The following is a 144179-nucleotide window of genomic DNA, read 5'->3' as shown; positions in this document are numbered from 1 at the left end:
ACCTAACCCTAATCCTAAACCTAATGCTAACCCTCACCCAAACCCTAACACTCACCCCAAGACTTACCCTCACCCTAACCCCAACCCTAATGCTCACCATAACCCTAACCCTCAAACTCATAGTCACCCTCAGCCTAACCCTAAACCTAAGCCTAAACCTATCCCTAAACCTCACACTCAACCTCACCCTAAACCTAACCCTAACCCCAACCCAAACACTCAACTGAACCCTCACCCTCACCCTCACCCTAACCCTCACCCTCACCCTCACCCTACCCCTAACCCTAATACTAACCCTAAACCTAACCCTAAACCTGACCCTCAACCTAACCCTTACCCTCACCCTAACACTAAGGCTAAACCTAACATGAACCCACACAGTAATCATAAAACTCACCCTAACCCTAACCCACACACTATCCTGAACCCTCACCCTAACGCTAACCCTCACCCTCACCCTAACCCTAACCCTCACCCTCATCTAACCCTCACCCTAACCCGCACCCTAACCCTCACCCTAACACTCCACCACAACCTCACCCCAAACCTAACCCTAATGCTCACACTCAACATAACCCTAAACCTCACACTCACCCGCACCCTCACCTTAAACCTAAGTCTAAAAATAAACCGAACCCTAACCCTCACACTCAACCTCACCGTAACCCTAATCCTAACCCTAAACTTAACCCTCTCACTCACCCTCACCCTCAACCTAAACCTAACCCAAACACTCAACCGAAACTTCACCCTCACCCTAACCCTAACCCTCACACTCATCTAACCCTCAACCTAACCCTCACCCTAACCCTAAACCTCACCCTAACCCTAACCCTCATGCTCACAGTCACCCTCAGCCTAACCCTAAACCTAAGCATAACCCTATCCCTAATCCTCACATTCACCGTCACCCTAAACCTAACCCTAAGTCTCACCCTCACCCTCAACCTCACCCTAACCCTAACCCTCACCCTCACCATAAACATCACCCTAACCCTAACCCTCACCATTACCCTCACCCTAGCCCTAACCCTCATCCTAACCCTAAACCTCACCATAATCCTAACCCTCAACCTAACCCTTACTCTCACCCTAACACTAATCCTAAACCTAACATGAACCCTCACAGTAAATGTAAACCTCACCCTAACCCTAACACTCACACTAACCCTAACCCTCACCCTAACCCTAACCATACCCCTCACCCTAACCCTCACTCTGACCCTAAACCCAACCCTAACCCTCACCCTCACCATCATCCTAACACTCACCCAACCCTAACCCTCACCCAAACCCTAACCTTCATACTCTCCCGAACCCTCACCCTCACTCTAACTCTCACCCTCATCCTCACCCTAACCCTCACCCTAATCCTAACCCTATCAATCACCCTCACTCTCACCCTCACCCTCAGCCTAACTCTAAACCTAACACTACTCCTAAACCTATACCTCACCCAAACCCTCAACTTAACCCTAAACCTAACCCTCAACTTCACCCTAACCCTAACCCTCACTGACAAGCTAGTATTCACCAAAACCCTAATCCTAACCCTAACCCTCACCCTAACCCTAACCCTCACCCTAACACTCACCCTTACCCTCACCCTAACCCTCACCCTCACCCTAACCCTAGACCTCACCCTAACCCTAACCCTAACCCTCAAACTAACCTTTAACTTTACCCTCACACTAACTCTAACCCTCAACTTAATGCTAACCCTAACCATCACCCTCACCCTCACCCTCACCCTAAGCCTCACTGTCACCCTCACGCTCACCCTCACCCTAAACCTAACCCTTACCCTAAACCTATTCCTCACCCTAACAATAAACCTCACAATCACCCTCACGCTCACCTCACCCTAACCCTAAACCTAACCCTAACCCTCAAGCTAAACCTACCCTAACCCTAATGTAACTCTAACTCTCACACTCACGCTAAACCTCATGCTAACCCTTACTCTCAGCATAAATCTAACCCTAACCCTAACCCTCGCACTGACCCTATCCCTTACCCTAACCCTAACCCTAATCATTACCTTCACCCTAACCCTCACCCTAAACCTCACGCTAACCCTAACCCTCATCCTAAACCTCACCCTAACCCTAACCCTATCCCTAACCCTAACGCTAACCCTAATGCTCAATCTAACTGTAACCATACGCCTCAAACTAACTTTCATCCTAAACTTAACCCTAACCCAAACCCTTACGTTAACACTAACCCTAATACTCAACCTAACCCTAATCCTCACCCACACCCTCAGGCTTATCCTCAGCCTAAACCTAACCCTAACCCTAGTCCTCACCCTCATCCTAACTCTAACCCTAACCTTCACTCTCACCCTCACACCCACCCTCACCATAACCCTAACCCGAACCCTAAACTGAAACCTCACCCTAACCCTCATCATAACCTTCTCCCTAACCCTCATCCTAACACTAACCCTAACCCTTACCTTAACACTAAACCTCATCCTAAACCTCACCCTAACCCTAAACCTATCCCTAACCCTAACGCTAACCCTAATGCTCACACTAACCATAACCGTACCCCCCATCTAACCCTCATCCTAAACTTAAGCCTAACCCAAACGCTCACGCTAACCTTACCCCTAAAACTCACCCTAACTCTAATCCTCACCCACACCCTCACCATCACACTCAGCCTAACACTCAGCCTAAGCCTAAACCTAACCCTAACACTCACACTAACCCTCACACTCACCCTAAACATAAGCCTCACCATCACCCTCAACCTCACCCTTACCGAAAACCTAACCCTCACATTACCCCTAACACTCACCCTAATGCTAAGCCTCAACCTAACCATTACACTCACCCTAACACTAAGTGTAACCCTAAAACTTAATCTCACAATAACCGTCACCCTAAACATCACCCTATCCCTAACCCTAACCCTAACCCTCACCCTAACCCTAACCCTCACACTAACCCCTACCCTCAGCCTAAGCCAAAGCCTAAGACTAACCCTAACCTAATCCTCACACTCACCCTCACCCTCAACCTCACCCTAAACCTAACGCAAAACCGCAAACCAACCCTCAAACTCACCTTAAACATCACCCTCACCCTAACCCTCACCCTAATCTGCACCAGAACCCTAACCCTCACCATAACTCTAATCCTCACCCTCACCCTTACCCTAACCCTCACCCTAACCCTAACCCTCACCCTCATCTAACCCTCACCCTAACCCAAACCCTAAATCTCACCCTAACCCTAAACCTCACCCTCACCCTAAACATAACCCTAACCCTCATTCTCACCCTCACATTCAGCTTAAACCTAAGCCTAACAATAACCTGAACCTTAACCCTCACACTCACCCTCACCCTAAACCTAACCCTAACACTAATCCTAACCCTCTCACTCACTCTCACACTCACCCTAACCCTAAACCAAACCCTCCACCTAAACATCACCCTAAACATAACCCTCACCCTAACCCTTAGCCTAACCCTCACCCTAACCCTAACCCTCACCCTCACCCTCAGGCTCACCTTAAACCTAATCCTAACCCTAACCCTCACCCTCACGCTCAACCTAACCCTACCACTAACGCTAACCCTCACCCTAACCCTAACCTCCAACCTAACCCTAACCCTAAACTTAACGCTAACCCTCACCCAAACCCTAACACTCACCCGAACAATAACCTCACCCTAACCCCAACCCTAATGCTCACCATAACAATAAACCTCAAGCTCATAGTCACCCTCAGCCTAACCCTAAACCTAACCCTAACCCTATCCCTAAACCTCACACTCACCCTCACCCTAAACCTAAACCTAAGTGTCAACCTCACCCTAAACCTAACCAAACCCTCAACTGAACCCTCACCCTCACACTCACCTAACCCTCACCCTCACCCTAAACATCACCCTAACCCTAACCATCACCCTTAACCTCACCCAAGCCCTAACCCTCATACTAACCCTAAACCTCACCCTAAACCTCACCCTCAACCAAACCCTTACCCTCAAGCTAACACTAAGCCTAAACCTAACATGAACCCTCAAACTATCCCTAACCCTCACCCGAACCCTAACCCTAAACCTGACCGTAACACTAACATCACCCTCACTCTCACCCTGAGCCTAACCCTCAGCCTAAAGCCTAACCCTAAACCTAACCCTCACAGTCAACCTCACCCTAACCCTAAATCTAAGCCTCACCCTCACCCTCAACCTCACCCTAAACCTAACGCAAACCCACAAACCAACCCTCACACTCACCCTAAACATCACCCTAACCCTAACCCTCACCCTATCGCTATTCCTCACCCTCAACCTAACCCTAACCCTCACCCTAACCCTAACCCTCACCCTCATTTAACCCTCACCCTAAATCAAGCCCTAACCCTCACCCTAACCCTCAACCTCACCCTCACCCTAAACCTAACCCTAATGCTCACACTCAACATAACCCTAACCCTCACACTCACCCTCACCCTCAGCTTAAACCTAAGCCTAACAATCACCCTAACCCTAAACCTCACATTCACCCTCACCCTAAACCTAACCCTAAACTTAATCCTAACCCTCTCACTGACCCTCACACTCAACCTAACCCTAACCCAAACCCTCAACCTAAACATCACCCTAAACCTAACCCTCACCCTAACCCTTATCCTAGCCCTCACCCTAACTATAACCCTCACCCACAGGCTCACCCTAAACGCAATCCTAAACCTAACCCTCACCCTCACCCTCAACCTAACCCTCACCCTAAACCTAACCCTCACCCTAACCCTAACCCTCACGCTCACAGTCACCCTCAGCCTAACCCTAAACCTAAGCCTAACCCTATCACTAATCCTCACATTCACCGTCACCCTAAACCTAACCCTAAGTCTCACCCTCACCCTCAACCTCACCCTAACCCTAACCCAAACCCACAACTGAACCCTCACCCTCACCCTCATCCTAACCCTCACCCTCACCATAAACATCACCCTAACCCTAACCCTCACCATTACCCTCACCCTAGCCCTAACCCTCATACTAACCCTAAACCTCACCATAAACCTCACCGTCAACCTAACCCTTACTCTCACCCTAACACTAAGCCTAAACCTAACATGAACCTTCACAGTAACTGTAAACCTCACCCCAACCCTAACACTCACACTAACCCTAACCTTCACCCTAACCCTAACCATACCCCTCACCCTAACCCTCAATCTTACCCTAAACCCAACCCTAACCCTCACCCTCACCATCATCCTAACACTCACGCAACCCTAACCCTCACCCAAACCCTAACCCTCATACTCTCCCGAACCCTCACCCTCACTCTAACACTCACCCTCATCTTCACCCTAACCCTCAACCTAACCCTAACCCTATCAGTCACCCTCACCCTCACCCTCAACCTTAGTCTAACTCTAAACCTAACACTACTCCTAAACCTATACGTCACCCAAACCCTCAATTTAACCCCAAACCTAACCCTCACCTTCACCCTAACCCTAACCCTCACTGACAAGCTAGTATTCACAATAACCCTAATCCTAACCCTAACCCTCACCCTAACCCTAACCCTCATCTTAACACTCAACCTTACCCTCACCCTAACCCTCACCCTCACCCTAACCATAAACCTCACCCTAACCCTAACCCTAACCCTCACACTAACCTTTAACCTTACCCTCACCCTAACCCTCACACTAACTCTAACCCTAAACATAACCCTAACCCTAACCATCACCCTCACCCTCACACTCACCCTCAGCCTAACTTTAAACCTAACCCTACTCCTAACACTAACCTTCACCTTCACCCTCACACTAACCCTAACCCTAAAACTAAACCTAATCCTAACCCTCACACTCACCCTCACCCTCACCCTAAGCCTCACTGTCACCCTCACCCTCACCCTCACCCTAAACCTAACCCTCACCCTAAACCTATTCCTCACCCTAAAAATAAACCTCACAATCACCCTCACGCTCACCTCACCCTAACCCTAAACCTAACCCTAACCCTCAAGCTAAACCTACCCTAACCCTAATGTAACTCTAACCCTCACACTCACGCTAAACCTCACGCTAACCCTTACTCTCAGCATAAATCTAACCCTAACCCTAACCCTCGCACTGTCCCTATCCCTTACCCTAACCCTAACCCTAACCATAACCTTCACCCTAACGCTCACCCTAACCCTCATCCTAAACCTAACCCTCATCCTAAACCTCACCCTAACCCTAAATCGATCCCTAACCCTAACGCTAACCCTAATGCTCAATCGAACTGTAACCATACCCCTCAAACTAACTCTCATCCTAAACTTAACCCTAACCCAAACCCTTATGTTAACACTAACCCTAACACTCAACCTAACCGTAATCCTCACCCACACCCTCAGCCTTATCCTCAGCCTAAACCTAACCCTAACCCTAACCCTAATCCTGACCCTCATCCTAACTCTAACCCTAACCTTCACTCTCACCCTCACCTCCACTCTCACTATAACCCTAAACCGAACCCTAAACCGAACCCTCACCGTAACCCTTATCCTAACCTTCTCCCTAACCCTCATCCTAACCCTAACCCTAACCCTTACTGTAACCCTAAACCTCATCCTAAACCTCACCCTAACCCTAAACCTATCCCTAACCCTAACGCTAACCCTAACGCTCACACTAACCATAACCGTAATCGTCAACCTAACCGTCATCCTAAGCTTAAGCCTAACCCAAACCCTCACGCTAAGCTTAACCCTAAAACTCACCCTAACTCTAATCCTCACCCACACCCTCACCATCACACTCAGCCTAACCCTCAGCCTAAGCCTAAACCTAACCCTAACACTCACACTCACCCTCACACTCACCCTAACCCTAAGCCTCACAATCACCCTCAACCTCACCCTTACCGAAACCCTAACCCTCACATTAACCCTAACCTTCACCCTAATGCTAATCCTCAACCTAACCCTTACACTCACTCTAACACTAAGTGTAACCCTAACACCTACTATCACAACAACCTTCACCCTAAACATCACCCTACCCCTAACCCTAACCCTAACTTTCACCCTAACCCTAACATTCACACTCAACACCAGCCTCAGCCTAACCCAAAGCCTAAGCCTAAGCCTAACCCTAACCCTCACACTCATCCTCACCCTAACCGTAAGCCTAATCCTCACCCTCACCCTCAACCTCACCCTAACCCTCACCCTTAAGATCACCCTAACCCTAAACCTCACCCTAAACCTCACCCTATCGCTAACCCTCACGCTGACCCTAACTCTCACCCTCAACCTAAACCTCAATCTAAACATTACCCTCAACCTAACACTAAGCCTATCCCTAACACTAACCTTCACTAACCCTAAACCTCACCCTAACCCTAACCCTCACCCTAACTTAACCCTAACACTCACCCTAACCCTCAACCTAACCCTTAATCTCACCCTAACACTAACCCTAACACTAAACCTCAACCTCACCCTAAACCTCACCCTAACCCTAACCCTAACAGTAACTCTCAACCTCACCCTCAACCTCACCCTAACACTAACCATCACCCCAACACTTACCTTCACCAAAACCCTCACCCTAACGCTAACCCTAATGCTAAACCTCACCTCACCCGCAACCTCACCTTAACCGTAACCCTAACCCTAACCCTAACAATAATCCTAACCCTAACCCTAAACCTAATCCTTACCCTAACCCACACCATCACCCTCACCTTCACCCTAAACGGAACCCTAATCCTCTCCATAAACCTAAATCTCTACCTAAACGTAACCCTCACACTCACCCTAAACCTCACCCTAAAACTTACCCTCACCCTAACCCTCAGCCTGACCCTAAACTTATCCCTAACCCTCACATTAACCTTCACCCTAAACCCAACCGTAACGGTCACTCTCAAACTAACCCTGAACCTCACCATAACCCTAAACCCGCCCCTCATCCTAACCATCATCCTAACCCTCACCCTAACCCTAAATCTAAACCTAAAACTTACCTGCACCCTAACACTCACCCTCACCCTCACCCTAAGCCTCACCCTCACCCCCACCCTAACCATGACCCTATCCCTCACCCTCACCCTCACCCTAAGCCTAAGCCTCACACTAACCCTAACCCTAACTCTCACACTCAACCTCACCCTCAGCGTAATCCTAAGCTTAATATTAACCCTAACCCTAACCCTCACACTCACTCTCACCCTAAACCTAACCCAAACACTCAACCAAAACCTCACCCTCACCCTCACCCTAACCATCACACTCACCCTAAACATCACAATAATCCTTATCCTCACCCGCACCCTAACCTTAACCCTAACAATAACCCAAACCCTAACCCTAAACCTAACCCTCACCCTAACCCTAAACCTCACGCTAACCCTCGCCCTCACCCTCACCCTCATCTTAACCCTAAGCCTAACCCTAACCCTCACCCTTACACTCACCTTAACACTAATCCTAACCCTAAACCTCACCCTAACAGTAACCCTAACCCTCACCATTACTTTATCCTCACCCTAACCCTAACCCTCACAGTAACCTTTATGCTCACCCTAACCCTAACCCTACCCTTCACCCTAACCCTCACCCTAATTCTAACCTTAAACCCTAACCTAATCCTCTCTCTAGCCCTAACCCTCACCCTCACCCTCACCCTAACCCTCACCCTAATTCTAACCTTAACCCCTAACATAACCCTCTCTCTAACCCTAACCCTAACCCTCACCCTCACCCTAACTCTCACCTAATCCTCACCCTAACCCTAACCTCTACCTAACCGAGACCCTCACCCTCAACCTCGCCCTCATCTTTACCCTAACACTCACCCTCACACTACCCCGCACGCTAAACCTAACCCAAATCCTAAACCTCACACTCACCCTCACTCTCACCTTCAGCCTAAACCTAACTCTAAAGCTAATCCTAAACATAACCCTCAGCATTACTCTAACCCTCACCCTTAACCCTAAACCTCACCCTCACCCTAACCCTAACCGTAACCCTCACACTAAACCTAACCCTCACTGTAAACCTAAACCTAAACCTCACCGTATCCCTCACCCTAAACCTAACCCTAACTCTCACCCTAACCCTAATCATCACACTAATCTAGCCATCCCCCATAACCCTAACCCACACCCTAAACCTGACCCTCACCCCACCCTCAAATTAACACTAAGGTTAACTCTCACCCTAACCCTAACCCTCACCCTAAACCTAACCCTCACCCTATCCCTCAACCTAACCCTAACCCTAAGCATCACCCTCACCCTCACCTTAACCACAACCCTAATCCTAACCCTCAACCTATTCCTAACCCTCACCCTAACCCTAATCCTCACCCTAACACTTTCCCTCACCCTAACACCAACCCTAACCCTAACACTAAGCCTCACACTAACCGTAACAATCACACTAAGCCTAACATTAACCCTAACCCTAACCCTCACCCTCACCCTAAACCTATCCCTAACCCTAACCCACACCCTCACCCTCACCCTCATCCTCACCCTCACCCTAAATCTAACCCTAACAATAACCCTAAACCTAACCCTAAACCTAACCCTCACCCTAATGCTAACCCTCACTCTAACCCTCATCCTCACCATCACCCTCACCTTAACCCTAAGCCTAACACTAACCCAAACCCTCATCCTCACCTTAAAACAAAAGCTAACTCTAACCCTCACCCTAACAGTAACCCTAACCCTCACCCTCACCCTAACCGTCACTCCAACTTTATCCTCACCCTATCCCTACCCCTCAAATTAACCCTAATGCTTACCCTAACCTTAACAGTACACCTCACCCGAACCCTCACCCTAACTCTAATCCTAACCCTAAACCTAACACTCATCTAAACCTAACCCTAATTTTCAACGTTACCCTAACCTTTACCATCACCCGAACCCTCACACTAACCCTAACACTCACCCACACCCTAATCCTCAAGCTCACCCTAACCCTAACCCTCACCTAATCCTCACACTAACCTTAACCATTATCTAACAAAGACCCTCACCCTCAACCTTACCCTAAACTTCACCCTAATCCTCAAGCTCACCCTAACCCTAACCCTCACCTAATCCTCACACTAACCTTAACCATTATCTAACAAAGACCCTCACCCTCAACCTCACCCTAAACTTCACCCTAACCCTCACCCTCACCCTAGCCCTCACCCTAAACGTAACCCTTACTCTAAACCACACCCGCACCCTCACCCTCATGCTCAGCCTTACCTTACCCTACCCCTAATCCTAACCCTAACCCTCAACCTGATCATAACACTCACCATAACCCTTAACCTCACCCTCACAATATCCCTAACCTTAACCCTCACACTAAACCTAACCCTCACCCTAAACCTAACCCTACCCCTCACCCCAAAACTCAACCTAAACCTAAACCTAATCCTCACCCTAACGCTAACCCTCACCCTCACCATAGCCCTCACCCTAATCCTAACCCTCATCTTAAACTTCACCCTCACACCACCCTCAAACTAACCCTAACCCTAACACTCACCCTAACCCTAACCCTAACCCGCACACTAGCCCTCACCAAACCCTAACCCTCCCCCTCACCCAAACCCTAACCTTAACCCTAACCCTAACCCTCACCCTAACACTAACCTTAACCCTAACCCCAACCCTAACAAGCACCCTCAAGCTCACCTTATCCCTAACCCTAACCCTTACCCTAACCTTCACTCCAACCCTGCTGCTAACTCTAACACTCACCCTAACCCTCACGCTATCACTTACCCACACCATAAACCTAAACCTAACCCTCACCCTGACACTCACCCTAAATCTCACCCTAAACTTAACCCTAACCCAAACACGAAACCCTAACCCTAACCTGAACCCTAACCCTCACCCGAAACCTTAAACCTAACCCTAAACCTAACCCTCAAGCTAAGTGTCACCCTATCCCTAACCCTATCCCAAACCCTAACCCACACCCTAAACCTTATACTCACCCTCACCCTAACCCTAACCCTAACGCTGACGCTTACAATAACTCTAATCCTCACCCTAAACCTAAACTTACCCCTCACCCTAACCCTCATCCTAACCCTAAATCTAACTCAAAACCTATCCCTAACACTAATCCTAACCCTAACCCTCACCCTCATCATAACTCACCCTAACCCTAACACTCTCATCCTCACCCTCAACCTCAGCCTAACCCTTACCCTCACACTAACCCTAACCATCACGCTAATCCTTAACCTAATCCTCGACACTAAACCTAACCATAACCCTTACACTAACCCTAACCCTAAACATCACCAAAATCCTCAATAACCCTAAATCTAGTCCTAACCCTAACCCTTACCCTCACCCTTACCCTAACACTCACCCTAACCCTAACCTTCACCCTAACACTAAGCCTAACCCTAACACAAACCCTCACACTAAACCTAACCCTCAGCCTAAACCTAACCCTCAACCTAAACCTAACCCTAACCCAAATCCTCACCCTCAACTTTTCCCTCACACTAACCCTTTTCCTATCACTAACCCTAACCCTCACCCTTTAAGTAACCCTAACCCTCACCAAAAACCTCACCCTTACCCTTACCTTACCATCACCCTAACCCTCACTCTAACCCAAAACCTCAACCTAACCTAATCAAAACACTCACACTAAACCTCACCTTAAACCTAATGCTAACCCTAACACTCACCCTCAACCTAACCCTCATCCTAAACCTGAACCTCACTCTAACCCTAACCCTAACCCACAACCTCACCCTAAACCTCACCCTAACCCTAACCCTCACCCTAATCCTTACCGTCACCCTAACCCTCACTCTACACCTAACCCTAAGCTAACCCTAAACCTCACCCTAACCCTCACCCTCACCCTAACCCTAACCTTCACCCTAACACTAAGCCTAACCCTAACACAAACCCTCACACTAACCCTAAACCTCAGCCTAAACCTAACCCTCAACCTAAACCTAACCCTAACCCAAATCCTCACCCTCATCTTATCCCTCACACTAACCCTTTTCCTATCCCTAACCCTAACCCTAACCCTAACCCTCACACTTTCTGTAACCCTCACCCTCACCAAAAACCTCACCCTTACCCTTACCTTACCCTCACACTAACCCCCACCCTAAGCCAAAACCTCAACCTCACCTAATCAAAACATTCACACTAAACCTCACCCTAACCCTAATGCTAACCCCAACACTCACCCTCACCCTAACCCTCACCCTAAACCTGAATTTCACTCTTACCCTAACCCTAACCCACAATCTCAGCCTAAACCTCACCCTAACCCTAACCCTCAAACTAATCCTTACCTTTACCCTAACCCTCACCATAAACCCAACCCTAAGCTAACCATAAACCTCACCCTAACCCTCACCCTCATCCTAACCCTAATCCAAACCCTAACCCTCAGCCTAAACCTCACCCAAACCCTAACCTTAACCTTCACACTAAACCTAACCCTCACCCTAAGCTTAACCCTACCCCTCACCCTAACCCTAACCCTCATGCTCACCCTAAACCTAACCCTAACCCTATCCCACACCCTCAACCTCACCCTCATCCTCACCCTCACCCTAAACCTAATCCTAACAATAACCCTAATCGTAAACCTAACCCTCACCTTAACCCTAACCCTCAAGCTAACCCTCATCCTCACCCTCACCCTCACCTTAACCCTAAGCCTAACCCTAACCCTCACCCTCACCCTCAACTTAACTCTAAAGCTAACCCTAACCTTCACACTAACAGTAACCCTAACCCTAACTCTCACCCGAACCGTCACTCTAACATTAACCTCACCCTAACCCTAACCCTCACATTAACCCTAATGTTCACCCTAACCTTAACAGTATCCCTCACCCAAACCCTCATCCTAACTCTAACCCTAACCCTAAACCTAACCCTCACCTAACCCTAAATCTCAACCTTACCCTAACACTCAACATCACCTGAACCCCCACCCTAAACCTACCACGCACCCACAACCTATCCCTAAAGCTCACCCTCTCCCTCACCCTCACCTAATCCTCACCCTAACTCTAACCATTATCTAACAAAGGCCCTCACCCTCACCCTCACCCTAAACTTCACCCTAACCCTCACCCTCACCACAGCCCACACCCTAAACGTAACCCTACCCTTAAACCTCACCCGCACTCTCACCTTCATGCTCAGCCTTACCCTAACCCTACCCCTAATACTAAACCTAACAATCAACCCCATCATAACCCTCACCATAAACCTTACCGCCACCCTCACCCTAACCCTAACCATAACACTCTCACTAAACCTAACCCTCACCCTAAATCTAACCCTACCCCTAACCCCAAACATCAACCTAAACCTAACCCTAACCCTCACCCTAACGCTAACCCTAACCCTCACCCTAGCCCTCATCCTAATCCTAACCATCATCCTATACCTCACCCTTACACCACCCACAAACTAACCCTAACCCTAAACCTCACCCTAAGCTTAACCCTCACCCTAACCCTAACCCGCACCCTAGCACTCACCCTAACCCTAACCCTAAACCTCCCCGTCACCCTAACCCTAAACCTAACCCTAACCTTCACCCTAACCCTCACCCTAACAGTAAACCTAACCCTAACCCTCACCTTTACCTTAACCCTCACCCTAACCCTTAACCTCATCCTCACTCTAAACCTCACACTAAACTAACCCTCACCCTAACTCTAACCCTAACTTTCACCCTCACCCTCACCCTCACGCTAACCCAAACCCTAACCCTCTCCCTCACCCTCACCCAAACCCTACTATTAACTGTAACACTCACTCTAACCCTCACACTATCACTTAAACACACCATAAACCTAAACATAACCCTAACCCTCACCCTCACCATAAACCTCACCCTAACCCTAACAGTAACCCAAACACGAAACCCTTAACCTAACCCTAAACTGAGCCCGAACCCTCATCCGAAACCTTAACCCTAAACCTAAACCAAACCCTCAAGCTAACGGTCACCCTAAACCTAACCCTATCCCTAACCCTAACCCTCACCCTTACCCGCACCCTAAACCATATCCTCACCCTCAACCTAACCCTAAACCTAACGCTAACCCTCACAATAAATCTAACCTCACTCTAAACCTAAATTTACCCCTCACCCTAACCATCATCCTAACCATAAACCAAACCCAAAACCTCTCCCTAACACTAATCCTAACCCTAACTCTCACCTTCACCCTCACCCTCAGCCTAACCCTAACCCTCACACACCCTAACCGTCAAGCTAACCCTCAACCTAATCCTCACACTAACCCTAACCCTAACCCTTACACTAACCCTAATACTAAACCTCAACAAAACCCTCAGTAACCCTAAACCTAGACCTTACCTTAAAACTTACCCTCACCCTAAACCTAACCCTCACCCTCACCCTAACCCTAACACTCACCCTAAACCTAACCCTCAACCTAAACCTTACCCTCACCCTAATACTAAGCCTAAACCTGACACCAACACTCACACTAACCCTAACCTTCAGCCTAAACCTAACCCTCAACCTAAACCTAACCCTAACCCTAATCCTCACCCTCACCTTATCCCTCACACTAACCCTTTTCCTAACCCTAACTCTAACCCTCACCCTAACCATAACCGTCTCCCTTTCCGTAACCCTCACCCTCACCAAACACCTCACCCTTACCCTTACCTTACTCTCACCCTAACCCTCACACTAACCCAAAACCTCACCGTAAACTAACCAAAACACTCACACTAAACCACACCCTAACCCTAATGGTAACCCTAACACTCACCCTCACCATAAACCTCACCCTAAACCTTCACCTCAACCTAACACTAACCATAAACCTCAACCTCAACCTAAACCTGACCCTAAGCCTAACCCTCATCCTAACCCTTACCCTTACCATAACCCTAAACCTAATCTAACCCTTAACCTCACCCTAACCCTCACTCTCACCCTAACCCTAATCTAAAACCTAACTCTCAACCTAACCTAATCCTAACCCTAACCCTAACCTTCACACTAACCCAAACCCTCACCCTAACCTTAACCCTACCCCTCACCCTAAACCTCATCCTAACCCTAACCCTAATCCTAACCCTAACCCTAAACCTCACACTAACCCTAACCCTCACCCTCACCCTCACTCTCAACATAACCATAAACCTAACCATAAACCTAAAAATAACCCTAACCCTAACCCTTATCCTAACCCTCACCTTCACCCTCACCCTAACCCTAACCCTCACCCTTAACCTAACCCTCAACCTCACCGTAACCCTAAACCTAACCCTAAAATTTACGTTCACCCTAACACTAACCCTAACCCTAAAACTAGCCATTATACTATCCCTAATCCTCAGCCTAAACCTAACCCTCAACCTAACCCTAACCCTAACCCTAACCCTCACCCTCACCCTAGGCCTCACCCTAAACCTAATCCTAATCCTAACCCTCACCCTAAACCTAACCCTCACCCTATTCCCAACCCTCAATCTCACCCTCACCTCACCCTAACCCCAAACCTAACATTCACCCTAACCCTCACCCTTACTGTAAACCTAAACCTAACCCTCACCCTAACCCACAAGCTTACCATAATCCTCACCATAACCCTAACCCTCACACTTAACATTACTCTCACCCTCAACCTAACCCTCACCCTAAACCTAACCCTCACACTCACCTTACGGTAACCCTCACACTAACCCTCACCCTAACCATAATGCTAACCCTAACACTCACCCTGACCCTAACCTTCACCCTAACCCGAAACCTCACCCTAAACCTAACCCTATCCCTAACCCTCAACCTAACCTTTACCCTCAACCTAACACTAGCACTAACCCTCACACTAACAATAAACCTCACCCTAACTCTAACCTCACCCTAACCCTAATCTTCACCCTAACCCTAACCCTAACCCTCACCCTCACCCTAAACTTTAACCTTACCCTCACCCTAACCCTCAAACCAACCCTAACCCTAAGCCTAACCATTACCCTCTCCGTCATGCTCACCCTCAGCCTAAATTTAAACCTAACCCTACTCTTAACCCTAACCCTCACCTTCACCCTCACACTAACCCTAACCCTAAACCTAACTCTAAGCATAACCCCCACACTCACACTCACCCTCACCCTAAGCCTCACTGTCACCCTCACGCTCATCTGTACCCTAACCCAAAGCCTAACCCTCACACTAAACGTATCTCTCACCCTAACCATAAACCTCACAATCACCCTCACCCTCACCTCACCCTAACAATAAACCTAACCCTAACCCTCACCCTAAACCTCACCCTAACCCTAATGCTAACGTTAACCCTCACACTCACCGTAAACCTCATGCTAACCATTACTCTCACCGTAATCTAACCCTAACCCTAACCCTCACCCTGACCCTAACCCTCACGTAAACCCTAACCCTAACACTAAACCTAACCCTCATCCTAAACCTCACCTAACCCTAAACCTATCCCTAACCCTAACGCTAAACCAAACGCTCACCCTCACCCTCACCCTAACCTAATCCTAACCCTAACCCTCACCCTAACCCTCACCCTTAACCTTAAACTAACCCTGATACTAACCATCACCCTAACTCTAACCCTCAACCTAACCTACCACTAAACCTCACCCTAACACTCACCCTCACCCTATCCCTATTCCTCACCCTAAACCTCACACTCACACTCACCCCACCCTATTCCTAACCCTAAATCTCACCCTCACCCACACCCTAACCCTCACCCTCACCCTCACACTAACCCTAACCCTAACCCACAACCTAACCCTAACGCTAAACCTAACCCTCACCCGAACCCTAACCCTAAACCTCACCCTCACACTCACCCTAAACCTAAACCTAAACCTAACCCTCACGCTAACTCTAACCCTAAACCTAATGGTAAACATAACCCTCACCTTCACCCTAACCCTCACCTTAAACCTTACCCTCACCCTAACCCTCATCTTAACCCTCACCCTAACCCTAACCCTAACCATCATCCTAACCTTAATCCTCAACCCCACCCTCACTCTAAGACTAACCCTAAGACTAAGCCTAACCCTAACCCTCCCCCTCAGCCTAATGCTCACCCTAACACTAATCCTAACCCTAATACTCACCCTATCCCTAACCCTAACCCTAACCCTCACCCTAACACTAACACTAATGCTAAACATAAACCTCACCATCAATCTAACCCTCACCCTAACCCCTACCCTACGCCTATCACTAACAATCACCCTCACCCTAACCCTCACACTAATCCTTACCCTCACCCTAACCCTAAACCTAACCCTCACACTAACCCTAACCCTCACCTAACCCTACACCTACCCCTCAGCCTAACCCTCATCCTACACCTAAACCTAACCCAAAACCTAACCATAACCCTAAGCTTAACCCTAACACTAAACCTTCTCCTAACCCTAACACTCACTCTCAACTTCACCCTCTCCCTCACCGTAAACCTAACCCTCACCCTAACCCTAACCCTAAATCTCACACTCACCCTCACCCTCACAATCACCCTCAGCATAACACTAACCATAACCCTAATCCTAACCCTAAAGCTCACCCTCACACTAACCGTCACCCTAATTCTTACCTTCACACTAATCCTAACGCTAACCCTAACCCTAACACTCACACTAAACCTAACCCTCACCCTAATCATAACCCTACACCTTACCCTAACCCTCACCCTAAACCTAACCCTATCTCTAACCCTAACTCTCACACTAAACCTAACCCTCAACCTAACTGTAACCCTACCCCTTAATCTAACTGTCACCTTAACCCTAACCCTAAACCTCACCCTAAACCTCACAGTCACCCTAAACCTGACCCTAACCCTAATGCTAACCCTAACCCTAACCCTCACCCTCACCCTAACCCTCACCCTAAACCTCACACTAACCCTAATACTAACCTCCACCCTAACCCTAACGTTCACCCTAACCCTAACCCTAACCCTAACCCTCACGGTCACCCTCACTCTCTCTACGTAACCCTAAGCCTAACCCAAACCCTCACCCTAACCCTAATACTAACCTCCACCCTAACCCTAACGTTCACACTAAGCCTCACGCTCACACTCACCATCTCCTTAACCCCAAGCCTAACCCTAACCTTCATCCTAACCCTCCCCTTAACACTAAACCTAAGCCTAACCCTCACTCTAATAGTAACCCTAAACCTCACCCTCACCCTAACTCTCACCCTTACTTTATCCTCACCCTATCCCTAACCCTCACATTAAACCTAATACTCACCCTAACCATAACCCTACCCCTAACCCTAACTCTTACCCTAACTTTAAGCCTAACCCTAACCCTCACCTAACCCTAACCCTAACTCTAACCCTAACCCTCACCTAACCCGGTTAGGGTTACTAAACTTCAACCTCATCCTAAACCTCACCATCACCTGAACCTGCACCCTCACCCTAACCCTCACCTAATCCTTACCCCAACCCTAACATTACCTAACCAAGACCCTCACCCTTACACTCACCTTCACCCTAACCCTCACCCTCACCCTAGCCCTCACCCTAACCGTAACCCTAACCCTAAAATTCACCCGCACCCTCATCCTCACCCTCAGGCTAACCCTAACACTATCCCTATTCCTATCCCTAACCCTTGCACTCACCCTAACCCTCACCATAACCCTTACCTCACCCTCACCCTAACCCTAACCATAACCCTCACACTAAACCTAACCTCACCCTAAACATAACCCTACCCCTCACCATAACCCTCACACTAAACCTAACTCAAACCCTCACCCTAACCCTAAACCTCACACTCACCCAGGCCCTCACCATAACCCTTTCCCTCACCCTAAACCTCACCCTCATAACACCCTCCAATTAATCCTAACCATAACCCTCAACCTAACCCTAACACTAAAACTCACATTCACCCTCACCCTCACCATCACCCTCAGCGTAACACTAACCATAAACCTAATACTAACCGTAAACCTCACCCTCACCCTAACCGTCACCCTAATTCTTACCTTCACACTAATCCTAACCCTAACCCTAACCCTAATACTTACACTAAACCTAACCCTCACCCTAACATAAACATACCCATTACCCTAACACTCACCCTAACACTATCCCTATCCCTAACCCTAACCCTAACCCTAACCCTCACCCTAACACTAACCCTAACCCTCACCCTTACCTCACAATAAGCCTTAACCTCAACCTCACCCTAAACCTCACACTAAACCTAACCCTCAGCCTAACTCTAACCCTAACCGTCACCCTCACCCTTACCCTTACCCTTACGCTAACACTAACCCTAACCCTCACCCTAACCCTAAAACCCACCCTAATCCTAACCCTAACCCTCACCCTCAAGCTCACCTTAAGCCTACCCATATCCCTCACCCTAAACTTCACTCTAACCCTAATGCTAACTCTAACACTCACCCTAACTCTCACACTATCACTTACCCACACGATAAACCTAAAACTAACCCTAACCGTCACCCTCACCTTAACATTCTACCTAACCCTAACCCTAATCCGAAAGCCTCACCCTAAACCTAACCATAACTCTAACACTAATCCTAAACCTAACCCTCACCCTAACGCTAACCCTTACCCTAACCCTAACTCTAACTCTGACCTAACCCTTAGCCTAACCCTAACCCTAACCATGACCCTCACCCTAACCCTAACCCTCACCCTAAACCTAACCCTCACTCTAACCCTTATCCTCACCCTAACACTAAGCCTAACCCTAACACCAACCCTCCCACTAACCCTAACCCTCAGCCTAAGTCTAACCCTCACCCTAAACCTAAACCTAACCCTAACCCTCACCCTCACCTTAGCCCTCACACTAATCCTATTGCTAACCCATCCCTCACCATAACCCTAACCCTAACCCTAAACCTCACCCTAAGCCGAACCCTCACCTTAATCCTAACCAAAACCCTACCCCTCACCCTATCCCTAACCCTAATCCTCACCCTAAACTTCCTCCTAACACTAACCCTAACCCTAACCCTAAACCTCACCCTAACCGTAACCATATCCCTCACCTTCACCCTCACCCTAAACTGAACTGTAACCCTCACTCTAACCCTAACAATAACCCTAACCCTAAACCTAATCTTAACCCTCACCCTCACCCTAACACTAACCCTAACCTTAACCCTGACATTAACCCTAACCCTCACTCTAACCCTAACCCTCAACCTAACCGTTACCCTCACCCTAACACTAAGGCTAACCCTAACTTTAACCCTCACAGTAACCCTAAACCTCACCCTAACCATAACCCTCACAGTAACCCTAACCCTCACCCTAACCATAACCCTACCCCTAACCCTACCGCTCACTCTAACCCTAACATCAACCCTAAACCTCACCCTCACCGTCACCCTAACACTCACCCTAACCCTAACCCTCACCGCAACCCTAAACCTCACACTCTCCAAAAACCTCATCCTCACTCTAACACTCACCCTCACTCTAAACATAACCCTAACCCTAACCCTCACCAAAACCGTAACCCTAAACCTCACACTAAGAGTAACCCTAACCCTCACCCTCACCCTTACCTTATCCTCACCCTAAAGCTAACACTCACCCTAACCCTAACCCTCACCGAAAACCTAACCCTCATACTTTCCAAATCCCTCATCCTCACTCTAACACTCACCCTCACCCTAAACATAACCGTAACCCTAACCCTCACCATAACCGTAACCCTAACCTTCACCCTAATCCTAACACTTAACCTCACCCTCACCCTAACCCTCACTGTTACTGTAACCCTCACCCTAACCTTAACCATCACCCATACCCTAACCCTCACACTCACCCTCACCCTAACCCTCAGCCTCATTCTACACATCACCCTAACCATAACCCTCACCCTAACCCTAATCCTCTCTCTCACCAGAACCCTAACACACACCCTAACCCTCACCCTAACCTCCAACCTAACACTAAACCTCACCCTAACCCTAACGCTAACCCTCACCCTAACCCTAACCCTGAAACTAACCCTTACCCTCACTCTAACCCTAACACTCACACTGTCCCTAATCTTCACCCTTACCCTAACCCTACCCCTCACCCTAACCCTCAGCCGAACCCTGACCCCAATCCTAAACCTAACCCTCACCGTCACCCTAACACTCATCCTAACCCTCACCCTTCCCCTCACCCTAACCCTAACCCTAACCCTAAAACTCACTCTCAGCCTAACCCTCACCCTGAACCATAACCTCACCGTCACCCTAACCCTAAACCTCACCCTAACCCTAACCCTTACCCTAAACCTCACCCTAGTCCTCACCCTAACCCTAATTGTAACCCTAACCCTCCACCAAACCGTAACCCTCATCCTCACCCTAAACCTCACCCTAACCCTAACCCTTACCCTAAACCTCACCCTAGTCCTCACCCTAACCCTAATTGTAACCCTAACCCTCCACCAAACCCTAACCCTCATCCTCACCCTAAACCTCACATTAACCCTAAACCTAATCCTCAATCTAATCCTCACCCTAACCCTAACCCGAAACCTTACCCTAACCCTCACCCTAACCCTAAACTTCACCCTTATCTTAACCCTCACCCTCCGCCTAACCCTCACATTTACAATAACCATCACCCACAACCTAATCCTCACCCTAACCCTAACTCTCACCCTAGCCCTCACCCTAACACTAACCCTAACCCTAACTCTCACCCTCACGCTCACCCTCAGTGTAAAACTAACCCTATCACTATTCCTAAACCTAAACTTCACCCTCACCCTAATCATCACTGTAATTCTTACCCTCACACTAATCCTAAACCTAACCCTAACTCTCACACTAAACCTAACCCTCACCCTAACCGTAACCCTACCCCTTATCATAACCCTCATCTTAACCCTAACCCTAACCCTCACCCCAACCCTCACCCTAAACCTCACCGTCATCTTAAACCTGACCCTAAACAAAATAATAAACATAACCCTCACCCTACACATAGCCCTCACCCTCACCCTAACCATCACCCTAACCCTCACCCTAATCCTAACCCTAAACCTCACCCTAAGCCTAAGCATAACTGTAAACCTAACCCTCACCCTAACACTCACCCTTAACTTAACCCTCACCCTAACCCTAAAACTCACCCTAATCCTCACCCTAACGCTCACTCTCACACTCACCCTCACCCTAACCCTCACCCTAACCCTCACCCTAACCCTAATGCTAACTCTAACACTCACCCTAACCCTCATGCTATCACTTGCCCACACCCAAAACCTAAGCCTAACCTTAAACCACACCCTCACATTAAACCTCACCCTAACCCTAAACCTAATCCTAACCCTCACCCTCACCCTATCCCTAACCCTAAACCTAACACTCACCTACCCCTAACCCTAACCTTCAACGTCACCCTAACCCTAACCATTACCCGAACCCGAACCCTAACCCTAACCCTCACCCACACCCTAACGCTAAAGCTCACCCTCACCCTCACCCTAAACCTAATCCTCACCCTAACCCTTAACCTCACCCTAATCCTAACACTAAGCCTAAATTAAAACTCACAATAACCCTCACCCTCACCCTAACTGTAACCCAAAACCTAACGATCAACCTAACCCTCACCCTAACCTTAACTCTAAACCTAACCCTAAACCTCACATTAACCCTAACTCTCACCCTAACCCTAACCCTACCCTTCACCCTAACCCTCATGCTAACTCTAAACCTCAACCTTAGCAGAAACCTAACCATATCCCTAACCATAAACCTCACCTTAAGGCTAACTCCAACCCTAAACCTAACCTAACCCGTACCCTAACCCTAAGTCTAACCCTTTCCCTAAACTTAAACCTTACCTTCACCCTCTCCCTCAGCCTAACCCTAAACCTAACCCTAACCCTCACCCTCACCCTAGCCCTCCCACTAAACCTAATCCTAACAATAACCCTCATCTTAATCCTCACCCTAACCCTAACCCTAACCATCACCCAAAACCTATTCCTCACCCCCACCCTACCCTTCAGCCTAAACCTAAGTCTAAGCCTAACCCTAACCCTAAACCTCACCCTCAACCTAGCCCGCACCCTAACCCTAATCCAAACGATAACCCTCAACCTAACCCTCACCCTAAACCTAACCCTAAACCTCACACTAAACCTAACCCTAACCCTCAACCTAAACCTAACCCTCATCCATACAGTAACTCTAACCCTAACCCTCACCCTAACACTAAACCTAACCTGAACCCTAAACCTCACACTAAACCTAACCCTAAACTTAACCCTCAAGCTAGCCCACAACCTAACCCGAATCCTAACCCTATACCTCATCCTAACCCTCACCCTAAACCTAACCCTAAACCTCATACTAACCCTAACCCTCACCCTCACCCTCAGCCTAACCCTAAGCCTAAGCCTAACCCTAACCCTAACCCTGACCCTCACCCTCACCCTAGCCCTCACCCTAACCCTAATCCTAACCCTAACCCTAACCCTAACCCTCACCCTCACCCTAAGGCTAAACATCACCCTAAGCTTATTCCTCTCCCCAATCATCACCCTCAACCTTACCCTAAGCCTAAGCCTAATCCTTATCCTAACCCTCACACTCACCCTCACCCTAAACCTAATCCTAACCCTAAACCTAACACTAACTTCACAGTAACCCTCACCTTAACCCTAACTCTAACCCTAATCCTCACCCTCAACCTAACCCTAAACCTCACCCTCACCCTCAGCTTAAACCTAAGCCTAACTCTAACCCTAACACTAATCCTCACACTCACCCTCACCCTAACCCTAAACTTAATCCCAGCCCTAACCCTAACCCTCACCCTAACCCTAACTCTAACCCTAAACCTCACCCTCACCCTAACCCTAAACCGCACCCTCACCCTCAGCTTAAACCTAAGCCTAACTCTAACCCTAACCCTAAACCTAACACTAACGCTAACCCTAACCCTCACACTAACACTAAATCTAAACCTAAACCTCAACCTCACCCTAACCCTAACCCTAAACCTAAACCTCACCCTAACCCTAAACGTCACCCTCACACTAACCCTAATCCTAATCCTAAACCTAACAATAACCCTAAACCTAACACTAACCCTCACCCCAAACATAAACCTCACCCTAATCCTAACCCTCACCCTAACACTTACCCTCAAGCTAACACTTAACCTCACCCTAACACTAACCCTCACACAAACCCTAACCTTCACCCTAACCCTAAACCTCACCCTAACCCTAACCCTAAATTTCACCCTCACCCTAGCACTCAACCTAACCCTAATTCTAACCCTAACCCTCAACCTCAACGTCATCCTCATTCTCACCGTAACCATAACCCTAACACTAACAATTACCCTAACCCTACCCCTAAACCTCACCCTAAACAAAACCATCAACCTAACACTAAACCTCAACCTAACACTTACCTCACCCTAACACTAACCCTCACACTATCCCTGAACCTCAACATAACCCTAAACCTAAACCTATCCCTAATCCTAACCCTCACCCTAACCCTAATTCTAACCCTAAACCTAACCCTAACACAAACCCTCACCCTAAACCTCACCCTAGCCATAATCCTAAACGTCACACTCACACTATCCCACACCCTAACCCTAATCCTAAACCTAAACCTCACCCTAACACTAACCCTAACACACACCCTCACCCGAACCCTCACCCTCACCCTAACCCTAACACTAACCCTAAACCTAACTCTCACCGTAAACCTCAACCTAACACTAAATTCTAAACCTAAACCTCAAACTCAAACTGATCCTAACCCTAACCCTAACCCTAAACCTCACCCTAACACTAACCCTAAACCTCACCCTCACCCTAGCCCTCACCCTAAACCTAATCCTAACCCTAACCCTCACCCTAACCCTAAACCTCACTGTCAACCTAACCCTCAGCCTAACCATAAGCCTAACCCTAAACCTAACCCTAACCCATACACTCACCCTCACCCTAACCCTAATCTTAACCATAACCCTAACAATAAACCTCACCCTAACCTTAAACCTAAAACTAACCCTAAACCTAACCCTCATCCTAACCCTCACCTGATCCCTAACTCTAACCCTAAACCTCACCTTCACCCTAACCCTAACTCTAACCCTAAACCTAACTCTAACCCTAACCCTTACCCTAAACTTCACACTAACCCTAACCCTCAACCTCACCCTCACCATAACCCTAATCCTCACCCTAACCAAAACCTTCATTCTAACCCTAACCCTCACCCTAACCACAACCCTCACCCTAACCCTAACCCTCACCCTAACAATTACCCTCACACTAACAATAACCCTAAATCTAACACTAACCCTCACAGTAACCCTAACTCTCAACCTAACCCTAAACTGAACCCTAAACCGAACCCTAAACCTCAGCCTCGCCCTAGCCCTCACCCTAACCCTAATTCTAATCCTAACCCTCAACCTAACCCTAACCCTCATCCTCGCCCTAAACCTTAAACTAACCCTAACAATAATGCTCAACCTAACCCTCACCCTCATCCTAACCCTCACCCTAACCCTTACCCTAACCCTTACCCTAAACCAAACCCTCACCCTTAGGGGAACACTGAACCTCAGCCTAAGCCTCACCTTTATTCTTACCGAAACGCTCACCCTAATCCTCATTCTAACCCTAACCGTCAACCTAACACTCACCCTAACCCAGACCCAGTACATCACCCTAACCATAACTCTCACCCTCACCCTCAACCTCAGCCTAAACCTAAGCCTAAGCCTAATATTAACCTTAACCCTCATCCTAACCCTCACCCTAACCCTAACCCTAACCATCACCCAAAACCTATTCCTCACCCCCAACCTCACCCTCAGCCTAACCCTAAGCCTAACCCTAACCCTCTCCCTCACCCTAGCTCTCACCCTAGCCCTAATTATAACCCTCACCCTCACCCTAACCTTAATCCTCATTCTCACCTTAAAACTCACATTAACCCTAACCCTAATCCTCAATTTAACCCTCACCCTAACCATATCCCGAAACATTAGCCTAACCCTCACCCTAACCCTAACACTCACCCTTATCTTAACCCTCACCCTCAGCCTAACCCTAATCCTCATCCTCACGCTAAACCTCACACTAACCCTAACACTAATCCTCAATCTAACCCTCACCCTAACCATAACCCGAAACCTTACCCTAAACCTCACCCTAACACTAACCCTAACAGTAACTCTAACTCTAAAACTAACCCTAAACCTCATCCTATCCCTACCCTAAACCTCACCCTCACCATCACCCTCTGCCTAACCCTCAGCCTAATGCTAACCCGAACCCTAACCCTCACACTCACCCGCACCCTCACCCTCACCATATCTCTAACCCTAAACCTCTCCCTAACCCTAACCCTAAACCTTAACCTAAACCTCACCCTCACCCTAACCCTAACACTAACCCTAACCCTAAACCTCACATTAACCATCCCCCCTAACCCTAACCCTAACAATAACACTAACCCTAACACTAACCCTAACCCTAACCCTAACTATAACCCTCACCCTCAGCCTCACCCTCACCACAACTTAACCGTAACCATAACACTAACAATCAACCTGCCCCTAACCCTAACCCTAACCCTAACCCTCAACTCACCCTCACCGTAACGCAAATCCTAAACCTAACCCTATCCCTAACACTAAACCTCACCCTAACCCTCACCCTAGCCCTCACCCTAAACCTAATCCTAACCTTAAACCTCATCCCAACACTCACCCTAACCCTAAACCTAATCCGAACCCTAACCTGAACCCTAACACTTACCCTCATGCTCAGCCTAAGCCTAAGCCTAAGCCTAATCCTACCCCTAATCCTAACCCTCTCCCTAACCCAAACCCTAACACTACCCCTAATTCTAACCCTAAATCTCACCCTCACCATAACCCTAACTCAAACCCTAACCCTAAACTGAACCTCATCCTAACCCTGACCCGAACTCTCATCCTCACACTAACCATAAACCTCACCCTAATCCTAACTCTCACCCTAAAACTTAACCTCACCCTAACACTAACGGCAATGCTAACACTAACGCTCACACTAACCCAAACATCACCCTAACCCTAAACCTCACCCTAATACTAACCCTAACCCTCAACCTCACCCTAGCCTTCACCCGGACCCTAACCCTCATCCTCACCCTAAACCTCACACTAACCCTAACTCTAATACTCAATCTAACTCTCACCCTCAACCTAACCCTAATCCTAACCCTCACCCTTACCATAACCCTCACCCTCAGCCTAATCCTCACCTTTACGCTTAGCATCACACTCACCCTAACCCTCAACCTAACCATCACTCTAAACTTAACCCTCACCCTAATCCTAACTCAACCCCTAAACCTCACCCTCACCTTAATCCTAATTCCAACCCTAACGCTAACACTAAACCTCACCCTAACGCTAAACCTAACCCTAACCTTCCCCCTAAACATAACCCTGACCCTAAACCTAACCCTCACACTAACACTTACCCTCACCCTAACCCTAACCCTAACCCTCACATTAATCCAAACCCTCACCCTAATCCTAAACCTCACCTTAACCCTAACTCTAACCCTCACCCTCACACTAGCCCTCACCCTAACGCTAATTCTAACCCTCACCCTCACCATAACCCTAACCCTCATCCTCACCATAAACCTCACACTAACCCTAACCCTAACCCTAATCCTCAATCTAACCCTAAACGTAAATATAACACTAAACCTTACCCTAACCATAAACCTAACCATAACCCTCAACATTATATTAACCCTCACCCTCAGCCTAAACCTCATCTTTACACTTAACATCATCCTCACCCTAAACCTCACCCTAAACCTAAACCTCATCCTAACACTCACCATAACCGTAAACCTAACGATCACACTAACCCTAACCCTCACCCTCAATCTCACAGTCGGCCTAACCCTAAGCCTAAGCTTAAACCTTACCCTAAACCTCACCTTCACCCTAGCACTCACCCTAACCCTAATCCTAACCCTAACCCTCATCCTAACCCTCACCCTAACCCTAACCCTAAACATAACACTAACCCTAATCCTCACCCCAAACCTCACGCTCAACCTAACCCTAAGCCTAAGCTTAACCCTAACCCTAACCCTCACACTCACCCTCAACCTAAACCTAATCCTAACTCTAAACCTAACCCCAATCCTAAACCTCAACCTAACCTGCAACCTAACCTTAACCCTAACACTAACCCTAACCCTAAACTTAACCCTGGACATAAATCTCCCCCAAACCCTAAATGTAAACCTAAAACTAACCCTCACCCTAACCCAAATCCTAACCCTAACCCTCAACCTAACCCTAACCCTCCCCCTCACTGTAAATCTAACACTCATCCTAACCCTCACCCAAACCATAACCCTAACCCTAAACCTTACTCAATCACTAACATTAACCCTCACCCTCACCCTAGCCCTCACCATAACACTAATCCTAACCCTAATCCTCATCCTAACACTCACCCTAATCCTAACACTAACCCTCACCCTAATCCTAAGCCTAACCCTACCCCTCAACCTAAACCTAACACTCACGCTAACCGTAACCCTAACCCTAAACCTCACCTTAAACCTAAACCTAACACGAACCCTAATTCTCACCCAGACTCTAACTCTAACTCTAACACTAACCCTAACCTTAACCCTCATCCTCAGCCTCACCCTAAACCTAACCCTAACACTAACTCTCACATTAACCCTAACCCTAAGACACACCCTAACCTTAACACTAAAAACCTCACCCTAAATCTAACACTAACCCTCAACCTCACCCTCTCAGTAACCGTAACCCTAACCCTAACCCTAACAATAACCCTAACCCTAACCCTAATCCTAACTCTCACCCTCACCCTAAACCTAATCCTCACCCTTACCATAACACTAACCCTCATCCTAACCCTCACCCTAAACCTAATCCTCACCTTAACACTAACCCTAACCCTCACCCTCAACCTAGCCCTCATCCTAACCCTAATCCTAACCCTAATCCTCATTCTAAACCTCACCCTAACCCTAACCCTAAACCTCACCCTAATCCTAAGCCTAACTCTAAACCTCAACCTAACCCTAACACTCAGCTCAACTTAACCCTAACCCTAACCCTCACCCTAACCCAAAACATAACCTGAACACTAACTCTCACCCTAATCCTAACCCTAAACCTCACCCTAACACTAAAACTCACCCTCAGTGTAACCCTAAGCCTAACCCTAAACCTTACGCTAACCATCACACTCACCCTAAACCTTACTCTAATCCTTTTCCTAACCCTAACACTAACCCTCACCCTCAGCCTCAAATTAACCCTAACTCTTACCCTAAACCTCACCCAGAAACTGACCCTAAACTTAACAATAACCATAAACCTCACCTTAACCCTCACCCTAAACGTAACCCTCTCCCTAGCCCTCACCCTAACCCTAATCCTAACCCTACCCTCAATCTAACCCTCACCATAACCCTAAAACTAACTCTCACCCTAAACCTAACCCTCACACTCAGCCTAACCCTAAGCATAACCCTAAGCATAACCCTAAACCTAAACCTAACCCTCACACTCACCCGCACACTCACCCTAACTCTAAACTTAACCCTAACCCTAACCCATACCCTAACGCTCCCCCTAACTCTATATCTAACCCTAAACCTCACCCTCACCCTAACCCACACCCTAACTGTAACCCTAAACCCCACCCTAACCTTAACCCTAACCATCACCTAAACCTAATCCTCACCCACACCCTCACACTCAGCCTAACCCTAAGCCTAAGCCTAACCCTAACCCTAACCCTCACACTCACCCTCACCTTAACCCTAACTCTAACCCTAACACAAACCCTAAACCTCACCCTAACCCTAACACTAACCCTGACCCTCACCCTCACAGTAACCTTAAACCTGAACCTAACTGTAAATATAACCCTAACCCTAATCCAAACCCTCACCCTAACCATAACCCTCAACCTAAACCATTCCCTCACCCTAACACTTACCCTCACACTAACACTAACCTTAACCCTAACCCTAACCCTCAGACTAACCCTAACCCTAACCCTAAACCTCACCCTCAACCTAACCCTAACATTAACCCTAAGCCTCACCCTAACCCTAACCCTCACCCTAACCTTAACTCTACCCCTAAACCTCACCCTCTACCCCTAACTCTAACCCTAACCCTAACACTGAACCTCACCCTAAACCTAACCCTAACCCTCACCCTCAGACTCATGCTCAGCCTAAGCCTAAGCCTAAGCCTAACCCTTACCCCAAAACTCACCCTCACCCTAACCTTTACCCTAATCCTGATCCTAACCCTAAGCCTAACCCTAACATTCACCCTAACCCTAAACTTCACACTCACCTTCATCCTCAGTGTAACCCTAAACCTAAGCATAACCCTAACCCTAATGCTCACATTCACCCTAAACTTTACAATAATCCTAATCCTAAACCTAAGCCTAACCCTCACCCTCACCCTCACCTTCACCCTATCCCTAACACTAACCCTAACCCTAATTCTCACCCTCAGCCTCACCCTAAAACTAACTCTAACACTAAACCTTACCCTCACCCTAACCCAAAACTTAAACGTAACCCTAAACCTCACCCTAACCCTAACCCTAAACCTCACCCTCACCCTAACCCTTACCCTAACCCTAATCCTATCCCTAATCCTCATCCTAACCCTCCCCCTAACCCTAAACCTAACCCTCACCCTAACCCTAATTCTAATCCTAACCATAACACTAAAAACCTCACCCTAAACCTAACCATCATCCTCACCCTCACCGTAACCATAACCCTAACCCCAACAATAACATTAACCCTAACACTAATCCTATCCCTCTCCGTCATCCTCACCATAACCATAACCCTAACCCTAACAATAACATTAACCCTAACCTTAATACTAACCATTACTCTAACCCTAATCCTAACCCTAACCCTCAACTTAACCCTAACCATCACCTTTACCGTAACCCAACCCTCATCCTAACCCTCACCCTAAACCTAACCCTAACCCAAAACCTCACCCTAACACTAACCCTAACCTTCACCCTCACCCTAGCCCTCAAGCTAACCCCAATCCTAACCCTAATCCTCATCCTAACCCTCACCCTAACCCTAATCCTAAACCTCACCCTAACCCTAAACCTAACCGTAACCCTCAAACTAACCCTAACCCTAAACCTCACCCGAACCCAAACCGTATACCTCACCCTAACCCTAAACTTAACCTGAACCCTAACTCTCACCCTAAAACTAACCCTAACCCTCACCCAAACCCTAAACCTCACCCTCACCCTCAACTTCAGTGTAACCCTAAGCAGAGCCCTAATCCTAACCTTAACCCTCACACTCACCCTAACACTTACCCTAATCCTAATCCTAACCCTAACTCTAACCCTCACCCTCAGCCTCACCTTAACCCAAACTCTAACTCTAAACCTCATCCTCACCCTAACCCTAACCCTAAACCTCACCCTAACCCTAACCCTAAACCTCACCCTCACCCTAGTCCTCAACCTAACCCTAATCCTAACACTAACCTTCATCTTAACCCTCCCCATACCCCTAACCCTAACCCTCACCCTAAACCTAATCCTCACCCACACCATCACCCTCAGCCTAACTCTAATCCTATCCCTAACGCTAACACTCACACTAACCCTAACCCTAAACCAAAACCTCACTCTAACCCTAAAGCTCACCCTCACCCTTACCTTCAGCCGAACTCTAAGCCTAATCCTTACCCTAACCCTAACCCTCACACTCACCCTAACCCTAACCCTAATCCTAATCCTAACCCTAATCCTAACCCTCACCCTCAACCTAACCCTCACCTTAAGCCTAACCCTAACATTAATCCAAACCCCAACCCTCGACCTAACCCTCCAACAAACCCTAAATATAAGCCTAAACCTCACCCTCACCCTAACCCTAACCCTAACCCTAACCCTAACCCTAAACCTCACCCTAACCCTAACCCTAACCCTCACCCTCACGGTCACCCTCACCATAACTCAAATGCTAACTCTAAAAATAACACTAATCCTAACCCTAAACCTAACCCTAACCCTAACCCTAACCCTAATGCTAACACTCACCCTCACCCTAACCCTAATCCTAACCCTAACCCTCACTTTAATGTAACCCTCAACCTCAACATAATCCTAACCCTCATCCTAACCCTCACCCTAACCCTAAACCTAACCCTAAAACTTACCCTAACACTAAACCTAATCCTCAACCTAGCCCTCACCCTAACCCTAATCATAACCCTAATCCTCATCCTAACCCTCACCCTAAACCTTAGCCTAACCCTCACCCTAAACCTAACCCTTACCCTCAGCCTAACCCTAACCCCACCCTCAGCCTAACCCTAAGCCAAACCCTAACCCTAAACTTAACCCTCACACTCACCCTAACCCTTAACCTAATCCTAATCCTAACGCTAATCCTAACCCTCACCATCACCCTAAAACCCACCCTAACCCTAACAATAACACTAAACTTAACCCTAACCCTCAATCTGAGCCTCACCCTTACCCTAACTCTAACCCTAAATCTCACCCTCAACCTAAACCTAGCCCTAACCCTAAACCTCACAATAACCCTAACCCTAAACCTCACGCTCACCCTAGGCCTCACCCTAACCCTAATCCTAACCCTCATCCTAGCCCTCACCCTAACACTCACCCTAACCCTCACCCTAACCCTAATCCTAACCCTAACCCTCACTCTACCCCTAACCCACACCCTGACCTTAACCCTAACCCTCATCCTAACCCTAACCCTAAACCTTACCCTAACACTAACCCTAACCCTCAAATTCAACCTCAGCCTCACCCTTACCCTAACTCTAAAACAACCTCATGCTCACCATAACACTTACCCTAATCCTAATCCTAACCCTAAGCCTAACCTTAACATTCACCCTAACCCTAAACTTCACCCTCACCTTCACCATCAGTCTAATCGTAAGCCTAAGCCTAACCCTAACACTAACCCTCACACTCACCCTAACCTTTACCATAATCCTAATCCTAAGCCTAAACCTAACCCTCACCCTCACCCTCACTCTCAACCTAACCCTAACACTAACACTAACCCTAACCCTCACCCTCAGCCTCACCCTCACCCTAACTCTAATACTAACCCTAACCCTCACCTTAACCCTAACCATCACCCTTATCGTAACCCTAACCCTCATCCTAACCCTCACCCTAAACCTAACCCTAACCCTAAACCTCACCCTAACACTAACCCTAAACCTCACCCTCACCCTAGCCCTCATACTAACCCTAATCCTAACCCTAATCCTCATCCTAACCCTCACCATAACCCTAACCCTAAACCTCACCCTAAACCTAAACCTAACCCTCAACCTAACCCTAACCCTCAAGCAAATGTAACCCTAAACCTAACCCTCACCCTAACCCTAAACTTATCCTGAACCCTAACTCTCACCCTAAACGTAACCCTAACCCTCACTCAAACCCAAACCCTCACCCTCATCCTCAACCTCAGTGTAACCCTATGCTGAACCCTAAACCTAACCCTAACCCTCACACTCACCCTAACCCTTACCCTAATCCTAATCCTAACCCCAACTCTAACCCTCACCCTCAGCCTGACCTTAACCAGAACTCTAAACCTAAACCTCAACCACACCCTAACCCTAACCCTAAACCTAAACCTCACTCTAACCCTAAAACTCACCCTCACCCTCACCCTCAGCCGAACCCTAAACCTAATCCTAATCCTAACCTTAACCCTCACACTCACCCTAAACCTAACCCTAATCCTAATCCTAATCATTACCCTAACCCTCACCCTCAACCTAACCCTCACCTTAAGCCTAACCCTAACATTAATCCTAACCCCAACTCTCGACCTAACCCTCCAACTAACCCTAAATATAACCCTAAACCTTACCCTCACCCTAAACCTAATCCTAAGCCTAACCCTCAACCTCACCCTAACCCTAACCCTACCCCTTCACCCTCAACGTTATCCTCACAATAACTCAAATGCTAACCCTAAAAATAACACTAATCCTAACCCTAAACCTAAACCTAGCCCTAACCCCAAACCTAATGCTAACACTCAGCCTCACCCTAACCCTAACCCTCACCCTAATGTAATCCTCACCCTCACCATAACACTAACCCTCATCCTAACCCTCACCCTAACCCTAAACCTAGCCCTAAACCTTACCCTAACACTAAACCTAGTCATCACCCTAGCCCTCACCCTAACCCTAATCGAAAACCTAATCCTCATCCTAACCCTCACCCTCACCCTAACCCTTACCCTAATCCTAATCCTAACCTTAAGACTAACCCTCATCATCACCCTAAACCTCACCCTAACCCTAACAATAACACTAACCTTAACCCTAACCCTCAACCTCAGCCTCACCTTTACCCTAATTCTAACCCTAAATCTCACCCTCACCCTAAACCTAACCATAACCCTAAACCTCACACTAACCCTAACCCTAAACCTCACCCTCATACTAGGCCTTACCCTAACCCTAATCCTAACCCTTATCCTAAACCTCACCCTAACACTAACACTAACCCTCACCCTAACCCTAATCCTAACCCTAACCTTCGCTCTACCCCTAACCCTCACCTTGACTGTAATCCTAACCCTCATCCTAACCCTCACCCTAAACCTAAACCTAAACCTTACCCTAACACTAACCCTAAACCTCATCTTCAACCTCAGCCTCACCCTTAACTTAACTCTAAAACTAAACCTCACCCTCACCCTAAACCTTACCCTAATCCTAATCCTAACCCTAAGCCTAACCCTAACACTCACCCTAACCCTAAACAATACCCTCACCTTCACACTCAGTATAATCCTAAGCCTAAGCCTAACCCTAACCCTAACCCTCACACTCACCCTAACCTTTACCGTAATCCTAATCCTAAGCCTAAGCCTAAACCTCACCCTCACCCTAAACCTCACCCTCACCCTCACCCTCACCCTAACCCTAACACTAACCTTAACCCTAACCCTCACCCTCAGCCTCACCCTAAAACTAACTCTAACACTAAACCTTACCCTCACCCTAACCCAAACCCTAAACGTAACCCTAAAACTCACCCTAACCCTAACCCTAAACCTCACCCTCACCCTAGCCCTTACCCTAACCCTAACCCTAACCCTCACCCTAACCCTAAACCTAACCCTAACACTAACATTAACCCTAACCCTAATCCTAACCCTACTCTTCACCCTAACCCTCACCTTAAACTTAACCCTATCCCTAACCCTCACCCTCACGCTAGCCCTCACCCTAACCCTAATTCTAACCCTAACCCTCATCCTCAACCTAAACCTCACAGTATCCCTAACCCTAATCCTCTATCTAATCCTAACCCTAACCCTTACCCTAACCCTCACCCTAGCCCTAACCCTCACCCTTACCGTAACCCTCACCCTAAGCCTCACCCTCACCTTTGCTCTTACCCTCACTCTCATCCTAACCCTCACCCTAACCCGAACCCTCATCCTAACCCTCACCCTAACCCTAACCCTATCCATCACCATAACCTTAAGCCCCACCATCACCATCACCCTCATCCTAACCCTATGCCTAAGCCTAAACCTAACCCTAACCCTCACCCTCACACTAGATCTCACCGTAACCCTCACCCTAAACCTAAACCTCACCCTCACAGTAACCCTAACACTAACCATTACCCTAAACCTAAACCTTTCGCTAACCCTCACCCTAATCCTTAACCTCACCCTAACCCTAAACCTAACCTTCACACTAACCCTAATCCTCACCCTAAACCTAACCATACCACTCAGCCTAACCCTCATCCTAACCCTAAACGTTAGCCAAACCCTCAACCTAACCCTAACCTTTACTCATACTAACACTAACACTCACCCTCAACCTCACCCTCACCCTCACCCTAACCCTAACCCTCACACGAACCCTCACCCTCACATTAAACCTAACCCTAACCCACACCCTCACCCTCACGCTAATCCTAACCATAACCCTAAACCTAAACCTAACGGTAACCCTCACCCTCACCCTAAACCTAACCCTAACCCTAACCCTAACCCTAAAAATAACCCTATCCCTAACTCTAATCCTAATTCAAACCCACACCTTAACCCTAACCCTAACCCTAAACCTCACCCTAAACCTAACCCTCGACCTCACTGTAACCCTAACCCTAACCCTCACCCTCACCCTCACCCTAACCCTAAACCTAAACCTAACCCTAAAACTCACCCTCACCTTAACCCTTACCCTAAACCAAACCCTCACCATAACCCTAACTCTCACCGTCAGCCTAAACCTAACCCTAACCCTAAACCTAACTCTCAACCTAACCATAACCCTAACCTTAATCCTAAATTCCACCCTAGCCCTAGCCCTCACCCTAACCCTAACCCTAACCCTAAAGCTCACCCTAACCCTCACCCTCAACTTAACCCTAATCAAAACCCTAACACTCACCCTAACCCTCACCATAACCCTAACACTCATTCTAACCGTCACACTAACCCTAACCCTGACCCTAACCCTAACCCTAACCCTCACCATAAACTTCATATTAACACTAACCCTAACTCTAACCCTAAACCTCACCCTAACCCTAACCATAACCCTCACTTTCACCCTCACCCTAAACTGAACTGTAACCCTCACTCTAACCCTAACAATAACCCTAAACCTAATCTTAAACCTCAACCTCACCCTAACCCTCAGCCTCACCCTCAACCTCAACTTCACCCTAACCCTGACCCTCACCCTAGCCCTCACCCTCACCCTAACCCTAAACCTAAACCTCACCCGCACCCTCACTCTCACCCTCAGCCTAAACCTAACCCTATCTCTAATCATAACCCTAACCTTCACCCTCACCTGAACCCTCACCATATCCCTTACCCTCAACCTCAACCTAACCTTAACCGTAAACCTCACACTAAACCTAACCCTCACCCTAAACCTAACGCTAACCCTCATCATAACCCTAATGTTCACCCTCAACCTAGCCCTCACCCTAACCCAAAGCCTCACCTTAAACCTCACCCTCACACCACCCTCAAACTAAACCTAACCCTTACCCTCACCCTAACCCTAGCCCTCACCCTAACCCTAACCCTCACCCTAGCCCTCACCCTAACCCTAAACCTAACGCTCACCCTCACCCTCATCCTCATCCTCAGCGTAACACTAACCCTATCCCTATTCCTAAACCTAAACCTCACCCTCACCATAACCATCACCCTAATTCTTTCCCTCACACTAATCCTAACCCTAACCCTAACCTTTACTCTCACACTAAACGTAACCCTCACCCTAACCGTAACCTGACCCCTTACCCTAACCCTCACCTTAACCCTAAACATAACCCTCACTCTAAACCTCACCCTAAACATCACAGTCACCCTAACCCTGACCCTAACCCTAATCCTAACCCTAAGCCTCACTCTAAACCTAACCCTCCCTCTCCCCCTAACCCTCACCCTAAACCTCACCCTAATACTAACCCTAACCCTCAGCCTAACCCAAAACCTAACCCTCACCCTAACCCTAATCCTAACCTCCAATCTAACCCTAATATTCAGCCTAACCTTAAACCTAACCTAAAACCTCACACTCACCCTCACCCTCTCCTTAACCCTAAGCCTAAACCTAACCCTCACCCTCACCCTTACCTTAACACTAAACCTAACCCGAACCCTCACTCTAACAGTAACCATAAACCTCACCCTCACCCTAACCCTAACCCTTACTTTATCCTCACCCTAACCCTAACCCACACATTAACCCTAATACTCACCATAACCGAAACCCTACCCCTAACCCTAACCCTAACCCTAATTTTAACACTAACCCTAACCCTCACCCAAACCTCACCCTCATACCACCCTCAAACTAACCCTAATCCTAACCCTAACCCTAACCCTAACCCTCAGCCTAACCCTCACCCTCACCCTAACCCTAACCCTCATCATAGCCCTCACCCTAACCCTAACCCTAAAACTCACCCTCACCCTCACCCTCACCATTACCCTCAGCGTAACACTAACGATAACCCAAATCCTAACCCTAAACCTCACCCTCACCCTAACCGTCACCCTAATTCTTAACTTCACACTAATCCTAAACCTAACCCTAAACCACTCACACTAAACCTAACCCTCACCATAACCTTCACCCTAACCCTAATGCTAACTCTAACACTCACCCTAACCCTCACGCTATCACTCACCCACATGATAAACCTAATCCTAAACCTAAACCTCACCCTCACCATAACCCTCACCCTAGCCTTAACCCTAACTCTAACACTAATCCTAATCATAACCCTCACCCTAACGCTAACCCTTACCCTAACCCTAATCATAACCCTCACCGAAATCCTCAAACTAACCCTAACCATAATCCTAACCCGAAACCCTCATCCTAACCCTAACCCTAACTGTAACACTAACCCTAACCCTCACCCTAACCCTAACCCTAACCCTAACCCTCACCCTAACCTTAACCCTACCACTCATCCTAAACCTCATCCTATCCCTAACCCTAAACCTAACCCTAATCCTAAACCTCACCATAACCTTAACCCTCACCCTCAACATAACCATAAACCTAAACATAACTCTAAAAATAACCCTAACCCTAAACTTTATCCTAACCCTCACACTCACCCTAACCCTAACCCTAACTCTAACCCTCACCCTAAACCTAACCCTCTCCCTCACCGTAAACCTAAACCTAACCCTAACACTTACCCTCACCCTAACAGTAACCCTAACCCTAAACCTCACACTCACTCTAACCCTCACCCTAAACCTTACCATCATCCTAAACGTCATCCTAACCCTCACCCTATCCCTAACCGTAACCCTCAAACTAACCCTAACCCTCACCCTAACCTTAACCATACCACTCACCCTAAACCTCATGCTAACCCTAACCCTAAAACTAACCCTAATCCTAAACCTCACCCTAACCCTAACCCTCACCCTCAACATAATCATAAGCCTAAACATAACCCTAAAAATAACCCTAACCCTAACCTTTATCCTAACCCTCACCCTCACCCTAACCATAACCCTAACCCTAACCCTCGCCCTAAACCTAAACCTCACCCTCACCGTAAACGTATACAAAACCCTAACACTTACCCTCACCCTAACACTAACCCTAACCCTAAACCTCACACTCACTCTAAACCTCACCCTAAACCTAATCCGAACCCTCAACCTTATCTTACCCTCACCCTAACCCTAACCCTTACCCTCACCCTAAATCTCAATCTCACCCTCACCCTAATCGTAAACCTCACCCTAAACCTCACCCTCATCATAACCTTCACTCTTACCGTAACTCTCAAACTCACCCTAACCCTCCCCTTTACCCTTATTCTTACCCTCAAACTAATCCTCACTCTAACCCTAACCCTCACGCTAACCTAAACTTATCCCTCACCCTAGTCCTCAACCCAACCCTAATGCTAACCCTAACCCTCACCCTAACCCTAACCCTTAACCTCACCCTAACCCTAACCCTCACTCCAACATTTACCCTCACCCTAACCCTCACCCTAACGCTAACCCTAACGCTACACCTCACCTCACCAACAACCTCACTGTAATCGTAACCCTAACCCTAACAATAACACTAAACCTAACCCTAAAACTAATCCCTAACCCACACTCTCACCCTCACCTTCATCCTAAATCTAACCCTAAACCACTCCATAAGCCTAACCCTATACTCACACTCACCCTAACCCTCACCCTAAAACTTACCCTCACCCTAACCCTCACCTTAACCCTAAACCTAACCCTAACCCTCACCTTAAACCTCACCCTAACCCTAACCCTAACGTTAACCCTTAATCTTACCCTAAACCTCACACTAACCCTAACCCTACCCCTCATCCTAATCATCATCCTAAACCTAACACTAAACCCTCACCCTAAGCCTAAACCTAACCCTAAACCTCACCTGCACCCTAACAGTCACGCTCACCCTCACCCTTACCCTAACTCAAAACCTCACCCTAACCATCAAACTATCCCTAACCCTCACACTAACCCTACGCCTAACACTCGCCCTAACCCTAAGCCTCACCGTCATCTAACCCTCAGCCTATCCCTAACCCTAACCCTAATGCTCACACTCACCCTCAGCTTAAACCTAATCCTAAAAATAACCCTAACCCTAACCCTCACAATCACCCTCACCCTAAGCCTAACCCTAACTCTAAACCTAACCCTCACCCTCACCCTCACCCTCACCCTAACCCAAACCCTCAACCGAAACCTCACCCTCAACCTCACCCAAACCCTCACCCTCAACCTAAACATCACCCTAAACCTAACCCTCACTCTAACCCTTAGCCTAACCCTACCGTAACCATAATCCTCGCCCTAACCCTCACCCTCAGGCTCACCATAACCCTATTCCTTACCCTAACCTTAACCCTAACCCTCACCCTCAGCCTCACCCTAAAACTAATTCTAACACTAAACCTTACCCTCACCCTAACCCAAACCCTAAACGTCACCCTAAACCTCACCCTCACCCTAGCCCTTACCCTAACCCTATTCCTAAGCCTAATATTAACCTTAACCCTCATCCTAACCCTCACCCTAACCCTAACCCTAACCATCACCCAAAATCTATTCCTCACCCCCAACCTCACCCTCAACCTAACCCTAAGCCTAACCCTAACCCTCTCCCTCACCCTAGATCTCACCCTAGACCTAATTATAACCCTCACCCTCACTCTAACCGTAACCTCCAACCTAACCCTAACCTTCACCATAACCCTAACGCTAACCCTAACCCTAACCCTAAACCTCACCCTCACCCTCACCCTCAGGCTAAGACTAACTCTATCCCTAACCCTCACACTCAAACTTACCCTAAAACTAACCCTAAGCCTCACCCTCACCCTCAACCTCATCCTAACCCTAACCCAAACACTCAACCCAAACTTCACCTTCACCCTCACCCTAACCCGCACCCTCACCCTAAACATCAACCTAACCCTAACCCTCACCCTAACCCTCACCCTAAACTTAACCCTCACATTAACCCTAACCTTCACCCTAACCCTAATCCTCAACCTAACCCTTACCCTCACCCTAACACTAAGCCTAACCCTAACTTGAACCCTCACAGTAACCCTAAACCTCACCTTAACGCTAACCCTCACAGTAACCCTAACCCTCACCCTAAACTTAACCCTACCCCTCACCCTACCCCTCATTCTAACTCTAATCCCAACCCTAACACTCACCCTCACCGTCACCCTAACACTCACACTAACCCTAACCATCACCCAAACACTAACCCTCACACTCTCCAGAACCCTCATCCTCACTCTAACACTCACCCTCACACCAACCCTCACCCTTACCTTATCTTCACCCTAACCCTAACCCGCAGACTAACCCTAAACTTAACTTTAACCCTACCCCTGAACTTACCCCTCTCCCTAACTCTAACCCTAACCCTAACACTAACCCTCACCCTAATCCTAACCCTTACACTCACCCTCACCCTCACCCTAAACCTTACCCTTACCTTAAATCTCACCCTAACGCTAACCCTCATTCTACACATCACCCTAACAATAACCCTCACTCTAACCCTAACCCTATCACTCACACGAAACCTAACACTCACTCTAACCCTCAACCTAACCCTAACCTCCAACCTAACACTAACCCTCACCCTAACCCTAATGCTATCCCTCACCCTATCCCTAACCCTCACCCTAACCCTTATCCTCACTCTAACCCTAACCCTCACAGTAACCCTAATCCTCACCCTAACCCTAATCTACCATTCACCCTAAACCTCACTCTAACCCTAACCCCAACCCTAAACCTCACCCTGACCGTCACCCTAACACTCAGCCTAACCCTCAACCTTATCCTCACCCTAACCCTAACCCTAACCCTCACCCTAAACCTTAACCTCACCCTCACCCTAAACCTAAACCTCACCCTAACCCTAAACCTAACCCTAAACCTCACCCTAGCCCTCACGCTAACCCTAATTCTAACCCTAACCCTCACCCTAATCCTAAACCTCACCCTAAACCTAACCCTATCTCTAACCCTCACCATCACCCTAGCCCTCACCCTAACCATAATTCTAACACTCACCTTCACCCTAACCCTAACCCTCATCCTCACCCTAAACCTCACATTAACCCTAACCCTAATAATCAATCTAACCCTTACCCTAACCCTAACCCGAAACCTTACCCTAACCCTCACCCTAACACTAAACCTCACGCTTATATTAAACCTCACCCTCAGCCTAACCCTCACCTTTACCCTTACCATCACCCTCACCCTAACCTCACCCTATCCGTAACCCTCACCCTAGCCCAAACCCTAAACCTAACCCTAACCCTCACACTCACCCTCAGCGTAACACTAACCCTATCACTATTCCTAACCCTAAACCTCACCCTCACCCTAACCATCACTCTAATTCTTACCCTCACACTAATCCTAACCCTAACCCTAAACCTAACTATCACACTAAACCTAACCCTCACCATAACCATAACCCTAACCCTTATCCTAACACTCACCTTAACCCTAACCCTAAACCTCACCCCAACCCTCATCCTAAACCTCACCGTCACCCGAAACCTGACTCTAACCCTAATAATAATCCTAACCCTCACCCTCACCCTAACTCTCACCCTCACCCTAAACCTCACCCTAACCTACACCCTAATCCTAAGCCTAACCCTCAGTCTAACCCTCACCCTAACCCTAAGGATAACCCTAATCATAACACTCACCCTAACCCTAACCCTCACCTTAACCTTAAATCTCACCCTAATCCTCACCCTAACCCTCACTCTCACCTGCACCCTCACCCTAACCCTAATGCTAACTCTAACCCTCACACTAACCCTCATGCTATCACTTACCCACACCACAAAGCTATCCCTAACCTTAAAACTCACCCTCACCCTAAACCTCAACCTAAACCTAAACCTAATCCTAACCCTCACCTAAAACTTACCCTCACCCTAACACTAACACTCATACTAACCCTAAGCCTCATCATAACCCTAAAACTCACCCTCACCATAAACCTAAACCTAACCCTAACACTCACCCTAACCCTAAACCTAACACTAACCCTAACACTAACTGTCACCCTAACCCTAACTCTAAACCTAAACCTCAACCTCAACCTAACCCTAACCCTAACCCTAATCCTAAACCTCACCCTAAACATAACCCTAAACCTCACCTTCATCCTAACCCTCATCCTAACCCTCACCCTAACCCTAACCCTAACCATCACCCTAAACCTAATCCTCAAGCTCAACCTCACCCTCAGCCTAACCCTAAACCTAAACCTAAACCTAACCCTAAACCACACACTCACCCTCACCCTAACCCTAACCCTAATCATAACCTAACCCTAACACTAACCCTCACCCCAAACATAACCCTCACCCTAACACTAACCCTCACCCTAACACTTCCCCTCACCCTAACACTAACCCTAACTCTAACACTAACCCTCACACTAACCCCTACACTCACCTTAACCCTAAACCTCACCCTAACCCTAAAGCTAAACTTCACCCTCACCCTAGCCCTCACTGTAACCTTAATTCTAAACCTAACCCTCAACCTAATCATAACCCTCATCCTCACCCCAAACCTCACACTAACCCTAACCCTAATCCTCAATCTAACCCTCACCCTATCCCTAACCCTTAACCTAACCCTCACCCTAACCCTAACCCTCACCCTTATCTTAACTCTCACCCTCAGCCTAACCCTCATTTTACCCATACAATCACCCTCACACTAACCCTCCCCCATACCCTAACCCTCACCATAGCCCTCACCCAACCCTAAACCCAACCCTCACCCTCACGCTCACCCTCAGCGTAACACTAAACCTATCACTATTCCTAACCATAAACCTCACCCTCACCCTAACCGTCACCCTAATTCTTAACTTCACACTAATCCTAACCCTAACCCTATCCATAACCCTACCCCTTATACTAACACTCACATTAACCCTAACACTAACCCTCACCCTAACCCTCACCCTAAACCTCACCGTCACCCTAAACCTATCCCTAACCCTTATAATAACTGTAACCCTCACCCTAACACTAACCCTCACCCTCATCCTAACCCTCAACCTAACCCTCAACCGAATCCTAATCCTAACCCTCTGCCTAACCCTCAAATTAACCCTAAGCATAACCCTAACCCTAACCCTCACACTAACCCTCACCCTAACCCAAACCCTAACCCTAACCCTCACACGCACCCTAACCCTCACACTAACACTTAACCTCATCCTCTCCCCAACCTCACACTTAATCGAACCCTCACGATAACTCTAACCTTAACCGTCACCCTCACCATCACCCTCACACTAACCATAACCCTAACCCTCACCCTAACCCTAAATCTCACCCTAATCCTCACCTTAAACCGCACTCTCACCCTCACCCTCACCCAAACCCTAAACCCAACACTCATCCTAACCCTCACCCTAACCCTAATGCTAACTCTAGCACTCACCCTAACCCTCATACTATCACTTACCCACACCACAAACCTAACCCTAACCTGAACCCTCACCGTCCACCAAAACTTCACCCTAACCCTAAACCTAATCATAACCCTAACCCCCACCCTCAACCTAAAACTCACCATAACCCTTACCATCACCCTCACCCTCACCCTAACCATAACCCTCACACTAAACCTAACCCTCACCCTAAACCTAACCCTACCCCTCACCCTAACCCTCACCCTAAACTTAGCCCTAACCCTAACCCTCACCCTCATGCTAGCCCTCACCCTAACCCTAATTCTAACCCTAACTGTAATCCTAACCCTAAAACTAACCCTAACCCTAACCCTAACCTTCAACCACAGCCTCACCCTCACTGCAAATGTAACAGTAATTATAACACTTACAACAACCCTAACCATAATCCTAACCATCACCCACTCCCTAACCCTAATCCTAACCCTAACCATCACGCTAACATTAACCGTCACCCTCACTGAAACCCTAACCCTCATCTTAACTCTCACCCTAACCCTAAGCCTAACTCTCACCATAAACCTTAACCTCACCCTAATCCTAACACTAAGCCTAACCTAAACCTTACCCTAACCCTCACCCTCAGCCTAATCCTAACCCAAACCCTAACCCTCAACCTAACCCTCACTCTAACCCTAACCCTAACCGTAAACCTCACATTAACCCTAACACTCACCCTAACCCTAACCCAAACCCTCACACTAACCCTGATGCTAACTCTAACCCTCATCATTACCAGAACCCTAAACCTAACCATAAACCTCACCTTAAGGCTAACTCTAACCCTAAACCTAACCCTAACCCGCACCCTAACCCTAACCCTCACCTTCACCCTCACCCTCAGGCTAACCCTAAGCCTAACCCTAACACTAACCCTAACCCTCACACTCACCCTCACCATAACCCTAATCCTAAACTTACCCTATCCGTAAACCTAACCCTCACCCTAAGCCTAACCCTAACAGTAACCCTAACCCTAACCCTCACCTTAACCCTCACCCTAACCCTAACTCTAAACCTAAACCTCAACTTCACCCTAACCCTAAATCTAACCCTAACCCTAACCCTAAATCATACCCTAACCCCAACTCTAAACCTCACCCTCACCCTCAACATCACCATAAACATAAACCTAACCCTAACCCTAACAATAACCCTAACCCTAAACCTAAACCACACCCTAACCATAACCCTCACCCTAACGCTAAACCTCACCCTAACATTTACCCTCACCCTAACACTAACCCTCACACTAAACCTAACTCTCACCATAACCCTAAACATCACCCTAACCCTAACCCTAACCCTAACCCTCACCCTAACCCTAATTCTAACTCTAACCCTCACCCTAACCCTAAACCTCATCCTCACCCTAACACTCACCCTAACCCTAAGCCTCACCCTTACCGTAACACTCGCCCTCAGACTAACCCTCACCTTTAACCTTAACGACACCCTCAAACTAACCCACACACTAACCATAAACTTAACCCGAACCCTAACTCTCACCCTGACCCTAACCCTAACACTCACCTAACACTAACCCTCATCTTCATCCTCACCCTCAGCCTAACCCTAAGCCTAAACCTAACCCTAACCCTAACCGTCACACTCACCCTCTCCCTAACCCTAATCCTAAACCTCACCCTCAACCTAGCCCTCACCCTAACCCTAATCCTAAACCTAACCCTCACCCTAACCCTAACACACATCCGCAGCCTAACCCTCACATTAACGCTAACCCTAACACCAGCCCTAACAGTAACCCTCAGCCTAACCCTCACCCTAACTCTATCTCTAACGCTAAACCTCAAACTCACACTGACCCTAACCCTAACCATAAACCTCACCCTAACACTAACCCTAAACCTCACCCTCACCCTAAACCTAATCCTAAACCTAACCCTCATCCTAAACCTCACCCTCACCCTAACCCTAACCCTCACCCTAATCCTAACCCTTACCCTCAACCTAAGTCTCAGACTAACCCTAAGCCTAAACCTAAACCTAACCCTAACCCACTCACTCACCGTCAACCTAACCCTAATCCTAACCATAACCCTAACCCTAAATCTCACACTAACCCTAAACATAAGATTAACCCTAACCCTAACCCTCATCCTAACCCTCACCAGAACCCTAACTCTAACCCTAAACCTCAACCTTACTCTAACCCTAACTCTAACGGTAACCCTAAAACTCTCCCTAACCCTAACCCTCACTCAAACCCTCACCGTAACCCTGACCCTCACCCTAACCTTAACCCTCACTCTAACCCTAACCCTCAACCTAACCCTTACCCTGACCCTAAACATAACCCTCAACCTAACCCTAACCCTCAACCTAACCAAAACCCTCATCCTAATCCTAACCCTCTCCCTAACACTTACCATCACCCTAACACTATTGCTCATTATAACACTAACCATCACACTAACCCTAACTCTCACCCTAACCTTAAACCTCACCCTAACCCTAACCGTCAGCCTCACCATAGCCCTCACTCTAACCCTATTCTAACCCTAACCCTCACCCTAATCCTAAACCTCATCCTCACCCTAAACTCACACTAACCCTAACCGTAATCCTCAATCAAACCCTCACCATTACCCTAACCCTCACCCTAACCCTTACCATAACTCTCACCCTAATCCTAACCCTCACCCTTAGGGGAACACTCACCCTCAGCCTAACCCTCACCTTTACTCTTACCGTCACGCTCATCCTAACCCTAATCCTAACCCTAACACTCATCCTAACACTCACCCTAAACCTAACCCTGTCCATCACCTTAACCCTAACCCTCACCCTCACCCTCAGCCTAACCCTAGGACTAAGCCTAACCCTAAACCTAACCCTCACCCTTACCCTAGCCCTCAGCCTAAACCTAATCGAAACCCTAACCCTCATCCTAACCCTCACCCTAACCCTAACCCTAACCATCACCCAAAACCTCTTCCTCACCCCCACCCTCACCCTCAGCCTAACCCTAACCATAACCCTCACCCTCATTCTCACCCTCACCGCAAACAACCCAAACCAAAACACTAACAATAACCCTAATTTTAACCCTAACCCTAACCCTAATCCTCACCCCCACCCTCACCCTCAGCCTAAACCTAAGCTTAACAATAGGCCTAAACCCTAACCCTCAACCTAACCCTAACCCTAACCCTAATCCTAAACCTAACCCTAATGCTCAGCCACACCCTCATCCTAACCCAAATCCTAACCCTAACCCTAAATCCTAACCCTAAACCTAATCCTAAACCTAACCCTAATCCTCAGCCACACCCTCATCCTAACCCAAATCCTAACCCTAACCCTCACCCTAACCCTAAGTCTAAGCCTAACCCTAACCCTAAAGCTCACACTCTCCCTCACCCTAACCCTGATCCTAAACCTAACCTTATCCCTAACACTAACCCTCACCCTAACACTAACCATAGCCCTCACCCTAACCCTAATCCTAACACTAACCCTCACCCTCATGCTCCGCCTAAGCCTAAGCCTAAGCCTAACCCTAACCCTAACCCTCACACTTACCATAACAATAACACTAACCCTAACTCTAACCCTAAAACTAACCCTCACCCTAGCCCTAACTCTAACCCTAACTCTAACCCTAAGCGTCACCCTCACCGTCACCCTCACGCTAACCCTAACCTTAACCCTCACCCTAACCCTAAACCTCACCCTAATCCTGACCTTAAACCTCACTCTCACCTGCACCCTCACCCTAACCCTAAACCTAACCCTCAGCCTAACCCTAGTGCTAACTGTAACACACACCCTAACCCTCACGCTATCACTTACCCACACCACAAACCTAACCCTAAACTTAACCCTCACCCTCACCCTATACCTCACCCTAACCCTAAACCTAATCCTAACGCTCACCCTCGCCCTAACCCTCACCCTCATCCTAACACTCACCATAACCCTTACCCTCACCCTCACCCTCACCCTAACCGTAACCCTCACACTAACCCTAACCTTCACCCTAAACCTAAACCTACAGCTCACCCTAACCCTCAACCTGAACTTAACCCTAACCCTAACCCTCAACCTCACGCTAGCCCTCAACCTTACCCTAATTCTAACCCTAACCATCACCCTAACCCTCATCATCACCCTAAACCTCACACTACCCCTAACCCTAATCCTCAATCTAACCCTAACCCTAACCCTTACACTAACCCTCAACCTAAACCTTACCCACACCCTTACTGTAACCCTCAGGCTTTTACTAACCGTCAGCCTAACCCGAACCCTCATCCTAACACTCACCCTAAACCTAAACATATCTATCACCATAACACTAACCCTTACCCTCACCATCAACCTCAGCCTAAACCTATGCCTAAGCCTAACCCTAAACCTAACCCTCACTTTCACCCTAGTCCTCACCCTAACCCTACTCCTAAACCTAACCCTCATCCTAACCCTCACCCTAACCCTAAGGCTAACCATCACTCTAAGCCTAATACTCACCCCCACCCTCACCCTCACCCTAACCCTAAGCCTAACACTCACCCTAACCCTAACCCTCACCCTCATCTAACCCTCATCCTATCCCTAACCCTAACCCTACTGCTCACAGTCACCCTAACCCTAACCATCAAACTCACCTCAACCTCAGCTTAAACCTAAGCCTAACCATAACCCTAACCCTAACCCTCACAATCACCCTCACCCTAAGCCTGACCCTAACCCTAAACCTAACCCTCACACTCACCTTCACCCTAACCTTAACCCTAACCCAAACCCTCAACCGAAACCTCACCCTCAACCTCACCCTAACCCTCACCCTCAACCTAAACATCACCCTAAACCTAACGCTCACCCTAACCCTTAGCCTAACCCTCACCCTAACCCTAAACCTCACCCTCACCCTCACCCTCAGGCTCATCCTAACACTAATCCTAACCCTAACCATCACCCTCATCCTCAACCTAAACCTATCCCTAACCCTAACCCTAACCCTAAAACTCACCCTCACCCTAAGCCTAAGACTAAGCATATCCCAAACCCTCACACTAACCCTTACCCTAAAATTAACCCTAAGCCTCACCCTCAACCTCAACCTCAACCTAAACCTAACCCAAACACTCATCCGAACCGTCACCCTCACACTCACACTAACCCTCAACCTCACCCTAAACATCACCCTAACCCTAACCCTCACCATAACCCTAACCCTCACATTAACCCTAACCCTCACTCTAACCCAAACCTTCAACCTAACCCTTACCCTCATCCCAACACTAAGCCTAATCCTAACTTGAACCCTCAGAGTAACCCTAAACCTCACCCTAACCCTAAACCTCACAGTAAACCTAACCCTCACCCTAACCCTAACCCTACACCTCACCCTACCCCTCACTCTAACCCTAACCCCAACCCTAACCCTGAACCTCACCATCACCCTAACACTCACGCTAACCCTAACCCTCACCCAAACCCTAACTCTCACACTCTCAAGAACACTCATCCTAACTCAAACACTCACTGTCAAAATAAACATAACCCTAACCCTAAACTTCACCATAACCGTAACCCTAACCCTCACACTAACAGTAACCCTAACCCTCACCCTCACTCCAACCCTCACACTTACCTTATCCTCACCCTAACCCTAACCCTCACACTAAACCTAACATTAACTCTAACCCTACCCCTCCCCCTACCCTCACCCTAACTCTAACCCTAACCCTCACCATAAACCTAACCCTTATCTTCACCCTCACCATAACCCTCACTGTAACATTAACCTTCACCCTAACACTAACACTCATCCATAACTTAACCTTCACTGTCACCCTCACCCTAACCCTCAACCTCATTCTACACATCACCCTAAACATAACCCTCACCCTAACCCTAACCGTATCACTTACCTTAACCCTAACACTCACCCTAACTCTCACCCTAACCCTAACTTCCAACCTAATATTAACCCTGACCCTAACCCTAATGCTAACCCTCACCCTAACCCTAAACCTCACCTGACCCTTACCCTCACTCAAACCCTAACCCTCACAATATCCTTAATCCTCACCCTAAACCTAACACTACCCCTCACCCTAACCCTCACTCTAAACCTAACCCCAACCCTAAACCTCACACTCACCGTCAACCTAACACTCACCTTAACCCTCAACCTTACCCTCACCCTAACCGTAACCCTAACCCTAAACCTCACATTAACCCTAACACTCACCCTAACCCTAACCCAAACCCTCACCCTAACCCTGATGCTAACCCTAACCCTCACCATTACCAGAACCCTAAACCTAACCATAAACCTCACCTTAAGGCTAACTCTAAACCTAAACCTAACCCTAACCCGCACCCTAACCTTAACCCTCACCTTCACCCTCAACCTCAGCCTAACCCAAAGCCTAAACCTAGCCTTCACACTCACCCTCATCCTAACCCTAAACTTAATCCTAACCCTATCACTAACCCTAACCCTAACCCTAAACCTCACCCTAACCCTAACATTAACACTAACCCTAACCTTCATCATAACCCTCATCCTAACCCTAACTGTAACCCTAAACCTCAACTTCAACCTAACCCTAAATCTAACCCTAAACGTAACCCTAAATCTCACACTAATCCTAACCCTAAACATTACCCTCACCCTAACCCTCACCATAACCGTATCCCTAACCCTAACCCTAACAATAAACCTAACCCTAACCCTAAAAATCACCCTAACCATAACCCTCACCCTAACCCTAAACCTCACCCTAAAACTTACCGTCACCTTAACACTAAACCTCGCACTAAACCTAAACCTCACCATAACCCTAAACCTCACCCTAACCCTAAACTTAACAGAACCCTCCCCCTAACCCTAATTCTAACCCTAACACTCACGCTAACCCTAACCCTCATCCGCACCCTAACTCTCACCCTAACCCTAAACTTAACCCTAAACCTCACCCTAACCCTAACCCTCACCCTCAGCCTAACCCTAAACCTAACCCTAACCCACAAACTCACCCTCACCCTAACCCTAATCCTAAACCTATCCCTAACCCTAACCCTCCCCCTAAGTCTCACCCTAACCCTAAACCTAACCCTCAACCTTACCATCACCCTAACCATAACTCTAACCCTAAACTTCACCCTAACCCTAAACCTAATTCTAACCCTAACCCAAACCCTAAACCACACCCTATCCATCACCCTAACCCTAATCCTCACACCCATCCTCACACTCAGCCTAACCCTAAGACTAAGCTTAACCCTAAACCTTACCCTCACAGTCACTCTCAACCTAAGCCTAATCCTAACCCTAACCCTAACCCTTAACCTCAACCTAACCCTCACCCTAACCTTAACCCTAACACTCACCCTAACCCTAACCTACGAACTAACCCTCCCCGTAACCCTAAAGCTAACCCTAAACCTCACCCTACCCCTAACCCTTATCCTAACCCTAACCCTAACACTCACCCTAAACCTAACCCTCACCCTCACCATCACCCTCACCGTAACTCTAACCATTACCCTAACAATAACACTAATCCTAAAACTAAACCTAAACCTAACCCTAACCCTAACCCTAATCCTAACCCTAACACTCAGCCTAACCCTAACCCTCGCCCTCACCATAACTCTAACCCTCATCCAAACACTCACCCCAACCCTAACCCTAACCCTAAACCTCAGCCTAACACTAAACCTAACTGTAACCCTCACCCTAAGCCTAAACTTAACCCAAACCCTAACTCTCACCCTAAACGTAACCTTAAACCTCAACCTAACCCTAACCCTACACCTCATCCTCAACCTCAGCCTAACCCTAAGCCTAAGCCTAACCCTAACCCTCACACTCACCCTATCCCTTACCCTAATCCTAATCCTAACCCTAAGCCTAACCCTCACCCTCATTCTAACCTTCACCCTAATCCTAACTCGAACATTAACCCTAACCGTAAACCTCACAAACAGCCTCACCCTAATCCTAACTCTAAACATATAGCTCACCCTCACCCTAACCCTAACCCTAAACCTCACCCTAACCCTAACCCTAAACCTCACCCTAACCCTAATCCTCACCCTAACCCTAATCATAAACCTAACCCTCATCCTAAACCTCACCATAACACTAACCATAAACCTAACCCTTACCCTCACTGTAACCCTTACCCTAACGCTCACCCTAAACCTAAACTTAACCCGAACCCCAACTATCACCCTAACCCTAAACCTAACCCTCACCCTAACCCTCACCTTCACCCTCACCCTCAGCCTCAGCCTAATCCTAAGCCTAAACCTAAACCTAACCCTCACCCTTACCGTCACCCTCACCATAACTCTAACCCTAACCCTAACAATAACACTAATTCTAACCCTAAACCTAACCTTAACCCTAACCCTAATCCTAATCCTAAGACTCACCCTCACCCTAACCCTAATCTAACCCTAACCCTCACACTAACCCTCACCCTCACCCTCATTGTAACCCTAACCTTCATCCAAAACCTCACCCTAACCCTAAACCTAACCCTAAACCAAAACCAAACCCTAACACACAAACTCACCCTCGCCCTAACTCTAATCCTAACCCTAACCCTATAACCCTGAACGTCCCCCTAACTCTCACACTAACCCTAACCCTAACATTAACCCTAATCCCAACCCTCAACCTAACCCTCACCCTAACCCTAACTCTAACCCTAACCCTAACCCTCACCCTCACCTTCACTGTAACTTTAACAGTAACCCTAACCCTACAATAAACGTAACCCAAACCCTAACCCTCACCCTAACCATAACCCTCACCCTAGCCCTAAAACTCACCCTAACCCTAACCCTAAACCTAACCCTCAACCTCACCCTAGACCTAACCCTAATTCTAACCCTCACCCTCACCCTAACCCTAACCCTTACCTGAACCCTAAACCTAACCCTAACCCAAACCCTTATCTTAACCATCACCCTTAGCCTAAACCTCACCTTTAACATTAACATAATCCTCACCCTAACCCTCACAGTAACCCTAAACCTCATTCTAACCGTCAACCTAAGCATCACACTAAACCTAACCCTCAACCTCAAACACACACTCAGACTAAGCCTAAGCCTAATACTAAGCCTTACCCTAACCCTCACCCTAGCTTTCACCATAACACTAACACTAACCCTAACCCACAAACGTTAGTTTGTGGTTAACCTTAACCTTAACCTTAAGGTTAACCCTAACCTTAACCATCACCCTAGCCCTAATCCTCACCCCAACCCTCACCCTCAGCCCAACCCTAGGCCTAAGCCTAAACCTATCACTAACCCTAACACTCACTCTCACCTTAACCCTAATCCTAACCCTAACCCTAACCCTAACCCTAAACCTCAACCTCACCCTCACCCTAACCCTAATCCTAACCCTAACCCTAAACCTCACCCTAACCCTAACACTCACCCTCAACTTCAACCTCACCGTAACTCTAAACCTAACCCTAATCCTAAACCTAACCCTAAGACTAACCCTAAACCTCAACATAACCCTCACCCTAAGCTTAATCCTAACACTAAGCCTAACCTTAACCTTCGACCTAACCCTCCCCCTAACCCTAAATCTAACTATAAACCTCACCTCACCTTACCCTAAACATCACCCTAACCCTAACCCTAACCCTCACCCTCACCATCACCCTCACGGTAACTCTAACCCTAACCCTAACAATAACACTAATCCTAACCCTAAACCTAACCCTAACCTTAACCCTAACCCTAATCAAAAAACTCACCCTCACCCTAAACCTCACCCTAACCCTAACCCTCACCCTCACCGTAACCCTAACCCTCGCCCTCACCGTGACCGTAACCCTAATCGTAACCCTCACCCTAACCCTAACCCGAACCTTAAACCTCTTGCTAACACTAACCCTAACCCTCTCCCTCACCCTAGCCCTCACCCTAACCCTAATTTTAACCCTAATCCTCATCCTACCCCTCACCTTAACCCTAACTCTAACTCTCATCCTAACTCTAAACTAACCCTAACCCTCAACCTAACCATAACACTCATCGTCACACTAAATGTAACCCGAACCCTACCACACACCCTAACCCTAGCTCTAACCCTCACCCTAACCCTAAACCTCACCCTCAGCCTAAACCTAAGCCTAAACCTATCCCTAACACTAACCCTCACACTCACCCTAACCCTTTCCCTAATCCTAATCCTAACCCTAAGCCTAACCCTCACCCTCAACCTAACCCTCAACCTAACGCTAACTCTAATGCTAACTCTAACCCTAACCCTCACCTCACCCTCACCCTTACCCCAATTCTATCCCTAAACCTCACCCTCACACTAACCCTAAACCTCACCCTCAGCCTAGCCCTCATCCTAACCCGAATCCTAACACTAACCCTCCTGCTAACCCTCACCCTAACTCTAATCCTAACACTAACCCTCACCCTCACCCAAACCCTAACCCTAACCCTAAACATAACCCCAACCGTCACCCTCACCAAAGCCCTAACCCTAACTTACAACCTAACCCTAAACTTAACCCGAACCCTAACTCTCACCCTAAACATAGCTCTAACACTCAACCTAACCCTAACCCTCACCATCACCCTCACCCTCAACCTAAGCCTAAGCCTAACCCTAACCCTCACACTCACCCTAACCCTAACCCTAATCCTAACCCTAATCCGAACCCTAACATGATCCCTCACCCGAACCCTCACCTTAACCCTAACCCTAACATTAACCCTAAACCTAACCCACACCCTCAGATTCACCCTAACCCTAACAATAAACGTCACCCTGACCCTCACCCTAACCCTAAACTTAAACCTAAACCTCACCCTAACCCTAAAATTCAACCTCACCCTCAGCCTAGCCCTCACCTTAACCCTAATCCTAACCCTAAACCTCATCCTAAACCTCCCTATAATCCTAAGCCTAACCCTCACCCTAACCCTAAATTTCTCACCCTCCACCTCACCCTCAGCCTAACCCTAAGCCTAATCCTAATCCTAACCCTCACCCTCAAACTCACCCTCAGCCTAAACCTAACTCTAACCCTAACCCTCACCCTAACACTAACCCTCATCCTCACTCTCACCCTAACTCTAAACCTAACCCTAACCCTAACCCTTCCCTTCACGCGCACCCTCACTTTAACCCTAATCCTAATCCTAACCCTATCACTAACCCTCACCCCCACACTAAACCTCACCCTAACCCTTACCCTAACACTAACCCTAACCCTAATCCTAACCGTCACCCTAACCCTAACTCTAACCCTTAACCTCACCCTCACCCTAACCCTAACCCTAACCATAATCCTAAACCTCACCCTAAGCCTAAACCTTACCCTAACACTTACCCTCACCCTAACACTAACACTAACCCTAACACTAACACTCACACTAATGCTAACCATCACCTTAAACCTAAACCTCACCCTAACCCTAACTCTAACCCTCAACTTCAACTTAGCCATCACCCTAACCCTAACCCTCATCCTCACAATAAAACTCACACTAACTCTAACAATAATCCTCAATCTAACCCTGTCCCTCACATTAACCATAACCCAAAACCTCACCCATACCATAAACTTCACCCTCAGCCTAACACTCACCTTTATTCTTATTGTCACCCTCATCCTAACCCTCACACTTACCCTAAAACTTATCCTAACCCTCACCCTAACCATAACCCTAACCATCACCCTAACCCTAACCCTAACCCTCACCCTCACCTTCAACCTCAGCCTAACCCTAAGTCTAAGCCTAAACCTATCCCTAAACCTCACACTCACCCTAGCCCTCACCCTAACCCTAATCCTAACCCGAACCCTCATCCTAACACTAAACCTAACCATAAACTAAACCAGGACTCTAAACCTAATCCTCATCCTAATCCTCACCCTCACCCTCAGTCTAACCCTAAGCCTAAGCATAAGCCTAACCCTATCCCTAACCCTCACACTCACCCACATCCTAAACCTAATCCTAACCCTAAACCTAAACCTCAACCTAACCCTCACCCTAAACCTAACACTAACCGTAAACCTCACCCTTACCTTAGTCCTCACCCTAACCCTCACCCCAAACCTAAGCCTCACCCTCACCCAAACCCGAACCTTAACCCTCACCCTAACCCTATGCTTAACATTAACCCTAAACCTCACCCTAACCCTAACAATAACCCTCACAATCACCCTAGCCCTCACCCTAACCCTAATTATAACCCTAAACCTCATCCTAACCCTCAGCCTAACCCTAACGCTAACCCTCACCCTAACCCTAAACCTAATTCTAACCCTCAAACTAGACCTAACCCTGACCCTCACCATAACCCTAACCCTAATCCTCAGCCTAAATCTAAACCTAACCCGAACAATAAACCTCACCCTAACCCTATCCCTAATCCTCACGCTCACCCTAGCCCTCATCCTAAACCTAATCCTAACCGGAACCCTCAAGCTAACCCTCACCCTAACCCTAACACTAACCCTAACTTTAAACCAAGCCCTAATCCTATCCCTCACCCTATTCCTAAACTTAACCCTAACCCTAATCCTCACCCTCACAATAGCCCTCACACTAACCCTAATCCTAAACCTAACCCTCATCCTAACCCTCACCCTCACCTTAACCCTAACCCTCACCCTCACCCTCAGCCTAACCCTTAAGCCTAACCCTAACATTAACCGAACCCTAACCATCACATTCATCCTCACCCAAACCTTAATCCTACACCTAACCCTATCCCTAACCCTAAACCTCACCCTAAAACTCACGCTCAACCTAACCCAAACACTAACCCTAACACTAACCCTCACACTAAACCTCACCTTAACACAAACTCTAAGCCTAAACCTCACCCTCACCCTAAACCTAAACCTCACCCTTAACCTCTCCCTCAGCCTATCACTATGCCTAACCCGAACCCTAACCCTAACACTTACACTCACCCTCACCCTAACCCTCAGCCTTACCCTAAGACTAAGCTTAAGCATAACGCTTACACTAACCCTCAGCCTAACCATAACCCTCACCCTAACCCTAACACTCACTCTAAGCCTAACACTAACCCTCACCCTCACCCACACCCTCACACAAACCCTAACCCGCACCCTGACCCTAACTCTAAGCCTCAACCTCATGCTCTGCCTTAGTTTAAGTCTAAGCCTAAGCCTAACCCGAACCCTCACCTAACCCTAACCTGAACACTAATCCTAACTCTAACCCTAAACCTCACCCTCAGCCTAACCCTAACCCTAACCCTAACTGTAAACCTCATCCTAACCCTAACCCTCACCCTCACCCTAGCCTTCACCAAAACCCTAATCCTAACATTAAATCTCATCCTAACCTTGACACTAACCCTAACCCTAACCCTCACCCTAACCATAGCCCTAACCCTAACCCTAACCCTCAACTTAATCCTAACCCTCACTCTCACCGTAAACGTAACCCTAACCCTCACCCTAACCCTAAACTTAACTGGAAAGCTAACTCTCACCCTAGCCCTAAACCTAACCCTCAGCATAACCCTAACCCTCACCCTCAACATCATCCTCAGCCTAACCCTAAACCTAATCCTAATCCTCACACTCACCCTAACCCTTGCCCTAATCCTAATCCTAACCCTAAGCCTAAAGCTCACACTAACCCTCACCCTAACCCTAAATCTAACGCTAACCCTAACCCAAAACCTCACAATCAGCCTCACCCTAACCCTAAATCTAAACCTAAACCTCACTCTCACCCTAATTCTAACCCTAAACCTCACCCTAACCCTAACCCTGACCCTAAACCTCATCTTCACCCTAGCCCTCACCCTCACCCTAATCCTAAGCCTAACCCTCATACTAACACTCACCCTAACCCTAACCCTAACCCAAACCCTCATCCTATGCCTATCCCTCACCATCACCCTCAGCCTCAGCCTAAGCCTAAGCCTAAGCCTAAGCCTAAAAGTAACCCTCACACTCACCCTAACACTTACTCTAATCCTAATCCTAACCCTAACCCTAACCCTCACCCTCACCCTATCCCTCACCTTAACCCTAACACTAACACTAACCCTAAACCTAAACCTCACCCTCAGCCTCAACCTAACGCTAATACTAACCATAATCTCACCCTCAACCTAAACCTAATTCTACACCTGAACCTAACCCTAAACATAAACGTCACCCTCACTCTTCCCCTAACCCTAAACCTCACCCTAACCCTAACCCTCACCCTTTCAGTAACCCTCACGCTCAGCCTAACTCTCACGTTTACCCTGACCGTCAACCCCACCCTAAACCTCACCCTAACCCTTAACCTCACCCTCATGCTCAGCCTAAGCCTAAGCCTAAACGTAAACCTGACCCTCATTCTAACCCTAACCCTAACACTAACTCTAACTCTAAACCTAAAACTCACCCTCACCCTCACCCTCAGCCTGAACCTAAGGCAAACCCTAACCCTAACATTAACCCTCACACTCACCCTAACCCTCACCCTAACCCTAACCCTAACACTAACACTAACCCCCTAAGCCTCACCCTCAGCCTCACCCTAACCCTAATTATAACCGTAAACCTCACCATCACCCTAACCCTAACCCTAAACCTAACCCTAAACCTAACCCTAACCCTCCCCCTAACACTCAACTTAACCCTAACACTAAACCTCACCCTAATCCTAATCCTAACCCTCACCCAAACCCTAAACCGCAACCTCACCCTCACCCTCAGCCTAACCCTAAGCCTAACAATTACCCTAACACTAACCCTCACACTAATCCTAACAATAACCCTAATCCTAATCCTAACTCTAACCCTATCCTTCACCCTCACCCTAACTCTAACCCTATCCTTCACCCTCACCCTAACCCTAACCCTAACACTAAACCTAACCCGAACCCTCACCTTCAACCTCACCCTCAGCCTAACTTTAAGCCTAACCCTAAACCTAACCCTAACACACACACTCACCCTTACCCTAACCCTAATCCTCACCCCAAACCTAACCCTAACCCTAACCCTCCCCCTAACTCTCACCCTCACCCTAACCCTAACACTAAGCCTAAACCTAACCCTCACCCTAACCCTAACTCTAACCCTAAATCTCACCCTCTCCCTAAGCCTAACTCTAACCCTAAACCAAACCCTAAACCTCACCCTATCCCTAAACCTAACCCTAACCCTAACATTCACCCTAACCGTATCTCTAATTCTAAACCTCCCCCTCCCCCTAACCCTAACCCTAAGCCTGATGTAAACGTCACCCAAAACCTAAACCTTACCCTAACACTTACCCTCACCCTAACACTAACAGTAACAATAACCCTCCACTTAACCCTAACCATCACCCTTACCGTAACCCTAACCGTCATTCTCACCCTCACCCTAAACCTAACCCTAAACCGAAACCTCACCCTAACACTAACCCTAACGCTCACCCTCAACCTAGCTCTCAACCTAACCCTATACCTAACCCTAACGCTCAAACTAAACCTAACCCTCAAGCTCAACGTAAACATAACCCTAACCCTCACCCTAACCCTAAACTTAACCTGAACACTAACTCTCACCCTAAACATAACCCTAACCCTCACTCAAAACCTAAACCTCACCCTCAACCTCACCCTCAGTGTAACCCTAAGCCGAACCCTAACCCTAACCCTAACCCTCACACTCAACCTAACCCTTACCCTAATCCTAATCCTAACCCTAACTCTAACCCTAAACCTCAACCTCACCCTAACCCTAACCCTAAACCTCACCCTATCCCAAACCCTAAACCTCACCCTCAATCTAGCCCTCACCCTAACCCTAATCCTAACCCTAACCCGCATCCTTACCCTCAAACTAATGATAACCTGAACCATCACTCTAAACCTAATCCTCAACCCCACCCTCACCCTCAGCCGAACCCTCAGCCAAAGACTAACCCTAACCCTAACCCTCACACTCACCCTCACCCTAACCCTAATCCTAACCCTAACCCTAATCCTTACCCTAAACCTCAACCTAACCCTCACCCTAAGCCTAACCCTAACCCTCACGCTCACCTTAGTCCTCACCTTAACCCTGACTCCAAACCTAACCCTCACCCTCACCCAAACCCTACCCCTAACCCTCACACTCATCCTAACCCTACCCCTATCCCTAATCCTAAACCTCACCCAACCCTAACACTAACCCTCACAATCACCCTAACCCTAACCCTAACCCTACCTCTAAAATTCATCCTAACCCTAAACCTGACCCTCAACATCACGCTCATGCTCAGCCTTACCTTAACCTTAACCCTAACCCTAAACCTAAGAATAACCCTAACCATAAACCTAACCCTAAACGTCACCCTAACCGTAACTCTAACCCTAACCCAAACCTTCACCCTAACCCTAACACTGACTCTAACCCTAACCCTAAACCTCATCCTAACCCTAAACCTAACCCTCACCCTAGCATATATCCTAACCCTAATCCTAACACTAACACTCACACTAACCCTCACTCTAATCCGAAACCTCACACTCAGCCTCAGACTCAGCCTAAACCTAAGGGTAACACTAACTCTAACCCTCACACTCACCATTACCTTAACCCTAATCCTAACCCTAACCCCAACCCTAAACCTAAATCTAACCCTAACACTAACCCTCAACATCAACCTAACCCTAAACCTAACACTCACCCTAGCACATAGCTTAACCATAATCCTAACCCTAACACTCACCCTAACGCTAACCCTCAACCTACCCCTACCCCTACCCTCATACTAACCCTAAACCTCACCCTAACCTCACCCTAACCCTAAATCTAAACCTAAAACTCACACTCTCCCTAACCCTAACCATAACCCTAAACCTCAAACTAACACTAACCCTAAACCTCACCCTCACCCTAAACCTCACCCTCACCCTAATTCTAAACCTCACCCTCACCCTATTCCTGACCCTAAACCTAACCCTAGCCCTAACACTCACCCTAACCATAACACTCAACATAACCCTAACACTCACACTAACCCTAACCCTAACCCTCACCCTCACCCTCACCCTAACCCTAACCCTAACCCTCCCCCTCACCCTAAACCAAACCCTAACCCTAACTCTCACCCTAACCCTAAGACTAACCCTAACACTAACCCTAACCCTCACACTCACCCTCAACCTACACCTAATCCTAAACCTAAACCTAACCCTCACAGTAACCCTCAAACTAGCGTTCACACTAACCCTAATCCTAACCCTAAAACTCATCCTAACCCTCACCCTGACCCTAACCCTAACCCTCACCCTAACCCTAACCCTAACCCTAACCCTCATGCTCGGGCCTATGCCTAACCCTAAGCCTAAGCTTAAGCCTAAACCTAACCTTCACACTAACCCTCAACCTAACACTAACCCTAACACAAAAGCTAACTCTAACCCTAAACCACACCCTCACCCTAACCCTAACTCTAACCCTAACCCTAAACATAAACCTAACCCTCACCCTAACCCTAAACCTAACACTCAACTTAACAGTAAACCTAATCCTAATCCTAACAGTAACCCTAACCCTAACCCTCATTCTAACCATAACACTCACCCAAAACCTAACCCTCACCCTAACACATAAATTCACCCTAACACTAAACCTAACCATAACACTAGCACTCACACTAACCCTAACACTCCCCCTCACAATAAACCAAGTCCTAACCCTAACCCTCACCCTAAACCTAAGCCTAACCCTAAACCTAACCCTCACACTCACTCTCAACCTACACCTAATCCTAAACCTAACCCTAACCCTCACAGTAACCCTCAACCTAGCGCTCACCCTAACCCTAGTCCTAACCCTAAACCTCATCCTAACCCTCACCCTAACCCTAACCCTAACCCTCACCCTCATGCTTGGCCTAAGTCTAACCCTAAGCCTAAGCTTAAGCCTAAACCTAACCCTCACACTAACCCTCAAACTAACCCTAACCTTAACACAAAAGCTAACTCTAACCATAAACCTCACCATCACCCTAACCCTAACACTAACCCTAACAGTAAACATAAACCTAATCCTCAACCTAACACTAAACCTCACACTCAACAGTAAAACTAATCCTAACCCTAACAGTAACCCTAACCCTAAACCTAACCCTCATTCTAAACATAACACTCACGGTAACACTAACCCTCACCCTAACACTTAAATTCACCCTAACACTAAATCTAACCCTAAAACTAGCACTCACACTAACCCTAACCCTCACCCTCACCCTAGCCCTCACCCTAACCCTAACCCTCATCCTCATCCTAAACTCACACTAACCCTAAAACTAATCCTCAATATAAACCTCACCCTCAACTTAACCATAACCCTAACCCACACCCTAACCCTAACCCTCACCCTTAACTTAATCCTCACTCTCAGCCTAACTCTCACCTTTACCCTTACCTGCACCCTCACCCTAACCCTCACCCTAAGCCTAACCCTCATCCTAACCATAACCTTGACCGTAACCCTAAGCCTAACCCTAACCCTAACCCTCACCCTAACCCTAGACATCATCCTAACCCTAATCCTAACCCTAAACCTAACCCTAACCCTCACCATCAACCTTAACCTAATCCTCAACCCCACCCTCACCCTCAGCCTAACCCTAAGCCTAAGCCTAATCCTAACCTTAACCCTCACACTCAGCCTCATCATAACCCTAATCCTAAACCCAACCCGAACACTAACCCTAAACCTCAACCTAACCCTGCCCCTAACCCTCCCTCTAACTCTAACTCTAACCCTAAACTTCACCCTCACCCTCACCCTAACCCTCACCCTAAACCTAAATCTAACCCTCACCCTCACCGTAACTCTAACCTTAACCCTAACAATAACACTAACCCTAACCATCACCCTAACCCTAACCGTAACACTAAACGTCACCCTAACCCTAAACCAAACCCTAAACGTCAGCCTCACCCTAACCGTAAACTTAACCTTAACCATAACACTAACAATAACCCTAACCCTAAACCTAACCCTGAAACTCACCCTAACCCTAACCCTCACACTCACCGTAATCTAACCCTAAACCTCACCCTAACCCTCACCCCCAGGTTAACGCTAAGCCTTAACCCTATCCCTAAACCTAACACAATCACTCACCCTAACATTAACCCTAATCCTAAACCTAACCCTAACCCTAAAACCCTCACCCTAACCCTAACCCTAACACTAACCCTAACCCTAACACTCAACCTAACCCTAAACCTCACCCTCACCTTCACCCTAACCCTAAACGTCACCCTTACCCTCACCCTCACTGTAACTCTAACCCTAAACCTAACAATGACACTAACCCTAACACTAACCCTCACCCTCACCCTCACCGTAACCCTAACCCTAACCCAAACCCTCACCCTAACCCTAACCTTAACCCTAACCTAAACCTCACCCTAACCCTAACCCTAACCGTCACCCTGAGCCTCACCCTCACCATAAACTTAAACTTAACCATAACACTAACAATAACCCTAACCCTAACCCTAATCTAACCCTCACTCTCACCCTAACCCTAACCCTAATCCTCACCCTAACCCTAACCCTCACCCTAACCGTAACCTTCACACTAACACTCACCCTAACCCTAAACTTAACACTAACCCTAAACGTCACCCTAACGCTAACCCTAACCCTCACCCTCACCCTAGCCCTCACCTTAGCCCTAATCCTAAACCTAAACCTCACCCTAACCCTCACCCTAACCCTTAAACTCTAACAATCACTGTAATCCTAACCCTAAACCTCACCCTCACGCTCGGGCTAAACCTAAGACTAAGGCTAACCCTAACCCTAACTTCACACTCACCCTCACCCTCATCCTCACAGTAACTCTAACCTTAACCCTAACAATAACACTAACCCTAACCTTAAACCTAATCCTAACCCTCACCCTAACAGTAAACCTCAACCTAAACCAAGCCCTCACCCTAACACTAACAATAATCCTAACCATAAATCGCATCCTGACCCTAACCCTAAACTTCACCCTCAGCCTCAACCTCACTGTAAACTTAACCTTAATGATAACACTAACAATAACCCTAACCATAACACTAATACTAACCCTCACCCTCACCCTAACACTAAACCTCCCTCTCACAGTAACCCTAACCCTAACCCTCACCCTAACACTAAACCTAACCCTAATCCTAAACCTCGCCATAATGATAACCCTAAGCTCACGCTCACCCTTGCCCTCATACTAACCCTAAACCTAACCCTAAACCTCATCCTAACCCTCACTCTTACAATAACCCTAACCATCAACCTAACCTAAACCCTAACCTTGAATCTAACCCTAACACTCACCCTCACACTCAGCCTCAGCCTAAACATAAACCTAAGTCTAACCCTAACCCTCACACTCACCCTCACCTTAACCCTAATCCTAACACTAACCCTCACCCTAACCCGCAACCTAACCGTCCAGCTAATCCTAACCCTAAACCTAAACCTCACCCTCACCCTAACCCTAACTCTAACCCTGACCCTAAACCTAAACCTCACCCTAAACCTAACCCTAACCCTCATCCTAACCTAACAGTTACCCTAACCCTAACAATAACCCAACCTTAACGCTAACACTAACTCTAAACATAAACCTCACGCTAATGCTAACCCACACCCTAAAACTAACCCTAATACTAACACTAACCGTCACACTAACCCAAAACATCACCTTCACCCTAAACCTCAACATAACCCTAAACCTAAACCTCACCCTCACCATAGCCATCACACTAACCCTAACCCTCACCTTTACCCTTACTGTCACCCTCACCCTAACCCTCACCCTACCCCTAACAATCATTCTAACCCTCACCCTAAACATAACCCTAACCACCAAGCTAACCCTAACCCTCAACCTCACACTCAGCCTCATTCTAAACCTAAGCCTAACCCTAAACCTAACCCTAAACCTCATCCTCACCCTACCCCTCACCCTAAACCTAATCCTAACCCTAACCCTAAAAATAACAGTAACCCTAACCCTAACCCTCATTCTAACCCTAACCCTCACCCTAAACCTTACCCTCACCCTAACACATACCTTACCCTAACAATAACCCTAACCCTAACCCAAACCCTCATTCTAACCCTAACCCTCACCCTAACCCTTACCATCACCCTAACACTTACCTTACCCTAACAATAACCCTAACCCAAACACTAACCCTCACACTAACCCTAACCATCACCCTACCCTAACCCTAACGCTAAACCTCACCCAAACCCTAACCCTAACCCTCACCCTCACCCTCACCCACACCATAACTCTAACCCTAACCTTAACAATAACACTAATCCTAACCCTAAATCTAACCCTAATCCTAATCCTAACCCTAATACCCACCTTCAGCCTCACCCTAACCACAAACTTAACCTGAAACATAACAATAACAATAACCCTAACCCTCACCCTAACCCTATCTCTAACACTAAACCTCAAACTCTAGCCCTCACCATAACCATAATCCTAAAACTAACCCTCTTCTTAACCCTCATCCTAACCCTAACCCTAACTCTCACCCTAACCTAATCCTAACTATAACCCTAACCCTATACCTCACCCTAACCCTAAACCTAAAACTAACCCTAACCCTAACCCTCATCCTAACCCTCACTTGAACCCTAACTGTAACCCTAAACCTCACCCTCACCCTCACCCTAACTCTAACCCTAACCCTAAACCTAAACCTCACCCTAACCCTAAACCTCACCCTCACCCTCAACGTAACCCTAACTCGAAACTTAACAATCACCCTAAACCTAACCCTAACAGTCACCCTAACCATAAAACTAACCCTAACCCTAACCCCCACCCTAACACTTACCCTCACCCTAACACTAACCCTAACTCTAACACTAACCCTCACAGTAACCCTAACTCTCACCCGAACCCTAAACCTCACCTTAACCCTAACCCTAACCATAAGCCTCACCCTAGCCCTCACCCTAACCCTAATTATAACCCTAACCCTCACCCTAACCCTAACCCTCATCCTCACCTTAACCTCACACAAACCCCAACCCTGATTCTCAATCTAACCCTCACCCTCACCCTAACCCTCATCCTACCCCTTACCCTAAACCTCAACCTAATCCTAACCCTCACCCTTAGGGGAACACTCACCCTCAGCCTAACCCTCACCTTTACTCTTACCGCCACATGCATGCTAACCCTCACCCTAACCCTAACCCTCATCCTAACACTCACCCTAACCCTAACCCTATCCATCACCCTAACCCAAACCCTCAAACTCACCCTCACCCTAAGCCTAACCCTAAGCCTAAGCCTAACCCTAACCCTAAACCTCACCCTCACCCTAGCCCTCACCCTAAACTTAATCCTAACGCTAAGCCTCATCCTCACCCTCAACCCAACCCTAACCCTAACCATCACCCAAAACCTATTCCTCACCCCAATACTCACCCTCAGCCTAACCCTAAGACTAAGCCTAACCCTAACCATAACCCTCAACCTCAGGCTCGCCCTCACCGCAAACTAAACCCAAACCATAACACTAACAATAACCTGAATTTAAACCGAAACCCAAACCCTAATCCTCACCCCCACCCTCACCCTCAGCCTAACCCTAATCCTAAACCTAAACCTAAACCTAACACTAAACCTCACCCTAATCCTCAGCCTCACCCTCACCCTAACCCAAACCCTAATATAAAACCTCAACCTAACCCTAAGCCTAACCCTAAGCCTTACACTAACTCTCAAACTCACCCTCAATCTAACCTTAAACCTAACCCTAAAACTCACCCTAAACCTCAACCTAAACCTAACACTCACCCTCAACCTTAACCTCACCGCAAACTTTACCCTAACCATAAAAATACCAATAAACCTAACTCTAACCCTAAACTTAACCCTAAACCTCACCCCCACCCTCACCCTCAGCCTAATCATAAGCCTAATCCTAAGCCTAACCCTAAGCCTCACCATAACCCCAAACCTAACCCTCACCCTAACCCTAACCCTAACACTAAACCTCACCTTAAGGCTAACTCTAAGCCTAACCCTAACCCTAACCCACACCCTAACTCTCACACTTACACTCTACCTCAGCCTAACCCTAAGCCTAAACCTAACCCTAACCCTAGCCCTCACACTCACCCTCACCCTAACCCTAATCCTAAATCTAACACTATCCCTAACCCTAACCCTCACCCTAACGCTCACCCTAACCCTAACCCTAACACTAACCCTAAACCTAACCCTCACCCTAACCCTCCTCCTAAACCTATCTCTAAACCTGAACCTCAAACTCACCCTGACCCTAAACCTAAACCTAACCCTAAACCACACCCTAACCCTAAACCTCAACCTCACCCTAGCCCTCACCCTAACCCCAATCCTAAACCTAACCCTCATTCTAACCCTCACCTTAACCCTAAACCAAACCCTCATCTTAACCTACACCCTCACCCTAACCCTCAGCCTAACACTAAGCCTAACCCTAAACCTAACCCTAACACAAACCCTCACACTCACACTCACGCTAACCCTAATCCTAAATCTAATCCGATCAATAACCATAACATTCACCCAAACCCTCACCCTAACACTAACCTTAACACCAACCCTAACGCTAACCCTCATACTAACCGAACTCTAACCCTAAACCTCACCCTCACCCTCACCTTAACCCTCACCCCCAACCTCAGCCTAAACCTAAGCCTAACACTAACCCTAACCCTCAAAATCACACTCACCCTCACAAAAACACTTATCCTAATCCCAGGCCTGACCCTAAAACTCACCCTAATCCTAGCCCTCACCCTAACCCTAAACCTAAGACTAACCCTAACCCTAACCGTCACCCTAACCCTAATTCTAAACCTAAACCTCACCCTCACCTTAACCGTAACCCTAACCTTAACCCTAACCCTATACCTCACCCAAAACATAACCCCAAAACTCACCTTCACCCTAGCCCTCACCCAAACCCTAATCCTAACTCTAACCCTCATCCTAACCCTAACCCTAACCCTAACCATAACCATCACCCTAACCCTAACCCTCAGCCTCAACCTCACCCTCAGCCTAAATTTAACCCTAAACCTAAACCTAACCCACACACTCACCCTCACCCTAACCCTAATCTAATCCTAAACCTAAAAATAACCCTAACCCTAAACCTAACCCTCAAACTAAACATAACCCTCACCATAAACCAAACTCTCACTCTAACACTTACCCTCACTCTAACAGTAACCCTCACACTAACACTGAAGCTCACACTAACCCTAAACCTCTCCCAAACCTTAACCCTAACCCTAACCTAAACCTCACCCTCACCCTAGCCCTCACCTTAACCCTAATTCTAACCCTAACCCTCAACCTAACCCTATCCCTCAACCTCACCCTAAACCTCACACTAACCCTAACCTAATCCTCAATCTAACCCTCACCCTAACCGTAACCCGAACCCTTAACCTAACGCTCACCCTAACCCTAACCCTCACCCTTATCTTAAACCTCACCCTCAGCCTAAACCTCACATTTACCCTTACCATCACTCTCACCCTAACCCTCAATCTTAACCTAACCCTAACCAAAGCCCTCACCCTAACCCTAACCCTAAACCTCACCCTCACCCTCAGATTTACACTAATCCTATCACTATTCCTTACCCTAAACCTCACCCTCACCCTAGCCATGACCCTAATTCTTACCCTCACACTAATCCTAACCCTAACCCTAAACCTAACTCTCACAATAAACCTAACCCTCACCCTAACCGTAACCCTACCCCTTACCCTAACCCTCACCTTAACCCTACCACTAACACTCAACCTAACCCTCACCCAAAACCTCACTGTCACCCTAAATCTGACCTTAACCCTAATAACAACCCTAACCCTCACTCTCACACTAACCCTCACCCTAACCCTGACCCTAAACCTCACCCTAATCATAACCCTAAACCTTAGCCTAACCCTCACCCTAACCCTAAGCATAACCCTAACCCTAACCCTCACCCTAACCCTCACCCTAACCCAAATCTTAACCCTAACCCTCACCCTCACCCTAAACCTCATCCTAACACTTAGCCTCATCCTCACCCTAAACCTCTCACTTAACCGAATCCTCACCGTAACTCTAACCCTAACCTTCACCCTCACCGTCACCCTGACGCTAAGCCTAACCCTAACCCTCTCCCTAACCATAATGCTAAGTCTAACACTCACACTAACCCTAATGCTATCACTTATCCACACCACAAACCTAACCCTAACCTTAACCCTCACCCTCACCCTAAACCTCACCCTAACCCTAAACCTAATCCTAACCCTCACCCTCACCTTAACCCTAACAATAACACTCACCTAACCCTAATCCTAACCTTCTACCTCACCTGAACCCTCACCCTAACACTAACGCTCACCCATACCCTAAACCTCAAGCTCACCCTTACCCTAACCCTCAACTAATCCTCACCCTAACCCTAACCATTACCTAACTGAGAGCCTAACCCTCACTTTCACCATAACCATATCCCTAACCCTAAACCTCACCCTCACCCACACCCTCTACCTCAGCCTATCCCTAACCCTATCCCTAATCCTAACCCTAACCCTCACCTTCACCCAAACCCTCACCATAACCCTTAGCCTCACCCTCACTCTCACCCTAACCTTAACCCTCACACTAATCCTAACCCTCACACTAAACCTAAACCTACCCCTCACCCAAAACCTCACCATAAACTTAACCATAACCCTAACCCTCACCCTCACGCTAGCCCTCAACCTAATACTAATTCTAACCCTAACCCTCACCCTAACCCTCATCCTCATCCTAAACCACACACTAACCCTAACCCTAATCCCCAATCTAACCCTAACCCTAACCCTTACCCTTACCCTAACCCTAACCCTAACCCTCACCCTCACCGTAACAGTAACCCTAACCCTAACAATAACCCAACCCTAACGCTAACACTAACCCTAAACATAAACCTCAACCTAATGCTAACCCTCACCCTGAAACTAACCCTAATAGTAACGCTAACTGTCACACTAACCCTAAACATCACCTTAACCCTAAACCTCAACATAACCCTAAACCTAACCCTCACCCTCACCATAGCCCTCACACTAACCCTAACCCTCATCCTCACCCTAAACCTCACACTAACCCTAACACTGATACTCAATCTAAACCTCACCCTCACCCTAACCCTAACCCTAATCCTCACCCTAACTCGCACCCTAACCCTAACCCTCACCTTCACCCTTACTGTCACCCTCACCCTAACCCTCACCCTACCCCTAACAATCATTCTAACCCTCACCCAAAACATACCCTAACCATCACGCTAACCCTAATCCTCAACCTCATACTCAGCCTCATTCTAATCCTAAGCCTAACCCTAACCCTAACTCTAAACCTCTTCCTCAGCCTACCCCTCACCCTAACCCTAATCCTAACCCTAACCCTAAAAATAACACTAACCCTAACCCTAACCCTAACCCTCACCCTAACCCTTACCCTCACCCTAACACTTACCTTACCCTAACAATAAGCCTAACCCTAACCCTAACACTCATTCTAACCCTAACCCTCACCCTAACCCTTACACTCACCATAACACTTACCTTACCCTAACAATAACCCTAACCCAAACACTAACCCTCACACTAACCCTAACCATCACCCTACCCTAACCCTAACCCTAAACCTCATCCTAACCCTAACCCAAACCCTCACCCTCACCCTCACCATAACTCTAACCCTAACCTTAACAATAACACTAATCCTAACCCTAAATTTAACCCTAATCCTAATCCTAACCCTAATACCCACCTTCAGCCTCAACCTAACCACAAACTTAACCCTAACCATAACACTAACAATAACCCTAACCCTCACCCTAACCCTAACATTAACCCTCACCTTAACCCTAACCATAATCCAAATCCTAACGCTATACCTCATCCTAACCCTCACCCTAACCCTAACCCTAAACCTCAACCTAACCGTAACCCTCACCCCCACACTCAGCCTAACCCTAAACCTAACCCTAACACTAACCCTCACACTCACACTCAAGCTAACCTTAATCATAGATCTAACCCGCTCCCTAAACATAACCCTCACCCTAAACCTCACCTAACCCTAACCCTAACACCAATCCTAACACTAACCCTCAAAATAACCCTAACTCTAACCCTAAACCTTACCCTCACCCTCACCTTAACTGTGACCGTCAACCTCAGCCTAAACCTAAGCCTGACCCTAACCCTAACGCTCACACTTACACTCACACTCACCCTAACACTAATCCTAATCCCAGCCCTAACCCTAACCATCACCCTAACCCTAACCCTCACAATAATCCTAAACCTAACACTAACCCTAACCCTAACACTCACCCTAACTGTAACTCTAAACCTAAACCTCACCCTCAACTTAACCCTAAGCCTAAACCTAACCCTAACCCTAACCCTCACAATAATCCTAAACCTAACCCTAACCCTAACCCTAACCCTAACCCTAACCCTAACCCTAACCCTAACCCTAACCCTAACATTTACTCTGACCCTAACACTAACCCTAACCATCACCCTAATGTTCACACTTACCCTAACCCTCACAGTAACCCTAAACCTCATCCTAACCTTAACCCTAACCCTAACTTAAACCTCACCCTCATCCTAGCCCTCACCCTAACCCTAATTCTAACCCTAACACTCACCCTCAACCTCACCCTAAACCTCACACTAGCCCTAACCCTAATCCTCAATCTTACACTCACCCTAACTGTAACCCGAACTCTTAACCTAACCCTCACCCTAACCCTAACCCTCACCCTTATCTTAAGCCTCACCCTCAGCCTAACCCTCACCTTTACCCTTACCATCACTCTCACCCTAACCCTCAACCTTACGCTAACCCTCACCCAAGCCCTCACCCTAACCCTAACCCTAAACCTCACCCTCACCCTCAGATTTACACTAATCTTATCACTATTCCTAACCCTTAACGTCACCCTCACCTAACAGTCAGCTAATTCTTACCCTCACACTAATCCTAACCCTAACCCTAACTCTCACACTAAACCTAACCCTCACCCTAACCGTAACCCTACCCCTTACCCTAAACCTCATCTTAACCCTAACTCTAACCCTCACCCTAACCCTCACCCAAAACCTCACTGTCACCGTAAATCTGACCCTAACCCTAATAACAACCCTAACCCTCACCCGAACCCTAACCCTCACCCTCACCCTAACCCTCACCCAAACCCTCACCCTAATCATAACCCTAACCCTCAGCCTAACCCTCACCCTAACCGAAACCTTAACCCTAAGCCTCACCCTCACCCTAACCCTCATCCTAACACTTAACCTCATCCTCACCTTAAACCTCACACTTAACCGAATCCTCACCGTAACTCTAAACCTAACCGTCACCCTCACCGTCACTCTCACGCTAAGCCTAACCCTAACCCTCACCCTAAACCTAAAACTCACCCTAATCCTCACTATAACTCTAATGCTAAGTCTAACACTCACCCTAACCCTCATGCTATCACTTATCCACAGAACAAACCTAACCCTAACCTTAACCCTCACCCTCACCCTAACCCTAATCCTAACCCTAACCCTAACCCTCATCCTAACCCTCACCCTAATCCTAAGGTTAACCATCACCCTAAGCCTAATCCTCACACTCACCCTCACCCTCAGACTAACCCTAAGCCTAAGACTAATCCTAACCCTAACCCTCACACTCACCCTCAACCTAAACCTAATCCTAACCCAAAACCTAACCCTAACCCTAAACCTCAACCTTACCCTCACCCTAAACCTAACGTTAACCCTAACACTAACCCTAACCCTAACACTCAGCCTTACCCTCCCCCTCAACTTAACTCTAACCCTAAACCTCTCACTCACACTATCCCTAATCCTAACCCTAACTCTAAACCTCAGCCTAACCCTAACCCTAACCCTCCCCCTCCCCCTCACCCAAACCGTATGTCTAACCCTAACCCTAACATTAACACTAATCCTAACCCTAAAACTAAACCTAACCCTAAGCCTAACCCTAATGCTAACACTCACCCTCACCCTAATCCTAATCCTAACCCTAACACTCAAACTAACCCTAACCCTCAACCTCACTGTAACCCTAACCCTCATCCAAAAGCTCACCCTAACCCTAACCCTAACCCTAAAACTCACCTTAACACTAACCCTAACCCTCACCTTCACCCTAGCCCTCACCCTAACCCTAAGCATAACCCTAATCCTCATCCTAACCCTCACCCTAACCCTAACTCTAACCCTAAAACTCACACTAACCCTAACCCTAACTAAAACCCTAACCCTAACCCTAAACCTCACCCTAACCCTAACACTCACCCTCACCCTCACTGTAACCCTAACCCTAAACCTAACAATATCCCTAAACCTAACCCTAACTCTCACCCTAAACATAACACTCACCCTAACCCTAACCCTCACCCTAACACTTACCCTAAACCTTAACCTAACCCTAACTCTAACACTAACCCTCACAGTAACCCTAACTCTCACCCTAATCCTAAACCTCACCCTAACCCTAACCCTAACCCTAACCCTCACCCAAACCGTAGCCCTCACTCTCACCCTAATTCTAACCATAACCCTCACCCTAACCCTAACCATCATCCTCACCATAAACATCACCCTAACCCTAACCATAATTCTCAATCTAACCCTGACCCTCACCCTAACCCTCACCCTCACCCTAACCCTTATGCTAACCCTCACATTAATCCTTACCCTCACCCTTAAAGGAATACTCACCCTCAGCCTAAACCTCACCTTTACTGTTACCGTCATGCTCACCCTAACCCTCACCCTAACCCTTACACTCATCCTAACACTCACCCTAACCCTAACCCTATCCATCACCCTAACCCTATCATTCACACTCACCCTCACCCTCAGCCTAAACCTATGCCTAAGCTGAACCCTAACCCTAACCCTCACCCTCACCCAAGCCCTCACCCTAAAACTTATCCTGACCCCAACCCTCATCTTAACCCTCACCCTAACCCTAACCTTAACCACCACCCAAAACCTATTCCTCATCCCCACCCTCATCCTCACCCTATCCCTAATCCTAATCCTAACCCTAACAATAACCCTAACACTAAACCTAACCCTCAACCGAAACATAACCCTCACCCTAAACCAAAACCTCACCCTAACACTTACCCTCAACCTAACACTAACCCTAACTCTAACCCTAATCCTCACACTAACCCTAACCCTCACAGTAACCCTAAAACTCACCTTAACCTTAACCCTAACCCTAACCTAAACCTCACCCTCATCTTAGTCCTCACCCATACCCTATTTCTAAACCTAACCCTAAACCTAACGGTAACCCTCAATCTCACCCTAAACCTCACACTAACCCTAACCATAATCCTCAATCTAACCCTCACCCTAACCGTAACCCGAATCCTTATCCTAACCCTCACCCTAACCCTTACCCTCACCCTTATGTTAAGCCTCACCCTCAGCCTAACCCTCACCTTTACCCTTACCATCACTCTCACCCTAACCCTCAACCTTACCCTAACCCTCACCCAAGCCCTCACCCTAACCCTAACCCTAAACCTCACCCTCACCCTCAGATTTACACTAATCCTATCACTATTACTATTCCTAAACCTCAACCTCACCCTAATTCTTACTCTCAAACTAATCGTAACCCTAACCCTAACCCTAACTCTCACACTAAACCTAACCCTCACCCTAACCGTAACCCTACCCCTTACCCTAAACCTCACCTTAACCCTAACTCTAACCCTCAACCTAACCGTCACCTAAAACCTCACCGTCACCCTAAATCTGACCCTAAGCCTTATAACAACCCTAACTCTAACCCTCACCCTAACACTCACCCTAAACATAACCCTAAACCTCAGCCTAACCCAAACCTTAACCCTAACCCTCACCCTCACCCTAACACTCATTCTAACAGTTAACCTCATCCTCACCCGAAACCTCACACTTAACCGAATCCTCACCGTAACTCTAACCCTAACCGTCACCCTCACGCTAAGCCTAACCGTAACCCTCACCCTAACCCTAAAACTCACCCTAATCCTCACCCTCACCCTCACCCTAACCCTAATGCTAAGTCTAACATTCACCCTAACCCTCATGCTATCACTTACCCACACCACAAACCTAACCCTAACCTTAACCCTCACCCTCACCCTAAACCTCACCCTAACCCTAAACCTAATCCTAACCCTCACCCTAATCCTATCCCTAACACTAACCCTCACCTAACCCTAACCCTAACATTCTACCTCAACCTAACCCTCACCATCACCCAAACCTTCACGCCAATCCTAACGCTCACCCACACCCTAAACCTCAAGCTCACCCTTACCATAACCCTCAACTAATCCTCACCCTAACCCTAACCATTACCTAACCAAGACCCTCACCCTCACCCTCACCTTCATCTAACACTCACCCTCACCCTAGACCTCAACCCTAAACATAACCCTAACCCTAAACCTGACCCTCACCATCACCCTCAACCTCAGCCTATCCCTAACCCTATCCCTAATCCTAACCCTAACCCTTAACCTCACCCTCACTCTCACCCTAACCGTAACCCTCACACTAAACCTAACCCTCACCCTAAACCTAAACCTACCACTCACCCTAAACCTCACCATAAACCTAAGGCTAACCCTAACCCTCACCCTCACGCTAGCCCTCACCCTAACCCTAATTCTAACCCTAACCCTCAACCTAACCCACATCCTCCCCCAAAACCTCACACTAACCCTAACCCTAATCCCCAATCTAACCCTAACCCTAACACTTACACTAACCCTCACCCTAACCCTAACCCTCACCCTTACCCTAACTCTCACCCTTAGCCTAACCCTCAACTTTACTCTTACCATCACGCTCATCGTAACCCTCACCCTAACCCGAACCCTCATCCTAACCCTCACCCTTACCCTAACCCTATCCATCACCATGACCCTAACCCTCACCCTCACCATCATCCTCATTCTAAACCTATGCCTAAGCCTAACCCTAACCTCAACCCTCCCCTCACCATAGCCCTCACCCTAACCCTAATCCTAAACCTAACCCTCATCCTAACCCTCACCCTAACCCTAAGGTTAACCATCACCCTAAACTTAATCCTCACACCCACCCTCACCTCAGCCAAACCCTAAGCCTAAGCCTAATCCTAACCCTAACCCTAACACTAACCCTAACCCTAACCCTCACCATAAACCTCCCCCTCAACCTAAGTCTAACCCTAATCCTCAACCTCACCCTATCCCTAATCCTAACTCTAACCCTAAACCTCATCCTAACCCTAACACTAACCTTCAACCTCACCCTCACCCAAATCGTAAGCCTAACCCTAACCCTAACATTACCACTAATCCTAACCCTAAAACTAACCCTTACCCTAACCCAAACCTTCACTCTCAGCCTCACCCTCACTGCAAATGAAACCCTAACCATTACATTTACAATAACCCTAACCCTAATCCTAACCATCACCCTCACGCTAACCATAATCCTAACCCTAACCCTCGCCCTAAACTTAAGCCTTACTCTCACTGAAACCCTAACCCTCACCCTAACCTAACCTTAACCCTCACCCTAACCCTTTACCTCACCCTAATCCTAACACTAAGCCTGACCTAAACCTCCCCCTAAACCTCCCCCTCACCCTAACCCTAACTCAAACCCTAACCCTCAAACTAACACTCAACCTAACCCTAAACCTAACCCTAACCCTAAACCTCACATTAACCCTAACCCTCACCCTAACCCAAACCCTACCCCTCACTCTAACCCTCAAGCTATCTCTAACCCTCACCCTCACCAGAACCCTAAACCTAACCCTAACCCTAAACCTCACCTTAAGGCTAATTCTAACCCTAACCCTAACCCTAACCGGCAACCTAACACTAATCCTCACCTTCACCCTCACCCTCAGCCTAACCCTAAGCCTAAGCCTAACCCTAACCCTAACCCTCACACTCATCCTCACCCTAACCATAAATCTAAAACTAACCCAAGCCCTAACCCTTACCCTCAACCTAACCCTCACCCTAACCCTAACCCTAACACTAACCCTAAACCTAACACTAACAAACACCCTAAACCTCAACCTAACCCTAACCCTCACCCTCACCCTAACCCTCACCATAACCCTTAGCCTCACCCTCACTCTCACCCTAACAGTAACCCTCACACTAATCCTAACCCTCACCCTAAACCTAAACCTACCCCTCACCATAAACTTAACCCTAACCCTAACACTCACCCTCACGCTAGCCCTCAACCTAATCCTAATTCTAAACCTAACCCTCACCCTTACCCTCATCCTCACCCTAAACCTCACACTAACCCTAACCCTAATCCTCAATCTAACCCTAACCCTAATCCTTACCCTAACCCTAACCCTAACCCTCACTCTCACCCTCACCCAAATCGTAAGTCTAACCCTAACCCTAACATTACCTCTAATCCTAACCCTAAAACTAACCCTTACCCTAACCCTAAACTTTACTCTCAGCCTCACCCTCACTGGAAACGTAACCCTAAAAATAACATTTACAATAACCCTAACCCTAATCCTAACCATCACCCTCACCCTAACCATAACCCTAACCCTAACCCTCGCCCTAGCCTTAACCCTCACTCTCACTGAAACCCTAACCTTCATCTTAACCCTCACCCTAACCTAACCTTAACCCTCACCCTAACCCTTAACCTCACCCTAATCCTAACACTAAGCCTAACCTAAACCTCCCTCTCCCCCTAAACGTAAGACAAACCCTAAGACAAACCCTAACCCTCAAACTAACCTTGAAACTAACCCTAACCCTAAACCTAACCCTAAACCTCACATTAACCCAAACACTCACCCTAACCCTAAACCTACCTCTTACCCTAACCTTCAAGCTACCTCTAACCCTCAACCTCACCAGAACCCTAAACCTAACCCTAACCCTAAACCTCACCTTAAGGCTAATTCTAACCCTAACCCTAACCCTAACCAGCACCCTAACCCTAATCCTCACCTTCACCCTCACCCTCAGCCTAACCCTAAGCCTAAACCTAACCCTAACCCTAACCCTCACACTCACCCTCACACTAACCATAATCCTAAACCTAACCCTATCCCTAATCCTTACCCTCAACCTAACCCTCACCCTAAACCTAAACCTAACACTAACCCTAACCCTAACCCTCACCCTAAACATCACCCTAACCTTAACACTAATCCTAAACCTGACCTTCACCCTAACCCAAACTCTAACCCTAATCCTAACCCTAAACCTCATCCTAACCTTCACCCTAACCCTCACCATCACCCTAACCCTAACCGACAAGCTGGGCCTAGGCCTAAGCCTAAGTCTAGTATTAACCCTAACCCTCACCCTAACCCTAACCCTAACACTAACCATAACTCTAACCCTAAACCTCACTCTCACCCTAACCCTAACTCTAACCCTAACCCTAACCCTAAACCTCATCTTAACACTAAACCTAACCTTCACCTTCACCCTCACATTAAACAGAACCTTAAACTTAATCCTAACAATAACTCTAACCCTAACCATAATCCTCACACTTACTATAAGCCTCACCCTAACATTTACCCTTAACCTAACACCCTAATCCTAACACTAACCCTCAAACTAACCCTAACCATCACCCTAACCCTAAGCCTAACCCTCACCCTAACCATAAACCTCACCCTCAACATCACCCTCAGGCTAACCCTAAGCCTAACCCTAAACCTAACCCTAACAATAACTCTAACGTTAATCCTAACACTCACCCTAACCATAAGCCTCACCCCAACCTAAACCCTTACCCTAACACTTACCCTCCCACTAACACTAACCCTAACCCTAACAATAACCCTCAAACTAACCCTAACCTAACCCTAAACCTCAACCTAACCCTCACCCTAACCCTAACCCTAACACTAACCCTAACCCTAACCCTCACCCTAACCCTCCCCCTAACCCTATATCTCACACTAAATCTCACCCTCACCCAAATCCTTACCCTAACCCTAACCCTAAACCCCACCCTAACCCTAACCCTAACCCTGACCCGCACCCTCACCCTCACCGGAAATCTAACCCTAACCCTAACAATATAACTAAACCTAAACAAAACCATCACCCTAACCCTAATCCTCACCCCCACACTTACCCTCAGCCTAACCCGAAGCCTAAGCCTAACCCTCAAACTAACCCTCACACTCACCCTCACCCTAAACTTAATCCTAAACCTAACCCTATCACTAAACCTCAACCTAACCCTCACAATCACACTAACCCTAACACTAACCCTAACCCTAAACCTCAACCTAACAGTCACCCTAACCATAACTCTAACCCTAATCCTAAGCCTAAACCTAAGCCTAACCGTCACCGTAACCCTAACCCTGACCCTCAACCTAAACCTAACCCTAAACCTAACCCTAAACCAAACCCTAATCCTCAGCCTCACCCTCACCCTAATCCAAACCCTAACCTTAACCCTCACCCTAACCCTAAGCTTAATCCTAAACCTAACCCTAACCCTCACATTCAACCTCAACCTAATCTTAATCCTAAATCTAACCCTATCCCTAACCCTAACCCTCATTCTAACCCTCACCCTAACCCTAACACTAACCCTCACCATAATCCTAAACCTAACCCTCAACCTAACCCTAACACTCACCCTAACCCTAACCCTAAACCTCACCCTAACCCTAACTCTCACCCTCACCCTCACCCTCAGCCTAAACCTAAGCCTAATCCTAAATCTAACCCTAACACACACACTCACCCTCTCCCTAACCCTAATCCTATACCTAACCCTAACCCTAAACCTCCCCCTACCTCTCACCCTAAACCTAACTCTAACCCAAACCCTAAACCTCACCCTAACCCTAACCATAACCCTCACACTAACCCAAATCCTCACCCTAGCACTTACCTTGACCCTAACACTAATCCTAACCCTAACACTAACCCTCACACTAACTCTAAACCTAACCCTCACCCGCAACCTCACCCTCATTGGAACTCTAACCCTATCTCTAACAATAACACTAATCCTAACCCTAACCTTCACCCTAACCCTAATCCTCAACCCCACCCTCACCCTCATCCTAACCCTAAGCCTAAGCCTAACCCTCACCCTATCCCTTACACTCACCCTCACGCTAACCTAATCCTAACCCTAAACCTATCTCTAAAACTCATCCTAACCCTCACGCTCACCCGAACCCTAACACTCACCCTAACCCTCCCGCAACCCTAACTCTAACCCTAAAACTCACCCTCACCCTAACCCTAAACCTAACCCTAAACCTCACCCTAAACCTCACCATAACCGTAAAGCCTCACCCTCACCCTCAACCTCACAGTAACTCTAACCCTAACAATAACACTAACACTAACCCTAACCCTAACCATAACCATAACCCTCAACCTCAGCCTCACCCTCACTGAAAACTTAACCCTAACCATGACGCTAACAATAACCCTAAACCTAACCCTAACCCTAATCCTCACCCCCACCCTCACCCTCAGCCTAACCCTAAGCCTAAGCCTAACACTAACCCTAACCCTCACCATAACCCTAACCCTAACCCTAAACCTAAGCCTAAATCTAACCCTAAACCAAACCCTAATCCTCAGCCTCACCCTCACCATAACACAAACCCTAATCTTAACCCTCATCCTAACCCTAAGCCTAATCCTAACTCTAACCCTAAACCTCACACTCAACCTCACCCTAACCTTAGTACTAAACCTAACTCTCACCCTAACCCTAACCCTCAACCCAACCCTCAACCTAGCCCTAACCCTAAACCTAATCCTAAGCCTAAACCTCATCCTAAACCTCACCCTCAAGCTCATGCTCGGCCTAAGCCTAAGCCTAACCCTAACCCTCACCCTAAGCCTAAAACTAACACAAAGCCTAACTCTAAACTTAAACCTCACTCTCACCCTAACCCTAATTCTAACCCTAACATAACCCTAAACCTCATCCTTACCCTAACCCTAACCCTCACTCTCTCCCTCACTGTAACCGTAACTCTAACCCTAACCCTAACAATAACCCTAAACCTAACCCTAACCCTCACCCTAACCATAACCTCACCCTATCCCAAACCCTCAACCTAACACTTACGCTAACCTTAATACTAACCCTAACCCTAACACTAACCCTCACACTAACACTAACCCTAACCCTAACCCTTAACCTCAACCTAACCCTCACCCTTACCCTAAGCCTAATACTAACCCTAACCATAACCATCACCCTAACCTTTCCCCTAACCCTACATCTAACACTAAATCCCACCCTCACCCTAACCCTAACCCTAAACCTAACCCAAAACCTCACCGTAAACCTCACCCTAACACCAATCCTCACCCTTACCCTCAACCGCACCGTAACTTTAACCCTAACCCTAACAATAACATTAACCCTAACCATAACCATAACCCTCACCCGCAGCCTCACCCTCACCGCAAACTTAACCCTAACCATAACACTAACAATAACCTAAACCAAACCCTAACCCTAACCCTAATCCTCACCCTCAGCCTAACCCTAAGCCTAACCCTATCCCTAAACATAACCCTCAACATAACCCTAACCCTAACCCTAACCCTAAGTCTAAACCTAACCCTAACCCTAAACCTAATCCTAATCCTAAACCTAACCCTAATCCTCAGCCTCACCCTCACCCTAACCCAAACCCTAACACTAATCCTTACCCTAACCCTAAGCCTAATCCTAACCCTAGCCCTAATGCTCACACTCACCCTCAACCTAAACCTAATCCTAAACCTAACCCTATCCCTAACACTAAACCTCACCCTAACACTCACCATAGCCCTCACCCTAACCCTAAACCTAAACCTCATCCTCACCCTAGCCCTCACCCTAACCCTAAATCTATCCCTCACCCTCACCCTAACCCTAACCCTCATCCTCACCCTAAACCTCACACTAACCCTAAACCAAATCCTCAATCTAACCCTCACCCTAACCCTAACAGTAACCCTAACCTAACACGAAAATTAACCCTAAAACTCACCCTTATCTTAACACTTACCCTCAGCCAAAAACTCTCCTTTACCCTTACCATCATAATCTCCCTAACCCACAGCCTAACCCTAAACCTCATACTAAGCCTCACCCTAACCGAAACCCTCATCCTAGCCCTCACCCTAACCCTAATCCTAACCCTAACCCTCATTCTAACCCTCACCCCAACCCTAACCCTAAACATTACCCTAACCCTAATCCTCATCCCCACCCTCACCCTCAGCCTAACCCTAAGTCTAAGCCTAACCCTAACCCTAAACCTCACACTCACACTCACCTAACCCTAATCATAACACTAACCCTAACCCTAACCCAAAACCTCAACGTAACCATCAACCTAACCTTAACCCTAACACTAAACCTAACCCTAACCTCGAACTAACACTCCCCCTAACCCTAAATCTAACACTAAACCTCACCCTCACCCTAAACCTAATCCTAACCCTAACCATAAACCTCAACCTAACCCTAACCCTAACATTCACCCTCACCCTCACCCTCACCCTTACCATAAATCTAACCCTAACCCTAACAATAACACTAATCTTAACCCTAAACATAAGCCTAACCCTAATCCTAACACTCACCCTCACCCTAACCCTAATCCTAACCCTAACCCTCAACCTAACCCTAACCCTCACACTCACAGTAATCCTAACCCTCATTCAAACCCTCACGCTAACCCTAACCCAAAACCTAAACCTCACCATAACACTAACCCTAACCCTCAACCTCACCCTAGACCTCACCCTAACCATAATCCTACCCCTAAACCTCATCCTAACCCTAACCCTAACCATCACACTATCTCTAACTCTAACCCTCAACCTAACCCTAACCCTCACCCTAACCCTAAACTTAACCCAAACCCAAACTCTCACCCTAACCCTAAACCTAACCCTCACCCTAACCACAATCCTCACCCTCACCCTCACCGTCAGCCTAATGTTCACCCTAACCCTAACCGAAACACTCACCCTAAACCTACCCCTCACCCTCAGCCTAACCCCAAGCCGAAGCCTAACCCTAAGCCTAACCCTCACACTCACCCTAACCCTCACACTCACCCTAACCCTCACCCAAACCCTAAATCTAACACTAACCTTAACCCTAACCCTCACCTTCAGCCTCACCCGAGACCTAACTCTAATCCTAAAACTAACTCTCACCCTAAACCTAACCCTAACCCTAAACCTCACTCTAACCCTAAATCTCACCATCACCCTAATCCTAACCCTGAGTACTCAGCCTAACCCTAAGCCTAATCCTAACCCTAACCCTAAGCCTAATCCTAACCGTAACCCTAAACCTAATCCTAAACCTAACCTTATCCCTAACACTAAACCTCACCCTAACACTCACCCTAGCTCTCAACCTAACCCAAAAGCTAAACCTCATCCTTAACCTAGCCCTCACCCTAACCCTAATTCTATCCCTCACCCTCACCCTAACCCTAACCCTCATCCTCACCCTAAACCTCACACTAACCCTAAACTGAATCCTCAATCTAACCCTCACCGTAACCCTAACACTAACCCTTACCCTAACCCTAAACCTAACCCTAACCCTTACCCTTAACACTCACCCTCAGCCAAAACCTCTCCTTTACCCTTACCATCATAATCACCCTAACCCAAACCCTAACCCTAAACCTCATACAAACCCTCACCCTAACCATAAACCTAACCATCACCCTAACCGAAACCCTCAACCTCAACCTCAAGTTCAGCCTAATCCTAAGCCTAAGCCTTACCTTAATCCTCACCCTCACCCGAGCCCTCACCCTAACCTTAATCCAACCCTAACCCTCATTCTAACCCTCAACCTAACCCTAACCCTAACCATCACCGTAACCCTAATCCTCACCCCCGCCCTCACCCTCAGCCTAACCCTAAGCCTAAGCCTAACCTTAACCCTAACCCTACCCAAAACCTCAACATAACCATCAACCTACCCTTGACCCTAACACTAACCCTAACCCTAAACCTCGAACTAACATCACTCTCAACCGAGCCCTCACCCTAAACTTAATCCAAACCCTAACCCTCATTCTAACCCTCAACCTAACGCTAAAACTAACAATCACTGTAACCCTAATCCTGACCCCCACCCTCACCCTCAACCTAACCCTAATCCTAACCCTAAACCTAACCCTAACCCTAAACCTCAACCCTACCCTCACCCTAAACCTAACGCTAACCCTAACACTAACCCTAAACCTAACACTCACCCTTACCCTCCCCCTCAACCTAACTCTTGTCCTAAACCTCTCCCTCACCCTATCCCTAATCCTAACCCTAACTCTAAACCTCACCCTAACCCTAACCCTAACCCTCACACTCACCCTCACCCAAACCGTAAATCTAACCCTAACCCTAATATTGACACTAATCCTAACCCTAAAACTAACCCTTACCCTAACCCTAACCTTCACCCTCAGCTTCACCCTCACTGCAAATGTAACCCTAAACATAACATTTACAATAACCCTAACCCTAATCCTAACCATCACCTTCACCCTAACCTTAATCCTAACCCTAACCCTCACCCTAACTTTAACCCTCACCCACACTGAAACCCTAAACCTCATCTTAACCATCACCCTAAAACTCACCCTCACCCTCACCGTAACTCTAACCCTAACCCAAACATTAACACTAATCCTAACCCTAAACCTAACCCTAACTCTAAGCCTAACCCTAATGCTAACACTCACCCTCACCCTAATCCTAATCCTAACCCTAACACTCAAACTAACCCTAACACTCACCCTCACTGAAACCCTAACCCTCGTCCAAAAGCTCACCCTAACCCTAACCCTAACCCTAAAACTCACCCTCACCCTAACCCTAACTAAAACCCTAACCCTAATCCTAAACCTCACCCTAACCCTAACCCTCACCCTCACCCTCCCTGTAACACTAACCCTAAACCTAACAATAACCCTAAACCTAACCCTAACCCTCACACTAAACATAACACTCACCCTAACCCTAACTCTCAACCTAACACTTACCCTAACCCTTACCCTAACCCTAACTCAAACACTAACCCTCACAGTAACCCTAACTCTCACCCTAACCCGAAACCTCACAGTCACCCTAACCCTAACCCTAACCCTCACCCTCACCCGAGCACTCACTCTAATCCTAATTCTAACCATAACCCTCACCCTAACTCTCAACTTCATCCTCAGCCTAAACCTCACCCTAACCCTTACCCTAATCCTCAATCTAACACTCACCCTCACCCTAACCCTCACCCTAAACCTGATGCTAACCCTCACCCTAATCCTACCACTCACCCTTAGGGGAACACTCACCCTCCACCTAAACCTCACCTTTACTGTTACCTTCATGCTCACCCTAATCCTCACCCTTACCCTAACACTCATCCTAACACTTGCCCTAAACCTAACACTATCCATCAGCCTAACCCTATCACTCACCCTCACCCTCACCCTCACCCTAGCCCTCACCCTAAAATTATTCTAACCCTAACCCTCATCCTAACCCTCACCCTAACCCTAACTCTATCGATCACCCCAAACCTATTCCTCACCCCCACACCCTCATCCTCAGCCTAACCCTAAGACTAAGACTAACCCTAACTCTAACCCTCACCCTCACCCTAGCCCTCACGCTAAACATAATCCTAACCCTAACCCTCATCCTAATCCTCACCCTATCCCTAACCCTAACAATCACCCAAAACCTATTCCTCACCCCCACCCTCACCCTCAGCCTAACCCTAAGACTAAGACTAACCCTAACCCTAACCCTCACCCTCACCCTAGCCCACACCCTAACACAAGTCCTAAACCTAACCCGAACCCTAATCCTCACCTTAAACCTAACCCTAACCTTAACCCTCACAATAGCCCTCCCGGTAACCTTAATCCTAACCATATACCTCATCCTAACCCTCACCCTAACCTTAACCCTAACCCTCACCCTAACCCTAACCCTCACCCTCACCCTCAGCCTAACCCTAAACCAACCCTAACAATAATCCTCACACTCACACTCAAGCTAAACTAATCCTAAATCTAACCCGATCCCTAAACATAATGCTCACCCTAACCTTCACCCTAAACTTAACCCTAACACCAATCCTAACACTAACCCTCATACTAACCGTAATTCTAATCCTAAACCTCACCCTCACCTTCACCTTAACCGTCACCCTCAACCTCAGCCTAAACCTAAGCCTAAACCTAACCCGAACCCAAAACCTCACACTCACACTCACCCACACTTTAACACTAATCCTACTCCCAGCCTTAACCCTAACCCTCACCCTAACCCTAACCCTCACCCTAACCCTAAACTGAACATTAACCCTAACCCTTACCCTCACCCTAACCCTAACTCTAAACCTAAACCTCACCCTCACCTTAACCCTAAACCTAATCCTAACCCTAACCCTAAAACTCACCCTAAACATAACCCTAAACCTCATCTTCACCCTAGCCCTCACCCAAACCATAATCCTAACTCTAACCCTCATCCTAACCCTCACCCTAACCCTAACCCTAACCCTCACCCTAACCCTAACCCTCACCCTCACCCTCAGCCTAACCCTAACACTAATCCTCACACTCATACTCACACTAACCCTAATCCTAAACCTAACCTGATCCCTAACCATAACCCTCACACTAACCCTCACCCTAACCCTAACCCTAACACCAATCCTAACACTAACCCTCACACTAACCCTAAATCTAACCCTAAACCTCACCCTCACCCTCACCTTAACACTCACCCTCAACCTCAGCCTAAACCTAAGCCTAACCCTTAGCCTAACCCTAACCCTCACACTCACACTCACCTTCACCCTAACACTAATCCTACTCCAAGCCCTAACCCTAACCCTCATCCTAACCCTAACCCTCACCCTAAACCTAAACCGAACATTAACCCTAAGCCTAACCCTCACCCTAACCCAATCTCTAAACCTAAACCTCAGCCTCACCTTAACCCTAACCCTAACCCTAACCCTAAAACTAAACCTCACCCTAAACATAACCCTAAACCTCATCTTCACCCTAGCCCTCACCCAAACACTAATCCTAACTCTAACCCTCATCCTAACCCTCACCCTAACCCTAACCCTAACCATCAACCTAAAGCTAACCCTCATCCTCAACCTCACCCTCAGCATAACCTTAAGCCTAAACCTAAACCTAACCCTAACACACACACTCAACCTCACCCTAACCCTATTCCTAATCCTAACCCTAACAATAACCCTAACCCTAAACCTAACCCTCAACCTAAACATAATCCTCACCCTAACCCAAACACTCACCCTAACACTTACCCTCACCCTAACACTAACCCTAACTCTAACACTAACCCGCACACTAACCCTAACCCTCACAGTAACCCTAAACCTTAACCCTAACCCTAACCTAAACCTCACCCTCATCCTAGCCCTCACCCTAATCCTAATTCTAACCCTCACCCTCACCCTAACCCAAACCCTCAACCTCACCCTAAACCTCACACTAACCCTAACCCTAATCCTCAATCTAACCCTCACCATAACCGTAACCCGAACCCTTAACCTAACCCTCACCGTAACCCTAAACCTTACCCTTATCTTAACCCTCACCCTCAGGCTAACCCTCAACTTTACCATTACCATAACTCTCACCGTAACCCTCAACCTTACCCTAACCCTCACCCAAGCCCTCACCCTAACCCTAACCCTAAACCTCACCCTCACCCTCAGATTTACACTAATCCTATCACTATTCCTAATGCTAAACCTCACCCTCACCCTAACAGTCACCTAATTCTTACCCTCACACTAATCCTAACTCTAACCCTAACCCAAACTCTCACAATAAACCTAACCCTCACTCTAACCATAACCCTACCCCTTACCCTAACCCTCATCTTAACCATAACTCTAACCCTCAGCCTAACCCTCACTCAAAAATTCACCGTAACCCTAAATCTGACCCTAACACTAATAACAACCCTAACCCTCACCCTCACCGTAAACCTCACCCTAATCATAACCCTAACCCTCAGCATAACCCTCACCCTAACCCTAAGCATAACCCTAACCCTAACCCTCACCCTAACCCTCACCCTAACCCAAACCTTAACGCTAATCCTCACCCTCACCCTAACGCTCATCCTAACCCTTAACCTCATCCTACCCTAAACCTCACACTTAACCAAATCCTCACCGTAACTCTAACCCTAACCGTCACCCTCACCGTCACCCTCACGCTAAGCATAACCCTAACCCTCACCGTAACCCTAAAACTCACCCTAATCCTCACCCTAACCCTCACCCTAACCCTAATGCTAAGTCTAACACTCACCCTAACCCTCATGCTATCACTTATCCATACCACAAACCTAACCATAACCTTACCCCTCACCCTCACCCTTTACCTCACCCTAACCCTAAACCTAATCCTAACCCTCACCCTAACCCTAACCCTAACACTAATCCTCACCTAACCCTAACCCTAACCTTCTACCTCACCCTAACCATCACCATCACCCGAACCCTCACCCTAACCCTAACGCTCACACACACCCTAAACTTCAAGCTCACCCTTACCCTAACCCTCAAGTAATTCTCACCCTAAACCTAACCATTACCTAACCAAGACCCTTACCCTCACCCTTACCTTCACCCTAACCCTCACCCTCACCCTAGACCTCACCCTAACCATAACCCTAACCCTAAACCTCATCCTAACCCTAACCCTTACCCTCACCCTCAACCTCACCCTAACCCTCACCCTCACCCTCACCCTCACCCAAATCGTAAGTCTAACCCTAACCCTAACATTACCACTAATCCTAACCCTAAAACTAACCCTTACCCTAACCCTAACCTTCACTCTCAGCCTCACCCTCTCTGGAAATATAACCCTAACCATAATATTTACAATAACCCTAACCCTAATCCTAACCATCACCCTACCCTAACCATAATCCTAACCCTAACACTCGCCCTAACCCTCATTTTAACCCTCACCCTAACCTAACCTTAACCCTCACCCTAACCCTTTACCTCACCCTAATCCTAACACTAAGCCTGACCTAAAGCTCCCAGTAAACCTCCCCCTCACCCTAACCCTAACACAAACCCTAACCCTCAACCTAACCCTCAACCTAACCCTCAACTTAATCCTAGCCCTAACCATAACCCTAAAACTCACATTAACCCTAACCCTCACCCTAACCCTAACCCTACCCCTCACCCTAACACTCAAGCTAACTGTAACCCTCACACTCACCAGAATCCTAATCCTAACCCTAACCATAAACCTCACCTTAAGGCTAATTCTAACCCTAACCCTAAACCTAACCGGCACCCTAACCCTAGTCCTCACCTTCACACTCACCCTCAGCCTAACCCTAAGCCTAACCCTAACCCTATCCCTAACGGTCACACTCACCCTCACACTAACCTTTATCCTAAAACAAACCCAAGCCCTAACCCTTACCATCAACCTAACACTCACCCTAACCCTAACCCTGACCCTAACCCTGACCCTAACCCTCACCCAAACCATCACCCTAACACTAACACTAACCCTAAACCTGACCTTCACCCTAACCCTAACTCTAACACCCTAACCCAAAATCTCACCCTAACCCTAGCATTAAACCTCACCCTCACCCTCACGATCACCCTCAACGTAACTGTAAGCCTAACCCTAACAACAACCCTAACCCTAATCGTAAGCCTCACCCTAACCATAACCCTCACCCTAAACCTAAACCTCGCCCTAACACTTACCCTCACCCTAACACTAACGCTCACACTAATCCTACCCCTCAGCGAAACCCTAAACCTCACACTAAACCTAACACTAATCCTCAATCTAACCCTCAACCTCACCCTAAACCTAACCCTAACCCTTACCCTATCCCTCACCCTAACTCTAACCCTCCCCCTTACCGTAGCCCTCACCCTCAGCCTAAACCTCACTTTAACATTACTCACACCCTCAACCTAACCCGCACCGTAACACCAAACTCGAACAATAACTCTCACCCTAACCCTAACCATAAGCCTCACCCTAACCCTAACACTCACCCTAACCCTAACACTCACCCTCACCCTCACCCTGAGCCTAACCCTAAGCCTAACCCTAACCCTAACCCTCACACTCACCCTCTCCCTGACCCTAATCCTAATCCTAACCCAAACCCAAACACACAACCTCACCCTAACCCTCACCCTAACCCTAACGCTAACCCTAACACTAACAATCATCCTAACCCTCAACCTAACCCTATCTCTAACACTAAACCTCAAACTCACACTGACCCTAAACTTAACCTTAACCCTAAACCTCACCCTAAACCTAACCCTAAACCTCACCCTCACCCTTGCCCTCAACATAACCATAATCCTAAAACTAAACCTCTTCTTAACCCTCATCCTAACCCTAACCCTAACCCTCACCCTAACCCTAATCCTAACCATAACCCTAACCCTAAACCTCAGCCTAACCCTAAACCTAAAACTAACCTTAACCCTAACCCTCATCCTCACCCTCACTTGAATCCTAACTGTAACCATAAAACTCATCCACACCCTCACCCTAACTCTAACCCTAAACCTAAACCTAAACCTCACCCTAACCCTAACCCTCACCCTCACCCTCAACGTAACCCTAACTCGAAACTTAACAATCACCCTAAACCTAAACCTAACCCTCACCCTAACCATCACCCTAACCCTAACCCTCACCCTAACACTTACACTCACCCTAACACTAATCCTAACTCTAACACAAACACTCACAGTAACCCTAAATCTCACCCGAAACCTAAACCTCACCTTAACCCTAACCCTAACCCTCAGCCTCACCCTAGCCCTCACTCTAACCCTAATTCTAACCCTAACCCTCACCCTAACCCAAACCCTCATCATTCACCCTAAACCTCACACAAACCCCAACCCTGATCCTCAATCTAACCCTCACCCTCACCCTAACCCTCATCCTAACCCTTACCCTAACCTCAACCTAATCCTAACCCTCACCCTTAGGGGAACACTCACCCTCAGCCTAACCCTCAACTTTATTCTTACCGTCACATTCATGCTAAACCTCACCCTAACCCTAACCCAGATCCTAAAACTCACCCTAAACCTAACCCTATCCATCACACTAACCCAAACCCTCACCCTCACCCTCACCCTAAGCCTAACCCTAAGCCTAAGCCTAACCCTAACCCTAACCTTCACCCTCACCCTAGCTCTCACCCTAAACCTAATCCTAATGCTAAGCCTCATCCTCACCCTCAACCTAACCCTAACACTATCCATCACCCAAAACCTAATCCTCACCACCATACTCACCCTCAGCCTAACCCCAAGACTAAGCCTAACCCTAACCATAACCCTCGACCTCAGGCTACCCCTCACCGCAAACTAAACCCAAATCATAACACTAACAATAACCCTAATTTTAACCCTAACCATAACCCTAATCCTCACCCCGACTCTCACCCTCAGCCTAACCCTAACCCTAAACCTAAACCTAACCCTAAAACTCACCCTATCCTCAGCCTCAACCTTACCCTAAACGAAACCCTAACATTAATCCTCACCCTAACCCTAAGACTAACCCTAACCCTAACCCTAACTCTCACACTCACCTTCAACCTAAAATTAAACCTAACCCTAAACCTCACCCTAAACCTCAACCTAAACCTAACCCTCACCCTCAACTTCAACCTCACCACAAAATTTACACTAACCATAAAACTACCAATAAACCTAACCCTAACCCTAATCCTAAACCTAATCCTCACCCCCACCCTCACCCTCAGCCTATTCATAAGCCTAATCCTAAGCCTAACCCTAAGCCTCACCGTAACCCTAAAACTAACCCTCGCACTAACCCTAACCCTAACACGAAACCTCAATTGAAGGCTAACTCTAAACCTAAACCTAACCCTAACCCGCACCCTAACCCTAACCCTCACACTTACACTCTACCTCAGCCTAACACTAAGCCTAAATCTTATCCAAACCCTAACCCTCACACTCACCCTAACCCTAAACCTAATACTAAACCTAACACTATCCCTAACCCTAACCCTCACCCTAACGCTCACCCTACCATTAACCCTAACACTAACCTTAAATCTAACCCTCACCCTAACCCTCACCCTAAACCTATCTCTAACCCTAAACCTCAAACTCACCCTGACCCTAACGCTAAACCTAACCCTAAACCACACCCTAACCCTAAACCTCAACCTCACCCTAGCCCTCATCCTAACCTCAATCCTAAACCTAACCCTCACCCTAACCCTCACCATAACCCTAACCAAACCTAACCCTCACCCTAACCCTCACCATAACCCTAAACCAAACCCTCACCCTAACCTAAACCCTCACCCTAACCCTGTGCCTAACCCTAAGCCTAATACTAAACCTAACCCTAACCCACACACTCACCCTCATTCTAACCCTAATCCTAACCATAAACCTAACCCTTACCCTCACCCTAACCCTAAACCTAAAATTAACCCTAACCCTAAACCTCATCCTAACCCTCACCCTAACCCTAACTCTAACCGTAAACCTCACCCTAAAGCTAATCCTAACCTTAACCCTCACCCTAGCCCTCACTGTAACCCTAATCCTAACCCTATACCTCATCCTAACCCTCACCCTAACCGTAACCCGAACCCTTAACCTAACCCTCACCCTAACCCTACCCCTCACCCTTATCTTAAACCTCACCCTCAGGCTAACCCTCACCTTTACCCTTACCATCACTCTCACCCTAACCCTTAACCTTACCTTAACCCTCACCCAAGCCCTCACCCTAACCCTAACCCTAAACCTCACCCTCACCCTCAGCTTTACACTAATCCTATCACTATTCCTAACCCTAAACCTCACCCTCACCCTTGCCATGAACCTAATTCTTACCCTCACACTAATCCTAACCCTAACCCCAACCCTAACTCTCACAATAAACCTAACCCTCAGCCTAAGCGTAACCCTACCCCTTACCCTAACCCTCAACTTAACCCTACCACAAACCCTCAACCTAACCCTCACCCAAAACCTCACTGTCACCCTAAATCTGACCCTAACCCTAATAACAACCCTAACCCTCACCCGAAACCTAACCCTCAGCTTCACCCTAACCCTCACCCTATACATAACCCTAATCCTCAGCCTAACCCTCACCCTAACCCTAAGCATAACCTTAACCTTAACCCTCACCCTAACCCAAACCTTAACCCTAACCCTCACCCTCACCCTAACCCTCATCCTAACACTTAACATCATCCTCACAATAAACCTCACACTTAACCGAATCCTCACCGTAAATCTAACTCTAACCGTCACCCTCACGCTACGCCTAACCCTAACCCTCACCCTAACCCTAAAACTCACCCTAATCCTCACCCTCACCCTCACCCTAACCCTAATGCTAAGTCTAACATTCACACTAACCCTCATGCTATCATTTATCCACACCACAAACCTAACCCTAACCTTAACCCTCACCCTCACCTTAAACCTCACCCTAACCGTAAACCTAATCCTAACCCTCACCCTAATCCTAACCCTAACACTAACCCTCACCTAGCCCTAACCCTAACCTTCTACCTCACCCTAACCCTCACCATCACCCGAACCTTCACCCTAAACCTAACGCTCACCCACACCCTAAACCTCAAGCTCACCCTTACCATAACCCTCAACTAATCCTCACCCTAACCCTAACCATTACCTAACCAAGACCCTCACCCTCACCCTCACCTTCACCCTAACCCTCACGCTCACCCTAGACCTCACCCTAACCATAACCCTAACCCTAACCCTGACCCTCATCCTCACCCTCAAACTCAACCTATCCCTAAACCTAACCCTAATCCTAACCCTAACCCTCACCATTACCCTAACCCTCACCATAACCCTTACCCTCAACCTCACTCTCGCCCTAACCGAAACCCTCACACTAAACCTAACCCTACCCCTAAACCTAAACCTAACCCTCAATCTAAACCTCACCATAAACTTAACCCTAACACTAAAACTCACCCTCACGCTAGCCCTCAACCTAATCCTAACTCTAACCCTAACCCTCACCCTAACCCTCATCCTCACCCTAAACCTCACACTAACCCTAACCCTAATCCCCAATCTAACCCTAACCCTAACCCTTACCCTATCCCTCACCCTAACCCTAACCCTAACCCTCACCCTCACCCAAATCGTAAGTCTAACCCTAACCCTAACATTACCACTAATCCTAACCCAAAAAGTAACCCTTAACCTAACCCTAAACTTCACTCTCAGCCTCACCCTCACTGGAATTGTAACCCTAACCATAACATTTACAATAACCCTAACCCTAATCCTAACCATCACCCTCACCCTAACCATAACCCTAACTCTAAGCCTCGCCCTAACCTTAATCCTCACTCTCACTGAAACCCTAACCCTCATCTTAACCCTCACCCTAACCTAACCTTAAACCTCACCCTAACCCTTAACCTCACCCTAATCCTAACACTAAGCCTAAACTAAACCTCCCCCTCACCCTAACACTAACCCTCACCCTCAAGCTGGGCCTAAGCCTAAGCCTAAGCCTAAGCCTAGTCCTAACACTAACCCTCACCCAAACCCTAACGCTAACACTAACCCTAACTCGAACCCTAAACCTCACTCTCACCCTAACCCTAACTCTAACCCTAACCCTAACCCTAAACCTCATCCTAACACTAAACCTAACAATTATCCTCACCCTCACTTTAAACATAACCTTAAACTTAACCCTAAAAATAACTCTAAACCTAACCCTAACCCTCACCCTTACCATAAGCCTCAGCCTACCATTTACCCTCAACCTATCACTCACCCTAACACTAACACTAACCCTCACACTAACCCTAAACATCACCCTAAACCTAAGCCTAACTCTCACCCTAACCATAAACCTCACCCTCAACATCACCCTCAGGCTAACCCTCAGGCTAACCCTAAACCTAACCCTAACAATAACCCTAACCTTATCCCTAACCCGCACCCTCACCCTCACCGGAAATGTAACCCTAACCCTAACAATACCACTAACCCTAAACAAAACCATCACCCTAAACCTAATCCTCACGCCCACCCTCACCCTCAGCCTAACCCGAAGCCTAAGCCTAACCCTCAACCTAACCCTCAACTCACCCTCACCCTAACCCTAATCCTAAACCTAACCCTATCCCTAAACCTCAACCTAACCCTCACAAATCACCCTAACCCTAACCTTAACCCTAACCCTAAACCGCAACCTAACAGTCCCCCTATCCATACCTCTAACCCTAACCCTAAGTCTAAGCCTAAACCTAACCGTCACCGCAACCCTAACCCTAAACCTAAACCTAACCCTAAACCTAACCTTAAACCAAACCCTAATTCTCAGTCTCACCCTCACCCTAACCCAAACCCTAACCTTAACCCTCACCCTAACCCTAAGCCTAATCCTAAACCTAACCCTAATCCTCACATTCAACCTCAACCTAACCTTAATCCTAAAACGAACCCTATCCCTAACTCTAACCTTAACCTAACCCTCATCCTAGCCCTAACACTAACCCTAATCCTAACCCTAAACCTCATCCTAACCCTCACCCTCAACCTCATGCTGCGCCTAAGCCTAAGCCTAAGCCTAATCCTAACCCTAACCCTCACCCTAACCCTAAAACTAACACTAACCCTAAGTCTAAACCTAAACCTCACTCTCAGCCTAACCCTTATTCTAACCCTGACCCTAACCCTAAACCTTATCCTAACCGTAACCCTAAAGTTCACTCTGACCCTCACTGTAACCGTAACCGTAAACCTAACTCTAACAATAACCCTAACCCTAACCCTAACCCTCACCCTAACAATAACCCTCACCCTAAACCAAACCCACACCCAAACACTTACCCTCACCTTAACACTAACTCTAACCCTAACACTAACACTCACACTAACCCTAACTGTAACCCTAAACCTTAACCTCAACCTAACCCTCACCCTCACCCTAACCCTAACACTGACCCTAAGCCTAACCATCCCGCTAACCCTATATCTAACCCTAAACCTCACCCTCACCCTAACCCTCACCCTCACCCTAGCCTTCACCCTAACCCTAATTCTAACCCTCACCCTCACCCTAACCCATACGCTCATCCTCACCCTAAACCTCACACTAACCCTAACCGTAATCCTCAATCTAACCCTCACCCTAAGCCTAAACCTCACCCTTATCCTAAACCTAAACCTAACCCTAACTCTCAGACTTATTTTAACCCTAACCCTCAGTGTAAACTTCACTTTTACCCTTACCATCATCCTCACCCTTACCCTCAACCTTACCCTAAACTTCACCCTAACCCTCACCCTAACCGTAAATTTAACCATCACCCTAACCCTAACCCTCACCCAAAACCTCACGCTCAGCCTAACCCTAAGCCTAAGCCTTACACTAACCCTCACCCTCACCCTAGCCCTCACCCTAACCCTAATCCTAACCATCACCATAACCCTAATCTTCACCCCCACCCTCAACCTCAGCCTAACCCTAAGCCTAAGCCTAACCCTAACCCTAACCCTCGATCTAACCTTCCCCCTAAACCTACATCTAACCTTAAACCTCACCCTCACCTTAACACTAATCCTAACCCTAAACCTAAACCTCACACTAAACCTAACTCTCACCCTCACCCTCACCCTCACTCTCACAGTAAATCTAACCCTAACCCTAAAAATAACACTAATCCTAACCCTAAACCTAACCCTAACCATAACACTAATCCTAAACCTCAGGATCACCCTAACCCTAATTCTAACCCTAAGCCCCACCCTAACACTAACCCTCATGTCACGATAACCCTAACCCTCAACCTAACCCTCACCCTTTCCCTAACCCTAACCCTAAACCTCACACTAACACTAACCCCAATACTCACCCTCAGCCTAGCCCTCACCCTAACTCTAATCCTAACCCTAATCCTCAACCTAACCCTCACGCTAACCCTAACCCTAACCCTCGCCATAACCCTAACCCTAACCTTCAACCTAACCCTAACACTCACCCTAACCCTAACCCTAAACCTCACCCTAACCCTAACTCTCACCTTCATGCTCACACTCAGCCTAACCCTAAACCTAACCCTAACCCTAACCCTAACCCTTAGACTTACCCGAAAGCTTACCCTAATCCTAATCCTAACCCTAAGCCTAACCCTAAGCCTAAACCTCACCCTCACCCTAACCCTAAATCTAACTCTAACCCTAAACCTAATGCTCAACCTCAGCCTCACCGTAACACCAACTCTAACGCTAAACCTCACCCTCACCCTAACCCTAACCCTTACCCTAACCCTAAACGTCACCCTAACCCTAAGCCTAAACCTCACACTCAAAATAGACCTCACTCTAACCCTAATCCTAAAAGTAACCCTCATCCTAACTCTCACCCTAACCCTAATGCTAATCTTCACCCTCACCCTAACCCTAACCTTCAAACTAATCCTAACCCTCTCCCTCACCATAACGTTTACCCTAACCCTTACCCTAAACTTAATCGTAACCCGAACCTTAATGCTCACCCCAACCCTAACCTTCATCGTCAACCTCACCCTGAGCCTAAACCTAAGCCTAATCCTAAACCTAACCCTAACACACACACTCACCCTCAACCTAACCCTAATCCTAACCCTAACCCTAACCCTAAACCTCCCCCTACCTCTCACCCTAAACCTAACTCTAACCCAAACCCTAAACCTCACCCTAACCCTAACCATAACCCTCACACTAACCCAAACCCTCACCCTAAAACATACCATGACCCTAAAACTAATCCTAACCCAATCACTAACCCTCACACTAACCCTAAACCTAACCCTCACCCGCACCCTCACCCTCACCGGAACTCTAACCCTAACTCTAACAATAACACTAATCCTAACCCTAACCATCACCCTAACCCTAATCCTCACCCCCACCTTTAGCCTCATCCTAACCCTAAGCCTAAGCCTAACTATCACCCTAACCTTTACACTCACCCTCACCCTAACCCTAATCCTAACCCTAATCCAATCCCTAAACCTCATCATAACCCTCACCCTCACCCTAACCTTAACACTAACCATAACGCTAAACCTCACCCTAAGCTTCCCCCTAACCCTAACTCTAACCCTAAACCTCACCCTCAGAATAAACCTAACCCTAAACCTAACCCTAAACCTCACCCTAAACCTCACCCTAACTCTAAACTATCACCATCACCCTCAACCTCACAGTAACAACACTAACACTAACACTAACCCTAACCCTAACCATAACCCTCAACCTCAGCCTCACCCTCACTGCAAACTTAACCCTTACCATAACACTAACAATAACCCTAAATCTAACCCTAACCCTAACCCTAACCCTCACTCCCACCCTCACCCGCACCCTCACCCTCAGCCTAACCGTAACCCTAACACTAACCCTCACTATAACCCTAAACCTAACCCTAAACCTAACGCCAAATCTAACCCTAAACCAAACCCTAATCCTCAGCCTCACCCTCATCATAACCCAAAACCTAATCTTAACCCTCACCCTAACCCTAAGCCTAATCCTAACCCTAACCCTAACCCTCACACTCAACCTCACCCTAACCTTAATACTAAACCTAACTCTCACCCTAACCCTAACCCTCAACCTAACCCTCACCCTAGCCCTAACCCTAAACCTAATACTAACCCTAAACCTCATCCTAACCCTCACCCTCAACCTCATGCTCTGCCTAAGCCTAAGCCTAAGCCTAAGCCTAACCCTAACTCTCACACTAACCGTAAAACGAACACTAAGCCTAAATCTAAACCTAAACCAAACTCTCACCCTAACCCTAATTCTAACCCTAACATAACCCTAAACCTCATCCTAACCCTAAACCTAACCCTCACTCTCTTCCTCACTGTAACCGTAACCCTAACCCTAACCCTAACAATAACCCTAACCCTAACCCTGACCCTCACCCTAACCATTACCCTCACCCTAACCCAAACCCTCACCCTAACACTTACGCTAACCATAACACTAACCCTCACACTAACACTAACCCTAACCTTTACCCTTAACCTCAACCTAACCGTCACCCTTACCCTAAGCCTAACACTAACCCTAACCATAACCCTCACCCTAACCTTACCCCTAACTCTATATCTAACCCTAAATCTCACCGTCACCATAATCCTAACCCTAAACCTAACCTAAACCTCACCCTGATCCAAACCCTAACACTAATCCTCACCCTAACCCTAAGCCTAATCCTAACCCTAACCCAAACCCTCACACTCACCCTCACCCTAACCCTAATCCTAAACCTAACCCTATCCCTAACACTAAACCTCAACCTAACACTCACCCTTGCCGTCACCCTAACCTGAAAACTAAACCTCATCCTCAACCTAGCCCTCACCCTAAACCTAATTCTATCCCTCACCTCACCCTAACCCTAACCCTCATCCTCACCCTAAACCTCACACTAACCCTAAACCGAATCCTCAATTTTACCCTCACCCTAACCCTAACACTAATCCTTACCCGAACCCGAAAAATAACACAAACCCTCACCCTTATCTTAACACTCACCCTCAGCCAAAACCTCTCCTTTAACCTTACCATCATAATCACCCTAACCCACACCCTAATCTTGACCCTAACCCTAATCCTAACCCAAAACCTCCACATAACCATCAACCTAACCTTAACCCTAACCCTAACCTTAACCCTCAAACTAACACACCCCCTAACCCAAAATCTAACCCTAAACCTCACCCTCACCCTAACCCTAATCCTAACCCTAACCATAAACCTCACCCTAACCCTAACCCTAACCTTCACTCTCACCCTAACCCTCACCTTAACATAAATCTAACTCTAACCCGAACAATAACACTAATCCTAACCCTAATCCTAAACCTAACCCTACACCTAACCCTAATTATAACACTAACCCTCAACCTAACCCTAATCCTAACGCTAACCCTCAACCTAACCCTAATCCTCACCCTTACTGTAACCCTAACCCTCATCCAAACCCTCACCCTAACCCTAATACTAACCGTCAACCTCACCGTAGTCCTCACCCTAACCTTAATCCTAACTCTAATCCTCATCCTAACCCTAACTCTAACCCTAACTGTCACCATCAAACTATCCCTAAACCTAACCCTCAACCTAACCCTAACCCTCACCCTAACCCTAAACATAAGCGGAACCCAAACTCTCACCTAATCTTAACCCTAATCCTCACCCTAACCCTAAATCTAACCCTAAACCTCACCCTCACCCTAACCCTAATCCTAACATTAACCATAAACCTCACCCTAACCCTAACCCTAAAGATCACCCTCAACCTCACCCTCACCTTACCATGAATCTAACCCTAACTCTAACAATAACACTAATGCTAAGCCTAAACCTAAACCTAACCCTAAGCCTAACCCTAATCCTAAGACTCACCCTCAACCTAACCCTAATCCTAACGCTAACCCTCAACCTAACCCTAATCCTCACCCTCACTGTAACCCTAACCCTCATCCAAACCCTCACCCTAACCCTAATACTAACCCTCAAACTCACCCTAGTCCTCACCCTAACCTTAATCCTAACTCTAATCCTCATCCTAACCCTAACCCTAACCCTAATTCTAACCATCACACTATCCCTAAACCTAACCCTCAACCTAACCCTAACCCTCACCCTGACACTAAACATAAGCAGAACCCAAACTCTCACCATAATCCTAACCCTAATCCTCACCCTAAGCCTAAATCTAACCCTAAACCTCACCCTCACTCTAACCCTAATCCTAACACTAAACATAAACCTCACCCTAACTCTAACCCTAAACTTCACCCTCACCCTCACCATAAACCTAACCCTAACCCTAACAATAAAACTAATCCTAACCCTAAACCTAACCCTAAACCTAAGCCTAACCCTAATCCTAACACTCACACTCACCCTAACCCTAATCCTAACCCTAACCCTATACCTAACCCTAATCCTCAACCTCACTGTAACTCTAACCCTCATCGAAACCCTCACCCTAACCCACACCCTAACCTTAAAGCTCAAACTAACCCTCACCCTAACCGAAACCCTCATCCTCAAACTCAAGCTCAGCCTAACCCTAATCCTAAGCCTTACCCTAATCCTCACCCTCACCCTAGCCCTCACCCTAACCCTAATCCTAATCCTAACCCTCACTCTAACCCTCACACTAACCCTAAACCTAACCATCACCCTAACCCTAATCCTCACCCCCACCCTCACCCTCAGCCTAACCCTAAGCCTAAGCCTAAGCCTAACCCTAACTCTCACACTCACCCTCACCCTAAACCTAATCCTAACCCTAAACATAAACCTCACCCTAACCCTAACCCTAACCTTCACCCTCACCCTCAACCTCACCCTTACCATAAATCTAAACCTAACCCTAACAATAACACTAATCCTAACCCTAAACCTAAGCCTAACCCTAATCCTAACACTCACCCTCACTCTAACCCTAATCCTAACCCTAACCCTCAAACTAACCCTAAACCTCACCCTCACTGTAATCCTAACTCTCATCCAAACCCTCACCCTAACCCTAAAGCTAACCATAAACCTCACCCTAACACTAACACTATAAACCTCAACCTCACCCTAGCCCTCATCCTAACCCTAAACCTAACCCTAATCCTCATCCTAACCCTAACCCTCACCCTAACCATCACACTATCATTTACCCTAAGCCTCAACCTATCCCTAACTCTCACCCTAACCCTACAATTAATCCGAACCCAAAATCTCACCCTAACCCTAACCCAAACACTCACCCAAATCCTCACCCTCACCCTCACCCTCACCCTCAGCCTAACCCTAAGCCGAAGCCTACCCCTAATCCTAACCCTCACACTCACCATAAATCTTAACCTAATCCTAATCCTAAACCTGAGCTTAACCATCACCCTCAGACTAACCCTCACCCTAACCCTAAACTTAACACTCACCCTAAACGTAACCCTCACCCTCAGCCTAAATCTAAGCCGAAGCCTAACCCAAAGCTAACCCTCACACTCACCCTAACCCTTAAACTCACACTAACCCTTACCCTAATCCTACTCTTAACCCTAAGCCTAACCCTCACCCTCCCATTAACCCTCAGCCTAATGCTAACTCTAACACTAACCGTAAACCTAACCCTCAACCTCAGCCTCATCCGAGACCTAACTCTAATCCTAAACCTCACCCTAACCCTAACGCTAACCCTAACCCTAAAACTCACCCTAACCCTAAACCTCACCCTCACCCTAATCCTAACCCTAACCCTCATCCTAACCCTCACCCTTACACTAACCCTAACCCTCACCCTCACCCTCACCCTCACACTCAGCCTAACCCTAAGCCTAACCCTAAGCCTAACCAAAACCCGCAAGGGAACCCTAACCCTAACCCTAAACCTTACCTTAAATCTAATCCTAAATCAAACCCTAATCCTCAGCCTCACCCTCACCACAACACAAACCCTAATCTTAACCCTCACCCTAACCCTAAGCCTAATCCTAACACTAACCCTAACCCTCACACTCAACCTCACCTTAACCTTAATCCTAATTCTGACTCTATCCCTAAACCTAACCCTCAACCTAACCCTCACCCTAGACCTAACCCTAACCCTAATATTAACCCTAAACATCATCCTAACCCTCATCCTCAACCTCATGCTCAGCCTAAGCCTAAGCCAAAGCCTAAGCCTAACCCTAACCCTCACCCTAAACCTAAAACTAACACTAAGCCTAACTGTAAACATAAAACTCAGTCTCAACCTAACCCTAATTCTAAACCTAACATAACACTAAAACTCATCCTAACCCTAACCCTAACCCTCACTCTCACCCTCACTGTAACCGTAACCCTAACCCTAACCCTAACAATAACCCTAACCCGACCCCTAACCATCACTCTATACATAACCCTCACCCTAACCCAAACGCTCACTCTAACACTTACCCTAACCCTAACACTAAACCTAACCCTAATACTAATCCTCACACTAACCCTAACCCTTAACCTCAACCTAACCCTCACCCTCACCCCAAACCTAACATTAACCCTAACCCTAACCCTCACCCTAACCCTCCCCCTAACCCTATATCAAACCCTAAAACTCACCCTCACCCTAACACTAAACCTCAACCTAAACCTAAACCTCACCCTAAACATCACCCTAATCCTAACCCTCACCCTCACCCTCAACCTCACCGTAACTCTAACCCTAAACCTAATAATAACATTAACCCAAACCTTAACCCTAACCATAACCCTCACCCTCAGCCTAACCCTCACTGCAAACTTAACCCTAACCAAAACACTAACAAAAAACAAAACCAAACCCCACCCTCACCCTCACCTTCACTCAAAGCCTAACCCTATCCCTAACCCTAACCCTCACCGTAACCCTAACCCAAACCCTACCACTAGTCCGTACGCTAACCCTAAGCCTAACCCTAACCCTAACAATAACCCTCACACTCACCCTCACCCTAAACCTAATCCTAAAACTAACCCTATCCCTAGCACTAAACCTCACCCTAACACTCACCATAGCCCTCACCCTAACCCTAAACCTAAACCTCACCCTCACCCTAGCCCCCACCCTAAACCTAATTCTATCCCTCAACCTCACCCTAACCCTAACCCTTATACTCACCCTAAACCTCACATTAACCCTAAACTGAATCCTAAATCTAACCCTCACCATAACCCTAACACTAACCCTTACCCTAACCCGAAAAATAACCCTAACCCTCACCCTTATCTTAATACTCACCCTCAGCCAAAACCTCTCCTTTACCCTTACCATCATAATCACCCTAACCCACACCCTAACCCTAAACCTCATACAAACCCTCACTCTAACCGTAAACCTAACTATCACCCTAACCTAAACCCTCACCTTCAACCTCAAGCTCAGCCTAACCCTAAGCCTAAGCCTTACCCTAATCCTCACCCTCACCCAAGCCCTCACCCTAACCTTAATCCTAAACCTAACCCTCATTCTAACCCTCAACCTAACCCTAACCATAACCATCACCGTAACCCTAATCCTCAACCCCGCCCTCACCCTCAGCCTAACCCTAAGCCTAAACCTAACCCAACCCTAACCTTCACACTAACCCTCACAATAAACCTAATCCTAACACTAACCCTAATCCTAACCATAAACCTCAACATAACCATCAACCTAACCTTAACCCTAACCCTAACCCTAAACCTCGAACAAACACTCCCCCTAACCCAAAATCTAACCCTAAACCTCACCCTCACCCTAACCCTAATCCTAACCCTAACAATAAACCTCACCCTAACCCTAACCCTAAACTTCACCCTCACCCTCACACTCACCTTACCATAAATCTAACCCTAACCCGAACAATAACACTAATGCTAACCCTAAACCTAAACCTAACCCTAAGCCTAACCCTAATCCTAACACTCACCCTCAACCTAACCCTAATCCTAACGCTAACCCTCAACCTAACCCTAAACCTCACCCTTACTGTAACCCTAACCCTCATCCAAATCCTCACCCTAACCCTAACACTAACCCTCAACCTCACCCTAGTCCTCACCCTAACCTTAATCCTAACTTTAATCCTCATCCTAACCCTAACCCTAACCCTAACCCTAACACTAAACATCACGCTATCCCTAAACCTAACCCTCAACCTAACCCTAACCCTAAACATAAGCGGAACCCAAAATCTCACCCTAATCCTAACCCTAATCCTCACCCTAAGCCTAAATCTAACCCTAAACCTCACCCTCACCCTAACCCTAATCCTAACACTAACCCTAACAATAACACTAATCTTAACCCTAAACCTAACCCTAATCCTAACACTCACCCTCACCCTAACCCTAATCCTAACGCTAACCCTCAACCTAACCCTAATCCTCAACCTCACTGTAACCCTAACCCTCATCCAAACAATCACCCTAACACACACCCTAACCCTAAAACTCATATTGCCCCTCACCCTAACCGAAACCCTCACCCTCAACCTCAAGCTCAACCTAAACCTAAGCCTAAGCCTTACCCTAATCCTCACCCTCACCCTAGCCCTCACCCTAACCCTAATCCTAATCCTAACCCTCATTCTAACCCTCACCCTAACCCTAACCCTAACAATCACCCTAACCCTAATCCTCACCCCCACCCTCACCCTCAGCCTAACCCTAAGCCTAAGCCTAAGCCTAAACCTAACGCTCACACTCACCCTCACCCTAACCCTAATCCTAACCCTAACCATAAACCTAACCCAAAACCTCAACGTAACCATCAACCTAACCTTAACCTTAAAACTAACCGTAACCCTAACCTCGAACTACCACTCCCCCTAACCCTAAATCTAACCCTAAACCTCACCCTCACCCTAAACCTAATCCTAACCCTAACCATAAACCTCACCCTAACCCTAACCCTAAACTTCACCCTCACCCTCACCTTCACACTTACCATAAATCTAAACCTAACCCTAACAATAACACTAATCCTAACCCTAAACCTAAGCCAAACCCTAATTCTATCCCTCACCCTCACCCTAACCCTAACCCTCATCCTCACCCTAAACCTCACACTAACCCTAAACTGAAACCTCAATCTCACCCTCACCCTAACCCTAACACTAACCCTTACGTTAACCCTAAACCTAACCCTCACCGTCATTCTTATCTTAACACTCATGCTCAGCCAAAACCTCTCCTTTACCCTTACCATCATAATCACCGTAACCCTAAAAGTCATACAAACCCACACCCTAACCGTAAACCTAACCATCACCCTAACCAAAATCTCACCCTCAACCTCAAGATCAGCCTAACCCTAAGCCTAAGCCTTACCCTTATCCTCACCCTCACCCAAGCCCTCACCCTAACCTTAATCCTAACCCTAACGCTCATTATAACCCTCAACCTAACCCTAACCCTAACCATCACCCTAACCCTAATCCTTACCCCTGCCCTCATCCTCGGCCTAACCCTAAGCCTAAGCCTAAACCTAACCCTAACCCTTACCCTCACCCTCACGCTAACCCGAATCCTAACCCTAACTTCGAACTAACACTCCCCCTAACCCTAAATCTAACCCTAAACCTCACCCTCACCCTAAACCTAATCCTAACCCTAACCATAAACCTCACCCTAACCCTAACCCTAACGTTCACCCTCACCCTCACCTTCACCCTTACCATAAATCTAAACCTAAAGCTAACAATAACTCTAACCCTAACCCAAAACCTAAGCCTAACCCTAATCCTAACACTCACCCTCACCCTAACCCTAATCCTAACCCTAATCCTCAAACTAACCCTAACCCTCATCCTCACTGTAATCCTAACTCTCATCCAAACCCTCACCCTAACCCTAATGCTACCCATAAACCTCACCCTAACACTAACCCTACTCCTCAACCTCACCCTAGCCCTCATCCTAACCCTAAACCTAATCTTAACACTAACCCTAACCCTAACCCTCACCCTCAGCCTCACCCTAAACCTAACTCTAATCCTAAACCTCACCCTCACCCTAACCCTACCCTAAATCTCACCCTAAACCTAAACCTCACCCTCACCCTAATCCTAACCCTAACCCTAATCTAATCTTAAAGCTCAACCTAAACCTAACGCTCACCCTCAAATTAACCCGTACCCTAACCCTCACCCTAAACCTAAACTTAACTGGAACCCTATCTCTCACCCTAACCCTAACCCTAAACCTCACCCTAACCCTAACTCTCAGCCTCACCCTCAGACTAACCCTAAGCCTAACACTTGCCCTAACACAAAACCTCACACTCATTCTAACCCTAAGCCTAATCCTAATCCTAACCCTAACACTAAACCTAACCCTCAACCTAACCATCACATTAACCCTAACCCTAACAATAACCCTAACCCTAACCCTCACCCTCACCCTCAGCCTCACTCTAACCTTAACTTTAACCCTAAGCCTCACCCTCATCCTAACCCTAACCCTAAAAATAACACTAAACCTCACCAAAACCATAACCTCACCCTAACCCAAACCCTCACCTTAACACTTAACCTCACCCAAACATTAACCCTAACCTTAACACTAACCCTCACACTAACCCTAACCCTAACCCTAACCCTAAACCTTAACCTAACCCTCAACCTCACCCTAAAACTAACACTAAGCCTCACCTTAACCCTCCACCAAACCCTCCCCCTAACCCTATATCTAACCCTAAACCTCACCTTCACACTAACACTAACCCTAACCCTAACCCTAAACCCCACCCTAACCCTAAAACTAACCCTCACCCGCACCCTCACCCTCTCCGTAGCTCTGACCCTAACCCTAACCCTCACCCTCACCTTCAATCTCACCGTAACTTTAACGCTAACCCTAATAAAAACATTAACCCAAACCCTAACCATAACCATAACCCTCACCCTCAGCCTCACCCTCACTGCAAACTTAACCCTAACCATAACACAAACAATAACCTAAACCAAACCCACCCTCACCCTCAGCTTAACCCAAAGCCTAACCCTATCCTTAACCCTAACCCTCACCGAAACCCTAACCCAAACCCTACCCCTAGTCCGCACCCTCACTGTAACTCTAAACCTAAACCTAACAGTGACACTAACCCTAACACTAACCCTCACCCTCACCCTCACCGTAACCCTAACCCTAAACCAAACCCTCACCCTAACCCTAATCTTAACCCTAACCTAAACCTCACCCTAACCCTAACCCTAACCGTCACCCTGAGCCTCAACCTCACCATAAACTTAAACCTAAACATAACACTAACAATAATCCTAACCTAACCCTAATCTAACCCTCACTCTCACCCTAACCCTAACCGTAACCCTCACCCTCACCCTAACCCTCACCCTCACCTTAATCCTCACACTAACACTCACCCTAACCCTAATCCTCACACTCACCCTCAATCTCAACCTAACCCTAATCCTAAACGTAACCCTATACCTTACCCTAACCCTCACCCTAGCCCTCATCCTAACCCTAATCCTAACCCTAAACCTCATCCTAACGCTCACCCTAACCCTAACCCTAACCCTCATTCTAACCCTAACCCTAAACCTCACCCTCATGCTCGGCCTAAGCCTAAGCCTAAGCCGAAGCCTAAGCCTAACCCTAACCCTCACCCTAAACCTAAAATTAACACTAAGCCTAACTATACACATAAACCTCAGTCTCACCCTAACCCTAATTCTAACCCTAACATAACACTAAACTTCATCCTAACCCTAACCCTAACCCTCACTCTCACCCTCACTGTAACCATAACCCTAAGCCTAACCCTAACAATAACCCTAACACTACCCCTAACCCTCACCCTAAACATAACCTCACCCTAACCCAAACGCTCAACCTAACCCTAACACTAATCCTAACCCTAATACTAAACCTCACACTAACCCTAACCCTTAACCTCAACCTAACCCTAAGCCTAACATTAACCCTAAACCTAACCCTCCCCCTAACCCTCCCCCTAACCCTATATCAAACCCTAAAACTCACCCTCACCCTAACGCTAAACCTAACCCTAAACCTAAACTTCACCCTAAACATCACCCTAACACTAACCCTCACCCTAACTCTCAACCTCACCGTAACTCTAACCCTAAACCTAATAATAACATTAACCCAAACACTAACCCTAACCATAACCCTCACCCTCAGCCTCACCCTCACTGCAAACTTAACCCTAACCATAACACTAACAATAACCTAAACCAAACCCCACCCTCACCCTCAGCTTAACCCAAAGCCTGACACTGTCCCTAACCCTTACCCTCACTGTAACCCTAACCCAAACCCTACACCTAGTTCGCACCCTAACCCTAAGCCTAATCCTAACCCTCACCCTAACCCTCACACTCACCCTCACCCTAAACCTAATCCTAAACCTAACCATATCCCTAACACTAAACCTCAACCTAACACTCACCCTAGCCCTCACCCTAACCCTAAACCTAAACCTCACCCTCACCCTAGCCCCCACCCTAACCCTAATTCTATCCCTCACCCTACGCTAACCCTAACCCTTATCCTCCCCCTAAACCTCACACTAACCCTAAACTGAATCCTAAATCTAACCCTCACCATAACCCTAACACTAACCCTTACCCTAACCCGAAAAATAACCCTAACCCTAACCCTTATCTTAACACTCACGCTCAGCCAAAATCTCTCCTTTACCCTTACCATCATAATCACCCTAACCCACACCCTAACCCTAAACCTCATACAAACACTCACCCTAACCGTAAACCTAACTATCACCCTAACGGAAACACTCACCCTCAACCTCAAGCTCAGCCTAACCCTAAGCCTAAGCCTTACCCTAATCCTCACCCTCACCCAAGCCCTCACCCTAACCTTAATCCTAAACCTAACCCTCATTCTAACTCTCAACCTAACCCTAACCCTAACCCTAACCATCACCATAACCCTAATCCTCACCCCCGCCCTCACCCTCAGCCTAACCCTACGCCTAAGCCTAAGCCTAACCCTAACCCTCACATTCACACTCACCCTCACCCTAACCCTAACCCTAACCCTAATCCTAACCCAAAACCTCAACATAACCATCAACCTACCCTTAACCCTAACCCTAACCCTAACCCTCGAACTAATACTGCCCCTAACCCAAAATCTAACCCTAAACCTCACCCTCACCCTAACCCTAATCCTAACCCTAACCATAAACCTCACCCTAACCCTAACCCTAAACTTCACCCTCACCCTCACCCTCACCTTACCATAAATCTAACCCTAACCCTAACAATAACACTAATCCTAACCCTAAACCTAAACCTAAACCTAAGCCTAACCCTAAACCTCACACAAACCCTCAGCCTAACCCTAATCCTAACCCTAACCATAACCCTAACCCAAAACCTCAACGTATCCATCAACCTAACCTTTACCTTAACACTAACCCTAACCCTAACCTCGAACTAACACTCCCCCTAACCCTAAATCAAACCCTAAACCTCACCCTCACCCTAAGCCTAACCCTCACCCTAACCCTCACCCTACTCCTCAGCCTAACCCTAATCCTAACCCTAAACCTCATCCTAATCCTCACCCTAACCCTAACCTTAACACTCACCCTAACCCTTACCCTAACCCTCACCCACATGCTGGGCCTAAGTCTAAGCCAAAGCCTAAGCCTAACCCTAAACCTAACGCTAACCCTAACTCTAACCCTAACAATCACGCTAACTCTAACTCTAAACCTCACCCTAAAACTAATCCTAACTCTAAACCGAAATGTAAACTTAAACCTCATCCTAACCCAAGCCCTAATAATAACCCTAAAAAAAACACTTACCCTAAACTTACCCTAAACCAAACCCTAACCGTAACACTAAACCTAAACCTAAACCTAGCCCAAACCCTAACCATAACCCTCACCCTAACCCTAACACTAAACCTAATCCTCACCCTCACCCTAGCCCTCACCCTAAGCCTAAACCTCATCCTCAACCTCAAACTCACACTAACCCTAACACTAATCCTCAATCTAACCATCACCCTCACACTCACCCTAACCCTAACCCTCACACTAACCTTCACCCTAACCCTAACTCTACCTCTAAACCTCACCCTCACCCTAATCCTATCTCTAACCCTAACCCTAACACTAAAAACCTCACCCTAACTCTAACCCTAACCCTCAACCTCACTGTAACCGTAACCCTAACCCTAACAATAACCCTAACCCTAACCCTTACCCTAACCCTCAACCTCATATTAACCCTAATCCTGACCCTAACCCTCAGCCTAACCATAACCCTCACCCTTACCGTAACCCTAACCCTCATCCTAACACTCACCCTAACACTAACCCTAAACCTAAAACTCACCCTAACAATAAACATACCCCTCACCCTCACCCTCACTCTCAACCTCACCTTAACTCTAACCCTAACCCTAACAATAACACTAATCCTTACCTTGAACCTAACCCTAACCCTAACCCTAACCCTAATCCTAACACTCACCATCAACCTAAACCTAACCCTAACCCAACCCTCACACTCAGCCTCACCCTAACCTAACCTCTAAACCTAAACCTCACCCTAACCTTAAAAATAAACCTCACCCTAAAGCTAGCCCTCACCCTAACCCTAATCCTAACCCTGACACTCATCCTAAACCTCATCCTAAAAATAACCTTAACACTAATCCTCACCCGCACCCTAACACTAAACCTAATCCTAACCCTCAACCTAACCCTAACCCTCAGCCTCACTGTAACCCCTACCCTAACCCTCACCCTAACCCTAAACTTAACCCAAACCCTAACCCTCACCCTAACTCTACGCCTCACACTCACCCTCACCCTCAGCCTAAACCTAAGCCTATCCCTATCCCTAACCCTAACCCTCACACTCACCCTAACCCAAATCCCAATCAAACCCTAACCCTGACGCTCACCCTCACCCTAAGCCTCACCTTAAGCCTAACCCTAACATTAATCCTAACCCTAACCCCATCCCTAAACTTCACACTAACACTAACCCTAACCATAACCCTAACACTAACCCTCACCCTAACACTAACCCTAACCCTCACACTCACCCTACCCTCAACCTAACCCTAAGCCTCATCCTCACCCTAAACCTGACACTAAGCCTAACACTAATTCTCAATCTAAGCCTCACCCTCACCCTAACCCTAACCCTAACCCTCAACCTAACCCTAACCCTCACCCTTACCGTAACCCTCACCCTCAGCCTAAACTTCACATTTACCCTTACCATCACCCCCACCCTAATCCTCACCCTAAACCTAACCCTCATCCTAAACCCTAACTCTACCCCTAAACCTCACCCTCACCCTAACCCGAACTCTATCCCTAACCCTAACACTAAACCTCAACAGAACCCTAAAGCTAATCCTCGCCCTCAACCACATGCTCAGCCTAAACCTAAGCCTAAGCCTAACGCTTACCCTAACAATCAACCTCACACTAGCCCTAATGCTAACCCTAATCCTAAACCTAACCCTCATCATAACACTCACTCTATCCCTAACACTAAACCTCAACCTAAACCTAACCCTAAACCTCACCCTCACCCTAGCCCACATCCTAGCCCTAATCCTAACCCTAACCCTCATACTAACCCTCCCCATAACCCTAACCCTAAACCTCACCCTAACCCTAACACTCAGCTTCACCCTCACACTCAGCCTAATCCTAAGCCTAAAACTAACCCTAACCTTAACCCTCAATCTCACCTTAACCCTCACCCTAACCCTAACACTAACACTAAGCCTAACCCTAACCCTCACCCTCAGCCTCATCCTAACCCTAACTCTAACCCTAAACCTCACCCTCACCATAACCCTTAGCCTAACCCTAACCCTAAACATGACCCTAACCCTAACTCTAAACCTACCCTTATCCTAGCCCTTACACTAACCCTAATCCTAACCCTAACCCTCATCCTAACCCTCCCACTAATCCTAACCCTAACACTCACCCTAACCCTAACCCTTACCCTCAACTTCACCCTCAGCCTAATCCTAACACTAACCCTAATCCTCACCCTCACCCTAGCCCTCACCCTAACCCTAACCCTCACCCTAGGCCTAACCCTGACATTTAACCTTATCATGACCCCCACCTTAACCCTCAGCCTAATCTGAACCCTAACCCTAAACCCCACCCTAACCCTCACCCTAACCCTAACTCTAACCATAAATCCCACCCTCACCCTAAACTACTAAATCTCACCCTAACCCCAACCCTAATCATAACCCTAACCCTAACCATAACCATAACCATAATCCTCACCGTAACCCAAAACTTAATCATAACAATAACCCTCACAGTAACCCGAACCTCACGCTAAATCTAACTCTAACCCTAACCATAACACTAAAAACCTCACCCTAACCCTAACCCTAAACCTCAACCTCACCATAATCGTAACCCTAACCCTATCCCTAACAATAACCCTAAACCTAACCCTAATCCTAATCCTCAAACTCACACTAACGCTAATCCTAATCCTAACCCTCAACCTAACCCTAACCCTCACACTTACTCTAACCCTAAACCTCATCCTAACCCTCACCCTAAGGCCTAAACCTAACACTAAAAGTCACCCTAACACTAAACCTAACCCTCACCCTCAACCTATACCTCATCCTAACCCTAATCCTAACCCTACTTCTCATCCTAAAACTCACCCTAACCCAAACCCTAAACCTCACCCTAAACCTAACCCTAAACCTAACACTCAACCTAACCCTAATCCTCACGCTCAACTTAACACTAACTCTAACCCTCACCCTAACCCTAAACTTTACCTGAACCTTAACTTTCACCTTAACCCTAACCCTAACCCTCACCCTAACCCTAACCCTCACACTCACCTTACGCTTACCTTAATCCTAATCCTAACCCTAACCCTAACCCTCAACCTCCGCCTCACCTTATCCCTAACTCTAACCCTAAACCCTACTCTCACCCTAACCCTAAGCCTAACCCTAAACCTAAACCTCACCCTAACCATAACCCTAAACCTCATCCTCACCCTAGCCCTCACCCTAACCCTACTCCTAACCCTAACCCTCATCCTAACCCTCCCTATAACCCTATCCGAAACCCTCACCCTATCCCTAACCCTCACACTCACCCTCACCCTCAGCCTAACCCTAAGCCTAACCACAAGCCTTACCTGAAACCTAAACTTAACCCTCAAACTCACCCGCACCCTCACCCTCACCATAACTCTAAACCAAACCCTAACCCTAAACCTCACCCTAACCCTAACCCTAACCCTAATCCTCACCCTCACCCTAACCCTAACACAAACCCTAACCCTAACCCTCAACCTACCCCTCCCCCTAACCCTGTATCTAACCGTAAACTTCACCCTCCACCTAACCATAACCCTAACCCTAACCCTAAAACCCACCCTAACCTTAACACTAACCCTCAACTGCATCCTCACCCTCACCAAAACTCTAATGCTAACTCTAAAAATAACACTAAGCCTAACCCTAACCATCACCCTAACCCTAATCCTCACCCCCACCCTCACCATCAGCCTAACACTAAGCCTAAGCCTAACCCTCACCCTAACCCTCACCCTCATGCTCACCCTAACCCTAATCTTAAACCTAACCCTATCCCTAAACCTCAACTTAACTCTCACCCTCACCCTAGCCCTTACACTATCCCTAACCATAAACCTACCCCAAAACCTCCCCCAAACCCTAACTCTAACGCTAAACCTCACCCTCACCCTAACCCTAAAACTCACCCTAACCCTAACCCTCACCCTCACCCTCTAAATCACCCTAACTCTAATCCTGTCCCTAACAACATTAACCCTAACCCTAACGCTAAACATAACCCTCACCCTCAGCCTCACCCTCACTGAAAACTTAACCCTAACCATAGCACTAACAATAGGACTAACCCTAAACTTAACTCTAACCCTAATCCTCACCCCCAACCTCACCCTCAGCCTAACCCTAACCCTAACCCTCCCTTTAACCCTAACTCTAACCCTAAACCTAACCCTAACCCTAACGCTAAAACAAACCTTAAACCTAACCTTAAACCTAAATCTAATCCTCAGCCTCACACTCACCCTAACACAAACCTTAACCTTAACCCTCACCCTAACCCTAAGCCTAATCCTAACCCTTAGCCTAACCCTCACACTCACACTCACCGTACCCCAAATCCTAAACCTAATCCTATCCCTAACCCCAACCCTCACCCTAACCCTCACCCGAGAACTCACTCTAAACCTAATCCTAACCATAAACCTCATCCTAAACCTCACTCTAACCCTAACACTTACCCTCCCCCTTATGCTCGGCCTAAGCCTAACCCTAAGCCTAAACCTAACCTTAAACCTAACCCAACCCTCACCTTCAGCCTCACCCTAACCCTAACTCTAACCCTAAAGCTCACCCTCACCCTAACCCTAAACCTTACCCTAACACTAAACTTCACCGTAACCTTAACCCTAAACCTCACCCTCATGCTAGCCATCACTCTAAACCTAATCCTAACCCTAACAGTCATCCTAACCCTCACCCTAACAATAACCCTAACCCTCACCCTCAATCTCACCCTAACAATAACCCTAACCCTCACACTCAACTTCACCCTAACCCTAACCTAACCCTAATGCTCAAACTATCCCTAACATTAAACCTCACCTTAACCCGTACCCTAACACTCACCCTAACCCTAAACTTAACCGGAACTCTAACTCTCACCCTAACCCTAACCCTAAACCTCACACTCACCCTAACCCTAAGCCTATTCCTAATCCTAACCCAAACCCTCACCCTAATCATCACATTAACCCTAACCCTAAAAATAACCCTAGCCCTAACCCTCACCTTCAGCCTCACTCTGACCCTAAGCCTCACCCTAACCCTAACCCAACCCCTAAACCTAACACGAAACCTCACCAAAACCATAACACTGACCCTAACCCAAACCCTCACCCTAACACTTACCCTCACTCAAACACTAACCCTAACCTTTACACAAAACCTCACACTTACCCTAACCCTAACCCTAAACCTCAACCTAAGCCTCACCCTCACCCTAACCCTAACATTAAGCCTCACCCTAACGCTCACCCTAACCCTCCCCCTAACCCTATAACTAACCCTAACCCTCACCCTCACCATCAACCTAACCCTAACCCAAACCCTAAACCCCACCCTAACCCTAAACCTAACCCTCACCCGCACCCTCACCCTCTCTGTAGCTCTAACACTAATACTAACAATAACACAAACCCTAAACCTAACCCTAATCCTCACCCCCACCCTCACCCTCAGCCTAACCTTAAGTCTAAGCCTAACCCTCACCCTAACCCTCACACTTACCCTTACCCTAACCCTAATCCTAAACTTAATCCTAACCCTAAACCTCAAACTAACCCTCACAATCACCCTAACCCTAACACTATCCCTAACCCTAAACCTCAATCTAACCATCCCCATAACCGTAACTCTAACCCTAATCCTCACCCTTACCCTAACCCTAACCCTCACCCTAAACCTCACCCTAAAACTCACCCTTACCCTAACTCTCAACCGCACCCTCAACTTCACCATAACTCTAACACTAAATATAACAATACCACTAAACCTAACCCTAACACTAACCCTAAACATAAACCTCACCCTCAGCCTCACCCTCACCTAAAACTTAACCCTAACCATAACACTAAAAATAACCCTAAACCTAACACTAACTCTACCCTAATCCTCACTCCCACCCTCACCCTCAGTCTAAACCTAAGCCTATCCCTAACCCTAACCTAACCCTCCCTGTAACTCTAACCCTAACCCTAGCTCTAACACTAACCCTAACCCTAAACTTAACCCTAACCCAAACCCTAACCCTAACACTAATCCTCACCCCCACCCTCACACTCAGCCTAACCCTAAGCCTAAACCTACCCCTAATCCTAACCCTCACTGTAACCCTTACCCTAACCCTAACCCTAACCCTCACACTCACCCTCACCCTAAACCTAATCCTAAACATAACCCTAACCTTACCCAAACCCTCACTATAAGCCTCACCCTAGCCCTCAACCTAACCCTAATCCTAACCCTAAACCTCATCCTAACCCTCACCCTAACCCTAACCCTAACCCTCACCCTAAACCTAACCCTAACCCTCACCCTCATGCTCGGCCTAAGCCTAAGCCTAAGCCTAGCCCTAACCCTAACCCTCACCCTAACCCTAACCCTTACACTAACCCTAACTCTAATCCTAAACCTCACTCTCACCCTAACCCTAACTCTAACCCTAACCCTAAACCTAAACCTCATCCTAACACTAAATCTAAACCTCACCCTTAACTTAACCATAACCCTAAACCTAACCCTAACAATAACCCTAACCTTAACTCTAAAACTAACCCTTATCTTAAGCCTTACCCTAACATTTACCCTCAACCGAACACTCACACTAATCCTAACACTAACCCTCACACTAACCCTAACCATCACCCTAACCCTAAACCTCACCTTAACCCTAACCCTAACCCTCACCCTCACCCTAGCCCTCACCCTAACCCTAACACTCATCCTCACCCTAAACCTCACACTAACCCTAACACTAATACTCAATCAAACCCTCACCCTCACCCTACCCCTAACCCTAATTCTCACCCTAACCCTAACCCTCACCCTTACGATAACCCACAACCTCAGCCTAACCCTCACGTTTACCCGTACCGTCACTCCCACCCTAACCCTTACCCTAAACCAAACCCTCAACTTAAACCTCACCCTAACCCTGACTCTACCCCTAAACCTCATCCTCACCCTAACCCTAACCCTAACCCTCACCCTCAACCTAACACTCACAATAAACCTATAAACCTAACCCTCATCCTCACCCTAAACTTCACAATAACTCTAACACTAATCCTCAATCTAACCCACACCCTCAACCTACCCCTAAACCGAACCCTCACCCTAACCCTCACCCTAACCCTCACCTTAACCCTAACTCTACACCTAAACCTCACCCTAACCCTCTCCCTCACGCTCACCCTCTCCCTCAGTGTAACCCTAAGCCTAAACCTAACCCTAACCCTAACCCTCACACTAATTCTAACCCTTACCCTCACCCTAACCCTCAACCTAACCCTAGCCCTCACGCTCACTGTAACCCAGCACTTACCCTCACCCTAACCCTAACCTTCACCATCACACGCACACTCAGCTTAACCCTAAGCTTAAGCCCAACCCTAACCCTAACCCTCACCCTCACCCTAACACTCACCCTAACCCTAACTCTAACACTAAACCTAACCCTCATCCTCAGCCTCACCCTAACCCTCACTCTAACCCTAAACCTCACCCTCACCCTAACTCTAACCCTAAGCCTAACCCTAAATCTCACGCTCATCCTAGCCCTCAACCTAACCTTAATCCTTACCGTAATGCTCATCCTAACCTTCCTCTAACCCTAACCCTAACCCCCACCCTAATCCTCAACCACACCCTCACACTCAGCCTAACCCTAAGCCTAACCCTATCCCTAATGCTAACCCTAACCCTCACCGTAAACCTAACCCTATCCCTAACGCTAACCCTAAACCTAAACCTAAACCTAAACCTAACCCTAATCCTCAGCATCACCCTCACCCTAACCCAAACCCTAAACCTAACCCTCACCCTAACCCTAAGCCTAAGCCTAACATAACCATAACCCTCACACTAACCCTCACCCTAACCCTAACCCTAAGCCTAACTTAACCCTAAAACTAAACCTCACCCTAGCCCTAACTCTAACATTAACCCTAAACCTAACCCTCACCCTCAGCCTCACCCTAACCCTAACTCTATTCCTAACCCTAACACTAAACCTCACCCTAAGCCTAAGCCTAACTCTAACCCTCACCCTCACCCTCACCGTAACCGTAACCCTAACCCTAACCCTAAAAATAACCCTAACCCTATCCCTATCCCTCACCCTAACCATAACCCTCACCGTAAGGCTAACCCTCACCATAACACTTACCCTCACTCTAACACTAACCCTAACCCTAACACTAACCCTCACACTAAACCTAACCCTCAACCTAATCCTAAACCTCACCCAAACCCTAACCCAAACCCTCACCCTCACCTTAGCCCTCACCCTAACCCTGATTCTAACCCTCATCCTCACCCTAAACCTAACCCTCATCCTCACACTAAACCTCACACTGACCCTAACCGTAATCCTCAATCTAACCCTCACCCTACCTCTAAGCCTAACCCTTACCCTAACCCTAAACTGAACTTTAACCCTCACCCTTATCTTAACCTTCACCCTCAGCCTAAACCATACCTTTACCCTTAGCATCTTCCTCACCCTAAACCTCACCCTAACCCTAAACCTTATCCTAACCCTCACCCTCACCCTAAACCTAACCGCATCCTCACACTAAACCTCACACTGACCCTAACCGTAATCCTCAATCTAACACTCACCCTATCTCTAACCCTAACCCTTACCATAACCCTAAACTGAACTTTAACCCTCACCCTTATCTTAACCTTCACCCTCAGCCTAAACCATACCTTTACCCTTAGCATCTTCCTCACCCTAAACCTCACCCTAACCCTAAACCTCATCCTAAACCTCACCCTAACCATAAACCTAACCATCCCCCTAAACCTAGCCCTCACCCTCAACCTCAAGCTCAGCCTATCCCTAAGCATAAGCCTAAGCCTAAGCCTAACCCTCACCCTCACTGTAACTCTAACCCTAAACCAAACAATAAAACTAATCCTAAGCATAAACCTAACCCTAACCCTAAGCCTACCCTAATCCTCACACTCACCCTCACCCTCACCCTAACCCTAATCCTAACCCAACCCTCACCCTAATGCTAAACCTCACCCTTACAATAAACCTAACCCTCATCCTAACACTCACCCTGACCCTCACCCTAATACTAAACCACACCCTAAGCCTAACCCTAACACTCACCCTCACCCAAGCCCTCACCCTAACACTAATTCTAACCCTAACCCTCACACTAACCCTAACCCTCATCCTCAACCTAAACCTCACACTAACCATAACCCTAATCCTCAATCTAATCCTCACCCTAACCCAAAACCTAACCCTAACTCTAAACCTAAACCTCACCCTTACCCTCACCCTAACGTTAACCCTATCCCTAAAACTCACCCTAACCCTAACCCTCACCCTCACCCTCAAATTCACCGTAACTCTAACCCTAACAATAACACTAACCCTAACCCCAACCATAACCCTATCCATAACCCTAAACCTCATTGTAAGCCTAACCCTAACACTAACCCTAACCCTAACCCTAAACCTAAACCGAAACCTAAAACTAATCCTCAGCCTCACCCTCACCCTAACCAAACCCTAACCCTAAACCTCACCCTAACCCTAACCCTAATCCTCACACTCACCCTCATCCTAAATCTTATCCTAAACCTAACCCTATCCCTAAGCTTAACCCTTAACCTAACCCTCAACCTAGCCCCTACCCTAACCCTATTCCTAACCGTAAATCTCATCCTAACCCTCAGCCTAACCCTAACCTTAACCCTCACCCTAAACCTAAACCTATCGCTCACCCACATGCTGGGCCTAAGCCTAAGCCAAAGCCTAATCCTAACCCTAACCCTAAGCCTCGGCCTAACCCTAAACCTAACATTAACTCTAACTCTAAACCTAAACCTCACCCTCATCCAAACCCTAACTCTAACCCTAACCCTAAACCTAAACCTCATCCTAACCCTAAAACTAAAAATAACCGTAACCCTAACCCTAACCCTACCCTAAATCTAACCCTAAAACTAACCCTAACCCTAACCCTAACCTTAACCCAAACCCTAACCCTAACCCTAACCCTAACACTCACACTAACCCTAACACTCACCCTAATACTAAACCACACCCTAAGCCTAACCCTAACACTCACCCTCACCCAAACCCTAACCCTAACCCTCACCCTAATCCTAATTTTAACCGTAACCCTCACCCTAACCCTAAACTTAACCAAACCCTAACTCTCACGCTAACACTAACCCTAACCCTCACCAAAACCCTAACATTCACCCTCACCCTCACTCTCAGCCTAACCCTAAGCCTAATCCTAAACTTAACTCTCACACTCACCCTAACCCTTACCCTAATCTTAAACCTAACCCTAAGCCTAAGCCTCACCCTCACCCTCACCCTCACCCTCACCCTAAACCTAATTCTAACACTAACCCTAAACCTAAACCTCAACCTAAGCCTCACAATTACCCTAACTTTAATCCTAAACCTCACCCGAACCCTAACCATAATTCTAACCCTAACCCTAACACTAAACCTCAAATTGACCCTAAACCTAACCCTCACCCTCACCTTAACCTTAACCCTAAGCCTAACCCTAACAATAACCCTCACCCTCACCGTAACACCAATCATAACCCTAACCCTAACCCTAACCCTAAAACTCACACTCACCATAACTCTAACCCTCATCCTAACCCTCACCCTAACCCTAACCCTAAACCTCACCCAAACACTAACCCTAACCCTCACCCTCACCCTAACCCTAATCCTAACCCTAATCCTCATCCTAACCCTCACCCTAAACTTAACCCTAACCCTCATCCTCACCCTCAACCGAAACCTAAGCCTAACTCTCACCCTAACCCTATTCCTAACACTCCCCCTCACCCTAACCCTAAATCTAAACCTAACCCTCACCCTAACCCTAACCCTCACCCTCACTGTAACCCTAACCCTAAAGCTAACCCTCACCCTAACCATAACCCTAAACCTAAACCTTAATCTAACACTAACCCTAAACCTAACCCTCAACCTAAACCTCACCATAACCCTAACTCTATCCCTAAATATCACCCTCACCCTTACCCTAACCTTACCCTTAAACCTAAACTTAAACCTCAACTTAAACCTAACAGTAAACCTCACCCTCACCACAGCCCTCACCCTAACCCTAATCCTAACCCTCAAGCTAACCCTAACCCTCAGCCTCACTGTAAACCTTACTCTAACCCTCACCCTAACCCTTAACCCGAACCTTAACTCTCACCCTAACTGTAACCCTAACCCTCACCCAAACCCTAACTCTCCTCCCTCACTCTCACTTTCAGCCAAAAACTAGGCCTAACCCTAACCCTAACCCTAAACCTCACACTAACCCTCACCATAACCGTAATCCTAATCCTAACACTAACCCTAAACCCCACCCTCACCTAACCCTCACCTTAAGCCTAACCCTAACATTAAGCCTAACACTAACCCTAACCCTAAACCTCATCATCACCCTAAACCTCACACTAACCCTAACACTAATCCTCAATCTAACCCACACCTTCACCCTAACCCTAACCCGAAATATCACCCCAAACCTAACCCTCACCCTTACCATAACTCTCACATTCAGCCTAACCCTCAGCTTTATCCTTACCGTCACCCCCACCCTAAAACTCACCCTAACCCTACCCCTCACCCTGACCTTAATCCTACCCGTAAACCTCACCCTCACCCTAACCCTAACTCTAACCCTAACCCTAACACTAAACCTCAACCTAAACCTAACCCTAACCCTCACACTCACCCTCACTGTAATCGTAACCCTAACCCTAACCCTAACAATAACCGTAACCATAACCGTAACACTCACCCTAACCATAACCCTCACCCTAACCCTAACCCTCACCCTCAACCTCATGCTAAGCATAACCCTAAGACTAAGCCTAACCCTTACAATAACCCTCATCCTCACCCTAGCCCTCACCCTAACCCTAATCCTAATGCTAACCCTCAACCTAACCCTAACCCTAACCATCACCCTAACCCTAATCCTCACCTCCACCCTCACCCTCAGCCTAACCCTAAGCCTAAGGCTAACCTTAACCCTAAACCTAACACTAAACCTAACCTGAACCCTAATCCTAACCCTAAAACTAATCCTAAACCTAAACCTCAACCTAACCCTCACCCTAACCTTAACCCTAAGAGTAACCCTAAATCTCTAATCCTAATCCTAACCCTAATCCTAAACCTCACCCTAAGCCTCAACTTAACCCTAACCCTAACACTAACAATCACCCTCACACTAGCCATCACCCTAACCCTAATCCTAAACCTAACGCTCATCCTAACCCTCCCCATAACCCTAACCCTAACCCTCACCCTAACCCTAACCCGCACCATCACCCTCCCTTCAGCCTAACCCTAAGCCTAACCCTAAACTTAACCCTTTCCCTCACACTCACCCGCACCCTCACCCTCTCCATAATTCTAACCCTAACCCTAAGCTAACCCTAAACGTCACGCTCACCCTAACCCTAAACCTAACCCTCACCCTCACCCTATCCCTAACACTAACCCTAACACTAACCCTCACCCTAAGCCTCCCCCTAACCCTATATCTAAACCTAAACCTCACCCTCACCCTAAACCTTACCCTAACCCTTAACCCCACCCTAAACCTAACCCTAAACCTCAACCACACCATCACCTTAACCATAACTCGAACCTTAACCCTAACAATAACACTAACCCTAACCCTAACCATCACCCTAACCCTATCTCTACCCCTAAACCTCACCCTCACCCTAACCCTAACTCTAACCCTAACCCTAACACTAAACCTCACCCTAAACTTAAACCTAACCCTCACCCTCACCGTAATCGTAACCCTAACCCTAACCCTAACAATAACCCTCACCCTAACATTAACCCTCACCCTAACACTTACATTCATCCTAACACTAACCCTAAACCTAACACTAACCCTCGCACTAACCCTAACACTCACTCTAATCCTAAACCCCACCCTAAACCTAACACTAACTCTAATACTCACCCTCACCCTAGCCCTCACCCTAACCCTAATCCTAACACTCACCATCACCCTAACCATAATCGTAACTCTAACCCTCAACCTAACCCTAACCCTCAACCTAACCCTAACCCTCACCCTCACCGTAAACCTAACCCTCATCCTAACCCTAACCCTAACCCTCACCTTCACCCTAGCACTCACCCTAATACTAATCCTAACCCTAACCCTCAACCTAACCCTAAAATTAATCGAACCCTAACTCCCCCCCTCAACCTAACCCTAACCCTCACCCTAACCCTTACCCTCACACTCACCCTCACTCTCAGCCTAACCCTAAGCCTAAGCCTAACCCTAACTCTAACCCTCACACTCACCCTAACACTTACCCTAATCTTAATCCTAACCCTAAGCCTAACCCTCACCCTCATCCTAAAGCTCACCTTAACCCTAACTCTAACACTAACCCTAAACCTAACCCTCACCCTCAGCCTCAACCTTACCCTAACTCTAACCCTAAACCTCACCCTCACCCTAAACCTAACCCTAACCCTAACCTTCAACCTCACCGTATCCCTAACACTAAACCTCACCCTCACCCTAGCCCTCACCCTAACACTAATCTTAACCCTAACATTCATCCTAAACCTCCCCATAACCCTAAACCTAACTCTCACCCTAACCCTAACCCTCAACCTAACCCTGACTCTCAGCCTAAACTTAATCCTAACCCTAAACCTAACCCTAACCCTCAGACTCACCCTAACCCTAAACCTAATCTTAAACCTAACCCTAACCCTAACCCTCACCCTCACTCTAACCCTCAACTAACCCTAACCCTAACCCTAACACTAACCCTAAACCTAACCCTCACCCTCAGCCTCACCCTAACACTAACTTTAACCCTAAAATTCACCCTCACCCTAACCCTAACCCTAACCCTAACCCTAAACCTCAACCGAAACCTAACCCTAAACCTCACCCTCACCCTAGCCCTTACCTTAACCCTAATCCTAACCCTAACCCTCATCCTAACACTCCCCCTAACACTAACACTAACACAAAACTTAACCCTAACCCTAACCCTCGACCTATCCCTAATCCTATCCCTAAACCAAACCCTAACCCAAACCCTCCCCCTAACTCTCACTCTAAAGCTAACCCTAACCCTAACCCTAACCCTCACCCTAAGCTTAATTCTAACCCTAAACTTCACCCTCACACTAACACTAACTCTAACCCTAACCCAAACCCTAAACTTCACCCTAAATCGAACCCTCACCCTCACCCTCAATCTCACCGTAACTATAACCCTAACCCTAACAATAACACTAACCCTAACACTAACCATAACCATAACCCTCACCCTCAGCCTCACCCTCACCGCAAACTTATCCCTAACCATAACACTCACAATAACCCTAACCCTAACCCTAATCCTAATCCTCACCCTCACCCCAACCTCACCTAAGCCTAACCCTAACCCTAACGTTAACCCTAGCCCTCACCGTAACCCTAACCCTAACCCTAACAATAACCCTAACCCTACCCCTAATCCTAACCCTCACCCTCACCCTAACCCTCAACCTTACTGTAACCCTAACCCTCACCCTGACCCTCACTCTCAGCCTAACCCTAAGCCTAAGCCTAACCCTAAACCTAACCTTTACACTCACCCTTACCTTACCCTAATCCTAATCCGAACTCTAGGCCTAACCCTCACCCTCACCCTAACCCTCACCCTAATTCTAACTGTAACACTAACCCTAACACTAACCCTGAACTTCAGCCTCAACCTTACCATGAATCTAACCCTAAACCTCACCCTCACCCTCACCCTAACCCTAACCATAAACCTCACCCTAACCCTAACCCTAAACCTCACCCTCACCTTAACCCTAATCCTAACACTAAACCTCATCCTAAACATCCCCATAACCTTAACCCTAACCCTCACCCTAACCCTAACCCTCACCCTCACCCTCAGCTTAACCTTAAGCCTAAACCTAAACTTAAACCTAACCCTCACACTACCCTAACACTAAACGTAATCCTAACCATAACCCTAACCCTCACCCTCACCCTAACCCTGACCCTAACCCTCACGATAACCCTGACTCTAACACTAACTCAAACCCTAAACCTAACCCTCACCCTCAGCCTCACCCTAACCCTAACTCTAACCCTAAACCTCAAACTCACCCTATCCCTCACCCTAACCCTAAAGCTAAACCTAAGCCTAAACCTAACCCTAAACCTCATCCTCACCCTAGCCCTTACCTTAACCCTAATCCTAAACCTGACACTCATCCTAACCCTGCCAGTAAACCTAACCCTAACCCTCACCCTAACCCTAACCCTCACCCTCAACCTCACCCTCAGCCTCACCCTAAGCCTAACCCTAAACCTAACCCTAAAACACACACTCACCCTCACCCTAACAATAATTCTATCCGTAACCCAAACCCTAAACCATACCCTTCCCCTAACACTCACTCTAAACCTAACCATAACACTAACCCTAACACTAAACCTAAACCTAACCCTCACCCTAAACCTAGCTCTAACACTAAACCTCACCCTCACCCTAACACTAACTCTAACCCTAAACTTCAACATAACCGTAACCCTAATCCTCACCTTCACCCTCACCGTAACCCTAACCCTAACTCAAACACTAAACCTAACCCTAACCCTAATCTGAAACCTCACCCTCACCCTAACCCTAATCCTAACACTAACCCTCACCCTAACCCTAACTCTCACCCTTAATGTAACCCAAACACTCACCCTAGCCCTAACCCTAACCCTAATCCTAACCCTAATACTCATCATAAGCCTCACACTAACCCTAAACCTAAACCTCATCCTAACCTTAACCCTAACCAACAACCTAACCCTAAACCTCACTCTCAATGTAACCCTAACCTTCACCCTAACCCAAAACTTAACCTGAACCCTAACTCTCACCCTAACCCTAAACCTAACCCTCACCCTAACCCTAACACTCACCATCACCCTCAGTGTATCCCTAAGCCTAACCCTAACCAAAACCCTAACACTGACACTCAACCTAATCCTTACAGTAATCCTAATCCTAACCCTAATCCTAAACCTCACTCTAAGCCTCACCTTAACCCTAAGTCTAACCCTAAACCTCACCCTCACCCTAACACTAACCCTAACCCTTACCCTCACCCTAACCCTACCCCTAACCCTATATTTAACACTAAACCTCACCCTCACCCTAAACCTAACCCTAACCCTAAACCCCACCCTAACCCTAAAACTAACTCTCACCCGAACCCTCACCCTCACCGAAACTCACACCCTAACCCTAACAATAACACTAACCCTAAACCTAACCATCACCTTAACCTTAATCCTCACAACCACCATCACCCTCAGCCTAAAACTAAGCCTAAGCCTCACCCTAACCCTCATACTCATGCTCACCCTAACTCTAATCCTAACCCTAAACCTATCCCTAAACCTCAAACTAACCCTCACCCTGACCCTAACACTGACACTAACCCTAACCTTAAACCTCACCCTAACCCTCCCCCAAAACATAACTCTAACCCTAAAACTCACCCTCACCCTAACAATAACCCTAACCCTAACCCTAATCCTCACCCCCAGCCTCACCCTAATCCTAACCCTCAACCTAGCCCTCACCCTAACCCTAATTCTAACCCTCATCCTCACCCTAACCCTAACCATCTTCACACTAAACGTAACACAAACCCTAACCAGAAACCTAAACCTCAATCGAACCCTCACCCTATCGTTAACCCTAACCCTAAACCTAACCCTAAACCTCACCCTAATCCTAACCCTAAACCTCACCCTAACCCTCAACCTAACCCTAACCCTCATCCTCACACTGAACTTAACCCGAACACTAACCCTCACCCTAAACCTAACCCTAACACTCACGCTTACCCTAACACTCACCCTCACCTTCAGCCTAACACTAACCCTCACCCTAACCCTAAATCTAACCCTCACACTCACACTAACCCTAACCCTAATCCTAACCATAACTCTAACCCTAAACCTCCCCCTCACCCTAACCGTCACCTTAAACCTAACCCTAACATTAATCCTAAACCTAACCCTAACCCTAAACCTCATCCTCACCCTAAACCTCACACTAACCCTAACACTAATCCTCAATCTAACCCTCACCCTAACCCTAACCCTAACCCTCACCCTGAACCTAAGCCTACGCTTAAACCTCACCCTCAACCTAACCCTAACTCTAACCCTAACCATAACACTAAACCTCACCCTATCCCTAACAATAATCCTCACACTCAACTTTATGCTCAGCCTAACACTAAGGCTAACACTAACCCTAAAACTAACCCACACCAGCATTCACACCTTCACTGAAATTCGAACCCTAACCCTAACAATAACACTAACCCTAACTCTAACCATCACCCTCACCCTAATCCTCAACCCCACCCTCACCCTCAGCCTAATCCTAAGCCTAAGCCTCACCCTAACCCTCATACTCATGCTCACCCTAACTCTAATCCTAACCCTAAACTTATCCCTAAACCTCAACCTAACCCTCACCCTCACCCTAACCTTAACACTAACCCTAACCCTAAACGTGACCCTAACCCTCCCCCTAAACTAACTCTAACCCTAAACCACACCCTCACTCTCACCCTAACCCTAACCCTAACTATAATCTTAAACTTCACCCTAAACCTAACCCTGACCCTCAACCTCAACCTCACTGTAACTCTAACCCTAACACTAACAATAACACTAACCCTAACCCTAATCCTAAACCTAACCATAACCCTCAACCTCAGCCTCACCCTCACCCCAAACTTAACACTAACCATAACACTAACAATAACCCTAACCCTAACCCTAACCCTAATCCTCCCTCCCACCTCATCCTTAGTGTAACCCTAACCCTAACCCTAAACCTAACCCTCAAAGTAACCCTAACCATAACATTAACACTAACACTAATCCTAAACCTAATTTAAACACTAAACCTAAACCTAAACCTAACCCTAATCCTCAGCCTCACCCTAACCCTAATCCAAACCCTAACAATAACCCTCACCCTAACCCTAAGTCTCACCCTAACCCTAACCCTAACACTCACACTCACCCTCACCCTAACCCAAATCCTAAACCTAAACCTATCCCTAAACCTCACCCTAACCATCACCCTAGTCCTCACCCTAAACCTAATCCTAACCCTAAACCTCATCCTAAACCTCACCCTAACCCTAACCCTAACCCTAACCCTAAACCTAACCCTAACCCTCACCCTCCTGCTCGGCCTCAGCCTAAGCCTAAGCCTAAGCCTAACCCTAACCCTCATCCTATTCCTAACCCTAACACTATCCCTAACTCTAACCTTAAATCTAACCCTCACCCTAACCCTAGCTCTAACCCTAACCCTAAAACTAAACCTCATCCTAAACCTAACCCTAACCCTCACCCTCACTGTAACAGTAACCCTAACCCTTACCCTAACAATAACCCTAACCCTAAACCTCACCTCAACCATTACCCACACCCTAACCCTCACCCTCACCCTAACATTTACCCTCACCCTAACTCTAACCCTAACGTAACACTAATGCTCACACTAACCCTAACCATCACCCTAACACTAAACCTTACCCTGACACTAACCCTATCCCTCATCCTCACCCTAGCCCTCATCCTAAACCTAATCCTCATCCTCACCCTAAACCTCACACTAACCCTAACACTAATCCTCAATCTAACCCTCACCCTCACCTTGACCCTAAACCTAACCCTCACCCTAACCCTAACCCTCACTCTTCACGTAACCCTCACCCTCAGCCTAACCCTCAACTTTACCCTTACCATCACCCCCACGCTAAAACTCACCCTAACCCTAACATTCACCCTAGCCCTATCTCTACCCCTAAACCTCACCCTCACCCTAATCCTAACTCTAACCTTAAACCAAACACTAAACCTCACCTTAACCCTAAGCCTAACCCTCACCCTCACCCTCACCGTAAACGTAACCCTAACACTAACCCTAACAATAAACCTAAACCTATCTCTAAACCTCGCCCTAAACATAACCCTCACCCTAACATTAACCGTCACCCTAACACTTACCCTCACCTAACACTAACCCTAACCCAACCCTGACCCTCACACTAACCCTAACCCTCACCCTAATCCTAAACCTCACCCTAACCCTAACCCTATCTCTAACCCTCACCCTCACCCTAGCCCTCACCCTACCCCTAATTCTAACCCTCACCCTCATCCTAACCCTAACCCTCATCCTCACCCTAAACCTCACACTAACCCTAAACCTAACCCTAATGTTCAATCAAATCTCACCCTAACCCTAACCCTAATCCTAAATCTAATGCTAACCCTCACCTTTATCTTAATCCACACCCTCAGCATAAACCTCAGCTTTACCCTTACCATCATCCTCACCCTAACCCTAAACCTCATCCTAACCCTCACCCTAACCGTAAACCTAAGCATCACCCTAACCCTAACCCTCACCCTCAACCTCATGCTCAGCCAAAACCTAAGCCTAAGCCTAACCCTTATCCTTACCCTCACCCTCATCTTAACCCTCCCCCTAACAATAATCCTAACCCTATCCCTCATTATAATCCTCACCCTAACGCTAACGCTAACCATCACCCTAACTCTAACACTCACACCCAACCTCACCCTCAGCATAACCCTAACCCTAGGCCTAAGCCTAACCCTAACCCTCACATACCCTATCGCTAATACTAATCCTAACCCTATCCCTAACCCTAAACCTCAACCTAACCCTCACCGTAACCTTAACGCTAATACTAACCCTAACCCTAACACTTGACCTAATCCTCCCCCTAACCCTAAATATAATCCTAAAACTCACCCTCACCCTAACCCAAATACTAACCCTAAACCTCACCCTAACCCTAACACTCATGCTCACTGTAAGCCTAACCCATGTCCTAACCCTCATCCTAACCCTAACCCTAAACCTCACCAAAACACTAATCCCAACCCTCACCCTCAACCTAGCCCTCACCCGAAACCTAATCCTAACCCTAACCCTGACCCTAACACTAACCCTAACCCTCATCCTAATCCTAAGCCTAACCTGAACCCTCACTGTAACCCTAAACCTAACCCTCACCCTAACCCTAAACTTAACCTGAACCCAAACTCTCACCATAAACCTACTCCTAACTCTCAACCTAACCCTAACCCTCACCCTCACCCTCACCCTAAGCGTAAACCTAAGCCTAAACCTAATCCTAACCCTAAACCTCACACTCACCCCAACACTTACCCTAATCGTAATCCTAACACAAAACCTTCCCCTCACCCTCACACTAATCCTCACTGTAACCCTCTCTAACACTAACCCTAACCATCACCCTAACCCTCAGCCTCACCCTAACACTAACTCTAACCCTAAACCTCAACCTCACCCTAACCCTAACCATAAACCTAACCAAAAACCTCACCCTAACCCTAACCCTAACCCTCACCCTAACCCTAACCCTAAACCTCACCCTCAACCTAGCCCTCACCCTAACCCTAATCCTAACCCTAAACCTCATCCTAAACCTCACCCTAACAATAACATTAACCATCACCCTCACCCTCACCTTAAGACTAACACTAACGCTAACCCTAACCCTCAAACTAACCCTAACCCTCACCCTCACTGTAACCCTTACCCTAACCATCACCCTAACCCTAAACTTAACCTGAACTCTAACTATCACCCTAACCCTAACCCTAACACTCACCCAAACCATAAACCTCAACCTCACCCTCACCTTCAGCCTAACACTAAGCCTAACCCTAAACATAACCCTCACACTCACCATAAACCTAACTCTAATCCTAGTACTAACACTAAACCTAAACCTCACCCTTACCTTAACCCTCACCTAACGCCTAACCCTAACATTAAACCTAACCCTAAACCTAAACCTAAATCTTAACCTCACCCTAAACCTCACACTAACCGTAACACTAATCCTCCATCTAACACTCACCCTCAATCTCAACCTAACCCTCACCCTAACCCTAACCCTCATTCTCACCCTAAACCTCACACTAACCCTAACACTAATCCTCAATCTAACCTTCACCCTCATCCTAAACCTAACACTAAACCTCACCCTTAAACAAACCCTCACCCTTATCATAACCCTCACCCTCAGCCTAAACCTCACCTTTACCCTTACCGTCACCCCCACACTTACCCTCACCCTAACCCTACACCTCACCCTGACCCTAACCCAACCCCTAAACCTCACCGTCACCCTAACCCTAACTCTAACCCTACCCCTAACACTAAACCTCACCCTATCCATAACCCTAACCCTCACCCTCAACCTCATGCTCAACCTAACCCTAAGCCTAAGCCTAAACCTTTCCCTAACCCTCACCCTCACCCTAGCCCTCACCCTAACCCTAATCCTAACCCTAAACCTCATCCTAACCCTCACCCTAACCCTAAACCTAACCATCAACCTAACCCTAATCCTCACCCCCACCCTAACCCTCATCCTAACCCTCACCCTAACCCTAACCCTAACCATCACCCTAACCCTAATCCTCACACCCACCCTCACCCTCAGCCTAAACCTAAGCCTAAGCCTAACCTTAACCCTCACTCACCCTCACCCTAACTCGCATCCTAACCCTACACCTAACCCTAAACATCAACCTAAAACTCACCTTAACCTTAACCCTAACACTAACCCTAACATTAACGCTCGACCTAACCCTTCAACTAACCCTAAATCTAACCTTAAACTTAACCCTCACCCTAACTCTAATGCTAACCCTAACCCTAAACCTCACCCTAAAGCTAACCCTAAAGCTCACCCTCACCCTCACCCTCATCCTCACCATAACTCTAACTCTAACCCTAACAATAACACTAATCCTAACCCTGAACATAACCCTAACCCTAACCCTAATCCTAACATTCACCCTCACCGTAACCATAATCTTAACCCTAACCCTCATCCTAATCCCTAACCCAAACCCTAACCCTAACCCTAAACTTTACCCTAACACTAACCCTGAACCTCACCCTCACCCTAGCCCTCACCCTTACCCTAACCCTAACCCTAACCCTAAACTTAAGCGAAACCTAACACTCACCATAACCCTAACCCTAACCCTCAACTTAACCCTAACCCTCACCCTCACCATCACTCTCAGCCTAACCCTAAGTCTAAGCCTAAGCCTAACCCTAACCCTCACACTCACCCTAACACTTACCCTAATCCTAATCCTAAACTTAAGCCTAACCCTCACCCTCACTCCCACCCTAACCCTCACTCTAAACCTAACTCTAACACTAACCCTAAACCCAACCCTCAACCTCAGCCTCACACTTACCCTAAATCTAAACTTAAACCTCACCCTCACCCTAACCCTAACTCTAACACTAAACCTCACCCTAACCCTAACCCTAACCCTCACCCACACTGTAATCATAATCCTAACCCTAACCCTAACAATAACCTTCACCCTAACCGTAACCCTAATCCAAACCCTAACCCTCACCCTAAACCTCACGCTAACTCTAACCCTAAACCTCACCCTAACCCTAACCCTAACTCTCACTCTCACCCTAGCCCTCACCTTAACCCTAATCCTAACCCTAATCCTCATCTAACCCTCACCCTAACCCTAACACTAACACTAACCCTAATCCTAAACCCAACCGAAACCCTCAAACTAACCCTAACCCTCACCCTCACTGTAACCCTAACATAACCTTCACCCTAACCATAAACTTAACATGAACCCTAACTCATACCCTAACCCTACACCTAACTCTCACTCTAACCCTAATCATCACCCTCACCCTCACCCTAAGCCTAACCCTAAGCCTAACCCTAACCTGTATCCTAACACTCACACTAACCCTAACCCTTTCCGTAATCCTAATCTAACACTAAGCCTTACCCTCACCCTCACCCTAACCCTCACCGTAATGCTAACTCTAAGATTAACCCTAACCCTAACCCTCACCCTCAGTCTCACCCTAACCCTAAATCTAACCCCAAACCTCAGCCTCACCCTAATCCTAACCCTAAACCTAACCCTAAACCTCAAACTACCCCTAACCCTAACCTCACCCTCACCCTAGCCCTCACCCTAACCCTAATCCTAACGCTAACCTTCATCCTAACCCTCACCCTAACACTAACCCTAACCCTAACCCTCGACCTAACCCTAACCCTCACCCTCACTGTAACCCTTATCCTAACCCTCAACCTAACCCTAAACTTAACCCGAACCCTAACTCTCACCCTAACCCTAAGCCTAAAACTCACCAAAACCCTAACCCTCACCCTCACCCTCAACTTCAGCCTAACAATAAGCCTAACCCTAAACCTCACACTTACCCTAACCCTACCCCTAATCCTAATCCTAACACTAACCCTAAACCTCAGCCTCACCCTAACCCTCACCTTAAGCCTAACCCTAACATTAATCCTAACCCTAACCCTAACCCTAAACATCAACCTCACCCTAAACCTCACACTAACCCTAACACTAATCCTCAATCTACCCCTTACCCTCACCTTCACCTTAGCCCTCACCCTACCCTAACACTCATGCTCACCCTAAATCTCACACTAACCCTAAAACTAATCCTCAAACTAATCCTCACACTCACCTTAACCCTAACCCTAATCCTCAGCCTAAACATAACCCTCACCCTTACCATAACCCTCAAACTCAGCCTAACCCTCACCTTTACCCTTACTGTCACCCCCACCCTAAACCTCAACCTAACCCTACCCCTCACTCTGACCCTAACCCTACCCCTAAACCTCACCCTCGACCTAACCCTAACTCTAACCCTAAGCCTAGCACTAAACCTCACCCTATCCCTAACCCTAAAACTCACCATAACCCTAACCCTCACCCTCTCCCTCACCTTCAGCCTAACACTAAGCCTAATACTCACCCTCAACCTCATGCTCAGCCTAATCCTAAGCCTAAGCCTAATCCTTACCCTAAACCTCAACCTTACCCTAGCCCTCACCCTAAGCCTAATCCTAACCCTAACCCTCATCCTAACCCTCACCCTAACCCTAACCCTAACCATCACCCTAACCTTAATCCTCACCCCCACCCTCACCCACAGCCTAGCCCTAAGCCTAACCCTAACCTTCACACTCACCCTAACACCCTAATCCTAACCCTAACACTAAGCCTTACCCTCACCCTCACCTTAACCCTCACTGTAACCCTAACTCTAACCCTAACCCTAACCCTAACGCTCACCCTAAGCCTCACCCTAAGCCTAACTCTAACCCTAAACCTCACCCTCACCCGACCCCTAACCCTAAACCTCCCACTCACCCTAGCCCTCACCCTAACCCTAATCCTAACCCTAATCCTCATCCTAACCCTCAGCCTAACACTAACCCTAACCCTAACTATCAACCTAACACTAAACCTCACCCTCACTGTAACCCTTACCCTAACCCTCAACCTAACCCTAAACTTAACCTGAACCCTAACTCTCACCCTAACCCTAAACCTAACACTCACCCTAACCCTAACCCTCACACTCACCCTCACTTTCAGCCTAAAACTAAGCCTAAACCTAACCCTAACCCTAACCCTCACACTCACCCTAACACTAACCCTAATCCTAATCCTAACACTAATCCTAAACCTCACCCTCACCCTAACCCTCACCTTAAGCCTAACCCTAACATTAATCATAACCCTAAACCTAACCCTAAACCTCATCCTCACCCTAAACCTCACACTAACCCTAACACTAATCCTCAATCTAACCCTCACCCTCACCCTCACCCTAGCCCTCACCCTAACCCTAACACTCATTCTCATCCTAAACCTCATACTAACCCTAACCCTAAACCTAAACCTAACCCTCACCCTTACCATAACCCTCACCCTCAGCCTAACCCTCACCTTTACCCTTGCCGTCACCCCCACCCTAACCCTCACCCTTACCCTACCCCTCACCCGGACCCTAACCCTATCGCCTAAACCTCACCCTCAACCAAACCCCAACTCTAACCCTAGCCCTAACCCTCACCCTCAACTTCATACTCAGCCTAACCCTAAGCCTAACCCTAAACCTAACCCTCACACTCACCCTAACCCTTACCCTAATCCTAATTCTAACACTAAGCCTTACCCTCACCCTCAACCTAACCCTCACCATAACCCTAAATCTAACACTAACCCTAACCCTAACCCTCATCCACACCCTAACCCTAACTCTAGCCCTAAACCTCACACTCACCCGCACCATCACCCTCATCGTAATTCTAACTCTAACCCTCACCCTAACCCTAAACCTCACCCTAACCCTAACCATAACCCTAAGCCTCACCATCACAGTAACTCTAACCCTAACCCTAACCCTAACTTTAAACCTCACCCTAACTATAAACCTAACCCTAAGCTAACCCTAACCCTCCCCCAAATCCTATATCTGAACCTAAACCTCACCCTCACCGTGACCCTAACTCTAAACCTAACCGTAATCCTCACCCTAACCCTATATCTAACCCTAAACCTCACACTGACCCTAAACCTAACCCTAAACCTAAACCTAACCCTCACCCGCACCCTCACCTTCACTGTAACTCGAACCCTAACCCTAACAATAACACTAAACCTAACCTTAACCATCACCCTATCCCTAATCCTCACCCCCACCCTCACCCTCAGGCTAACCATAAGCCTAAGCCTAAGCCTCACCCTTATCATCATACTTATGCTCACCCTAACCCTAATTCTAACCCTAACCCTATCCCTAAACCTCAGCCTAACCCTCACCCACACCCTAACCCTAACACTAACCTTTACCCTAAACCTCAACCTAACCCTCCCCCTAACTCTAACCATAAACCTCACCCGAACCCTAACCCAAATCCTAACCCTAACCCTAAACCTCACCCTAAACCTAACCTTCACCCTCAACCTCAACCTCACTGTAACTCTAAACCTAACCCTAACAATAACACTAACCCTAACCCTAATCCTAACCCTAACCATAACCCTCACCCTGAGCCTCACCCTCACTGCAATCTTAACCCTAACCATAACACTAAAAATAACCCTAACCCTAAACCGAAACCTAATCCTCACACCCACCCTCACCTTCAGCCTAACCCTAACCCTAACCCCAACCCTCAAGGTAACCCTAACCCTAACCCTAAACCTCACACTCACCCTCACCATAAACCAAATCCTAAACCTATACCTATCCCTAAACCTCACTCTAAACCTCACCCTAGTCCTCACCCTAAACCTAATCCTAACCCTAAACCTCATCCTAAATCTCACACTAACCCTAACCCTAACCCTCACCCTAACCCTAACCCTCACCCTCATGCTCCGCCTCAGCCTAAGCCTAAGCCTAAGACTAAGCCTAACCCTAACACTATCCCTAACTCTAACCCTAAACCTCATCCTCAACCTAACCCTAACTCTGACCCTAACCCTAAACCTAAACCTCATCCTAACCCTAACCCTTACCTTAACCCTCACCCTCAGTGTAACTTTAACCCTAACACTAACAATAAACCTAACCTTAAACCTAAACCTCACCCTACCCATAACCCTCACCCTAACCCTCACCCTCACCCTAACATTTACCCTCACCCTAACACTAACCCTCATCCTCACCATAACCCTAATCCTTAACATAACCCTAACCTGAAACCTCAAACTAACCCTAACCCTCCCCCTAACCCTAACACTAACCCTTACTCTAAACCTGACCCTAACCCTCCCCCTAACCCTAACACTAAACCTAACCCTAACACTAACATTCACACTAACCCTAATACTCACCCTAACCATAAACCTCAATCTAACCCTAACCCTAAATCTCACCCTCATCCTAATCCTAACCCTAAGCCTAAGCCTAAGCCTTAACCTAACCCTAACCCTCACATTCACCAACATTGTAAGCCTAATCCTAACCCTAACCCTATCCCTAAACCTCAACCTAACCCTCACCCTCACCCTAAGACTAACATTAAACCTAAACCTAACCATCACCCTAACCCTCCCACTAACACTCACTCTAAACCTAAACCTCACCATCAACCTAACCCTAACCCTAAACGTCACCCCAAACCTCACCCTAACCCTAACCCTCACCCTCACGCTCACCTCACCATAACTCTAACACTAACAATAACACTAACACTAACACTAACACTAACCCTAACCCTAACCATATACCTCACCCTCAGCCTCACTCTCACTGCAAACTTAACCCTAAACATAACACTAACAATAACCCTAACCCTAACCCAAACCCTAACTCTACCCTTAACCCTAACCCTAATCCTCACCCCCACTCTCACACTCAGCCTAACCCAAAGCCCACACTAAACCTAACTCTAATTATAAACATCACCCTCACCCTAACCCTATCTCCAAACCTAACTCTAAACCTCAGCCTAACCCTAACCCTCACACTCAACCTCAGCCTCAGCCTAACCCTAAGCCTAACTCTAAACCTAACCCTAACCCACACACTCACACTCACCCTAACCCTAATCCTAAACCTAAACCTCAACCTAACCCTCATCCTAACCCTAAACCTAACCCTCACCTAACCCTAACCCTCACCTTCAACCTCAGCCTCAGCCTAAACCTAACCCTCCCTCTAACCCTAACCCTTACACTAACCCACACCGTAATTCTAACTTAACACTAACCCTAACCCTAATCCTAACACTAACCCTCACCCTAAGCCTAACCCTAACCCTAAACCTCACCCTCACCCTAACCCTAACTCTACCCCTAATCCTAAACCTAAATTTCATCCTAACTCTAACCCTAACCCTCACACTCACCCGCAATGTAATCCTAATACTAACAATTACAATAACCCTAACACTAACCCTCAACCTAACTATAACCCTCACCCTAACCCTAACCTTCACCCTAACACTTACCCTCACCCTAACACTAAACCTAACCCTAACACTAACCCTCACACTAACCCTAACCCTCACCCTAACCTTAAAACTCACCCTAACCCTAACCTAACCCTGACCTTCACCCTCACCGTAGCCCTCATCTTAACCCTAATTCTAACCCTAACCCTCACCCTAACGCTAACCCTCATCCTCACCTTAAACCTCACTCTAATCCTAACCCTAATCCTCAATCTAACCCTCACCCTCAGCCTTACCCCTAACCCTCACACTTACCCTAACCCTCACCCTAACCCTAACCCTCACCCTTATCTGTACCCTGACCCTCAGCATAACCCTCAACTTTACCCTTACCATCACCCTCACACTAACCCTCACCCTATCCCTAAACCTCATGCTAAACTTCAACCTAACCGTAACCTTAACCATCACCTTAAACCTAACCCTCACCCTAACACTTACCCTCAACCTAACCCTAACCCTAACCCTCACACTCACCCTAAACTTTACCCTAATCCTAATGCTAATCCTAAGCCTAACCCTCACACTCACACTCACCCTAACCCTAACCATAACCATAACCCTCAACCTAACCCTAAACTTCACCCTCACCATAACCCTTACCCTAACCCTCAACCTAATTCTAAACTAAACCTGAATCCTAACTCTCAACCTAACCCTAACCCTAACACTCACCCTAACCCTAACCCTCACCACACCCTCAACCTAACCCTAACACTAACCCTAACCCTAACCCTCAACCTAACTCTCACCCTAACCCTAACTCTAACCTTAAACCTCACCTTCACCCTAAACCTAACGCTACCCCTAACCCAAACCCTAAACCTCACCCTAACGATAACCCTAACCCTTACACTCAACCTCACAGTTACTGTAACCCTAAACCTAAACCTAACAATAACCCTAACCCTAATCCTAACCCTCACGCTAACCATAACCCTCACCCTAACCCAAACCCTCACCCTAACACTTACCCTCACCCAAACACAAACCCTAACCCTAAAGCTAACCCTCACACTAACCCTAACCCTAACGCTAAACCTAAACCTCAACCTAGCCCTCACCCTCACCCTAAGCCTAACACTAACCCTAAGCCTAAACCTCACCCTCCCTCTTCCCATAACCCTATATCTAACCATAAACCTCACCCTCACCCTAACCCTAACCTTAACCCTAAACACCACCCTAACCCTAACCCTAATCCTCACCCGTACTCTCAACTTCACCATATCTATAACCCTAACCCTAACAGTAACCCTAACCCTAACCCTAACCATCACCTTAAACATAATCCTCACCTCCACCCTCACCCTCAGCCTAACCCTAAGCCTAAGCCTAACCCTCAACATAACCATCACACTTAACCTCACCCTAAACCTAAAAGTAACCTTTACCATATCCCTAAAGCTCAACCTAACCCTCACCCTAACCCTAACCCTAACCTTAACCCTAAATCTCAACCTAACCCTCACCCTAACCCTATCTCTAAACCTAAACCTCAACCTCACCCTAACCCTAACCCTCACCCTAACCATAACACTAACCCTAACGCTAAACCTCACCCTAACATCCCCCTAACCCTAACTCTAACCATAAATCTCACCCTCACCCTAACACTAACCCTAACTTTAAACCTCACCCTAACCATAACCCTCACCCTTACCCACCACCTCAAAGTAACTCTAACCATCACCCTAATAATAACACTAACCATAACCCTTACACTAACCCTAAACCTAACCATAACCCTCACTCTCAGCCTCACCATCACCGCAATCTTAACCCTAACCATAACACTAACAATAACCATAACCCTAAGCCTCACCCTAATCGTCACCACCACCCTCATCTTCAGCCTAACCCTAAGCCTAACTATAACCCTAACCCTAACGCTCACAGTAAGCCTAACCCTAACCCTAACCCTATACCTAAATCTAAACTTAAACCTAAACCTAACATTAATCCTAAGCTTTACCCTCACCCTAATCCAAACCCAAACCCAAACCCTCAACCTAACCCTAAGCCTAAGCCTAAGCCTAACCCTAACCTTCACACTGACTCTACCCTAACCCTAATCCTAAACCTAACCATATCTCTAAACATCACCCTAACCGTAAACCTCACCATAGCCCTCACCCTAACCTTAATCCTTACCCTAAACCTCATCCTAACACTCACCCTAACCCTAAACCTAACCCTCACCCTCATGCTCGGCCTAAGCCTAAGCCCAAGCCTAAGCCTAACCGTACACCTGACCCTCACCCTAACCTAACCCTAACACTAACCCGAACTCTAAACCTAAACCTCACACTCACCCTAAGCCTGACTCTACCCTAAACCTAAACCTAAACCTCATCCTACCCTAACCGTAACATTCACCCTCACCCTCACCGTAACCCTCACCCTAAACCTAACCCTCAACCTAACACTTACCCTCACCCTAAACAAAAACCTAAAACTAACACTGACCCTCACACTAAGCTAAACATTACCCTAACCCTAACACTAACCCTAATTCAAACCTAAACCGCACCCTAACCCTCACCCTCACCATAAACCTAAGGCTAACCCTAACCCTAAAACTAACCCTCACACTCACCATAACCCTAACCCTAATCCTAATCCTAACCCTAACCCTAACCCTCACCCTCACCCTAAAACTCACCCTAACCCTAAACCTAAAACTAACCCTAACCCTAACCCTCACCCTCAGTCTCACACTAACCCTAATTCTAACCCTAAACCTCACCCTCACCCTAACCCTAATGCTAAACCTAACCTTAAACCTAACCCAAACCCTAACCCTCCCCCTAACTCTCACCCTAACCCTAACACTAACACTAACCTTAACTCTAACCCTAACCCTAAAACTAAACCTCACCCTAACCCTAACCCTAACTCTCAACATAACCCTAACCCTCACCCTCACCCTCACCCTCAGCCTAACCCTAAGCCTAACCCTAACCCTAAACCTAACCCTCACCCTAACCCTAGCCCTAACCATCACCCTAACTCTAATCCTCACCCCCACCCTCACCCTCACCCTAACCCTAAGCCTAAGCCTAAGCCTAACCCTAACCCTAACACTCACCCTCAGCCTAACCCTAATCTTAACCCTAAATCTAAAATTTACCCTAAAACTCAACCTAAGCCTCACCCTAACCTTAACCCTAAAACTAACCTTAACCCTCTACCTAACGCTCCAACTAACCTGAAACCTAACCCTAAACCTCACACTCACCCTAACCCTAATCCAAACCCTAAACTGAAACCTCACCCTAACCCTAAACCTAACCCTCACCCTCACCCCACCCTCACCCTCACCTTAACTCTAACCCTAACCCTAACAATAACACTAATCCTAACCCTAAAACTAACCCTAACCCTAACCCTAATGCTAAAACTCACCCTCACCATAACCCTAAACCTAACCCTAACCCTCACCCTAACCCTAACCTTCACCCTCACCTTAACCTTAACCCTTATACTAACCCTCACTGTAAACCTCAACTTAACCTTAAACCTTAGCCTAACACTAACCCTAATCCTCACCCTCACCCTAGCCCTCATCCTAACCCTAATTGTAACCCTAATCCTAATCCTAACCCTCACACTAACTCTAATCCTAACCCTCACCCTAACCCTAAACCTAACCCTCAACCTAACCCTAAACATAACCCTCACTGTAACCCTAACCCTAACCCTAAACATAACTTGAACCCTAACTCTCAAGCTAACCCTAACCCTAACCCTCAACCTAAAGCAAACCCTCACACTCACCCTCTCCCTCAGCCTAACCCTAAGCCTAAGCCTATCCCTAACCCTCACACTCACCCTAACCATTACCCTAATCCTAATTATAACCCTAAGCCTAACCCTCACCCTCACCTTAATCCTCAACCTAACCCTTACTCTAACACTAACCCTAAACCTAACCCTCAACCTCAGCCTCACATTTAACCTAATTCTCACCCTAAACCTCACCCTCACCCTACCCCTAACCATAACCCTAACCCTAAACCTCAAAAACCCCTAATCCTAAACCTCAACCTCAGCCTACCCTCACACTAACCCTAATCCTAAACCTCATCTTAACCCTCACCCTAACACTAACCCTAACCCTCACACTCACCCTAACCCTAATCCTAACCCTAACTCTCAACCTAACCCTAACCCTCAACCTCACCGTAACCCTTATCCTAACCCTCACCCTAAACATTAACCTAACCCAAATCCTAACTCTCACCCTAATCCTAACCCTAACCCTCATTCTAACCCTACCCCTAACCCTTAGCCTAAACCTCACCCTAACCCTAACCCTCACCCTGAACCTCACCGTCACCCTAACCTTAAGCCTAACCCTAAAACTAACCCAAACACACACAGTCACGCTCACCCTAACCCTAATCCTAACCCTTACCCTCACCCTCACCCTAAACATCAGTGTAACCATAAACCTAATCCTACCCTAACCCTAACACTCACACTCACCCTAACCCTTACCCTAATCCTAATCCTCACCCTAACCCTCACCCTCACACTCAGGCTTAACTCAAGCCTAACTCTAACCCTAAACCTCACCCTCACCCTTACCTTAACCCTAACCCTATCCCTAAACCTCACCCTCACCCTACCCCTCATCCTAACCCTAATACTAACCCTAACAGTCATCCTAACCCTCCCCATAATCCTAACCTTAACCCTCACCCTAACCTTAACCCTCACACTCACCCCCACCCTCAGGCTAACCCTAAGCCTAACCCTAATCCTAACAATAACCCTAGACCTCACACTCA

This window comes from Dipodomys merriami, unplaced genomic scaffold (genome assembly GCF_024711535.1).
Source record: "Dipodomys merriami isolate MVZ:Mamm:240054 unplaced genomic scaffold, mDipMer1.0.p SCAF_77, whole genome shotgun sequence".
NCBI lineage: Eukaryota > Metazoa > Chordata > Mammalia > Rodentia > Heteromyidae > Dipodomys > Dipodomys merriami.
This window is presented reverse-complemented; position numbering follows the sequence as displayed.